This window comes from Aegilops tauschii, chromosome 3 (assembly GCF_002575655.3).
Source record: "Aegilops tauschii subsp. strangulata cultivar AL8/78 chromosome 3, Aet v6.0, whole genome shotgun sequence".
In the NCBI taxonomy this organism is placed as follows: Eukaryota; Viridiplantae; Streptophyta; class Magnoliopsida; order Poales; family Poaceae; genus Aegilops; species Aegilops tauschii.
The window spans coordinates 13,137,679-13,263,773 of NC_053037.3; the positions used below are offsets into that span (position 1 = coordinate 13,137,679).

The window sequence follows — 126,095 nt, forward strand, 5'->3', positions numbered from 1 at the left end:
GACTGGCTGAGGTTTTTATCAGTTAATCCCATACGACGGAAGGTCTCATAATAGAGGATGTTGATGCTGCTGCCTCCGTCCATGAGCACTTTAGTGAATTTATACCCCCCAACCTGAGGAGCCACCACCAAGGCCAAGTGGCCCGGATTATCAACCCGGGGAGGGTGATCTTCCCTACTCCATACAATAGGCTGCTCAGACCATCTTAAATAGCGGGGAACTGCCGGCTCAACAGCATTTATAGCCCTCTTATGAAGCTTCTGGTCTCGCTTGCACAGACTGGTAGTAAACACATGATACTGTCCACCATTGAGCTGCTTTGGATTGGTCTGGTATCCCCCCTGCTGCTGCTGCTGATTGCCCTGGCCAGGTTGCTGATTAAAACCCCCTTGAAAATTCTAAGAATTGGAATTTGAACCGCCGCCCGGGCCATGAAAGCCGTCGGCGGCTGAGCCGCCGCCCTGCCCATTGTTGCCATTAAAAGCGTTGGAATTTTTGAAGGCTTTCATGATTGCGCAGTCTTTCCATAGATGAGTGGCCGGCTTCTCCCTAGAGCCATGCCTTGGACAAGGTTCATTCAACAACTGCTCAAGCGTCGGGCCTGACCCGCCGGCTCGGGGAGGTGGTCTCCGCTTACGTCGGTGGTTGTTACCCTGCGCATTGGCGTTGGCCACAAACTCCATACTGCCATCAGCCTTACGTTTGTTACGTCCTGGGTTCGCCGGGTTATGTTGAGGGCCCTTGCCATTGCCATTCTTCTTTCCCTTTCCTGTCCTTTCATCATCCGACGCGGGATCCTTGGTACTATCAGAGTCGGCGTACTTGACCAGAGCCGCCATCAGCGTACCCATATCATTGCAATCGCGCTTGAGCCGCCCGAGCTTCATCTTCAGGGGCGCAAAACGACAATTTTGCTCCAACATTAAGACTGCAGAGCCGGCATCCATCTTATCAGACGAATGTATTATCTCTTTGACCCGGCGAACCCAATGGGTTGTAGACTCGCCCTCTTGCTGCTTGCAGTTAGTCAAATCCACAATTTACATAGATTGCCTACATGTATCTTTGAAGTTTTAGATGAACCGGGCTTTTAGCTCTGCCCATGACCCGATAGAATTAGGCGGCAGTCCTTTCAACCAAGTGCAGGCAGTCCCATCCAACATCATGGTGAAGTATTTGGCCATTGCCGCTTCGCTGACCTCTAGCAACTCCATAGCCATCTCGTTGCTCTCGATCCATGCTCCGGGTTGTAAATCAGCCGTGTAATTAGGTACCTTCCTAGGTCCTTTGAAATCCTTGGGCAGACGTTCATTACGGAGAGCCGACACCAGACAAGGGACACCTCCGGTCCTCGTAGGTATACCCACCTCGATAGAAGCCGTCGGATAAACCGGGAGGGGCTGGTAAGCCGTCAACTAAGGCGCCTGCTCCGCCTCTTGCCGTGCTCTGTCTTGGTTTACCGCATTAAAGGCTCCGTTATGTGCCGGGCCGTGGCCAGCTGGCAAGTCACGGCGCCGGACGTTGCTTGAGCCGGTCGCTGAAACCATGTGTCTGCTATAACTTGGGCTCCGGCCTGGACGAGGGGTTGAATGAATCCTGTCCCGGCTATATGAATATGCCTCCTGTTGCGCCAGAGCCGTCTGAAGAAGTTCTCTGACCCGACGGGTTTCGATCGCCGTTGGAGAGTCGCCCTCGATCGGGAGAGCCGCCAGTCGCGCCGCTGCGGCGATCATGTTTTCCAACAAGTTGGCATAATGACCCGGTGGTATTGGCACGTACTGAGGCAGGGTAGTGTTCACACGGGGAGGCCCCATCACTTGCGGCTGAATCGGCGTTCCAGCCCCGGGTGCCGTGATCTCTGGCGGGTTACCGGGCCCTGCACCAGGCGTGTTGAAGAGGTTTCGAGGATCGTAAACCGAATGGAGTCGAGATTGAGCCTTCTGATGCCTCCTTCTCATGATCTCATTGGATGCGTTCTGATCCATCGTGAGCCGGAAAGACTGCGCCTGAATCAGCTGAGTGTGGGCGTCGAGAGCCGCCCGCTCTGCAGCCATCCTGATCCCTTCCGCTGCCAGATCTTCCTTGACTCTTGCTATATCCAGCTTTAACTGTGCCACCTCCGCATCATGCTGAGCTTGATCCGCTGGGACGACCGTAGCGGTTAACAGGGCCGTCATCTTATCTGTGAGATCCATTAGCACCTGAGCCGGCGAGTGCGCAAGGCCCCCTGCCCCAGCGGCGGGGTTTTGAACAGGTTGTGCGCCGGCCATGAAGATTCCAACCCGGTTGGGCGGCTCAAAGGGGTCCGGAATACTGTCGCCATCGGAACAACCCGTGAGCCTGCCATCTTGAAGTTGATATAACGAGTTGGTCTCGTCTGTGGACGACTCGCCGTCAGAGCGAGCGGCCGTCTCATCGCCCGATCCAGATCCTTCAGAGAGTCCTCCATGGACGCATCCTACGAAAGCACGCTTCAAGGCAGGCAGAGTCCGGGCGGGTCTTGCACGCTGAGCCGTCTCGATGAGGTCGGCGCAGAGGTCCGGCTCAGGGCCCGGCTCGCCAATCTTGCCAATGAAAACGTGGATTCCGCCGAAGGGGACCCGGTACCCGTACTCGATTGAGCCGGCGTCGGGGCCCCAGCTCGCATCGTCGATGTAGAGCTTGCCGCGACGACTCTTGGTCATCCGGCTCACAGCGTATCCCTTGAGCCCTTCGAAGCTGCCCTTCAAGAACTCAAATCCACCGTGTGCTAGCCCCACGGTGGGCTCCAACTGTCGTGGAATTGTCATGGCAGATATCCTCGTGCAAGGACTTAGTCGTGGAGCCATCGCCGCTAAGAAGCTTAAAGGGGTTAAACGGGACAAAGGACACGAAGATTATACTGGTTCGGCCCCTTACGTTGAAGGTAAAGGCCTACTCCAGTTGAGGTGGTATTGCTTAGGGTTTCGATGACCAGGAGCTAAACCGCTCTGCTTGGCTATCATCTAATCTTACTTGCCCTGAACCGCCGCCGGGTCGCCCCTTTATATAGAAAGGTTAACGCCCATCGGCTCTCAGAGTCCCGGCCGGCTCATAAACTGTGTCCGGCTCGGACTCTTAACTATTCTTGCCTTACACTACAAGTCACGCCACAACGGCGGTTTACCACTACGGGCCTTAAGCCGCCTTTAAGCCTTAGACCTATTACTAAACCGCCATCCTTAACCTGTCCTTGGGCTTCTTAACGAAGGGCTGTCGCAACGTAACCCGGCCCATCTCGGGCGGGTTACACCAGTAGCTATATCCTCAACACCATAAGTGTCGAGTGCCACATCCGGATTGCGAAGATGAAGCTTGATGACGTGGCCTGTTCGGTTGCTGCGGCTGACGCCTCTCCACCGGCAGCAGTCCTGTCCTTTCCACGAGGCGAGGAGGTTGGTGTTGTTGCTTGTAATGCCCTCTTTGAAGGAGAGCAAGGCGGCCCTCTCGGCCGGGATGCAGCCGTCGCCATGGGCATGCTGATGCTGGGGTTGTAGTGCACCATTTGTGAAGAATGGAAATATGATAAGGCTGATGAGAGTGAACTAAGAGCTTGGTTGTGCGAGGCATGCTGGAAGAACGAGCCGTCTAGCTGAGGAAGCAGAGCATGCACACTAGATAGAGTACAGGCCCAGTTTTATTAGTATTTAGGTACTTTGAAGAGCCATACTAGCAGAGATGTTTGGCCAGAATACCTAGACTCACGGAGTCTACGGTCAAAGTACCCGTCCTTCAGGGAATTCAATCAAGTCTGGTTCATACAAATTTGTGGCCAGAGTGTGATGGGAGTCACCAGCCACTCGACTAGTTGCCTGACTGCAACCACACGGTAATGTCAAAATCACTCAATTCGGTTATATCTGAAGCGTGCACGCTGGAGCAGGGCTAGTTACTATTCCAAATCTGACCCCCTTTTTTTACAGTTTCGTTTGAAATCTATAGTTTTAATCTTCAAACTGTTATGCTAGTCTCTGTTCTATTTTTTCAGTTAGTTTTCCGAATAACTCTGAAACGTGTTGTGTACACGCTCAGGTTAGTGTCAGAGTAGTTTTTTCTTCAGACCTAGTCATAGTTTCATTTGTTTGTTGTAATCGTGGGTGTACTGGACACGACTCTGTCCGTGGGATGGCGCGGGTCAATCGGATTGTGGGCGTTGCATTCTGCGAGTTTTTTACACAGAGAATAAAAGGAAGAAACGAAAAGACGCAAAGATTACGCTCGCAAAAATCTGTCTCCTCTCTGTTTTTACTGTTCGTCAGTGTTCTTCAGAGTTGAGACTGAATCCACCCAACGGGCTGCTCTAACACAAACAAGATATAAGAGCAGAATGAACGGATTGAAAAGTGCCCAAGTAGCACAAAATGACATACTTTAGTCTGTAGCCCCAAGCCCCCAACGGTGTCTGTCCGGATTTCGAACCGTGCTCAAAAGCACAAGGAGAAGAAAGAAACGCTAGCAAAGGAAAGCAGTGAGTTGCCTCATTATATGCAACGTTCATGCAACTGTTAGTGAGTGCTAGAACATGGATTGCGCGTCGCAACTTACTTGATGGCATATTTAAGCAGGCCTCTCCCTCCCTATTTTGAAGCCTGAAATTTGGAAGGATCCTGTTTGGAGAAACATCAAGAATCTGATATGTGGAGCACTACTGAGTCGGAGGACTGGCACCTCACACCGACAGGCGAGCCGGTGGGGGCGCTCCGGATGTTGCTGTGGGCGATGGAGGAGGCGGAATCGGACGACCTGATGCAAGCCATGAAGTGGATGGCGTTCCGCTCGCGTCGCTACGCTCCGACGAATCCATCGGGATTTGTGGTCGGCGCGGTGATGGGTCTCCCCGCTCCAGCTCCGGTGGCGACCAGGGCTGCGGCAACGTCGGAGGCACGGGCAGATCTGGGGCGCGCCGAGGGCAGGAGGGGGATGAAGCTTGGGACGAAGAAGAAGATCAAGAAGAAGATGCCGCTGATTCTGAGGAGGTCACCGCGCTTCCCACGTCGCTCCTCACGCCTGCTCGATCTCGCTTGCTCCCAGGGACGGGGGTAGGGACCTCGCCGGCGGGCGGTTGCTTCTGGCTGCTCGCTGGTGAGGATTCCGACGAGGAGACTGGGCTCCCGTTGGATCTGCAAGGTACGACCTCCCCCATTTCTAAATATCACATTGAGCCTACCTCGATAGGTGATAATAGAAGAATTAAGGGGAAGCAAAAGCGGCTGATAGCTACAAAAATTATAGGAGGGGTTGATAAGATTTATGATAATAGCCCTGCTCATGGGGAAAAACAGAAAGTGGTAATCGCACCAGACCAAGTTTTGCTTGGCAGGGAGATTGTTAAAAAAATGAGTAGAATGCAATATGCCTAGATTCCAGATTTCTGGTCTAGTGAGGCAAATTATATTGAGGAAATGGAAATTGAAACCGGCCTGGGTTGTTGTGGGGAAAATTACTCTGCCAGAAAGGAAGTTTTGGGGGAAAAAGAGACATGGGGGCAAAATGGGGAATGGGGAGAAACGCCTTTAGCAAATACGCTTTCTGAAAGCTTTGGTAGTATAAATAAAGTGCCTCTCTCTCTGTGTGGGGAGAAGAGTGTGATCCCCTCGAGGATTTAGGGTTTCCCCCCTCCCGCCGCCACCAGAGAGAGAGATAGTGGGCGAGATGAACAGAGGATATGGGACTAACCGCGGAGGAGGTAGATACAATCGTGGTGGTAGAGATGGGTTCCAGTACAGGAAGAAAGAAGAAGATGTGGATAGATTCAAAGGAAACTTCACACAGTTTGGCAGAACTACCGAAGGGTTTGGATCTAGATCCACAATTGGTACTTCTAGCTATCAGGGAAATGGAGGTGGGACGCTAAACTCAGAGGCAAGTAAATCTACAGAAGACAAGGAGAGAGAGGGGAACAAACCAGAGGCTAACAGAGCCGGATCTGAGGACAAAGGTAAGGATCCTGTCCCCGGAGTCAATCCTCCTCCTGAATTCCTTCAGCAACAACAATGGTTTGGGACTCTTCTTGCCCAGATGGCACAGCAGGGGGTTGGCATGGCTGCAGGAGCAGGTAAGCAGAGAGATGAGGAAAAAAAGTCTGAGGGTGATAGAGAAAAAGGAAATCAGAGCAGAGATGCTAGCTATGGAGGAGATGTTGAAAATGGTTCAGGATCTAGGCAAAATCAAAACACTTGGGGGGGGGGGGGGGGGGGACTGGTAGATTTCCACAGAGAGAGGGACCTGACCTAGGAAAAGGTGGAAACAACTTCAGAATGATGTGCAATAAGTGCAAGGATTTCAGACATCAAACTAGAGACTGCAAGCTTCCAAACTGCATAATCTGTGAAAAAAATTCTCACATCTCCGAAGACTGCAACTGGTTGAAACAAATTAAGCCCAAGTATTGAGCAGAATGAACGGATTGAGAAGTGCCCAAGTAGCACAAAATGACATACTTCAGTCTGTAGCCCCAAACGGTATCTGTCCGGATTTTAAACCGTGCTCAAAATCACAAGCAGAAGAAAGAAACGCTGGCAAAGGAAAGAAGTGGGTTGCCGCATTGTATGCAACATTCATGCAACTGTTTGTGAGTGCTAGAACGTGGACTGCGCCTCGCGACTTACTTGACTGCATATTTAAGTAGGCCTCTTCCTCCCTATTTTGAAGCCTGAAATTTGGAAGGGTCCTGTTTGGAGAAACGTCAAGAATCTGATCTGTGGAGCACTCCCAAGTCACATGTTCATCAAAATGCAAGATCTTCTTGCTGGCTAATGAAAGGAGTTACTGCACCAGATGGCTTGTGGTGAGCTGTTTTCCTGTTACATATGTAGTGCAGATTTCCCTCCTTGACCTGCTAGGCTCTGAACTACCACGATGCTAGCTCTGAGCTATATTTATATGTTTCTACTATGAGGAACTTGTAGTCAAGTTACAGTAAGTAGAAGGTTCGATGATGGCACCCAAACAAATGATCAATACAATATTTTCTTTTTAGGTGTATATAAACTGTTTGTTAGATGATTGTTTTGCCAATTTGGACACGGGACATTCCTACCCGTTCTTTATTTTTAGAATGCATGTTTGTTAAATTATTCTTGTGCAAAGATTCAGCAAGTCCTTGAGGAGTTAAACTGAAGACGCAGGGACGCACGAGTGCAAGGTATAGTCGATGGGGCTCGGCCCTTTCTGACGGTAGATTTTCTGAATATGGAACAGGCAGCAAATGTGATACATCGTTTTGCTATGCTGATGGTTTTTTCTTGCTTGCAGGCAAAAAATGTATTCTCTCTGTAAAATAAAAATGCAGATCACAACATTTTATTGCGGCCAAAAAGAAAAAGGTTGAGATATGACACACAGCCGCACAGCTCGTGAAGTAGATTATTCCCTCGGCACTTGGGATCAACAACTTATAATCCTTTCATGGAATTTCTCTAAAAAAAAAATTTGTTCATGGCCAGAATAGTTGGATCTTCAAGTCCCCCTTTAACAATTCACACACATACATCACAAGGCCCTTTAATCACTTATAAATTTATAATGCTAGCCAAAACTGAAATTTTATAGACTTTTTCTTTTTGCAACCTTGTAAATGTTTGTACATAATTTATTTTATTACAAGTTTTAGAGTGGTTGGGCTTTTTTAGAACCGTTCGTTGATGTCGATCTAACGGCAGACAAATACGAAGTACTGTGTAGTACTCCGATGAAAGTACGCGAAAGTACTAAAATGAGTGGGGCCGGTACTCGTGACAAGGTGGTGACGCGTTTTAATATAGGGGCAGTTTAGTCCTAGGAAAATTTGCACGTGCCGCCCCTCTCGTCGAATGCAAAACCGCCGCCATGGTGCTACACCTTCCACAATTACTCATCGACGGCCATCTCCGCCCTCTCCTCCAAGTCCACCGCAGTCATCTCCTCCTTCCTCGCCGCTGCAACTTCTCTCCACTCAGGCAAACCCCCCCTCCCCCCCCCACCCACCCCCACCCCCTCTTCCATCGAAGCAAGAATCGGCAGATCGAGCTGATGGCCGGCGGCGAGAACACCGACTTCGTGCAGATTGCCGGCGGCGACCAGGTCAAGTTGGCCAGGTTGAGGGAGATCCGTTCTTGGTTTGACAACACAAGGCAGATGAGCTGGACGGCAATGGCCACTCTCAAGAATTTGACGAAGAAGGAGAGGGCAAAGCTTTGCCCCCCGCCCGCACAACCGATTCACAAGATCGAGATCCTCCTCTGGGCAATGGAGCAGGCCAATTCGTCCAGCAAGTGGACCAGGCGGAGGTGGTGGGCATTCAGATCCAGGGTAGAGCATCCACTGGATCAGGAACCCACCGCGCACGAGGTGCCGTTGCAGATTGTGCAGCCTCCAACCGAGTCATCGGAGACTCCGAAGCACAAGATGAGGAGGACAGTGATCGCGACCTCGCTTCCCCGCCGTTCTCCACGCTTCCCTCGCCGCTCTCCTCGTCTGAACGGCGGCGGTAGCTATGTTTAGAGTAAGCTTCCCCACTCCTCATCTTCCTACTGCTCGTGCTTACATCGTGGTGATACTGATCGTAATAGCTCAGAGAGGGAATGCTATATGGCATTTTAATCTCAATGAATTGCATGAATATTTGAGTACATGGATTTGGAGGATGATTATGATGTATGTGAACCCTAGGCATCATATGAACCCTAGGAAAAATTAGTAATGTTCTAGTGGTAGACACTGAAATATTTCGGTACACACCGGTAGGCACTGAAATATTTCGGTACCGCCCTAGGAAAAATTTGTAATGTTGTAGTGGTGGACACTGAAATATTTTGGTACACACCGGTAGGCACTGAAATATTTCGGTACTGCCCTAGGCAAAATTTGTAATGTTGTAGTGGTGGACACTGAAATATTTTGGTACACACCGGTAGGCACTGAAATATTTCGGTACTGCCCTAGGCAAAATTTGTAATGTTGTAGTGGTAGACACTGAAATATTTCGGTACACACCGGTAGGCAATGAAATATTTCGTTACTACAATTTCAGTACACACCGATGCACACTGAATTATTTCAGTACTGCAGTTTCAGTACACACCGGTACACACTGAAATATTTCAGTACTGCAAATTCTATACAAAGTTGGCATTTTGTCATTTATTTGTGAATTAATCCATGCATCATATGGCCTAACTTTGTACATGAGTTTGGGTCAATTTCATGTCTATTTATTGTTAAAATTATTGTCATGCCATGAAACACAAGACAAGTCACTGACCCAAGCTTGCAAAGATGCCATATCAATGTTGCTGATATGAATATGCATGTTTTCACCAAGTCTTGTGTCTGAATTAAAACTGAGCATTTTTTCTTGAAGGTATCCATGGATCTAGAACTCCTATGAATTTGCTCATGTTGGATGTTTTGTTCTCCATCATTTGTACTAGCATTCCGTGCGATTAGATGCCATGACAAGACCCCTGGCAAATTTATTTTCTTGCCTCCAACATCCCATGTGTGTTTTGCAGGAAAAAACCTGGAGTTCACCAGGCTGGCTGAAGTTGTGAGGCTGGGAGGCTGATGGTGCTGCTACTGGCTGATCCTTCTTCTTTCAGCTTTTGTTCGTCCTTTCTCAAGCCGTTGGACCAGGGCTACTTCCCTATGTGCTGTTAATGTATTAAGTAGTTCCTTCAAATTTGTAGTATTAGTTAGTTTGAATGTGGAAGTACCTTAATTTTAAGGAACGAAATGTTGCTTTGTATGACCAAGGGTTTGATACCTTAATCTTTGGATAATTAATTATGTGAACTGTTGGATGTGGCGCACAACGAAACGCCTCTACCATTGATACTAGTTCAACATGTCGGTCCAATTAGAGACCAGCCACTACCATATAGAACAGTTAGCATTTCATACTACAACCTGGCACGTACAAAACATCACACAGTGGAATAATCCCAGCGAGTAGACCATTAATTACCAAAAACATCACAACATGTCAGAAGTGTTTTAAGCATTTTATCGTTGCAAAAACCTTAGAAATCCATACAGAAAAAACCGATTTATTTTTGTAAGCACATCCCTAAGCACCTTGCATTGTACAAGGTCTTAGAGACCAGCCTCTACCATATATAACAGTTACCATATCACACTACAGCCTATAAAACATCACACAGTGGAATAATCATAGCTAGTAGAGCATTAGTTACCAGTTAATAATAGTTGCAATCCATCACAAGCAATAGTACCTAGATATGAGTAGATATAGGTACGGTAATACAGGACAAGTACTCGCAAACAAGAGCTAACATAACAAGTTCATTTCACATTTATACATGGCCCACCCCAGTTCTAAATGAGGTGGATGGTGATCATCATCCTCAAGTCATGGCGACGGGTGTTCGCAACAGTGAGTAGGATGGCCTGTCCTACCCGAAGATTCTTGGCACGAAGGAACTTCTTCCACCCTGCCCTGCCCAAGACAGTGGGACCGTCCGTGTCCACTGCATAGGCACAGCTGGTGATGGAGCCCGTTCTGGTAAGGCGTAGTCCAGCAGCCATGCCTTCTTTGTCCGGGTCGATGCCGCAGCTATCAAGTAACCTCTTAGGTAATTTCTGAAAACAGTTGACATGATATATGATCATGTCACGTGCAATTATCAACAAAGCATACACTTGAAGACACATATATCATTGGATTCAACACTGAGCATATATATCATTACATCACTACACTATACGCCAAGCATCAAATTACTACAGTAATTAGGCATATCATTAGATTACTGCGTACACTAAGCATATCATCGCATATTACTACACTACATGCATGTCATAAAATTCTTCACTAAATGAATTCTAAACTAGGCCTCTCATCACAGTACTACAACATGCATATCATATGAACTACTACACTAACTAAGCATGCATATCATGTAATTACCACACTAAGTAACATACCATGATATGCCGTTTAACATTCGTCCTTGTGAGGCGGGTCACGAATGGCTTCCCTAGGTAGTCTTCACGTAGCGGAAGCATGTCCCAGAGGTTGCCGATTTCCTCGTCGCCCAGTCTGAGTCCTTGGGCATACAGGTATTCAACAAGTGGGTTCTCATCATCATCTGAATCGTCATCATCTGAATCAGCACCATCTTCCTCCTCATGAACTTCATCCTCACTATCCGGAATCAAATTTAGATAGATAACAGAAATCCTGAGCCTATCTCTTCTGAAGGAGAAGCTGATCAATTCACCCTCCACTAAGACGCATGCGGGCGATGAAACGATCCCAATCATCTCCTCCTATCTGGGTTATCTTTCGCCCCTTCTCGACCTGCATAGTGTATGGGCCCCCAAGAGCGTCGAAGGTCACGGTGTCTCCGATGAGCTCATTGAATGCCAATCTCACATTGCATGGTACAATCTGTGTAAGATAAAAACAAATAACAGACACAATACATTAGTGGAAATAGCAAAAAAAAAAGAATGTACTGTCAGAAGGTTCATATAAATTGTTACCGCTGCAACAACAAAAGAAGGCTGGAAGTAGATGCCGAACAGCGTGGCAGTAGAAAGGCTGGTCCGGCACCGTGAGTTGCAGCGTCCACATGATGCTTCCTCCATTCTACACAGAACATGTTGAACTCTAAGTTGAATTGTACATAGTACAATACAAAGATCATACATATAATAAATCATAGTGATAACCTATACTGGCAATGGCCAATCAATCTATTTACTATCATCTATGTAATGAAGCAATGCCAATGACAATGGCAATGCCCGTCTCATCTAAACCTGGGAATAGTTCGGCATCCAAACTAAAACCAGTCCAATCAACGACACACATCAAAACCAAACCAATCCAGATATTTTCATTTAGAATCTAGACCAAACCGAACTATACATGCTCGTCATCCAACCCAGTCCAAACCGTTTTCAACTTTTGGATTGAATCCAAAGGTTCAAACCATGGACAAAGCCATATGCAAGGGCACGTCATGAATCTAGATCAGACATGGCGTCAAAGCTTGAGAGAGCCGACGAGCTCCGGCCGGCAATAGCCAATCGGCTCAGATCCGCCTCCGTAGGGAGACGCGGTTGGGGAAGGGAAGAAGAGGGGAGATCTCACGTACTTGCCGGAGTTGGCGGCGGCCGCGCACCGGCAGCGAAGAGAGGGGTTGTCGGGAGATGGCGGCGGCGGCGGCGGCGCTGGTCGAGAAGGGGAGAAAGAAAGATGTGGAGTGGTCGAGACGGGGAGAAAGAAAAATGTGGTACATGTGGTGGCGCGGTTGTGTGGATGACAAGGGGACCCACTTGTGAGACCGATAGCAATTGATGGCAAACCGCAGGAGGTGCACGACCGCGTGCACGACCGCCACGTCCCCACGTGGAATGGGGACGGCCGGGTGGGTGTGTCAAGTCAAATCGGCACCCGCGGCTTCTCGGTAACTCCAAGAGGCAGGAGCAGTGCATTTCTTCCCCAAATCGGGTAGAAAACCCTCGTCCTCTCCCGAACCTAACCACCCTCTCTTCCTTCCTCACCACCTCACCACCCTCTCCTCCTTCCTCACCACCCTCCTCCCTTCCTACGCCTCCCTCCTCCTATCTTCGACCGACGATGAAACGCGGGCGTGAAGATGCTGTCGGGGATATACCCCGCGGTATGACCCGGCCGGAAGTATGACCCGGCCGGGCTTGGCGTTTTCATTGGTAACCCGTCGTGGTGGCGACTCACGAGGTGGGCGACTCAAGGATGGCCCTAACGGCGGGTCAGGTAGAAGACTAGGCCCAAGACCCAGAAGGCCGGCTCATGTTATGGTGGGCCGGTTTACGAGGAAAGGCATAAGGAGTTTTCCCTTAAGGGGGCAGACTAGGATTCCACTTGTAATAGACTAGTCCTAATCCTAATAGGACTCCACATGTAACCCGCCCCTTCAACTTATATAAGGAGGGGCAGGGCACCCCAAGAGGGACAAGAAACAATCTCTAGGGCTAGACACCGAGAGTCGGTTCCCGGCGACTCTCCCGTGATCATAATGAGACCTAGCCTCAAACAGCATGTAGGGTTGTTACCGGATGATGTTTCCCGGGGCCCGAAGCTGTCTAAATCCTTGTCTTGTGTTGCGTCTCTCGATTCCGATCAACCCCTCTCAAGCTACCGCATAGATGCGTTGGCCTCACGACTAAGTCCTAGCTCGAGGACATCTGCCGTGACAATTCCACGACAGATGCGGCGGACGAGCCGGAGGCAACCATCGGAGCAGAGCAGTCTGCTGCCGTGGCTGCAACCGTGGGTGGAGCGGCTGAGTCCGCCGTAGCGGTGAAAGCTGGCGGTGCAGCGACCGTTGTGCCTGCTCCCGCTGCCATCGCAGCCGTGGAGGCACCCGTCGGCGAGCACAAGGTCGGGGAAGATCTGGAGGAGGAGGAGATGAGAAGGCTTAAGCGCAAGGTGCATGAAAAAATCGAAGAGCTCTACGAGGAGAACGCCATAAAGGAGTTCGACGTAGATTGCAGGAAGGGCAGCGACTTCGACGAGGATGCCATCGACGAGCTATCTGAGGTAGTACTCTGTTTTTTGCTCTGTTTTTTATGACATTGGGGTTTTTCTTGTTAACTAGATGAGCATCAATTTCACTTGGGTGTGCTAGTTGTACATATGTAGGATTGTAGGGATTTAGCATAGATCTTCATGTTGGATCTGGATTTTTAAATCTGATTCCAGCAGATACTCTGGTTTTTTTCATGGCATTGAGGTTTTTCTTGTTAACTAGATGAGCATCAAATTCATTTGGGCGTGCTAGTTGTACGTATGTAGGATTGTAGGGATGTAGCATAGATCTTCATGTTGGATGTGGAATTTTAAATCTGATTCACATTCTGATTCTAGCAGATACTCTGTTTTTTTTTCATGGCATTGGGGTTTGTCTTGTTAACTAGATGAGCATAAGTTTCACAAGGAATACATTAATGAAAGAAGTGGGGTAATGAACCCAAATACAAGAAAATGTTCATGGCAGGGATACATTAATGAAAAAAGTGGGTTAAACAATGGATATATGGCAGGATTCTCCATTGGCTTCCCCAGGACAGTGACAAAATGCTCCAGTTCCTGATTCATTTTAGTTTATGTAGATGAATTAATTTGCACACATGTTTATAGATGATTAGTTTGCACACATGTTCATAGATGATCCATTTGTAAATTCTGTACAGATTTCCATTTTGCAAAGGAAGTGATTTCTCCCTTAATAATTATGGGCTGACACTACATATCCACTGGATACCAAAAAATCAAAAGATTTCATGTAGCCAATTTTCCCCAGTATATTATCTAGATGATCACAGCCACATCTCTCATTAATATGAGCAGTGAGACACCCCATAGCTCCTTTACCAATTTCCTTCTGAAACTTATCAGGGTCTAACAATGTTGGAGAAGCAGTATTGCCGCTGTCAGAAAGAATAATGGTTTCTTCATTCCAATAGATAGAACAAACCCCCCTTGTGTGAAACATGGAGGAGTATAATGAAGCCATTTTTCTGATTCCAATCAGAATTACACCTGTAACAAGTATCAAATATCATTAAACCAAGCCAGTTCATGAAGTCTTTCATGTGTTAATTATGTACTACTTGTGCAGTAATCTATAAATGCAACTATTCCACCGTCCATATTTATGCATGTCAATTTCTTTGGCTCAATTATGTATGTGCACATACGCCTTATTTCTAGCAAATAGATAGTTGCCATGTTACACATGTGTACTTTGAAAACATTGTAATTAAGGCAATGTACCATAATAGATTAGCTGAGTTCTTCTATGTGTACTAATTCACTAATTCACAGGAGGATGAGGACGACGTGGACTACGGCATGGACAGCAGGCACAGCAAGAGCCGCTACAGCCAGAGGCATCTGATTGCTGGCAAGATCAAGTACTGTTTCATTGGCAAGATTGGGTGCCCTTTCTGTTGCAAGGTGATCGGTGGCGGCATAGATGGCATGATCCAGCATGCCTTCAGCACTGGCAATGGACATGGTATGAAGCATACGGCCAGTACTATGGCTAAACATGCGGCCTACGCACGCTTCCTCGAGATTGGCAAAGTCAATGAGCCCTACAACCTCCATTGAAAAAGGGAGAGAAGTGATGTGCTGCTAGAGTGCTGCTGCTGCCCCAAGACCACCGTGTCCTCTTATGTTATCTATGTTTCTTTGTTGTTCGACTCTAAAACTGATGTCCTATGGTGTGTCTGAACCTATGCCGTTTATCTTAAGAGTTTGCTGCTACTCTGGTTTAGTGTTCCAAGTTGTTAATACTATTTTGGTGATGCATGTTAAGCCTTGTACAATGCTAGATGCTTAGGGTGGTGCTTAGAAAAATAAATAGGGTTTTTCTAAAGCACCGGTGCCTATTTCTACAGGAGAGACGCCTAGTTATGCGTCTACCCTGTACAAATAAGCACCTGTGCTTAAGAAAAGCCTGGTTTATTTCTATAAGCAACTCCCATTTCTGATAAGTAGAGGATGCTCATGATTGCCAAAAGTACCTATTTCCACTTTCTGATAAGAACTAAACGTGTATGAAATGATGCTAAAAGTAGAGCATGAGCATGAGCATGTATCAATTCCTATTTGTGTTTGAATGGGCTCAATAAAGCTGGTGCTGGTTTATGTAACGAAGACACTTGGTTGGCTATGGTCTTGCTGTCAAATTTAAGTTTTAGTTCTTTAAGACTTTGTTTTTGCTGCTTCCTCGGGATCGACTAGCTTTCTTGGGCGTCCACATGCTCTCTTCCTTTTTGGGGAGTTGGGTGCACCACTTTTGGGGGAGTTGGGTGCACCGGTATCCTTCTGGGAGTTGGATGTGTCGGGTTCGTTGGAACCATCAGGATTGTTGACTAATTGTACGTCGTCTTCTGAACCATCAGGTAGAACTGCTTGTTGGGCATCGTACACCTCCTTCTGTATAAGAGAGAGTGTTGCGTTAGTTCTAATCATGAGACTTATGAAATAAATGATATATTCTTGATGTAGCACTAACCGTTATGGGGAACTTATATGATTCGAGACGAAGCATGTTGCAATTTGAATGCAGTAAGGCTGTACATATTTTCCACCTGAAAATATCTATCCTTGCCTATATTTGATAACCGACACTTACGTCAGCATAGCTTTCAAGCTAAACAAAGTACAAATGTAAATTAGGCATTCAATTACCTGGTTCAAAATATCGGTCATTTCATCCCCGTTCCATGACAACATGTACTACAGTGTCCAAACCGCACAGGAAGTCCTGCGATGTTTAGTTAAAGATCAGTAATCTTATTCGTGTAGGCAAATAATAATTTATGAGGCCATGCGTACCCATCGGTCTGTTGTGCTATGTTCTCATAGCGTTTTTTGGTCCATTCGGCAAAATTGATGTTCTTAGCTGGTGATATCAACCCATTCTTGACAGCTTCGTCGATGCAGAACTGAATCGAGTCCACCTAGGGTACAACGAGTTATACATAGGGTTACGGTACTTTGGGAGCTCATGTGCCATGCGGATCAAAAGAGGCGGCAAGAGAACACTTACAAGAGAATCTTTCTTGGTCTTCTCGCAATGATAATTCATGGAGTTCAGAGTCTGAATTTCTTTTTTGTCAAAATTAAACATCATTAGCATCCAATGGTTTTGGTGTACATTCAGTGGGATATGCACCTGCAGTAAAATTTGGGTTGTGTTGAGAACCGAAATTTGTCGTGTACAGTGTGTACATGAACTATGAAAGTGAGGAAAACATGTACCTTTCGGCGCCCTACAAATTTTTCTGCTACACGAGCTGACCATGAGGCTGCACGTCCAACAGGAACCACCCCCTTCATTTGTAACAGCTTTTCGGTTTCTTGAGGGGATATGATTGAGGTAGTATCATTCTCAATTTGGCTAATGCGAGCATATGCCATAATAACCTGCCAAATTTTCAATCATACAATAATAAGAAAGTTGTTGCAGTAATGATGTAGACTAGAGTATAATGGGCTTACATCACCATAAATGTATTTGTCGTCCAAATTTCGCTTCAGTTGTTCTGTTGTGAGGGTAATGTCTCCGATTCTAGCTATTTCAATAGGGTCGTATGTTCCGCGGATGTAAACGGCTGTCTCTATGTCCTCATCCGTGAACTTGTAATCATTACCAAAGACAGGCTTCATCGGAGTTAATTGTGGTTTCTCATTGTTTTCCGTCACATGTCTTGCACTTGGTGTAGTCGAAGTCCCTGCCGTGAATTGGCTAGCCCTAGGAGTTCCTGTCAGGGATGAATTGCACACATTGACTTGATCCTACAATGAACAAAGGTAGTTCATCATTAGTTTGTTACTTTTAGATATTAACGTGTTGGGCCATAAAGATCACCTGCACGCCTCCTTTCTGTGACACTGATTGTCGGTTGCTTGTAAATTCGTATTTTAATTCCTGTAACAATGCAAACAATAATGAACATGAAGGAACATATTCATACAAAATACAAAATGCACAGTATGACATACATGTAGTTCCCTCCTTAAGTCTTTAATTTCGTCCTCGGCCCTTGACAACCTAGGATTAGTGCCAGTTTTAGTCTTCATGTCGATCAAGTCTTCACCTAGCGTCTGGTATTTGACATCAAATCTGTGCTTAATTTCCATTAACTTCCTGCCTACCTTCTTTTCATTATCAGCTAAGCGTGCATTCATGGCTTCAACTACCATGTCAATCTGTGTAAACAAAATAAAACCCCGTTGATAACAATAGCTAAATGAATGAGGTTCCATGACACCTATTTGTGATATTGCAAAAACAAATAGTCTTTGGAGTACATACTTGCTGGCTACTAAATTGCTGTCCTTGTGATGGTGCTTGATACGAATCATGTTGATGCACATGTTCATCATTTTTTCTTGGAAAATTATTAGAATTCTCAGACGGTCGTTGAGGAGCACAAATTTCCATGACAGCCTTTTTTTATAAAATATAATGAACCATTAGTACAAATAAAAAATCGGATATAGAAAGTTCAATTGTAGATAGGTACCAGCCCGTTATGAAGACCTCCTTTCTCGTAAGCATCGCTTCTTAAAGTAGCCATCATTTCGTCCCATCGTGCGATCAATGGAGGTGGTCTAGAAGCATACATCAATCGGCCACTACGCACGTGCTCCCAGTACCAATACTACACAATAAATTAGTTCATCACCATACAGATATGCAACAGAACAATAATTAAAGGACATTAAGTAGTGATCTAGCACTAACCTGGAGCAGAATTAGATTTCCTTGTAGATTTACGTGATCTCAATTTCTAAACTTGTGAACGGACTTGAAGAAGTGATTAAGTGTGAAACATCCCCAGTTAAATTTCCGAAGGTTTTGAAGATCTGTAACAAGGTTGAGAAATTTCGAGTCCACATAATGTTGTGCTGTTGGTGCTAGAACAGTACCAATTGCGTACAGAATGAACCGTCTCAGGAAATCGCCATCTGGGGCTTTGGAAGCTCGGATCGCCGTTTCAAGGTCAGAAATCAAAATTTGCCCATTGTTTGCATAGGCGGTAAACAATTCTGTGTCGGTTTGCATTTCCAGATGTGGCTCTATATCCTCCCCTTCTATCGGAATGCCAAATATACACTGCACGTCCTCTTTTGTTATAGGAATTGGCGTTTTTCCGATGGTAATGGATTGGGTGTCCATATCTATGCTCTTGGCTAGTCTAACCAACATTATGCGCCGTAGAGTCACTTCATGCATCTGGGTTAGACCGCCAAGACTGGTTTCTGATATGATGTACTTTTTGTGGTCTGGTGACAACAGTTTCATGGTTTTTCCGAACCTTGTCTGTGAGCATACTAACTTGATATGACCATGCTTTTCGGCGAGTTCCTGTTACATGCCATTAAATTATACTGAGTACACATGAATTATGTGTACGAAACGATTGCACACAAACAGTCAATTACTTACCGCATCAGTAATTTCGGAGATGGGCTTTTCTCCATTATGAAGGTTTGTATCTGGAACTGACATTGCCGGCTCATATGCAATGATAAAATCCGGCTCAATTAATCTGAACAAAATTGGAAAATGTATAACAAAATTAGCAGCGAATTAATTTTAACAAAATTAACTGGGTCATTTAACATATGATCCACTTATGGGTTTAAGCACAGAACCTATTTGGGTGCAAAACCTATGAGGGTTCAACTACTAAAGGAGCGGCCGACAACGATTATAAAGAGTTACGATCAAGTAATACCTTCTCTCGGAGACGGTGCTGCCGAGTAGATGGCGGCGGTTAGTGCGTCGCAAACTATAAGTGCCGGTATAGCGCGGTCGACGGCGCAAAGGAAAAACGGCGCGTTCATGCGAGGAGGAGGCGACGAGAAGAACACTGACGTCCGACCCCTCAGATCACGTTGGCGGTGGGCGGTGAGTGGTGGCCGCCGACTCCTGTATTCCGTGGGCGACCGGCGTCTCCGATCTGATCTTGCAGCGGTCGTGGGAGGTGCGGACGGCCCGGGTGGTTAGAATGCGGAGCTGTAATCGCGGGATTTAGGGAGGGGTGGGCCGCGTGAGTTATGTGAGATTTGGATAAATGATATAAAAAAATAAGATAATCTTGTCAACTCGTTTAGGGGTTTAGGGGTTTAGGGTTATTAGGGTTTAGGGGTTTAGGGGTTCAGGGTTTAGTGGGGGGGGTTAGGGTTATCAGGGTTCAGGGTTTAGGGTTTAGTGGGGGGGTAGGGTTATCAGGGTTTAGGGTTTAGTGTTGACATGCAAGCCCGGAAATGCGCGTGTCAGAGATCGTACTTGCGTGTACATGTACTAATGATCCCAAACTTTCTTAATGGCATCCCATGACCACATAGAGAATGCATGCATAATGGTTTCCATGTGGGGCAAAATTTTGAATGTTTTTACGGTTTAGTGGGGGGGTTAGGGTTATCAGGGTTTAGGGTTTAAGGGTTTTAGGTTCGATGGAACTATGTTTGTCTTACAGTGGACGTAGCACACACACCGGACATTGGTGGAGCGTTGGTCTATAATGGATTCCCTCCGGTAGCATCGATCCGGTCCGTTGACTGGCTCGGCCGACAAACTTCAGGCCGGAAATGAGCATGCATCTATCCACTGGACCGGATCGATGTTGGGTTGGTTTCATACAGGTGAGGAACCCAGCTAGTGCTTTCGGGGTGTTGACATGCTAGGCCGGAAATGCGCGTGTCAGAGATCGTATTTGCGTGTATAATCCCAAACTTTCTTCATGGCATCCCATGACCCCATAGAGAATGCATGCATAATGGTTTCCATGTGGGGCAAAATTTTGAATGTTTTTACGGTTTAGTGGGGGGGGGGGGGGTTAGGGTTATCAGTGTTTACGATTTTAGGGTTAACGGAACTATGTTTGTCTTACAGTGGACCTATCACACACACCGGACATAGGTCGAGCGTTGGTCTACAATGGAATCCCTCCGGTAGCATCGATCTGGTCCGTCGACTGGCTCGACCGACATACTTCGTGCCACATAGAGCATGCATCCATCCACTGAACCGGATCGATGTTGGGTTGGTTTACATGTACATGTACAGGGACCGGAAATGCGCGTGTCAGAGATCGTACTTGCGTGTAAAAAATGAATGAAATAATGCAACTAATCTGAACGTAACGTTTGGCATGTATCAAACCAAGTAGCCACTATTCCTAAAAAACCAGTTAGCCACTAATTGCCCAAACATATCACGTAATTACCAACGAAAATGGGTTGACAATTATTTCTGGAAATTCTTGGAAGGAATTTATTGCTCTTCCTTTTTTAGAGAACAATAAGTTATAAATTTTATTTTGGAAACAAGAAATCAGTTTTCAATTTTATTTGTCCTTTCCAATAGATTTGAGATACTAGGTGAGATGTATTAACTCTGATGTTTGCCCCTTTACTCATTTAATGTATTAACTCTGATGTGAGATACTAGGTGCTGGTCATGGAATTTTTTGTTAGTAGGGATGATGAGATGTCACATGTCCCGAGAGCATACTTTGATGAACACCCGGCAGAAGTCAGAATTTTTGAACCCGCCAAAGTGACCTACGATCTCATTATGAGTGAAATGAGAGATACTTTTGGTTGCAAACTGGGAGCAGAACTGTACTACTTCTTACCCGGGTCTGCGTGGAAGCTGCCAGAAGGAATGTTCTTGATTGCAAGACCAGATGATGTAGAAAAAATGCTTTCTGATCTGAATGGCAGCAAGACATGTCACCTGTACATTGTGTACAATAGAACTACGGGTTGTTTTCCCGAGGATGACATTGATCCAGAGGTTCAAATTTTACATGTTACATGCATCTAGTTTATGGCTACGTCATTTTTAAGTTCTTCCTAATACAATTCCTATGGTTTTCTACAGGAAGTGAGAATCCAAGAAATGGAGGGTCTTGCTAGAGAGTTGGCGGAGAAAGAACAAGAACAACTTCAGTTGTATGGTTACATTGATGTTAAAGAGAAAAAGATTGAAGCACATGGGTCGTCGCCAAGCCCGACGCAATCTCCAACGTCGCAACGCAAGAGGTCACTGGATTTTGGCAGTGCAGAAGACCATATGGAGTAGGCTCAATTGTTTTTCAACCAGTTTAAGCTTCAAACCAGGATTATTTTGTTGCAAACAAACATTTTTTTTTCTGTTTCACACTATGTTCGCAATTATGGTACAATTTATTCATGAGACAGTTCTTTGAACAACAATGCATGTGTTTTATGCTCAATCATACAGTTGTTTCTGAGTTGTTTGTGAGATGGCATTGCATCTAAAGAAGTTTCCATCTATAAAACTTGTAAAAAATCATTTATGTTGTCTTTGTTGAAACTGTTTTTTCGTGCCTTTCATCTACACGTGTAATCATTATAGCCTACAAAACCATACAACGTCGCAAAACAATTTCCAGTTGGCATGGATGCTTGTCATGTTGGTACAAGGGTTTCAAAAAAAATTTGGGTCCATTTCAAGCATGCCGAAAAAATCCGTCTTCCCAGACGGAACATCCCCTGCTACCCGAACGGCTAAGTTGAATGACACCAATTTTTTCCATCAAGCGCGCAAGCACACCCCCGTGGGCCGCGTGAAATCTGAGCTAACCCCAAAACTTGCTGGTTTTGACGTCAAATAAGATAGAAATATAAAGGGAAGAAGATAGAAATAGCAAGCAAAACACAGATAACCAACAACATATCAAATAGACGGGTAGAAATCATAACATAGTTCGGATAGATAAAGTTCACGGTAGAACCAACAACATGATTTAATAGAAATATTTAAAAGATAAAAAACTTGCCCTAACACGCTAGGCCAAGACAAGCTGACGAGACCGAGCCTTCACCACCATCTTCACTGCGCCTCCTCTCCAGTGCTCCTCTCCATCCCGTCCTCGCCGATGTAGTAGGGGAGGGTGTGCATACCGTCGCGGGTGGGGAAGATGCAGTCAAAGTTTGTGAAGATGTTGTGGGTTGTGAATGCGATGAATTCGCATCCACACCAAAACACCTTGCCGATGAGGTAATACGCATCAAATCTGTTGGTGAACGTGACGGTGAGCCCTATCGGCGGAGACCAGGAATTTGGACGCACTTCATCCAGTAGGAACATCACCGGCGAGCCCGCCGGGAGGTGGGCGAACCCCGCACGGAGGAACCACTGGGCAAAGCCCCTTGCACCCCTCCAGCGTGAGAACGCCCACACGCGAAGCGTGCTCTCCACGACGACGCCGGCCGGATACTGTCTCTCCGGCACGGTCGGTGGGAGCCGGTAGGTGGGGCCGTTGTACTGCATCCTCGCGGCTCGCTCAGAGAGTGCTCTGGGTTTGGGGAAGAAGAGAAGGGCGGCGCAAATGGATGTGTGCAGAAGGTGAGGGCTGGTGGTTTAAATAGGGAAAGGGGAAGGGAAGGGAACCTACCGCGCTTACGTTCAAACTAGCCGCGTCGAACGATCCATATGCCACTTTAATTGCCACGTTGAATAGATGCGGGTGGATCAAAAAAGTGTGAAACCAAGGCTTTAATTGCCACGTTGAATAGATGCGGGTGGATCAAAAAAGTGTGAAACCAAGGTTTTAATTGCCACGTTGAATCGAAAAGTGTGAAAACAAGGTTTTAAACGCCTCGCTCGCATGCATGCACGTCCGCCACCCGCGCATGCAAGCCCACGTCGCCGCCCTTCCCATGCATGCAGGCCTCAGGCGCAGACAACGAGATGGCCCAACGGTCCATCCAGCGACCCAGCGGGTGAGGCTGGCGTGGGACGGCCCACCCGAATTAGGCCCAAGCGAGCGTCGCGCCGGGCACATCCCAGGGGTGCAGGGAGTTTAGTCCCACCTCGCCGAGCAAGGGGAGCTAGCACCGGTTTATATAGCGGGCTGAGCTTTCCCTCTCAAGTTCCTTTCTAAAGCGGGCACCACATTGCCTAACCGTCTCCGTCCCTGCCCTATGGGGCCTACTTGCTACCTGTTTTCACAATCTGGCAGGCCTCTGCATCCTGGCCCAATAAATGATTGGGTTACTAGTCGTATGCAGGCCGTTGAATTGTGAAAGCGGGCAAGTAGGCGGGCTTTTTTTGTCATATTTCATTTTTTGCATTTGTCACCATTATTTCCATTGCAGCCTGTCCATCATGCTGCATTTTGGCAAGAACAAGCTAGAGTTGTACACACCCTGATTTAATGCTCAAAACGTCGGTCTATACCTCAAGGGGACATTGTAAAATAATTGTTTTCAAAAATTTCTTTCATAGACATGTTGCACACATGATCTCTTCCACAAACAAAACTAGGTTTCCAAGTTTTTGTATTTTTTTGAATTTTTTTGAATTTATAATGCCCTCTAGACTGACTGCTAAAAACATCGGTCTATGCCTCAAGGGGGCATTGTAAAATAATTTTTTTCAAAAATTTCTTTCATAGACATGTTTGGCACATGTGGGTCACCATGTACAAGAAAATTTGGGTGATTTGGAGGTGGTGGAAAAAATCACCTTTTTTCAAAAACTGGCTTAAGTTAGACCAAATTGTCCCTCCGGAATGCGGGCATTTTTTCGACCACCTCCAAATCACCTCAATTTTGGCACACATGATCTCTTGCACAAACAATGCTAGGTTTCCAAGGTTTTGAATTTTTTTGAATTTTTTTGAATTTATAATGCCCTCTAGACTGACTGCTCAAAACATCGGTCTATGCCTCAAGGGGGCATTGTAAAATAATTTTTTTCAAAAATTTATTTCATAGACATGTTTGGCACATGTGGGTCACCATGTACAAGAAAATTTGGGTGATTTGGAGGTGGTGGAAAAATTCACCTTTTTTCAAAAACTGGCTTAAGTGACCAAATGGTCCCTCCGGAATGCGGGCATTTTTTCGACCACCTCCAAATCACCTCAAATTTGGCACACATGATCTCTTGCACAAACAATGCTAGGTTTCCAAGTTTTTGTATTTTTTGAATTTATAATGCCCTCTAGACTGACTGCTGAAAACATCGGTCTATGCCTGAAGGGGGCATTGTAAAATAATTTTTTTCAAAAATTTCTTTCATAGACATGTTTGGCACATGTGGGTCACCATGTACAAGAAACTTTGGGTGATTTGGAGGTGGTGGAAAAATTCACCTTTTTCAAAAACTGGCTTAAGTAAATGGTCCCTCCGGAATGCGGGCATTTTTTCGACCACCTCCAAATCACCTCAATTTTGGCACACATGATCTCTTGCACAAACAATGCTAGGTTTCCAAGGTTTTGTATTTTTTTGAATTTTTTGAATTTATAATGCCCTCTAGACTGACTGCTGAAAACATCGATCTATGCCTCAAGGGGGCATTGTAAAATATATATTTTTTAAATTTCTTTGATAGACATGTTTGGCACATGTGGGTCACCATGTACAAGAAAATTTGGGTGATTTGGAGGCGGTGGAAAAAATTCACCTTTTTTCAATAACTCGCTTAAGTAGACCAAATGGTCCCTCCGGAATGCGGGCATTTTTTCGACCACCTCCAAATCACCTCAATTTTGTCACACATGATCTCTTGCACAAACAATGCTAGGTTTCCAAGGTTTTGTATTTTTTTGAATTTTTTATGCCCTGGGCAATGTCAGTTCGAAACACTCTAGAGATACTTCCTCAACCAATGATGCGACCCAAGGACCTTCGTGCAAAAACCAGGCACCTGCATGCAAGAGTCGGGGACCTGCATGTGAATAGTGATTCATCAAGGCCTTAACAGCTGCTGGCACAGCGGCTACCGCCCGATTTGCATGCAGCCAAGATGAACGTGCATGGAGGTTTCTCAAATATTTCCAAGCACACCCCACTGGGCCCCGCTTATTTAAAAAATACGTCAGTCATTAATGATCTCTAAATGAAGAATATGCATGATGATTATGAATATGCATGACAACCATAGTAAGGGTGAAGAATCATATTCATCCTACAGTGAGGACCAACGCTTGCTAAAATCACCTCGATGAAGGTATTTAAGCAGGTAAAGGAGCTGGTCGAGGGGCGAGGTGGGACTATTTTTAGTTACACGAGAACAACACGCGAGATCGCACGTGACGTGGGCCGTCCGGAGCTGCAACCTCGGATGGGCCGGTGTTTGGGTCGACGTAGGAAAACGGCCTGCCATGCATGAGCTATGGAGATCGTGGGATCGCGCGGGAGATCCGTCTGGCGGCCGTGCGTGCGTGCAGAAATACATCACAAAAATTATTCTACTCGACAATAACAAGTGCTCCATGCTAGTCCTTATTCTCGAAATACATCATCATTCTTAAAGTTGGACATCAAATGATACACACAGAAAACGGAAACGAAAGATGTCGAACTAATACAGTAACATGGCAGTACAACCGCACTTCACTAAATTACTGTCACGATGAAATAGAATGTAAAGACCACGTCACACAAAGCTGAATGGCACACGACTTTCTCTGGCTCATCGTCGGTTCATGTTGTATGTAGACATCACAGTTCAGCCTCGAGATCCTACACAGAAGAATAGAATAAATCACATGGACATCAATTATGAGTAAAACACATGCAAAAAATAATTATGAACATATTTCGTACCTCTAGCAATTTAGCGCATTTAAGTCGATTGTGACCAGGATTCTTGCAATAGCCACAGATATTCTGTGATCTTGACTTCTTTTTCTTTGCCTGCAGCCTTTTCTTCGGTGCACCTCGGCCTGGCACATGCACGGGATCCAGAACCTTATCAACTTTCTCCGAGTGCGGCATCAACGGGCCAAACCTAATGTTGTTATACTGCATTAGTTGACTCCTTGTTGTCAGCTTGTTCAAAACTTGATTGCTTGCCATGATGTTGTGCTTGCAAAAGCATATTTAGACGGTGATAGTCCTCATCAGAGTGGCATGCCTTGAAACATGCGGCGTGACTACTATTCCGCAACTCGCGGTACCTCTGCAGGCTTACCGAATAGTCATACATCTGGTTTTTTCTGGTAGGTGCGTATGCACATTTTGCATTCATAGTCCACCTAGTGGGAACGCAACAACTGGGCAGAATTGTTTGTTTTAAAATCCCCAATATGTAAAAAATGTGGGAACATGGTGTGCCTGCACATTCCAGCTTACGGCAAGAACAACTCACCCTGTGCAAAAGACCTCCTTGCTCTTCAATGCGCACTCCAAACGTTTTATCCATTCTTTCCTGCTTGGACACAACAAAAGTGGAATCTTCTGATCCATCTAGTATCTCTCTGATCTGACATTTGCTAACAGCATCTATGCTCCATAAGACCATCTTAAAGACACTAGGTGTGAAAACTGTTGCGGCGTGTTTCTCAAGCGGCGAAGCATTTTCCTCTATAAATGGAACAGACTGCAAGGCTTCGACGTCATGGAGAGCTTCGTTAATCCGTCGCGACGCAAGGCAACGCTCATAGTGCTCTAGCATTTCAAACAATGACATCTTACCCTCAAGATGCCTATGTAGCACAGAGTTCAAGCTCTCACTCCTCTGATTGCTGCTCAATCCTAGGAAACAACGCCCCTCAAGATATGGAGCACACCACAACTTTCTCATTTGATACATCTGATGCAGCCAAGACTCCTCACTGGTTACTTTATTCCGTTGTAAGAAGTATATCCATTCTATCTCATGCTCTTCAATGGAAGAAGTATCATAAATGAAAGATCTGAATTCCTCCTTTACGTCGTCATCATGCAGATGGCGTACAATGTTCTGCTGAATGTGCCATATACATAGTCTATGGTTTGAGTCTGGCCAGACCACCCTGATTGCTCTCTGCATTGCAAGGTCCCCATCTGTGATCACAGATATCGGATGCTTCTGTGCCATGCAATCAGAAAAGGTCCGCAACATCCACTCGTATGCCTGGCTTGTTACATGAGAAATTATACCACAGCCAAAAATGACAGTGCTCCGGTGGTGATTCAACCCGACAAACGGCACGAATGGCAGATTGTATTTGTTGGTTCTGTATGTGCTATCGAAAACAATGACGTCTCCGAAAGCCTCGTAGTCAAGTCGCGATTGACTATCAGCCCAGAACAGTCCCTTCAGATGGCCATGCTCGTCTACCAAGTACTTGAAGAAAAAATCCACATCTCGCTCTCGCCTCGCCATCATGTGCATGATCACCGTATTAGCATCACCGGCACTGATTGTCTCCTGCTTATTAGCATGGCAGAAATTATAAATGTCCCTCTTTATGCATCCAACCTTATCAAATCCACCGTATTGAAAGCACAAAATATCCATAATACGGTATTTGCGGATCCCACATTTTTCCATGTCCGCAATGTCCGCTTTCTGCTCATTGCTAATTCGTCTGTGCAAACGCAGCAGACAAGAAAGATCCCGTGGGGCTAGAGGATGGCAGTGCTCATCGATGAAATCCTTGACAAACCACCGACCGGTTTCTTCCTGTCTCGTAATGACCAATTTATCATTACACCCAACACGAGTTAAACTTCGTGGCCTCCTCTTTCTATCTTCCATCTTTCTTTTCATGTGCTTCTCTTCGCGAAACCCTTGACGACTACACACAATTTTCCTTAAAATTATGTATTTGTTGGATCCATCCCACTCAACGTAGCTTTTCCTCACACTAAAACCTTTTTCAAGAGCATATTTGTTGTAGAATTCATAGCCTTCAGCCTCACTATCAAACATCTTGCTGACAACATTTAGATACTCGAACATACTCTCATCACTTGCATACGCCATGTCTTCCTGCATATGACATGTGAGGGAAACCAATCATCAACATCTTTCTGTTTATCAATGTTGCAGGTGTAAAATAGCTCATAGGCAAAGACAAGTGCATGGAAAAGACTTTGCTCGTTTGACATGTGAGGGAAACCAATCATCAACGCCCAACAAGTAGTATCTCATCTTCCTTTAAACTATATTTCATGCACTATGCAAACCTAAAGTGATGATGACTTTAATAAACTAAATTAAGTCAACTATGGAACCAGTATCTCATCTTCCTTTAGTATATCTCATCTCAAACGTCAAGTATGTCACTTTTTTCTGCGGTACCAAAGGAAGTAAGCAATGCCCTCAACATCTTAGTTAAACTAACATGATGCGATTAGCTCAAGAGAAACTATGCCACGATGAAGCTTTCCATTCGCTGTTCTAGTCCGTACAAATCTCGCATACTGCTAAATACCCGGATCTTGTGGGGTTGAGGTTGTACTGCATGCACGGTGGAGGGGCGCAACGGCCAAGAGAACGAGCAGAACGCCAAGCCGAATTCATACCTTAAGGATGGTACGCGCGAAGAGATGGGATCGCCCGCCGCCGTCACCGCCGATTCAGCCGGCGCAGATTCGGCCTTCTTCTTCTTCGGTGACGGCGTGGGGGCTGGGGTTGGTTGGGTGGAGGACGAGGACGATGAATTTATTCCTCTCACCAGGCAGGTCGAGGACGGAGAAGGTCAGGAGTGGCGAGCGGCGACGAATACATCGGAGGGGGATTCTGAACTGGATCGAGTAGACATGGACCATTATGCCCTTATCGCAATTAACATATTAAATTTAATCAATTAAAATTCCCCGCAAGATCCGACGGCTAATAAAAATCAGACGTGATCAGACATGTAAGTACTGCTAAGTACTCCAAGTACTAACCCAATCAACGTAAAACAGCTCTTTATTTTATATAACTGAAAAAATACCATAGAACAATTGTTCTACGGCCACGGCTTCCCACACCCTGCACTGGATTCTCACCCCCTCCCCACAGAAATAACTACTCCAGTGTAAGCCTAATTATCCGAAATTAAAATGCCACTGATTATATACCCAGACCTGTTATTAAGAATAAACGAATGTGTAGATGATAACATCAATGGCTGTGCTCTAGCGGTGAGCATCTTGCAAAAATTAATTGTAATTAGTTGGAAACCAGCGGATAATATCAACGCTACTCTTGTTGAGTTTCCATGCTGTGCGACTCTTCTAGGTGCTTCTGAATGTTTGAAAGGAAGGGAACCAGCGTATATTTTGAGAAAGAAAAACAAGAAACTAAAGTGGATGGAATCTAAATTGAACATAATGTTTTGTGCAGCTGTAGGTATATCTTGATTCAAGTTGATCGACTTGGTCACTTGCAAATATCATTCTCAACATGACTGAGACATAACAAATGTGAAAAGCCCCGGCAAAAAGGAAAAAGAAAGTGACAATTGACTACTGCAAAATCTCATGATAAACCAAAATAATACACATGGGGTGCATTGTGAAACTAATATAAAGTTATCAAGCAGCAGATCCCGTTTCTTCCATGACATGTAACAAACGAACAATTCGATGGTGTAACAAACAAACAATTTGGATACAGGTAAATCTTGCCCTGCACTCCATCAAACTCCAGAATGATGCGTGCAGTCTGCAGATCACAACAACAAAATTACGAATCCTCACGACACATGAAGGGATAGAGACAACTCCGGAGATGCACTGCAAAATAGTCGTACTTGTCCATCTTGAAGAAGACGTACCCATGGAGATGTCGGCCGCGTCGACATCGGCCACCAGCCCCGTGATGATCGGCTGTAGCTCGACCTCTCTTTCCAGGCTGCACTGTTTGAAGAGACGCGTAGTACTGCCCTTTGGCGGCTTCGGGAGGCTGTAGAGCCGGAGCACTAGGAATTTATTTATGCACACGAACCACAACTTCTCGTCGTCTCCCCTGCCATAATCCACGAACACGCCACACTTCGGTGTCACCAACAGCGAAGTCCCCCCTGTGCGCATATCCAGCATCAACGTCATCATGAGATCCGTCATGTGCATGGGTCCAATACTCTTGAACAGCACGGTGCCAACCCGAGCTGCATGTAGACCATGAGTACCACCAATGCACCAGCCGTGGGGCCTCATACTGCTGGCCTGATAAGGTAGGGTGCTCCAGCTGCTGTCACCGGCGGCGCCACCCGAGTGCACAAATGTCTGGTAGATCCACTCACCATGGTGGTCACCAGGCACCACCGCCACCCACACCACCTTGAACGACATATCTGAGGCTCCAGGTCTGAGCAAACGCCTATACTGGCAGCTACTGCATCATCATTCAAGATGGCAGCGCCGAAGAATAAGCGATACTGGTTGTTTGCTGCCGGAGGGAGTTCCTGCAATTCATGGGTGATAGGGTTGTATACCGCGAAGACCAGCATGACCGGCTCGTGAATGATGCGTCGTTCATGGCAAAGGAGGAAAAAGATCTCTGAGGAGTCCACGATGGACCACGGGCCACTGGGTAGAGAGAGTGGAAGGTTCGCTTGGATGTTGTTGGTTTTCTCAGCGAGTTCGGGCGATGCAATCTGGTCGATGGGAGTAAAGAGCATGGAGCGAATAGCTGGATCTTCTGGTGAGACTTCCTCTTGAAAAACGCCACAGAGCATAGGTGGCCGGTGACGGCGAAGGATGCCACGGTCAATGATCAAATGGGACCATGTTTTGCAGGCGAGCATACAGTGGGCGATGCTTGTCGGATCTGAGAGGCATGAGAAGATGTTTGCGAGGATGTCTTGGTGTGGAGGAGGTCAATGTAACACATCTCAGATGCATCCATGGTCATCTTGGATGGTCTCCACTTTCTGCACAATTGCACATTCACAAAAAATGAATTACAGTGAATTGTGACGGATAACACGTGATGGTGATATTATTTTGTTCAAAATTCACAATGCTAACACTGATCTCCAAATTTAATTGTCATCAATATGGGCAACATCAGTGGTGGTTGATAGTCAGAAAACCATGAGGGACATATATGGACAAATCCCACATGGTGTCTTGGCCAGCAACGTTGTAGAATAGCGCAGTACCAAAGGCCCAACAACCCATCAGGCATGTACACCGGACTTAGACAACAAAAGACTTACTATTTCTCGCTGCCCTACCCCTCCTCTTTCCCCACAGGTCGTGGCGCATCCTATAGATCGACCGCGACACAACCCATCTACATGTTTGTGTATGTCTCCACCACCTCTGGCAGGCTACTCCTTCAATTTTCCCCTACCCTGATGTAAGGCAAGACGATGGATATCCCCTGCCATCACACGCCAAACATGTTCCTATTGGCAAGTTGCGAGGCAAGCGATTGAGCGGTTCACTAGAGTTGGGAAGCGCATCAAGATCCAACCCATCTCTATCCTTGGCAGCATCCCCTGTTTCCTCCCCCCCCCCCCCCCCTCGCCCCCCTCCCCCCAAAAAAAAAGGTTGGCGTCGCCCTGACCCAAATCCCCATTTTCTCATCAATCCCCTCTCCTCTTGACCTAGAAAAGCCCAATGATGAAAAGTCGAAAGAAGTCTACTGATGACCAAATCCCACATGAGTGAAACATGGACAAGGGCCACTAATTCTCGCGCTAGCATCTCGTGTCGCTCCATCACACTTCCCGATTCATCCGAAACACCAGATCTATTATCCCCAATTTGACGCGCTTTCTATTTACAAAATAGCTTGCTAGAAAAAAATTATTGGTTAAAGATCTGGGAATCATACCAAAGGACTCCCCACCCTGTCCTAGGGTGATTTGTAGATCTGCAGATTTGCGCTACTAGAGTTCTAACCTCGTGAGGATTATGACAACTATGAGGTGTGGCGGCGGAAGGATGTTGAGAGCTTCGTTCTAGGGTTATGGTGGGAGGAGTCAAATAGGTGTCACGGTTTGGATTTATGCATATTGTTACCCATGTGGCGATGTGTGGCGTCTTATACACATATGGCTGGTTTTGGGGCCAATATTAAATGAATGTAACAATTCAGCATGTTTTTATTGTTATCTAGAAAAGGTACATGTCGTGTGTTTGGGTAAAATATGTATGGGTAGAAATATTCACAAAATTTATGTCTGAGCACAATCTCTATTTTTCCTTCTTGCAAACCGAAGCCCACCATACAAGAACAGTCAAAGATGTCTAATCCTATTTTAAAACCTATTGATGGAGCGTGCAACCTCCTTTGGGCCATCCCTTATGAAGCAGGAAAGTTCCGATGAAAAGACTGGACTGCTTGACCATCTTCCTAAATCCATGCACATTTTTCACATTCATAAACATTTTCCTAAAATTCATGAATATTTTCTAAACATTGCATGTACATATTTATAAATACATTATCATTTAAAAAATGCATGTTTCTAAAATTATTGAAAATTTTAAAATTTAATGATTATTTTCTAAAATTTTGAATATTTGTAAAAATGCTTGTGTGTTTTGAAAAATCATGGCTTTTAAGAAAGTTTTTGAAGATTTTCTTAAAAATTTCAAATATTTTTCTTCAATCTATGAATAATTTTTCAAATCAGAAGAAAACCTAAAAAAACTAAAAGCGAACAGGAAAACCAGAAGAAGAAGAAAACAAGAAAAACGGATGAATGCGCCAAACTGGTTAGTTGATTCCTCTCCAGTCATCTCACTTACAGAGTTACAGTACTTATTTCTCTGTTTTCTCATCATTCAGAGTAACCAAATACTTGCTGAAGTCTGAATCTTGTTAAAACTTGCTGATGATTGACATTAACATTTGAGTATTGCGCAGTCGATAGCATTTCTACGGCGCACATTTCAAGCTACAGTAAAAACTTGAAACCTATGAAACAAACCCAGCTCCAACACCAAACACATTGTAAACTGAAGATTCTAAACCTTCAGGAAGTCAGAGAGTACATCTCAGAGTACAAGTGCAAGATTATAAACTGAAGTTTTGCAGGGAATTCTTCAGCTAATTTTGTCCAGATGACAAACCCATCATGCAAAAAATATATAAACTAACTCGTTGTAACCGCAGAAAATGCTCAAATTATTCAGGGAAAGACCTGTTGGAAATATGCCCTAGAGGCAATAATAAATTGGTTATTATTATATTTCCTTGTTCATGATAATCGTTTATTATCCATGCTAAAATTGTATTGATAGGAAACTCAGATACATGTGTGGATACATAGACAACACCATGTCCCTAGTAAGCCTCTAGTTGACTAGCTCGTTGATCAATAGATGGTTACGGTTTCCTGACCATGGACATTGGATGTCGTTGATAACGGGATCACATCATTAGGAGAATGATGTGATGGACAAGACCCAATCCTAAGCCTAGCACAAGATCGTGTAGTTCGTCTGCTAAAGCTTTTCTAATGTCAAGTATCATTTCCTTAGACCATGAGATTGTGCAACTCCCGGATACCGTAGGAATGCTTTGGGTGCACCAAACGTCACAACGTAACTGGCTGGCTATAAAGATGCACTACAGGTATCTCCGAAAGTGTCTGTTGGGTTGGCACGAATCGAGACTAGGATTTGTCACTCCGTGTAAACGGAGAGGTATCTCTGGGCCCACTCGGTAGGACATCATCATAATGTGCACAATGTGACCAAGGAGTTGATCACGGGATGATGTGTTACGGAACGAGTAAAGAGACTTGCCGGTAACGAGATTGAACAAGGTATCGGGATACCGACGATCGAATCTCGGGCAAGCAACATACGGATAGACAAAGGGAATTGTATACGGGATTGATTGAATCCCCGACATCGTGGTTCATCCGATGAGATCATCGTGGAACATGTGGGAGCCAACATGGGTATCCAGATCCCACTGTTGGTTATTGACCGGAGAACGTCTCGGTCATGTCTGCATGGTTCCCGAACCCGTAGGGTCTACACACTTAAGGTTCGATGACGCTAGGGTTATAGGGAATAGATATACGTGGTTACCGAATGTTGTTCGGAGTCCCGGATGAGATCCCGGACGTCACCAGGAGTTCCGTAATGGTCTGGAGGTAAAGATTTATATATGGGAAGTCCTGTTTTGGTCACCGGAAAGGTTTCGGGTGCTATCGGTAACGTACCGGGACCACCGGGAGGGTCCCGGGGGTCCACCAAGTGGGGCCACCGGCCCCAAAGGGCTGCGTGGGCCAAGTGTGGGAAGGGACCAGCCCCTAGGTGGGCTGGTGCGCCTCCCACAAGGGGCCCAAGGCGCAGGGAAGGGGGGAAGGGGGAAACCCTAGGCTCAGATGGGCCTAAGGCCCACCTAGTGGTGCGCCCCCCCTCTCTCCCCCTTGGCCGCCCCTCCAAGTCCCATCTAGGGCTGGCCGCACCCCTTGGGGGAAACCCTAGATGGGGGCGCAGCCCCTCCCCCTCCCCTATATATAGTGGGGGTTTTGGGGCTGCCATACACATGAGTCTTTCTCCCTCTTGGCACAGCCCTACCTCCCTCCCTCCTCGTCTCTCGTAGTGCTTGGCGAAGCCCTGCTGGAGTACCGCGCTCCTCCACCACCACCACGCCGTCGTGCTGCTGCTGGACGGAGTCTTCCCCAACCTCTCCCTCTCTCCTTGCTGGATCAAGGCGTGGGCGACATCACCGGGCTGCACGTGTGTTGAACGCGGAGGCGCCGTGGTTCGGCGCTTAGATCGGAATCAACCGCGATCTGAATTGCTACGAGTACGACTCCTTCATCCGCGTTTTTGCAATGCTTCCGCATCGCGATCTACAATGGTATGTAGATGCACTCCCCTTCCCCTCAGTGCTAGATTACTCCATAGATTGATCTTGGTGATGTGTAGAAAATTTTGAATTTCTGCTACGTTCCCCAACAAGACCACCCTCACTAGTAGAAAACAGGGCTTTGGTCACAGGGCAATATTCACATTAGTCCCGGTTCAGTCACGAACCGGGACTAATGTTAGCATTGGTCCTGGTTCGTGAGGCCAGGGGCCTGCCGGGCCTCATGGGGGCATTGGTCCCGGTTCGTCTGGCCCCTTTGGTCCCGGTTGGTGGGACGAACTGGGACCAATGGGCATCGCTCCTGGCCCAACACCATTGGTCTCGGTTGGTGGCTTGAACCGGGACCGTAGACTGCCCTTTAGTCCCGGTTCATGCCACGAACCGGGACCAATGAGGAAACTATATATACCCCTCACCCGCGAGCAGAGCACTCCAGTGCTCTGTTTTTCTCTGGCCAGCGAGGGGAGGGCTTTGTGGTGCTCTAGCTCACCTCCTATGCACATGAGGTGTTCGATGAAATGCCCGAGCCATAGTAGTTAAGCTTTCTCCTCTCAAAGATCGACCTCAAAGCTCCATTTTCCTCGAGATTTGTCTAGGTTTAGCGGAATGCACGCAGATGAACCGGCAATGGATGTACGGTGGCAGACACACCTCCGAGTACATTAAGGGCGTGCATGATTTTCTCGAAGTGGCTGAGGCAAACAAGCAGAATGGTTTCATGTGTTGTCCATGCCCTACATGTGGGAATACGAAGTCTTACTCTGACCGGAAAATCCTTCACACCCACCTGCTTTACAAGGGTTTCATGCCACACTATAATGTTTGGACGAGGCACGGAGAAATAGGGGTTATGATGGAAGACGGCGAAGAGGAAGAGGACGATGACAACTATGTGCCCCCTGAATGGTGATGCTGCAACGGGGGAAGCTGCTGAAGATCAAGAGGAACCAGACGATGTGCCCAATGATGCTACAACGGGGGAAGCTGCTGAAGATCAAGAGGAACCAGTGCCCGATGATGATGATCTCCGTCGGGTCATTGTCGATGCAAGGACGCAATGCGAAAGTCAAAAGGAGAAGCTGAAGTTCGATCGCATGTTAGAGGATCACAAAAAAGGGTTGTACCCCAATTGCGAAGATGGCAACACAAAGCTCGGTACCGTACTGGAATTGCTGCAGTGGAAGGCAGAGAATGTTGTGCCTGACATAGGATTTGAGAAGCTATTGAAAATATTGAAGAAGAAGCTTCCAAAGGATAACGAATTGCCCGACAGTACATACGCAGCAAAGAAGGTCGTATGCCCTCTAGGATTGGAGGTGTAGAAGATACATGCATGCCCTAATGACTGCATCCTCTACCGTGGTGCGTACAAGGATCTGAACGCATGCCCGGTATGCGGTGCATTGCGGTATAAGATCAGACGAGATGACCCTGGTGATGTTGACGGCGAGCCCCCCAGGAAGAGGGTTCCTGCGAAGGTGATGTGGTATGCTCCTATAATACCACGGTTGAAACGTCTGTTCAGAAACGAAGAGCATGCCAAGTCGATGCGATGGCACAGTGAGGACCGTAAGAAAGACGAGAAGTTGAGAGCACCCGCTGACGGGTCGCAGTGGAGAAAAATCGAGAGAAAGTATTGGGCTGAGTTTGCAGGTGACCCAAGGAACGTATGGTTTGGTTTAAGCGCGGATGGCATTAATCCTTTCGGGGAGCAGAGCAGCAATCACAACACCTGGCCCGTGACTCTATGTATGTATAAGCTTCCTCCTTGGATGTGCATGAAGCGGAAGTTCATTATGATGCCAGTTCTCATCCAAGGCCCTAAGCAACCCGGCAACGACATTGATGTGTGCCTAAGGCCATTAGTTGAAGAACTTTTACAGCTGTGGAATGGAAACGGTGTACGTATGTGGGATGAGCACAAACAGGAGGAATTTAACCTGCACGCGTTGCTGTTTGTAACCATCATTGATTGGCCCGCTCTCAGTAACCTTTCAGGACAGACAAACAAGGGATACCACGCATGCACGCACTGTTTAGATGGCACTGAAGGTATATACCTGGACAAATGCAGGAAGAATGTGTACCTGGGCCATCATCGATTTCTTCCGACCAACCATGAATGTCGAAAGAAAGGCAAGCATTTCAAAGGCGAGGCAGATCACCGGAAGAAGCCCGCCATGCGTACCGGTGATTACGTACTTGCTATGGTCAATGATTTACACGTAATCTTTGGAAAGGGTCCCGGCGGACTAGCTGTTCCGAATGACGTTGAGGGACACGCACCCATGTGGAAGGAGAAATCTATATTTTGGGACCTACCCTACTGGAAAGAGCTAGAGGTCCTCTCAACTTTTTAGCACATGCTATGTGGGTGAAATGATGACACCATGCCAACTTTCAACCTTTTCAGAGTTCATTTGTAGTGCTTTTCAACTTCACGGCCATATAGCTCAAAAAAATCAGTAAATGCATGAAAAATAACAAATGAAGTCAGAAAGGGTTGAAAATTGATGATGTGGCTTTGAATGGTGCATTTTGAACACACAAAAAGTCTGGTGTTCAAATAAATTCAAAAAAATGAAATCCCTTCGTAACTGATGAGTTTCCGTCCGAAACCCTGATACTTCGAAAGAGATTGTCCATTTTGTACACGAAGTGCATCCAGTTTTTGCTGTAACCCTCTCAACTTTTTAGCACATGCTATGTGGGTGAAATGATGACACCATGCCAACTTTCAACCTTTTCTGAGTTCATTTGTAGTGCTTTTCAATTTAAGGGTCATATAGCTCAAAAAATCAGTAAATGCATGAAAAATAACAAATGAAGTTAGAAAGGGTTGAAAAATTGATGATGTAGCTTTGAATGGTGCATTTTGAACACACAAAAAGTCTGGTGTTCAAATAAATTCAAAAAAATGAAATCCCTTCGTAACTGATGAGTTCCGTCCGAAACCCTGATACTTCGAAAGTGATTGTCCATTTTGTACACGAAGTGCATCCAGTTTTTGCTGTAACCCTCTCAACTTTTTAGCACATGCTATGTGGGTGAAATGATGACACCATGGCAACTTTCAACCTTTTCAGAGTTCATTTGTAGTGCTTTTCAACTTCACGGCCATATAGCTCAAAAAATCAGTAAATGCATGAAAAATAACAAATGAAGTCAGAAAGGGTTGAAAATTGATGATGTGGCTTTGAATGGTGCATTTTGAACACACAAAAAGTCTGGTGTTCAAATAAATTCAAAAAATGAAATCCCTTCATAACTGATGAGTTTCCGTCCGAAACCCTGATACTTCCAAAGAGATTGTCCATTTTGTACACGAAGTGCATCTAGTTTACCGCAACCCTCTCAACTTTTTAGCACAAGCTATGTGGGTGAAATGATGATACCATGCCAACTTTCAACCTTTTCAGAGTTCATTCGTAGTGCTTTTTAATTTAAGGGTCATTTATAGCTCATGAACTAATAGCAAAAAGAATGAACTAAAAATAATCAATTAAAATATGCTGTTATGATCAACTAAAACAAAACTATAATATTCTTCAATAACAAAAAGAATCAACTAAAAATATTTTATAAAACTCCAATAGCAAAAGGAATCAACAAAAAAACTTTTATAAACCTCTAGTATTATTGAAACTAAAATTATATAAAATTTATGCCACTAAAATTATCAAATCGTTTCCTGTTCAAAACATTAAAAGCAAAAAGAATTTTCATAAAGAATGTTTTTGTTAGACATTTTAATAGCAAAAAGCATTATCATAAAGATTTTTTTTGTTAGAAACTAAAATAACAAAATCTGTTTTTGAATAGAATCATAAAACACGGTAATATTAAATAGCATGAAAAAGAATCACAGAAATTTCAAAGAATTCATATTTGAAAACTAATGGCACTAACAGAAAGTTTATAATTTTTGTGACCTAAAAGCAAAAAGAATTAAAAAATAAAATTTAATAAAATAAATAAAAATAGCAACAGTAAGTATTTTGTTGTAAGTAGAAACAAAATAAAATAAATAAAGCAACAAAGAAAAAAAAGTGCCATCTACTGGGCCACCACGGCCTGAATACGACTAGAAACCCAACCATGGGCCAGGATTCAGGCCCGCAGGTGGCCCAGTAGGCCCACAGGCACAAGGTATACGGTTAGGCCCGAAAGCCTGCAATTGAGAGGAGCTCGAGAGGGTGGGCGCAGCAGCGCTTATAAACCACTCTCGAGCTCTCTCAACTAGCAAGGTGGGACTAAACTTTGGCCGCGACGCGGGCAACACATGTCCTTTTGTCCCGGTTGGTGGCACGAATCGGGACTAAAGGGGTGCATTGGTCCCAGTTGGTGCCACGAACCGGTACCAATGGCCCCCCTTTAGTCCCGGTTGGTGCCACCAACCGAGACTAATGCTTGGACTATACAACAAACACTTGTGAAAAGTTTCAGTTTTCATCGCCAGTTGCCTCCCCCCCCCCCCCCGCCGTCAGGCTGCTCCACCTCGCCGTCTACGCCGCCGCCAACGCCGTCGCCTCCCCGAGCCCGCGCCGTCCTCGTCGCCGGCATCCCTGAGCCCGTCGTCCTCGTCGTCCCCGTCGCCGCGTGCCTCCCCGAGCCCACCCCTCCTCGTCCATGTCGCCGCCTGCCGTCCCGAGACCGCCGTCCCCGTCACCGCGTGCCACCCCGAGCCCGCCGTCCTCGTCGCCGGACTCCTGCCATCGCCGCCCCCTAGAAGTGAGCCCCCCCTTTCCCATGGTCCTGATCGAGCGCCGCTCTTGCGCCCGAGTGCCCCTTGCTCTCTGCCCCTGCTCCATGGTCGCCGTCGGCCCCGACGCATTGAAGAGCAGAAGGAGAGGAGAAGGAGAGGAGAGGAGAAGGAGTGGAGCAGCAGCAAGACGCCGTCCAATTTTCTGAATTATCTGAATTTTTTTACAGATTTGAACAGTGCATATAGAGGGTGTTTGATCAAATGCTAGATGGCTTTGGGCATTTTTAGAATTTATGATATTTTTTGTGGTGAGGTACTGATGCAAGACAAAGGTGATGGCAAAAAATTTCAGAATTTTTGGATTGATTTAGAATAGGTTTTCAGCAAGGAATTTGAATCTGGTTCAAATTTCATTTGAATGAAATTTGAAAATTTAGAACTTGGATCAGAAGGTTTTTGGTGAAATGGAGTGTGGGTACTGTCATGAAGTTGGAGTAATTTTTGTGGTTGTAAAAGAGTTAGGAAAATTTAGAATGTGCTAAATATGTCAAAAAATGTTGTTTTGTTCATATACAGAAAGTTTTTATATATTACTATGGATATATGAGCAATGATGATCCATGGATGTATGCATTGATATATATAAGATAAACGATGTTCATAGAATATTTACCAAGTATATATGTATTTTTGTTCATAGCATTTTTTTCCATTTATATATGTATGTGGCTGTAGATGGATATATATGAGAAATGATGATCCATGGAAAAAATTTATATATGCAAAAGTTACATTTTTAGAAAAAAATTATATATCTAGCTAGGAAAGGAAGATGAAGAAAAATAAGGAGAGGAAAAACGAAAATAAGAAGAGGAAGAAAGGAGAAGAAGAGGAGAGGAAGAAGAGGAGAAATAAATAAGAAGAAGAAAAAAGAAAAAAAAAGAAGAGGAGAAGAAGAAAGGAATAGAGGAGAAGAAGAGAAAATAGAATATTCTATTTTCTCTTCTTCTCCTATATTCCTTTCTTCTTCTCCTCTTTTTTTTTCTTCTTTTTTCTTCTTCAATCTTCTCCTCTATTAATATCTTCTTCTCCTCTTTTTCTCCTCTATTAATATACCCCATGTCCCGATAACTTCAACATGAGGGGGGGGGGGGGTTCGACCTACCCCCTCCCCGATAACATTATTTTCCCATGTATGTATGTCGTCGTTGTCGATATAACCCCCTCCGGGATAACTTCGACCGTGATAACTTATACCACGGGAGCACCCCCCGGCCCTCTCGCTCGACCAAAACTCTCGAGGACACCCAAACCGTAGAAAAAAACGATGTCGGTCTCCTACCCCCTCCCGCCGCGACCCTACCCTTGAAGCGTTGCCGAGGCCAACCCCAAACACAGAATAAGCTAGGTCTACGTTTGCACTAATATATCCACCTGCTGCCATGTTTGTGTAATAATTGCCATGTTGTAATATTTGCAGAAACAATGGAGCACAGACGAGCCGAGGAAGCAGAAGAGGTGTTGGGGGACATAATCTTAGCCGGAGGTGATGTCTTGTCGTATCTTAACGACAATGATGGTCTGGAAGAACAGGGTGAAGAAGCAGGCTATGGTGATCGAAGAGTGGAGGAGGAAAGACATGATTATGATGGCTCCGGTGACCCAATGCTGGTGCAAGAAGGAGCTCGTGGTGACGGCTCCGGTGACCGAACAGAGTCCGGCCAGGTAAATATATTAGTTAAGCCTGTGCTGACTAGCTAATTGATGCATTCATTGTTTTGGTATGTACACATATTAATTAACTCTTGTCTTTCTTCTTTTTTCTAGCCCTCCGGATCAAGCACAACTTCGGTAAAGAGACGAGGCCCGAAGAGAAAGTTGCGCTCGGATGAAAGGTTTGAGATCACAGCAATCGCGCGCGACGGCCAACCGATTGAACCCATCCGGACAAAGGAAGTATTTGCTGCTCAGTGCGGGGTTCTTGTTGGGGACAAGATCCCGATCAGCATCCACCAATGGTATAAGCCTAAGAAGGAAGACCCTGAGGTGTCTTATGTCAATGATATGCAGAAAGATGATCTTTGGACTAAGCTCAAGGCAAATTTCACCCTACCGCCAGAGGAGGATCCGGAGAAGCCAGTTAAAGAGCAATTAATCAAGTCTCATGCTCTTAAGAAGATGGCAGGCCTATTCAGGAGGTGGAAGAATGAGCTGAAAACGTTTGTCGACAAAGAAGAGACACCAGAATTCATCGGCCGGTATGAGAAGATCAGATATCACTGGCCCGCATTTGTGGCCCACAAGACATCGGAAAAGAGTAAGAAGATGTCAGTGACAAACAAGAAGAATGATGCGAAGAAGAAGCTTCACCATCGCATGGGGTCAGGTGGCTACCTCAAAGCTCGGCCTAAGTGGGCCAAGGCTGAGAATGATCTGCTTGATAAAGGGATCGAACCACAGACAATGTACTGGCCAGACCGTTGCCGGACTTGGTTCTTCGGGGCTGGCAGAAAATTGGACCCTGTATCAGGGAGGTGCGTTTGGACGGACGAGCTTTTGAGAATACCAATCAAGAAGATTCAGCAATATATCGATGCAGCGTAGGAAGGGACGTTCGTTCCAGACAAAGAGAACGACGAGCTCACAATGGCCCTCGGGAATCCTAAGCACCCTGGACGGACACGAGGCACGCCAGGCTCCATTCTGTGGAAGGCTAGTTTTCCGGACGCAGGCGGTTACAAAAGCCAGGAGAGGAGGAAAAAAATGGAGCAGACCCAAATTCAGAAGCTGCACGAAAGGGTTCAAGCGCTAGAGGAACGAGACGGCAATCGACATGCCGAAACTACCCCCGAAGCTACCCCGCCATCTCAGCGGAGAAGCAGCGTGGCTTCCACCGAGCTGCTTCAGCCGGAGCATGTCTTGACGGCTCCTGCTAGCTACCCCGTGGATGCTATCACGGAGTCTCAACATTTCCACCTTATGGCGCAATGGCAGAACTTCAAAGTCAAGGCGGCTGTTGGCTCTGTTTTACCTCCTGAACCCGGCGCAACCTACCACTGCCGGCCGATTCTAGAAGGATATGCTAGGGTGATGGTGGATGAAATAATGGAGGGATTTGAGGACCTCCAGCTTGACCACCCTACCGGTGAAGGGGAGACTCGGCTGGGTTCTGCTCTGAAGACTCCATGCCTATGGCGGAAGGAGCTCATTAACCTTCCGAACTGGACGCCTCCGACGAGTAAGGGCACTCCGCCTCCTCCTCCGGCGAGTGATCAGGGCACTCAGCCACCTTCTCCGGCGCGTGGCGGCACTCCGCCTCCTCCTCCGCCTCCTCCTCCAGCGAGTGATCAGGGCACTCAGCCTCCTTCTCCGGCTAGTGGTGGCACTCTGCCTCCTTCTCCGCCTGCGCCGGCGTGCCAGAGCAGCCAGCCTCCTCCTTCTCCGCCTCGTCAGCAAGGGCGGAAGAGACCCGCCGCCACTCTGGTTGCTCCGGCGCGTCGTAGTACTTCTCCTCCGCCTCGTAAGCAAGGAAAGAAGACAGCCGCAGCCGCTCCGTCTGCTCTGCCGGCGTCTAGCAGTACAGCTGCCAGAGGCGGGAGGCAATACAGATTCGGTCCTTCTCTGAAGACTCCAGAGAAGTTACCATACGAGAGGACCGAGGAGGAAACCACGAAGATCGTGCGAGCCGAAGTGACGAACTAATTTGAAGGGGTGAAAGCAAAGAAACATCCACCTCCGGTGAAAGCGAAGCGCACTCTGGCTGCCCTGACAAAACCACCAAACTCTCCGCCGAGAAGCAACTATGAGCGCATTCTTGCAAAGACATTTGCCGAAGCGGAGCGGTCGGGAAGTACTGTTAGTGATCAAAGGCTAAAAGAACGACGAGCTAGGAAAAAAATTGGCCAGCTCGGCGAACAAGCGAACCAATCGTGCCCCCCGCTCAAGGTGTCTAGCGACATCGTCGCTGCAGATCCGAGGATGGTGCCCGGTTATAGCAATCTTGGAGATTACCTGCCCGACAATGTACATTATAATTTCTTGGAGGTGGACGAACACAAATACCATTACGGGAAGCCTCTCATCAAAGATGAAAGATCTCTAACAATGATGATGCAAAGATTACATGATTGGTACATGAAAACCTGCAGAGAGTCTGGGGGGAGGAATACTTTGACGCTGAGAGTTAAACCGGAGCATGACCTCGTTGGAATTGAACTGTTGAATGTTCCATTTGAGGAGTTCTTCCAGTTTTTCAATCAAAATGCCCTCGATAAATCAACGATCACTTGCTACTGTCTGTAAGTAGTACTACTTCTGTAATTAAGTCTCTCTATATAGGTCAGCTCTTTCATTGCATGTATTTATAATTATCCTCACTATATTATGCAGATTGAAGATCGTCGAATTGAAGAAAAGACAAATCGGTGATATTGGGTTCATTAACACAAATCTCATAGATGCGACTGAGGTTAAATATCATGCCGAAAATACCGAGGCCAACTTGCTACGATCGTTGGTAATAAATGAAAACAAAGATATAATACTCTTTCCTTACAACTTCAAGTGAGTGTTACTGTCTTGTGCATATTCGGTTTCCCTTATTAGTCCAGGTTATGGTAATGTAATTGATGACTAATGCATGCGTGCGCAGCTTCCACTATATTCTCCTAGAGATTAAGCTTGAGCAGGGAGTAGTAACCGTCTTAGACTCGAGACGAAAAGATCCCCAGGACTATGCGGACATGACTCAAATGCTCGAGAAATAAGTTAAATTGATCATTATCCACCATATCAGCAACTTTGTTCATTTCCTGATATCAAGTAATTGTTTTCTTTGTCTGGCAGGGTCTGGATAAAATTCACCAAAAAAGCTCCGGGACTGCCGAAGAAGTTGCAATTTAAACACCCGAAAGTAAGTACTATAGTAGCATGTTCCGCGCATCTCCTAGTGATTCAAGCGCTAGTTTCATCAATACCATTTAGCATGCTTGCTTATCAGTTTGATTGACCTCTATTTTTTGTAAAGTGGTTGTGGCAGGAACAAGGGAATGATTTCTGTGGATACTACGTTTGCGAGTCCATCCGCCACACGACCTGTGAGCGGGGCTACTCTGACGAACAATATGAAGTGCGTAAGCAATAATATTCACAATTTTATTTTATTACCATCATTTGTGTCGAGTTTCATTTATTCATATATATATGTATTGACCCCCCTTCTTCAAATTAGATCTTTCGGATGCGGGATGAACTCCTAGCACCAGATCGTATGCGAGCAATTCAAGAGGAATTGGCGGCATTCTTCCTTGACCACGTGATCGCTGAAAACGGAGAATACTATGTGGACCCTGTGTTCATAGATAATTAGGAGATTATATTTTAAGAGATAATTGTTGTATATATGTAGCCGGTAGTGTCGGATAGATATACGAGAACTTGTTGTTCGACCAATCTCTCGGAGAAGGAGAGGTGGTCGATATCACTTCTCTCTATATGCATATGTTCATGACGATCTTTTGTTTCCTTCATTTGCTTACTAGCAAGCGTGTCTAGTCCTCTCTATACGTATATAGTACGTAGCGTCGACCAAGCATGGGGATAAGAGAGGACACTTCTCTCTATTAATTAGCTAGCTAACACAATATATGAAATACCTAAATTAACCCCCCAAAACCCCCAACCCCCCCCCCTTTCAGAAAAAAAAAACAAAAACCCCAGCCCCTGAAATGCTGACGCGTGGATGCCTATTGGTCCCGGTTAGTGCCACCAACCGGGACCAAAGGCCCTCCTGCCTGGCCTCACCGCACCGGCCACGTGAAGGCTATTGGTTCTGGTTAGTGCCACCAACCGGGACCAAAGGCCCTCCTGCCTGGGCTCGCCGCGCCGGCCACGTGGAGGCCCATTTGTCCCGGTTCGTGTAAGAACCAGGACTAAAGGGTTAGGGCATTAGTAACGACCCTTTAGTCCCGGTTCAAAAACCGGGACAAAAGGTCCTTACCAACCGGGACAATAGGCCCTTTTTCTACCAGTGCCTCATTATTATAGTCCAGAAGAGTAGTAAGTATTACAAGATTATAAACAATACTGAACTCTTACATTTACCACTGTAGTTCGACAATAGCAAAGTCATAAATGCATCAGAAGAGCTAGACATCTTCAATTTTATATAGATAGAGGTACAAACAAGGCACACAATATAACATATCTTTCTTGACATCTTGCATACCCTGGTTAATATCCCAAACCTCTCATTCAATAGGTTGCAGCACAAACACTGCCTCCTTCAGAGAAATTGCTTATTCTTCATCCGTTTTCTTTGCGAAGCTTTCCCACTTCACAACCACAAATACATAGAATTGATCGTACACTTTGTCGAAGAGCCGGAAATAAGCAATTCTCCATGTCTTCTTGAACAGCAGTGCACAAAACACCATCCAGAGCCCCACCACAAATCCTAGCACAAGACCAAAGTAAAACGTCAGTGGGTCAAATTCTTCCTTGCCGCTTTCGAGATCGCCATAGATGGAAGGTTCATTTCCTGAACAATTCTTGTGGACAGGAGGCCCAGAAAGTCCACTATTGAAGTTCTAGGTTTGTTCCAGGTCAAACTTTTTTAAGTTTGACCAAGTCTATAGAAGCCTCTTTATTAGCGAAGTCTTCGGAGTATTTCTTCTAGTATAGGTTGATACCAGAAAGGAGATGTTTCCAAGAGATCGTATTTTAATTCCTAGTCATAGGAGTTACTTTGTACTTTTGTTTGGATCTTGTATCCGAATCAGTGTACCTGTAGTAGTAATTGTTCAAAATATGAGATTTAATCCGAATAAACAGAAGATAAATCATGACAATACCAGCAGAGATTAAACTAATCATGCGAACTAGCATAGTAGATGAATAGATCACATGTAGGGCACATACTAGAAACATGAATTCTACCACGATCTAGAACAAGAAGGATAGAATCATATACGGTGCAGCAGCAGCAACACCACCGGCGTCGATGTTGTCGCCATGTCGTTGAGGATGAGGTTGCCGAGCTCGGGGAAGAAGTCGTCGTTGGCGAAGTCGTCGCTGCCAGCAGTCCACTAGTAGAAAAAGAGGCTTCCATACGCCCCCATTAGTCCCTAAAATAATCGAACCGCGACCAAAGGGCTCTTTAGTCATGGTTCGGGAGGAGACCCGCGACCAACTATCTGGGCCCAGCGCGCTCGGTCGACAGCTGGCGGATGGGAGGGCTTAGTCCCGGTTGGCCTGGCCAACCGGGACTAAAGGTCCTCAGGCTGGCCCGAAGGCCTTTAGTTGCGGTTGGCCAGGCCAACCGGGACTAAAGGCCCATCCCTATATATAGGACTCAGCTCACTTCACTTAGCCACAATTCAGAAGGGGGGTGGTGGGTTTGCTTTTGGTTCCTCCTATGCACACAAGGTGTTCGATGAAATGCCCGAGAGCATGAAACAAACATGATATGAAGTATCCGAGCCACACTTGAGCTTTCTCATTTATTTTTCCTCCGCGATCGCGGTTAGCAACTTGAACCTTTCATCTGTCATTGATAAAATATGCATGTGTGTAGTTCATTGTTTAATTTGTATTATTTCTAGCTAGTTAGTTTAACAAATGCATGATGGTTAATTATATACTTTATATAATAATAATGCAGATGAATCGGCAATGGATGTACGGTCCCCGACTCTCCGGCGAGTTCACTACGGGTTTGAAAGATTTCCTCGTAGTGGCAAATGCGAACAAGCAGCGAGGTTTTATTATCTGTCCATGTGCTGTCTGTAAGAATCAGAAGGGTTACTCCTCCTCAAGAGACGTTCACATGCACCTGCTTCGGCACGGTTTCATGCGAAGCTATAATTGTTGGACCAAGCATGGAGAAAGAGGGGTTAGAATGGAAGAAGATGAAGAAGGGGATGATATCGATGACAACTATCATGATCATTTCGGTGATACTTTCATGGAGGATGATGCCGAAGGTGGGGAAGGGTTAGGTGAAGGTGAAGAAGAGGCACATGATGAGCCCGCTGATGATCTTGGTCGGACCATTGCTGATGCACGGAGACGCTGCGAAACTGACAAGGAGAGGGAGAATTTGGATCGCATGTTAGAGGATCACAAAAAGTTGTTGTACCCAGGATGCGATAATAGTCTGAAAAAGCTGGGCTGCACACTGGATTTGCTAAAATGGAAGGCACAGGAAGGTGTAGCTGACTCATCATTTGAAAATTTGCTGAAAATGTTGAAGAATATGTTTCCGAAGAATAACGAGTTGCCCGCCAGTACGTACGAAGCAAAGAAGGTTGTCTGCCCTCTAGGTTTAGAGGTTCTGAAGATACATGCATGCATTAACGACTGCATCCTCTACCGCGGTGAATACGAGAATCTGAATGAATGCCCTGTATGCACTGCATTGCGTTATAAGATCAGACGCGATGACCCTGGTGACGATGTTGACGGCGAGAAACCCAGGAAGAGGGTTCCCGCCAAGGTGATGTGGTATGCTCCTATAATACCACGGTTGAAACGTCTGTTCAGGAACAAAAAGCATGCCAAGTCGTTGCGATGGCACAAAGAGGACCGTAAGTCCGACGGGAAGTTGAGACACACCGCTGATGGAACGCAATGGAGAAAGATCGACAGAGTGTTCAAAGATTTTGCAGCTGACGCAAGGAACATAAGATTTGGTCTAAGTACTGATGGCATGAATCCTTTTGGCGAGCAGAGCTCCAGCCATAGCACCTGGCCCGTGACTCTATGCATCTACAACCTTCCTCCTTGGTTGTGCATGAAGCAGAAGTTCATTATGATGCCAGTGCTCATCCAAGGTCCAAAGCAACCCGGGAACGACATCGATGTGTACCTAAGGCCATTAGTTGATGAACTTTTACAGTTGTGGGGCAGACCTGGCGTACGTGTCTGGGATGAGCACAAAGAAGAGGAATTTGACCTACGAGCGTTGCTTTTTGTAACCATCAACGATTGGCCTGCTCTCAGTAACCTTTCGGGACAGACAAATAAGGGATACAATGCATGCACGCACTGCTTCATGAGACTGAAAGTGTACGTTTGGGTAACTGTAAGAAGAATGAGTACCTGGGTCATCGTCAATTTCTTCCCCGAAATCATAACGTAAGAAAGAAAGGCAAGCATTTCAACGGCAAGGCAGATCACCGGCCGAAGCCTGCGGAACGTACTGGTGCTGAGATATTTGATATGGTCAAGGATTTGAAAGTCATCTTTGGAAAGGGTCCTGGCGGACAATCAGTTCCGCGGGGAGTTGACGGGCACGCACCCATGTGGAAGAAGAAATCTATATTTTGGGAGCTAGAATATTGGAAAGTCCTAGATGTCCGCTCTGCAATCAACGTGATGCATGTTACAAAGAATATTTGCGTGAACCTGCTAAGCTTCTTGGGCGTGTATGGGAAGACAAATGATACAAAGGAAGCACGGCAGGACCAGCAACTTTTGAAAGACCCAGATGACCGGCATCCGGAATGGTTTCAAGGTTGTGCCAGCTACGCTCTTACCAAAGAAGAGAAGGTCATTTTTTTTGAATGCCTGAGCAGTATGAAGGTCCCGCCTGGCTTCTCGTCGAATATAAAGGGAATAATAAACATGGCGGACAAAAAGTTCCTAAACCTGAAGTCTCACGACTGCCACGTGATTATGACGCAATTGCTTCCGATTGCTTTGAGGGGGCTCCTACCGGAAAATGTTCGAGTAGCCATTGTGAAGCTATGTGCATTCCTCAATGCAATCTCTCAGAAGGTAATCAATCCAGAAGATCTACCACGGTTACAGAACGATGTGGTCCAATGCCTTGTCAGTTTCGAGTTGGTGTTCCCACCATCCTTCTTCGATATTATGATGCACCTCCTGCTCCACCTAGTCGAAGAGATTTCCATTCTCGGTCCTGTATTTCTACACAATATGTTCCCCTTTGAGAGGTTCATGGGAGTATTAAAGAAATATGTTCGTAACCGTACTAGGCCAAAAGGAAGCATCGTCAAGGGCTATGGAAATGAGGAGGTAATTGAGTTCTGTATTGACTATGTTCCTAACCTTAAGCCGATTGGTATTCCTCAATCGCGGCACGAGGGGAGACTAAGTGGAAAAGGCATGATCGGAAGGAAATCAACGATATGTATGGACGGTCATTCTATGACTGAAGCACACCACACAGTTCTGCAAAATTCCAGCTTGGTGGCTCCGTACTTCGAGCAACACAAGAATATTTTACGCTCGGACAACCCGGGGAAGCCTGAATCCTGGATTAGAAAGGCCCACATGGAGACTTTCGGCAGTTGGTTGCAAAAACATTTAATGAATGACAATGATGTTGGAGATCAGCTGTACATGTTGGCCAAGACACCATCTTCGACTATAACGACTTTCCAAGGGTACGAGATAAATGGGAATACATTTTACACCATCGCCCAAGATAAAAAGAGCACCAACCAAAACAGTGTTGTCCGCTTTGATGCAGCAACCGAGAATGGGCAAAAGGTCACATATTATGGTTACATAGAGGAGATATGGGAACTTGACTATGGACCCTCCTTTAAGGTCCCTTTGTTCCGGTGCAAATGGTTCAAGCTAACAGGAGGTGGGGTAAAGGTGGACGAGCAATACGGAATGACAATGGTGGATTTCAACAGTCTTGGTTACCTTGACGAACCATTCGTCCTTGCCAAAGATGTCGCTCAGGTTTTTTATTTGAAGGACATGAGTAGCAAACCGAGGAAACGGAAAGATAAGAAAACGATCAGTACATCATGCGATGATCCAAAGCGCCACATTGTTCTTTCAGGGAAAAGAAACATCGTGGGAGTGGAGGACAAGACAGACATGTCAGAAGATTATAATATGTTTGGTGAAATTCCGCCCTTCAAAGTGAACACTGACCCAAGCATTAAGTTAAATGATGAGGATGCTCCATGGATACGGCACAATCGTAAGCAAGCAGGGACACAAGGGAAGAATTGATGTGTAATAATTTATTATACCAAACTTTGTTGAATGGATCATGTGAATTAAAACGTACGATGGCGAATCCGGATGATTTGTATTTGGTCGATGAACTGAATGATGTATCAAACCTTTTGTCAAACCTTCAAGGGATCGAGGATGTAGAACAAACCAATCGGTCTGAATTTTTAAAATGAATTAGTTTTATTTTTCTGGATTTTTTATATATTATTTCTATTTTTAAGATTTTAAAATGAATTAGTTTTATTTTTTTGAATTTTTTGATATATTATTTCTATTTTAAGATTTTAAAATGAATTAGTTTTATTTTTCTGAATTTTTTGATATATTATTTGTATTTTTAAGATTTTCAAATGAATTAGTTTTATTTTTTGAATTTTTTGATATATTATTTCTATTTTTAAGATTTTAAAATGAATTAGTTTTATTTTTCTAAATTTTTTGATATATTATTTTTATTTTTAAGATTTCAAAATGAATTAGTTTTATTTTATTGAATTTTTTGATATATTTTTTCTATTTTTAGATTTTAAAATGAATTAGTTTTATTTTTCTGAATTTTTTGATATATTATTTGTATTTTTAAGATTTTCAAATGAAAAGTATATGAAAAAGGACCTTTAGTCGACTAAAGGCTCTTTCCGCGCGGGAACGAACGCGGCGCGAAAGAACCTTTAGTCCCGGTTGGGGACACCAACCGCGACTAAAGGGTACCTTTAGCCGCGACTAAAGGTACCCTTTAGTCGCGGTTGGTGTCCCCAACCGGGACTAATGCTCTGTCTATATATACAGCACTTAGTAAATTTTCCCCCACCTCCCATTCTCCTCTCGACGCCGACGCCCTGCCCCGACGCCGATCGACGCCGACGCCGCCAGGCTACTGCCCCGACGCCGATCGATGCCGACGCCCTGCCCGACGCCGAAACCCTGCCCCCAGTGAGCTCTGCCCCCACTTTCCCTGCCCTACGCCGCCGCCCTTGCCCTGCACTGCCGCCGCCGCCCCTGCCCTGCCCTGCGCGCCGCCGCCACCGCTGCCCCTGACCCTGCGCGCTGCCGCCGCCGCCCCCCAGTGAGCTCCGCTCCCCTTCCCCCTGCGCCGCCTGCCGTCCTCCGCCGCCTGCCGTCCTCCTCGTCGCCGCGTACTGGATGCGCGCCTTGCCGTCCTCCGCCGCCCGCCGCCGCCTGCCTGCCATCCTCCGCCTCCCGCCGCCGCCTGCCGTCCTCCGCCGCCCGCCGCCGCCTACCGTCCTCCTCAAACAAAAACTTGAGCAGAGAGGAAGAAAAAGTTTGCTCCCACCCAAGCCCTTATTGACGCAATGACCCAAGCTCAAGAGGGCTTGATCAAGTTCAACAGAGAGAAAGACGCACTTACAACAGCCCTCGGGAATGATGAACACGGAGGACGTGTACGAGGCAAAGGCAGAATTCCGTGGAAAGTAGGGTTTTCCCAGGACAATGACCCGTACTGTTACAGAAGCCGTAAGAGAAAGACGGAGCGGGATGCAGATCTTTTGGCGAAGTTTGCATCGGAACTCCATGAGTTGAAGCAGACCGTGCATGAACTAGTAAAAGAAAAATCGGCTGCAGGGCCGCATGAAGATCATGAAGTGGATCGCGGAAGCCAGCAGCGGAGAAGCAGCGTGGCTTCCACGGATGCCCCGCCTGGTGCTAATGCATCGATGATCGAGATTCGTGCACCGGAGCCTCACTACCCCGTGGATGATGTAAAGGAGATGAAAGAATGTGATCTGCATTATCCCGTGGGGAACGTTTCCACGAAGGTAGCTACCGGCAGTGCTTTACCCTGTACACCTGGAGCACTCCACCACAACAACCCCATTGCATATGGCTATGCTCGTGTCACGGTGGAAGACATAGTCCAAGAGTTTGAGGACCTGGAGATTGACAAAGCTACACCCGAAGGGGAGAGAAGACTTGGAGATGTCAAGCGCCAGATCACTCTATGGAAAAAGAAGTACATAGTGTTTCCAGGCGAGGCGCCAAGGCTAACAAGTCCACCCCCCTCCGATGGTGGTGGTGGTGGTGGTGGTGGTGGTCGTGGTGGTTCACCTACACCTCCTTCACGCCATTCGACGCCGTCCCCCGATCCACAACCTCCGGCGGGTAAGCAGCCGCCGCCCCCCAATCCTCCTCCGGCGGGTACGACGCCCCCCAATCCACCTCCGGCGAAGAAGCAGAAGCAGGCGGACAGCAAGGAAACCCGCTCCTGGACTATTAACCCGGACCCTTATGTACCTAAGACCACAAGGGTACCGGAGCCATCACTGAAGCCTCTCCTCCCAAGGCCTTGGGAACTTAGTGAAGCTGAAACCAAATTGGCCGCGTCTGCTCATTATGAGAAATGGAAGGCGGATACGAACGCGATGAAAGAGCCTGAGCCCAAGCAAGTATTCACTGAGAAGCAAAAGAAGTGGCCTAAGGATTTTTTGACAACACCGTCCCAAGCCGAGCTGAATATGCCTGACGACTATGGACATGAACTTCGTAGGCAAGCAAAAATATTGAAGGAGGAGAAACAAGAAAGTAAAAAAAAGCGGGAAACAAGTTGACCAGCTCGGGATGCAGAATAAACAATTGATCCCCCCGCTCATAGTGAAAGCCGGTCCGGAAGAGGACCCCGAGATCATAGCAGCTGCGGCAGCACTTGGATTGACTGTAGCGAGTGCCATGAAACAAGCGTCCGAGATGGGTTTGACTCTTCGTGCCTTCTTAGGCCTTGAGGATGCGCCAGTATGTGAGATAGCATTACAATATGTGCGGAATGGACCTCTCGTCGAGCCTGCGCGGGAAAAGAGTCTACCACCACAAATGCGAAATCTGCTACGTTGGTACAAGCAATTCACAACATGGGCCGACAAAGAATATGTTTATGCGGATGTTACAGAGGAGCATCACACCAAACGGTACTCTGTACAAGTTCATATGAGTGAATTGTTCCAGCTGTTCAATCTGCGCGAGCTCGACAAATCTATCATGAGTTGCTACGTTCTGTAAGTGATTTATTTCTACCTCATCTCGTTCTTCATTGCCTGCACTATAAATATATATATGCAGATTGAAGATTTGGGAATGCAAAATAAGAAACATCCATGATGTTGGGTTCATTGACCCACATATCGTTAATGGACATGTGTTACAAAATCACCCCGAAGACATGGAGAAAGACTTGTACAAGTTTCTTAGAAAGCATCAAATCAAAAGTCATATTCTATTTCCTTACCATTTTGGGTGAGTGTTTCTCTCTTGTGCCCATTCTCTTTTGTTTACTCCATGCATGGTATGTCTAATCGATGAGTTATGCATGACTGTGCATGTAACGTGTCCGCAGGTTCCACTGGATTCTACTAAATATTGAACTTCACACCTCCAGAGTTCTAATCATGGACTCTATGGATTCGGATCCAAAGCGTTGGGCCGACATGAGAAAAATGCTGCAAAAGTAATTATTTTCAATCATTTGAGCTCTATATCGATCGGTCTCTTTCGTTCATTTCCTAATATCAAGTAACTAATAACTCCCTTGTTCATTTAATTTTCTTTGCCCTGTAGGGTTTGGAGACGGTTCTCAGAAGAAATTGTCGGTGAATTCAAACATGAGCTAGATTTTAGAAGGTTAGTTAATGTGGATAAGCAGCCACCGAGGACCAATCTATGTTGATACTATGTTTGTGAGAACATCCGGAGACACACCTCTGAGCGGAAGGCATCGGATAGCGTGCGGAAGGCGACGGATAACTTGCGGAGGAGGCTTAGTCCAGAAGCTCGCTTCCGACCAATTCAAGATGAATTAGCAGGATTTTTCATGAGGGAAGTCATCAATCCTAAAGGAGAACACTATACCGAGGACGAAGAAATTTATATGCATACCCGAGATTGAAACTTGTTCGAAGTTGTATATGGTCATCCATCCTAATTGTGTATGGAAACTTGTTCGAAGTTGTATATGGTCACCCGAGATTGAATATATATTATATATTCCTCTTGAATTCTTCTTGTTTGAAATTTCATATGCATGTATATAGTAGCGTAGAATATGTGTACTGAAACTTCATCAAAATTAAAATAAAACACAAAATAAAAAATAAAAGAAATAAAACACTACAAATTAAAAAGAAACCAGGTTTAGGGGGGCTAAAACCCTAAACCTGCGGAGGAGGCCTTTAGTCCCGGTTAGCCACGAGAACCGGGACTAAAGGTCCTCCGCCCCGACGGACTCCTGGCGCCCACGTGGACGGGCCTTTAGTCGCGGTTCGTAAGAGGCGCGACTAAAGGGGAGCCTTTAGTCGCGCATATTTAGTCCCGGTTGCACAGCCGAGATTAATGGCCTTTGCGAACCGGGACTAAAGGCATATTTTCTACTAGTGGTCGCGCGGGTGCGCTCCCCAAAAACGGGGCCTCTCATCATCAGCGGAAGGAGGATGTAATTGAGCATCATTGGCAGCTTGTTGGGAGATATCTTGTTTAAATTTCTCTCAAATTCATTTTGTTTTATTTGAATAATTTATTTGATCGGATTATTTGTTAATTTGGAACATTTGATATATTCGGATTAATGGATTGTAGTAATATTTGTTGAATTATTGGATTGTTTGATCTAAATTATTGTATAGTGTAGAAAAAATGAAGGCCACATTATGGCGATTCTATATTGGCGCACATCCTCCGCAACCTCCAAAACATAATGGAACGTGTTTCATATTTGTTTTGGAGATTACTAATATGGCGATTCTGCTAAAGTTCTAAGGGTAATTGCTTAGATTTGATTCTAGAGAGAGAGAATTGTTCGGTGAATGTGGCTACACACCAATACCGTTGATTTAATGAGAGAGAGAATCGAGGAGGGGTGGAAAATAACGACATTGTGTTTCAGGAATGAGGTGAGCTTTTTGCCCCAAAAGTCTGATCGCCCCTCTCCCGTACAGGATCACGAGAGGCGGGGTTCCGGAGGCCTGCTGTCGCTTTTCGCGGTGCACGTCGGAAGGAAGGATGAAGAAGACTTGTGTGGCAGCGCAATGCTCTGGAACGGTGGTGCCAACCATACGATTCAGCGGCGGCTAGGATAGATGTCTGCCTGACTATATAATACGGGCCGGATAGGTCATGGCGAAAACCCACGTCCAAGTAACAACCCCACCATCCAAAAGGATCAGAAACGGACGCGTCCATTACTTATTAATTAATGACTTATTAATTTTTCCCGAGCAGTAAAAATATAGACAACGTGCATAGCTCTGTCCTCGGCTCGGCTCATTCCCGCAACCCGTGGCGCGTCGTGACGAGGCGAGGCGTGGCGAGGAGGAGGAGCGCGCGTGTAGGTCTCCTCTTCTCATACTCACACAAGTGATAGAAGAGATCACCTTATAAAGAGGTGCAACTCTCTCTCAACTTATGGGGTGAGACTAAACTTTAGTCTCACTCCCACCACTCGCATGTATGCATGAATGGGCCAAGAAAATTTTAGAATTTTAGTTGGGCTTTGGCCCAAAAGGCCACTAGCAAATTCCAACAATAATGAGTATGAATAAAGTTACAGGTATTTTTAAAAAAGTTTGAAACAGAAGAATATAGATAGATAGTTAGTTATAGATATAAAAAAAAAAGCGTGCTTCTCGTGCTTCCCTAGCTTTACTCGACATTATGTCGATCTACCTACCATGATCCATCTCTATTTCTAATGGAGCAGTTGGTGAATAGTTTTCACGGTTTTTTTCGCTGGTTTTTTTTTCGTCACCTCCCTCACCCCACCGGTTTAGTTTCGCGTCACCCTCACACACAATAAAAAAATCTGAACGGATCAGAACTTTCCATTCCGACGCAAGTTATTGAGGAATGTCTTTATGTGAAAGAATCAATCACGATCAATCTCTAAAGACCAAATCTAAATTAATTAACCTTACCTTAAATTGCCCAATCACATTAATTGAAACAAATCTTACTCCTAATGTCTGAGTTGGTGAATAGCATTCATGGTTTATTTTCGCAGGGTTTTTTTCGTCCCCCTCTCACCATCTCCCTCATTTTAATTTTTTTTCTCCTTCGCAACTAAAACCGAATCGCGTCCGATCCTCTTTCCATTTATTCGTGCTTACTTTGGTATATGTCAATTGAATTCAATCATGTAAATATTTGGTAATTAAGAATTCAGAAATAATATCATATACATGGGATCAGCTTCCAAACAAATCACCTACCTCTCCATTTATTTTTTTCACCGATCCCCTTCCATACTTATCTCCTTCGAACACGCACTAGACACGTTTATCTTTTCTCCTGAGCATAAGTCGTTCGTTCGTCATCCTCAAAAATAGACCAAACGTGAAAACCTACGCAGGACCTCCCTCCCGGCTCCCGTGATCCCTAGCTAGCCCGCGCTCATCCCCTTCTACACCAGCAGCCGCCGCCCCCGCCCCGCACCCCTTGCCCTCCCTCCCTACCTTTTCCCAGCCGAGCGCCCCATCCATACAAAGGGCAACGCCGCGGCTGGGCAGTCCAGGAGGCGAGCGAGGCAGCGAGCAAAGTTTTTCATGGATCGATCGATACATGTGTGATTGCGTTTGCCTCTTCCTCAGCTGGCTGATCGAGCGTCCTCTACGTGCCCTCCCTCGGCCCCTCGGCAGCTCGTCGCCGCAGGCAGGTATCCACACGTGATGCCTATGCGCTGCACGCCATTCCTCTCTGCAGGTGCCGCCATGGCCGTGTCATGGAGCTCGCCGCCGCGCCTACCAACGACGTCCTGCGTCCAGGTCATCCAGATCCTGATTTGGGCGTTTGTTTTTTTGCCCTTGTTTCTGATTTGGGCGATTTTTTTCCAGGCATGGCGAGGGCGCTGGATGGCAGGAACGGCCGCATCAAGGAGGCAGCTAGGGACGGTGGCTCCAGGGCTCTACACGCCGTTGCCAGCCACGGGAGGATGCCGGTGTGTGTTTACCTGCTCCAGAAGCATGCTCAACGAAAATGTCAACGAACCTTTGGCCATAGCTCCTTCCTCTTCTCACAACAAGTGAGTTCTCTCTGCACTAGCATATGTGCTATCAGTAATCACCGCTCTAGAATTCTGAATATATTTCTATATGATATCCAGCCGGTAATCGTGCAGGCTTTTGTCTAAAGTTTTTTCTCTTGCAATTTGCAATGTACAAAGTTTGAATATTACAGAAACTGCTGGCATCTAATTTTCCATCATATTATATTTTACGCATAAGTTTTGTATCTCCTTTCTAATGAGTAAATGGTGAATAGATCCTTTTTGTGAATTAAACATAATTCAGAGATGATAATGACTATGTAGCTTGCATTGCATGTATGGTGGTGTATCTATTGAGCTGGAGAATATTTTAGAATTCATTCACTTGCAGCGATGGCAATGACCAACACAGTTTTTTCGTTTTCCGTTTCGTTCCTACGTTCTGGTTGGTACCGGTGTAGATTTTCTTCCTCAATAAAATACATAGAAGTAGATCGGATTGGTCACAAATATCTTACTACTTCAGCAGCAGTTATGTTTTTCCAACTGAAATCATTTTCCTTGCTAGGCGCTAGCTATACCTGACAACAGGTAAGAGACGTGTTGTTGACAACTCACCCTTAGTTACAGTTGAGGTACTTGCACAAAAGACGCATGAAAATGTTTGATTTTAATATTGTTTTACCGTATGCTTTGATTTCATCAGGAAAGAGGAGAAGACGAGAGGAAGAGAGTCCCTAGGGGTAAGTATCGCCGAGCACAACAGGTTGAAACAAAAATACTGAGATGGTGTTGAGAACAGAAAATAGGAGAAATAGTCCAATGTTTTACACAACATGTTGTGACACATGCACATGACATAGATATTTTAATCAATATCTCATTTAATGAACTAATCAAGAAAGACAAAAAAATAGATTGACTCATGATGACAAATATGTTCGTCTTGATTTGTACTATCAATTTTTGTCGCAACACAGTCATAAGTCGCATGTGACGTTCACATTGTGAATTGAAATGATGTTTTGATTAGTGTCTTAGTTTGTTGTTTCATGGTAGCACGGGCATTCACCTGTGTTAGTTTTTCATCTTGAATGGAAGTAACTTTGTGTTCTAATTGATTGAGCATATGAATTTATGAAGTATTGGTTGTGTATGCTAATTCTGACGGATGGAATCCTTTGCTTTATAGCATCATGCACTAATATCTCTATCCCTAATGTCTCAGTTGGTAGAATAGTCTCCACGAATTTTTTTCGTCCCACCATTTTCATCCTTTTTTTCGTTGGTTTTTTGTCCCCCCACCCCACCCCACGCAAGCACCCCAAAAAAACCAACCCGCACAAACACCGATCCTATCGATCCCCTGGAGGACATGCAGCCACCGTCGATCTTCCTCACACAGACGCACCAGATCGCCGCCGCCGACCTCACAGAGAAGACGCCGCCGAATCTTGTACACGTACGGGATCGCCGGATCCCTGGAACGCTGTTGATCTATTCACTACATCGACGGAAACCAAGCGCTACACTAGAAACCAGGCCGATCCCAGAGCCAGAAGAAGAAGGAGAAGAGGGTCTCCATGGCTCATCAGGCGTCGGCGGGCAGCGATGACACGCGGCTGCGAAGGTGTTCGTGTATGGCCCGGCGTGGAAGATGAGCAAGGAGGGTGTGCACGACCAGTTCGAGCTCTTCGGCGAGATCCTCGAGGCTGTCGTCATCGCCGACAAGGGCACCGACATATCCAAGGCCGCGGATTCGTGAGTACCCACCCAAACAATTCTCTCTTCCCCTCATCATCGATTCATGTTCAGTAGTTAATTCTCTTGTTTAATTCAGCCCCGTTAGTTGATGCTATGCCTAGATGGATGCTTGGCAGGTTACATTTTGGGAGGCGGAGGCGGCCATTAGGGCGTGCTTCGGTCCGTATCGGTGATTGACGACCGGAGGACCAACTGCAACCTCGCCCGCCTCAGGGTCCAGAGGTCCAAGGCCCCACAACCAACTGCCTCTGCATCCATATGCTGGTAATTAATTAATTTTATGCTTTGATTGTTAGTCATTGACCATGACCAAGAATCTACCAATTAATTTGATGCTTTAGTTAACTTGTAATTTGCTGAATTATTATTGGTTAAGCACCGTGTATGTCTTCGTTTGATTGTTAGTCGGTGACCATTACCAAGAAGCTAGCTAGGTGTGCGTGCATGCCACACACATATATCAGTTGTTGCAGTTTAAAATCATCTGCCAACTCTCTTTTCAAATAAAAAATTTGCCAACTTAATTAATCAATCATGTCGGATTGTAGACGCAGTGACCAGACAATGCAAAGTTCCTGTTTAGTTTGACATAGTTAGTAGAAGGTTTAGTGTCAATCTAGATTTGCTATGACTAATTTGAAAACTATACTGGTGTTATAGATTTGCTAGGACTAATTAATCTGTATGCACGGCTAATGCCCTTTTGATGTTTTTCACTGTCGAGATTACGCTTTTAGAAAATGTGTTTGTTTTGTTTTGTGTTAAGCTACAACAAAATATGATTTGATTGCATTCTGGGCAATCTTCAAAGAGATGCTAATTCTCCATGATTATTAACTTGACGTCCGAAATTAAGTTTGTCTGTCCTATTGTGGTTTATTTCAATTGTGTGTGGTAATTGCAGCAATCAAGTTACCAAATCTGAAGCATTTTAGCAAGGCAACGGTACATGTGCTCTTTTGGTGGAAGATGAAGCTTTTGTTGGTAATGTGATGTTTTTTCTGAAGAAGACTGACAACCCTGCATCATGAGATCGCCAAAGTCCAGTCTCGTTTCTACTGGGCGGGCGACAACGATAGATAGAAATACCATATGGTCAGCTAGACGGACATCTGCAAGCCTCGGGAGTAGGAGGGCTTAGGATCATGTGCTTTAAGCACATGAACATCACCCTACTATCCCGCTGGCTTTGGCGGATTGCCCAAGGGCAAGGTGGCCTCTGGTTAGACATTATCCGAAATAAATACCTTCGTGGACAGCCAACTTGCCTTCTGCCAGAGAACTGGCGGCTCCCAGTTCTGGCAGTCGGTCATCCAGCTGCTCCCGGTGCTTTGCATCGGGACATCCATCTCGGTTGGTGGATCTGGAGCTACGACTCTGTTCAGGTTTGTCCGCTGGGTGGGCGACTCCCCCTTCGCTGTGCGCTTCCCCGACCTCTTCTCCATCGTCGTAGATCCTAGGATCTCGGTTGAGAGGGCCCTTATTGACTTAGGGCGCCTCGCCTTCCGGAGACCATTTGGGCCTCCGGAAACTGTCGACTGGCAGGAGCTGCTTGACTGCATTGCCCTCCACGAGCCTCAGGTTGACGCTGGCCCAGATTCTGTTCAGTGGCACCTAGAGCCGTTGGGACAATTCTCCACCAAGTTCCTCTACCGGGCTGTCGCCCCCTCCTCCGCCCCGCCTCCCCTCACGGCGGTTTGGCATGTCCGCCTTCCCCTGAAGATCCGGATCTTCATGTGGCAATGGATCCGCGGACGGATTCCGTCTGGCGTAGAGGTCCGCAAGCGCAATGGCCCCGGTACCGGCCTTTTCCCGCTTTGTGGCGTCCCTGAAGACTCGAATCACATCTTCTTCACTTGCGTGTCCGTCCAATTTATTTGGGGCTGTTTTCGTGAGGTGGTTGGTGGCAACTGGTGCCACACCAATTTCCCCGACATGTTCGCTGAACTCCAGGCCTCCTCCCCGCATTCTCGCGACATTAGGTCGCTGGAGATTGGGACTCTTGCTTGGACCCTCTGGACGATCCGCAATAGATTTGTGATCCAGCGCATTCCGCTTCGGCGTGCTACTGACACTCTCTTCAAACTGTCTGGTTACTTGCAGCTCTGGCAGCCGCTTAGCCGCCCCAGGATCGGGACGCCATCTCTGCCTTCATCGCCGACCTCCGCTCGATGGCCGTCCACTTATCGCCGACGCTCCCTCCGCCACCTCCCGAGCCGGATTAGGGGTCGGGTCCCTCCCCGGCCCCATTTTGTGTTTATTTTGGGCTTGTTGAGCTGTGCCCTCAGCAAAACCTTTTGTACTCTGTCTTGTGAGAGTTGTGTGTGTGTGGTGTGAACCTTCTTGTGTACTAGTGCTATGTGGCGGTTTGCTTTATTTATAAAGCGGGGCGAAAGCCTTTTTCGGTTTAACTCAAAGGACTGACAATTAACCATGGGAAAGTAGTGCATCATGGAAGGTTCACCACTAGAAAAATCAACAAAGTCTACAGCTAAGAGAGATAATTTTAAAATTTCTTGTTACTTACAATTCCTGAATTGGGTTAAGAATGTAGTGCTTACGGTGCAGATTGTATATATAGTATTTGGATGATCAGATGGGTCTTCTTCTACATGGTGACTATTAACGCAAAAGGATTGCACTTCTATCTCAACCACCACATTTGGTTACTCAGATTGTAAGTTATTTTGCATATCTGCTGTCATCATACTTTTACTTTCCATTGTGTTGATGTAGAGGTACGAACAAAGCTACAAAGTGATAAGGGCACATAGTCTACTAGATTTGTTACACTCTTCTTGGCAGCCAACGAAATATCTTTATTTGAACCATAATCCGTGCAAAACAGATTTGGAGTATGCATTGTCCCTCTTAATAGCTCACAAACTGGTTTATGGGTACCATATCTTAGCAACACACATCAGACTGAAACGGACATTAGAGTGTTACTCCATCTTTTCGAAAATACAGTGTGTTGTTGAACCTTGACCGTAAATTTCTCTTTGTTGCAAATCATAAGAAGGTGTTACACAAGTACTATATTATTATCACACTGCAATATTTAGCAAGATTGCATGCTATTTATACAGTATCTTTTCTAACCCTTTTTTATTCCAAGTCAAGTGATTGATGGGAGGGAGGGAGGGAGAGAGGGAGAGAGAGAGAGACGGACAGAGGTGGCAACCATGGACTGGGATTGCAGAGAGAGTTGAGAGTTGTTGGACAAAGAGATAGATGTTGAGTGATTTATTATTGATAAAAAAAAGTAAACTGAACAAGAAATCTATAGGTATATGTTAGCTTGATTAAATCTTCATACTAATTATATAGTGCTTGTGCAGGATGATTATGAGATGAGAAATATATTTTTGTATTATAGATACCATCCAAATGAAGCTAAAGGCAACAATCCTGACTGGAAATATCTTAAGCGCATCATGTAGACCTTAATTGTAACATATAATATTGCTCTCTACCTATACATAATCAAGTTACATTGCAGTGGACTTCAATTATTTTCCAATTGTCGCAGGCTATTTTTTCTATATATGTGAAATACGATATACATTATATGCATAATCAGAAGAAAAAAAATACATGTGAAATTTGATATGCGTTCTATTCATAGGTGTAATCAAAATAAATAAATTAAAAGCCGTGGCAACGCACGGGCATTCTACTAGTATATATAAGTAATGGAGATCTGCCATGCGGACGTGTCCTAATCTGCTGATTGGCTAGCAATTAAACCCATTAAGCTATGAGCTAGCAATTAAACCCATTACGCTATGAGTGAAAGGCAGCCAACCAGCTATGCCATGTGACGCGAGCTGGTTGGCCGCGATGAGAATTTTTTTGAAATTCTTTTTACACGAGGGGTCAGTTCAACATAACACACAATATTACCATCCTATAATTTCACATGGTATTAGAGCGGTTTGTCCAACGACGTTCATCCTAAGACCTTCCACCACTTTCGCAACGCGCCGCCCTCAGGGAGATTAATCTCCTCTCCCCAGGGCGAGGCAGCTGATCGATCAAAAGATTAGATTGGCTTCTATAGCTTAGATATTAAATCAATTCTGTAGGTTTTCAATCTTGAGATTTAAGGATCATCTAGTAAATTGTTTCTTTTTAGCCACCAAAAATACAATAAAATCACAACCCACTTTTCCGATCGATCTCTCCTCGCATCCACCAGCGTAAGTTACACGCGCAGGCCAGGAGGGCCGGCCACCAGCAACGGCCCCCTTGACTTCGAGCGACACACGACTTCGGCGGACGAGCACATCAGCCCGAGACCTCCCCGACGCGATCTACGTCAACACCACGGGCGGCGATCAGCAACCAGCCAGGCGTACGAGCGCATCAACACCGGGCGGGTCACACGGAGTCGATCCGATCTTCCTCGACAATCTGCCGTCCCGGATGCCGGCCTCTACTTCGTCTAGCCGCATCGGCTTCCCCTCCACATGAGCTCCGCCGGCATCCATAACGCGCCGCCGTCCACACGGTGACCGTGACACGCACGCCACCGAGCACCGAGGTTATCGCCGCTGCTGGCGAACTGCGTGCGACTGAACGCGTACTCGGCGCGGCGTCCTCCAGTAATTGCAGGCCCACGGTGATGTACGCGAGGCCGCACTCAGCAACCACGCTGGCTCGACATCTCGGCTACGAAGAGCAGATCGGTTCAGGTCGGCCTGCCAGCACAGACATCTAGGAGACCAGGAGCTAGCATGCATCCATGCATCACGTGCCCATCCAGGGGCCATCTGCATCCGCTCCAGCATGCATCGATAACAGGAGGGCCGATTCAAAGTCGGTCGGAGGCCTCGCCACGGACTAGCAGGACACCACAGGCACAGATCGACATCGTGCCACTACATCTGCATCGTGCCGACCAGACTGCACCAATGTTCGAGCCACTGCATCGAGCGATCTACACCGACCAGCGCCGCATCATCAAGCTGTAAGACTACGTCAGGCTACAAGCCAACATACTTCGTCGAGCACATCTACGAGAAGCGACTGCAATATGCACCGTCCACACGCCAGGCCGGCGTGGAAAGCGATGCAATTCTTCATCAACTTCTCCGACGCGACACGGCATCGACACTTGGTCGCCGCGAGGGACGCCTTCAAGCGACACATTATCGTCGACACACCGCTGCGACGTCATCACCGACACTTCATCGCCAAGGTCTTCATCAACGTGGTCTTCACCAATATCTTCGTTCTGGACAAAGAGAACGACGAGCTCACAGAGGCCCTCGGGAATTCTGAGCACCCCGAACGGACACGAGGCACGTCAGGCTCCCTTTCGTGGAAGGCTGGATTTTCCGACGCAGGCGGTTACAAACGCCAGGAGAGGAAAAAGAAAAAGGAGGTGTCCCAACTACAGGCACTGCACGCAAGGGTACAAGCGCTAGAGGAACGAGAGGCAGTTTGCAGCACGCGACCTGCCGAAGCTACACCCGAAGCTACCCCGCCATCTCAGCGAAGAAGCAGCGTGGCTTCCACGGAGCTGCTTCAGGAGCCTATCTTCACGGCTCCTGCTAGCTACCCCGTAGATGCTATCACGGAGTCTCAGCATTGCCACCTTATGACGCAGTGGATGGAATTGAAAGTCAAGGCGGCTGTTGGCTCTGTTGCACCTCCTAAACCTGGCGCAACTTTTCACTGCCGGCCGATTCCAGAAAGATATGCTAGGGTGATGGTGGATGAAATCACAGAAGGATTTGAGGACCTCCAGCTTGACCACCCTACGGGTGAAGGGGAGACTCGGCTGGGTTTTTGTCTGAAGACTCCATGCCTATGGCGTAAGGAGCTCATCAAGCTTCCGAACTGGATGCCTCCTCCTCCGGCGAGTCAGGGCACTCCGCCTCCTCCTCCGGCGAGTGACGATCAGGGCACTCAGCCTCCTTCTCCGGCGCGTGGCGGCACTCCGCCTGCGTCGGCACGCCCGAGCAGCCACCAGCCTCCTCCTTCTCCGCCTCGCCAGCAAGGGCGGAAGAGACCCGCCGTCGCCCCGGCAGCTCCAGCGCGTCGTAGTCCTTCTCTCCGCCTCGTAAGCAAGCACAAAAGAAGACAGCCGCAGCCGCTCCGTCTGCTCCGGCGTCTAGCAGTACAGCCAGAGGCGGGAGGCAATACAGATACGGTCCACCTCTCAAGCCTCTAGAGAAGTTACCGTACGAGAGGACCGAGGAGGAAAACGCGAAGATCGTGCGGACCGAAGTGAAGGACTTCTTTGAAGGGTTGAAAGCAAAGAGACATCCACCTCCGGAGGAGAAGGTAGATCCGGTGAAAGCAAAGCGCACTATCGATGCCCTGAGGAAACCACCAAAGTCTCTGCCGAAAACCAACTATGAGCGCATTACTGAAAAGGCATATCTCGAAGCGGAGCGGTCGGGAAGTACTGTCAGTGATCAAAGGTTAAAAGAACGAGCAGCTGGGAAAAAAATTGCCCAGCTCAGCGAACAAGCAAACCAATCGTGCCCCCCGCTCAATGTGTCTAGCGACATCGTCGCTAATGCTCCGGGGATGGTGCCCGGTTATAGCAATCTTGGAGATTACCTGCCCGACGATGTACATTATGATTTCTTGGAGGGGACGAACACAGATACGAGTACGGGAAGCCTCTCGTCAAAGATGAAAAATCTCTAACAACGATGATGCGAAGATTCCATAATTGATACATGAAAACCTACAGAGAGTCTGGGGGGACGAATACTTTGTATCTGAGAGTTAAAGAGGAGCACGACCTCGTTGGAACTGGTCTGTTGCATGTTCCATTTGAGGAGTTCTTCCAGTTCTTCAATCAAAAGGCCCTCGATAAATTAACGGTCACTTGCTACTGTCTATAAGTACTACTTCTGTCATTAAGTCTCTATATATAGCTCAGCTATTTCATTGCATGTATTTGTACTTATCCTCACTATATTATGCAAATTAAAGATCGTCGAGTGCAGAAAAGCAAAAATCTATGATATTGGGTTCATTAACACAAATCTCATAGATGAATTTCAGGTTAAAAAGAGCGCCAAAGATGCCGAAGCCAACTTGCTCAAATGATTGATAATAAATCAAAACAAAGATTTAATACTCTTTCCTTACAACTTCAAGTGAGTGTTACTGTCGTGTGCATATTCGGTTTCCCTTATTACTCGAGCGAGGTTATAGTAATGTAATTGATGAGTTATGCATGCATGCGTAGCTTTCACTATATTTTCCTGGAGATTAAGCTTGAGCAGAGACTAGTAACCGTCTTAGACTCGAGACGAAAAGATCCCGAGACCTATGCGGACATGACTAAAATTCTCAACAAGTAAGTTCAATTGATCATTATCGCACCATATCGGCAACTTTTTGTTCATTTCCTGATATCTCAAGTAATAATTATTTTCTTTGTCTTGCAGGGTTTGGAAAAAGTTCACCGCAGAAGCTCCGGGACTGCCGAAGGAGCTGCGATATACATACCCGAAAGTAAGTACTACTAGCTAGCTAGTTGCGCACATCTTCTGTTGATTCTAGCTACTTTCATCAATGCAATTTATAATGCTTCATTATCAGTTTGATTGACCTCTATTTCTCGTAAAGTGCTTGTGGCAGGAACAAGGGAATGATTACTGTGGATACTACGTGTGCGAGTTCACCTACAACGCGACTTTGAAAAATAAGCGGGCCTACTCTAAAAGACAATATGAAGTGCGTAAGCAATAATATTCACAATTTCATTTTATTACACCATCATTTCTGTTGAGTTTCATTCATATATATGTATTAAGCCCCTTCTTCAAATTAGACGTGGCAGATGCGGAATGAACTCCTACCACAAGATTGCATGAAAGCAATCCAAGAGGAATTGGCGGGATTCTTTCTTGACCACGTCATCAATAAAGCCGGAGAATACCATGTGGAAGTTGAGTTCAAATGCTAGGGGATTGTAAGAGATCTTACATATTGTATATGTATGTAGCCAGTAGCGTCAGATAGATAATACGAAAACTTGTTGTTCGACCAATCTCTCGGAGAAGGAGAGGTCGATCACTTCTCTCGGTATGCATGACGAACTTCTGTACTTGATGGTTTCCTTCATTTTCTTACTAGCTAGCGTGTCGAGGGCCTCTTTATGTATAGTACGTAGCGTTGACCAAGCACGGAGATAAGAGAGGACACTTCTCTCTATTAATTAATTAGCTACCTAACACAATATATGAAACACCTTAATTAATCATACAAAGCCCCAAATCCACCCCTCTTTCAGAAAAAAAATAAAAACCCTAGCCCCTGAACAGCTGACGCGTGGATGCCTATTGGTCCCGGTTGGTGCCACTGGTCCATCTGTCCCGGTTAGTATAAGAACCGGGACTAAAGGCTTAGGCATTAGTAACGACCCTTTAGTCCCGGTTCCCCAACCGGGACAGATGGGCCTTATAAACCGGGACAAATGGCCCTTTTTCTACTAGTGTAATAACAATTTCACTGGAACACTGCCAAATTTTATCGGTGAATTCACCAGGTTGAGCACACTGCATCTCTTCAATAACAACCTTGTTGCACCTATACCAGCACAGCTTGGGAATCTGACATGTCTAACCTCCCTTGATCTCAGCGACAATCACCTCACTGGACCTATATCGGTGCCTTTACTCGTCTCACTTCCTTGGACCTAAGGAACAACTGCTTCTATGGTAGTTTACCAACTGAAATAGGTGCCCTTACTCGTCTCACTTCCTTGCACGTAAGTTATAACAACTTGAATGGAAGTGTACCAACTGAAATAAGTTACCTTACTAGCCTGATTTCTCTGGACCTAAGTGGCAACAACTTCAGCGGTATGATCACAGAGGAACACTTTACAGGTCTAAGAAACTTGAAGGACATAGACCTTTCTTTCAACAGCTTGAAGGTTATGGTGGGTTCAGGTTGGCTTCCTCCCTTTAGTTTGAAGTCTGCACTGTTTGAATCCTCCAAGATGGGCCCACTGTTCCCAACTTGGCTTCAATGGCAGACAGAAATCACCAGACTTAGCATCTCAAGCACATATCTGAAGGGCAACATTCCTGATTGGTTTTGGTCTACATTTTCACAAGCCACCTACCTCAATATCTCTGACAACCAACTATGTGGCAGCTTGCCAGCAGATCTGGATACTATGGCATTTAAATAACTCTATGTCTCTTCAAATCGGCTTACAGGACCAGTACCTTCGTTGCCAGAAAATATCAGAGAGTTGGACATCTCAAACAATTCATTTTCAGGAAGGCTGCCATCAAATATTGGTGGTCCGGATCTTGAAATGCTTCTTATGTATTCAAATCAAATTGAAGGACGCATTCCAGAATCCATGTGCAAATTACAGAGCTTGTTATATCTAGATTTGTCAAACAATATTTTGGAGTCTGAAATTCCTCAATGTTTTGACGGCAAACAGATACAATTTCTTCTGCTCAGCAATAACAGTTTATCTGGAAAATTCCCAGCATTCTTGCAGAATAGCACAAGGCTGAAGTTCTTGGATCTTGCATGGAACAAGTTCTCTGGAAGGTTACCTACATGGATAGGAGAGTTGTGGAAGTTACGTTTTCTACTATTGAGCCACAGTGCACTTTCTGGTACTATTCCAGTCGAAATAACAAATCTTGGGTATCTTCAATTTTTGGATCTATCGGTCAACAACTTCTCTGGTCCTATACCATTGCATTTGTCAAAGTTAACATTTATGAAAAATTTACAAGAGCAATTCATGCCTAGGTCTGATAATCGAGGCATACATTTAAATAACATTCAATTGGTTTCTCCAACATTTGGCGCTGGTCACCTAGCAGAAATATTGTCAGTAATTACTAAAGGACAAAAACTTATCTATGGTAGCACAATTGCATATTTTGTGAATATAGATTTATCAAGCAACTCCCTGACTGGTGAAATTCCCACAGACATCACTTCCCTTGTTGCACTCATTAATTTGAATTTATCATCGAACCAATTGAGTGGACAAATTCCAAACATGATTGGCGCTGTGCAGTCATTGGTATCTCTCGACCTCTCTCAGAACAAGCTTTATGGTGAAATCCCATTGAGCTTGTCAAGTCTGACATCTCTGAGCTACCTGAACCTGTCCTACAACAGTTTGTCTGGAATGATACCATCTGGCCCCCAACTTGACATCCTCAATTTGGACAGCCAGTCACTTATGTACATCGGCAACAGTGGACTTTGTGGGCCTCCTGTCCATAAGAATTGTCCAGGAAATGATTCTTCCATCCATGGTGATCTCAAAAGCAGCAACGAAGAATTTGACCCACTGACGTTTTACTTTGGTCTTGTGCTGGAATTTGTGGTGGGGCTCTGGATGGTGTTTTGTGCACTACTGTTCAAGAAGACATGGAGAATTGCTTATTTCCGGCTCTTCGACAAGGTGTACGATCAAGTCTATGTATTTGCGGCTGTGAAGTGGGCAAGCTTCGCAAAGAACACAGATGCAGAATAAGCAATTATTCTGAAGGAGGCAGTGTATGTGCTGCAACCCACTGAACCAGAGCTCTGGACTATTAACCAGGGTGTGGTAGATCTTCAGCAGCATTTGTTATATTGTGTGCCATGTTTGTACCTCTAAATAAAGATGAAGATGTCTAGCTCTTCAGATACATTTATGAATTTACTATTGTCGAACTATTGTGGTAAATGTAAGACTTAATATTATTTCGTAATTCTGACACATCTAAGACTTTACTATTCTTCTGGGATGTACTCCCTCCGTTCCTAAATATTTGTCTTTTTAGAGATTTCAAATGGACTACCACATACGGATGTATATAGACATATTTTAGAGTGTAGATTCACTCATTTTGCTCCGTATGTAGTCACTTGTTGAATCTCTAGAAAGACAAATATTTAGGAATGGAGGGAGTAATAATCATGAGGGTGGTCTTTCCCTGAGTAATTTGAACATTTTTAGCCGTTACAACGAGTAAGTTTTTTATTTTTTGCATGATGGTTTTGTCATCTGCACTAAATTAGCTGTATGAATCCCTGCAGAATTTCAGTTTATAACCTTGCACTTATACTCTGTTCTCTGAAGGGTACGAGTACGAGTACTTTATTCCGTTGGCTTCAAGTTTTTATTTGTAGCTTGAAATGTGCACCGTAGAAATGGCATTGACTGTGTAATCCTCAGATGTTAATGTCAATCAGCAGCAAGTACTTGAATTTCACAAGATTTAGACTTAAGTGACTGTATTTGGTTACTCTGAATGATGGTGAAACAGATAAATAAGAAGTCAGAGGGAAGGAATTAACTAACCAGCAATTTCCTCCTCTCGATCGGCGCGCTCGGAGCAGCAATGGCCGCAGCTCTGCAGCACTCGCCGGCCATGGTGCAGCAGGGCGCCTCGCCTGGGAAGCCCTCGCCAAGGAGCTCCGGGGGCGCCGAATCCATCCTATCCAGCGCTGGCCTCCTCGCCGGCTGGACAGCTGCCTTGACAGCACCTGAGGCCGCCCTCGCCTTTGTAGCGCTCAGGTGGATCGCCGCCGTCGTCGCCGGTGGGGGAACGGCGGGCAGGGGGACTCCTCCCCGATCTGGTTGTCCGCCGGGGCCCAACCCCAAACAGGGAGGAGCGCTGGGGCCAGCCCTCGAGTCCAAACCGGCCCAGCTGGGCGCATTCATCCAGTTTTCCTGTTTGCTTTTAGCTTTTCCCTCCGGCCCACTTTGGGGCCTGCGTGGGCGCTTTCACCCGGTTTTCTACCTTTCTTCTTCTTCTGGTTTTCCTGTTTGCTTTCAGTTTTTCAGGCAGTTTTCTGATTTGAAAAAAAAAATCATACATTGAAGAAAATATTCAAAAAAATTTAAGAAAATATTCAAAAACATTTTTAAAAGCCATGAATTTTCAAAACACTCATGGGTTTTTCAAATATTCACAAATTTAGAAGATAATCATTACATTTTTAAAATGTTCTTAAATGTATTTGTATTTATAAAAATGTACATGCAATGTTTAGAAAATAGTCATGAATTTTAGAAAAATGTTTATCAATGTGAAAAAATGTGCATGGACCTAGGAAAATGGTCAAGCACTGCAGTCTTTTCATCGGAACTTTCCTGCTTCGTAAGGGGTGGCTCATAGGAGGTTGCACGCTCCATCCGTAGGTTGTAAAATAAGATTAGACATCTTAGACAGTTCATGTATGGTGTGCTACGGTTTGCAAGAAGGAAAATTAGAGATTGTGCTCAGACATAACTTTTGTGAATATTTCTAACTATTCATATTTTATCCAAACACATGCCATGTATCTTTTCTAGATAACAATAAAAACATGCTGAATTGTTACATTCATTTAATATTGGCCTCAAAACCAGCCATATGTGTATAAGATGCCACACATCGCCACATGGGTCACAATATATAAAAATCCAAATGGCGACACCTATTTGATTCCTCCCACCATAACCCTAGAGCGAAGCTCTCAACATCCTTCCGCTGACGCACTTCATAGTCATAATCCTCACAAGGTTAGAACTCTGGCGGCACAAATCTACAGATCTACAAACCATCCTAGGACAGGGTGGGGAGTCCTCTGGTATGATTCCTAGATCTTTAACCAATATTTTTCTCCAGCAAGCTATTTTGTAAATAGAAAGCGCGTCAAATTGGGGAGAATAGATCTGGTATTCCGAATGAATCGGGAAGTGCGATAGAGCGACACGAGAATGATAGCGTGAGAATTAGTGGCCCTTGTCCATCTTTCACTCATGTGGGATTTGGTTATTAGTAGACTTCCTTCGACTTTTCATCATCGAGCTTTTTAGGTCAAGAGGAGAAGGGATTGACGAAAAAATGGGGATAAGGGTGCGGGGGATGCCAGCCTTTTTTTTGGAGAGGGGGTGGGGGTGGGGGCAAAGAGGTGATGCTGCCAAGGATAGAGAGGGGTTGGATCTTGAAGCGCTTCCCAGCTCTAGTGAACCGCTCAATCGCTTGCCTCCCAACTTGACCAAATAATAGGAACGTGTTTGGCGTGTGATGGCAGGGGATATCCATCGTCTTGCATTACATCAGGGTAGGGGGAAATTGAAGGAGTAGCCTGCCCCCAAACAGGGAGAGGACCGCTAGAGTTCATCCGGTTTGGCGCATTCATCCGGTTTTCTTGTTTTTTTCTTCTTCTGATTTTCCTGTTCGCTTTTAGTTTTTTTTAGGTTTTCTTCTGACTTGAAAAAAGATTCTTAGATTGAAGAAAAATATTCGAAATTTTAAGAAAATCTTAGAGAACTTTCTTAGAAGCCATGATTTTTCAAAACACACTAGAGTTTTAAAAATATTGAAAATATTAGAAAAATAATCATTAAATTTTAAAATGTTCACTAATTTTAGAAACATGAATTTTTTGAAATGATAATGTATTTATAAATATGTACATGCAATGTTTAGAAAATAGTAATGAATTTTAGAAAAATGTTTTTGAATGTGATAAATGTGCATGAATTTAGGTAAATGGTCAAGTAGTGCAGTCTTTTCATCAGAAATTTCCTGCTTTGTAAGAGGTGGCTCATAAGAGGTTGCATGCTCCATCGGTAGGTTGTAAAATTAGATTAGACATCTTTGACTGTTCATGTATGGTGGGCTACGGTTTGCAAGAAGGAAAAATAGAGATTGTGCTCAGACATAAATTTTGTGAATATTTCTACCCATACATATTTTACCCAAACACACGACATGTACCTTAGATAACAATAAAAACATGCTGAATTGTTACATTCATTTAATATTGGCCTCAAAACTAGCCATATATGTATAAGACGCCACACATCGCCACATGGGTCACAATATACAAAAATCCAAACGGTGACACCTATTTGACTCCTCCCACCATAACCCTAGAGCGAAGCTCTCAACATCCTTCCGCCGCCACACCTCATAGTCGTCATAATCCTCACAAGGTTAGAACTCTAGCAGCGCAAATCTGCAGATCTACAAATCACCCTAAGACAGGGTGGGGAGTCCTTTGGTATGATTCCCAGATCTTTAACCAATAATTTTTTTCTAGCAAGCTATTTTGTAAATAGAAAGCGCGTCAAATTGAGGAGAATAGATCTGGTGTTTCGGATGAATCGGAAAGTGTGATAGAGCGACACGAGAATGCTAGCGCGAGAATTAGTGGCCCTTGTCCATCTTTCCCTCATGTGGGATTTGGTCATCAGTAGACTTCTTTCGACTTTTCATCATTGAGCTTTTCTAGGTCAAGAGGAGAAGGGATTGATGAGAAAATGGGGATTTGGGTCAGGGCGATGCCAACCTTTTTTTTGGGGGGGTGGGGGTGGGGAGGGGAGGAAAGAGGTGATGCTGCCAAGGATAGAGATGGGTTGGATCTTGAAGCGCTTCCAGTTCTAGTGAACCGCTCAATCGCTTGCCTCACAACTTGACCAATAGGAACATGTTTGGCGTGTGATGGCAGGGGATATCCATCGTCTTGCCTTACATCAAGGTAGGGGAAAATTGAAGGAGTAGCCTGCTAGAGGTGGTGGAGACATACACAAACATGTAGTTGGGTTGTGTCGCGGTTGATCTATAGGATGCACCACGACCTGTGGGGAAAGAGGAAGGGTAGGGCAGCGAGAAATAGTAAGTCTTTTGTTGTCTAATAAGTCCGGTGTATATGCCTGATGGATTGTTGGGCCTTTGGTACTGCGCTATTCTACAACGTTGCAGGCCAAGACACCATGTGGGATATGTCCATATATGTCCCTCTTAGTTTTCTAACCATCAACGACCACTGATGTTGCACATATTGATGACAATTAAATTTGGAGAGCAGTGTCACCGTTGTGAATTTTGCACAAAAAATATCACCATTACATGTTATCCGGCACAATTCACTGTAATTCATTTTTGTGAATGTGCAATTGTGCAGAAAGTGGAGAACCATCCAAGATGACCATGGATGCACCTGAGATGTGTTATGTTGACCTCCTCCACCAAGACATCCAGGCAAACATCTTCTCATGCCTGCCGGATCCGACAAGCATTGCCCACTCTATGCTAGCTTGCAAAACATGGTGCCATTTGATCACCGACCGTGGCATCCTTCGCCGTCACCGACCACCTATGCTCTGTGGCATTTTTCAAGAGGTCTTCTCACCAGAAGAGTTGGCTATTCGCTCCATATTCTTTAGTCCCATCGACCAAATTGCATCACCCGAACTCGCCGAGAAGACCAACAACATCCAAGCGAACAATCCACTGTCTCTACCCAGTGGCCCGTGGTCCATCGTGGACTCCTTGGAGAACCTTCTCCTCCTTTGCCATGAACGACTCATCATTCACGAGTCGGTCATGCTCGCGATATACAACCCTGTCACCCATGACTTGCAGGCACTCCCTCCAGTGGTAAACAACCAGTATTGCTTCTTCTTCGGCGCTGCCATCTTCAGTGATGATGCACTAGCTGCCAATAATAGGCGTCTGCTCAGACCTGGAGCCTCAGATGTGTCGTTCAAGGTGGTGTGTGTGGTGGCGGTACCTGGTGACCACCATGGTGAGTGGATCTACCAGACGTTTGTGCACTCGGGTGGCTCCGCTGGTGACAGCAGCTGGAGCACCCTTCCTTATCGGGCCAGCAGTATGAGGACCCGCGGCTGGTGCATTGGTGGTACTCATGGTGGACAGGCAGCTCGGGCTGGCGCCGCGCTGTTCAAGAGTATTGGATGCATGCACATGACGGATGTCATGATGATGTTGATGCTGGATATGCGCACAGGGGGGGCTTCTTTGTTGGTGACGCCGAAGTGTGGCGCGTTCGTGGATTATGGCAGGGGAGACGACGAGAAGCTTTGGTTCGTCTGCATAAATAAGTTCCTTGTGCTCCGGCTCTACAGCCTACCGAAGCCGCGAGAGGGCAGTATTACGCGTGTCTTCAAACAGTGCAACCTGGAAAGAGAAGTGGAGCTATATCCGATCATCACGGGGCTGGTCGCGGACGTTGATGCGGCCGATGTCGTCAGGAGCGCTAGCAACGTGCATTCACGAAATGGGTACGTCTTCTTCAAGATAATCTTCAAGATGGACAAGTACGACTATTTTGCGGTGCATCTCCGGAGCATGCGTGTGCAGCGGCTGAACGGGGAATACCGGGGCTGTCTCTATCCCTTCATGTGTCGTGAGGATTCCTAATTCTGTTGTGTGATCTGCGGACGACAGGCATCATTCTGGAGTTTGATTGAGTGCAGGGCAAGATTTACCTATATCCGAATTGTTTGTTTGTTACACCATCGAATTGTCCTTTTGTGTCATGTCATGGAAGAAACGGGATCTGCTGCTTGATAACTTTATATTAGTTTCACAATGCACCCCATGTGTATTATTTTGGTTTATCATGAGATTTTGCAGTAATCGATTGTCACATTTTTTTTCCTTTCTGCGGGGGCTTTTCACATTTGTTATGTCTCAGTCATCTTGAGAATGATATTTGCAAGTGACTAAGTCGATCAGCTTGCATCAAGACATTATGTTCAATTTAGATTCCATCCAATTTAGTTTCTTGTTTTTCTTTCTCAAAATATACGCTGGTTCCCCTCCTTTCAAACATTGAGAAGCACCTAGAAGAGTCCCACACCATGGAAACTCAACAAGGGTAGCGTTGATGTTATCCGCTAGTTTCCAACTAATTACAATTAATTTTTGCAAGATGCCCACCGCTATAGCACAGCCGTTCATGTTATCATCGACACATTTTATTCTTAAGAGCATCTCCAACAGGAGCACAAAAGTTTCGCGCCCTAAAATAGTTTTAGCGCGTCACTGTAGCACTTTTAGCGCACCGGACTCAACATTGGTTTAGCAGATGCCTAAAAACGTACGCCCAAAAAACACGCAGTGTAAATTGTGAAGCGCGCGCAATTCGGCACCTCAAATTTGCAGCATGCAATAGCGTTTTTCAGTGCGCACCCAACCCTTTTTTGTGCGCGCATCATTTTACAACTTCTGCTGGAGCTGTCCGGCGCCTAAAAAACCCAAATTTTAGCGCGCGGAACAGTTTTTGGACGTCTGTTGGAGATGCTCTAAGTGGTCTGGGTATATAACTCAGCTGCATTTTAATTCCCGATAATCAGGCTTACACCAGAGTATTTATTTCTGTGGGGAAGGGGCGAGAAGACGGTGCAGGGTGTGTGAAGCACATCTTAATGTGATTTTTTTTGCTTCATGGTGTAATTTTTTTTCTTCTTGAGTCCCTGACCGTAGAACAACCGTTCTATGGTATTTTTTTCAATTATGTACAAACAGTTACAAGGTTGCAAAAGGAAAAAGACTATAAAACTTCAGTTTTGTCCAACATTAGGAGATTAAAGGGCCCTTGTGATGTATTTCCACCAGTAGAAAACTGGGCTTTGGTCACAGGGCAATATTCACATTAGTCCCGGTTCAGTCACGAACCGGGACTAATATGAGCATTGGTCCCAGTTCCTGCGGCCGGGGGCCTGCCGGGCCTCGTGGGGGCATTGGTCCCGGTTCGTCCGGCCCCTTTGGTCCCGGTTGGTGGGACAAACCGGGACCAATGGGCCTCGCTTCTGGCCCACCACCATTGGTCCCGGTTGGTGGCTTGAACCGGGACCAGAGGCTCACCCTTTAGTCCCGGTTCATAACACAAACCGGGACTAAAGGGTTGGTCCTAGTTGCGGTCAGAGTTTAGTCCCACCTCGCCAACCGAAGGGCGCTCACGCCGGTTTATAAGCCCGTCCCTCTCTGCCTTGTTGAGCTCCTCTCAAAGTGAAAATAGATGCCCTTATACAGGGAATTTGACCTAAATTCAGAGTAAATTTATTTGAATTTCATAGAAATTTATTATGAATTTAGGTTGAATTTTCTCTATAGGCGCATCTATGTTCATTTTTTTGTAGTAAATAAAATAAATAAACCTTAATAAAATAAATAAAAATAAATAAACCTTAATAAAATAAACTATAGTAAATAAAATAAATAAACCTTAATAAAATAAATAAAAATAACAGCAGTAAAATAAATAAAAATAAAATAAATAAAGTAAAATACATAAGTAATTAGAAACAAAATGGAATAAAATAAATAAGTTTTTTGTTGTAAGTAGAAACAAAACAAAATAAATAAAGCAAAAGAGAAAACAAAAAACAGGGAAAAAATTATGCGACCTACTGGGCCACCACGGCCTGAATACGACTTGAAACCCACCCATGGGCCAGGATTCAGGCCCGCAGACGGCCCAGTAGGCCCCACAGGCAAAGAGAACGGTTAGGCCCAAAAGCCTGCAGTTGAGAGGAGCTCGAGAGGGTGGGCGCAGCAGCGCTTATAAACCACTCTCGAGCTCTCTCAACTAGCGAGGTGGGACTAAATTTTGGCCGCGACACGGGCACCACATGTCCTTTGGTCCCGGTTGGTGGCACCAACCGGGACTAAAGGTGGGCATTGGTCCCGGTTGGTGCCACGAACCGGGATCAATGCCCCCCTTTAGTCTCGATTGGTGCCACGAACCGGGACCAATGCCCCCCCTTTAGTCCCGGTTGGTGGCACCAACCGGGACCAATGAGGTGCTCTAGCTCACCTCCTATGCACATGAGGTGTTCGATGAAATGCCCGAGCCACAGTAGTTAAGCTTTCTCCTCTCGAAGCTCGACCTCAAAGCTCCATTTTCTTTGAGATTTGTACGGTTTAGCGGAATGCACGCAGATGAACCGGCAATGGATATACGGTGACAGACACACCTCCGAGTACATTAGGGCGTGCATGATTTTCTCGAAGTGGCTGAGGCAAACAAGCATAATGGTTTTATGTGTTGTCCATGCCCTACATGTGGGAATACGAAGTCTTACTCTGACCGGAAAATCCTTCACACCCACCTGCTTTACCAGGGTTTCATGCCACACTATAATGTTTGGACGAGGCACGGAGAAATAGGGGTTATGATGGAAGACGGCGAAGAAGAAGAGGACGATGACAACTATGTGCCCCCTGAATACGGTGATGCTGCAACCGGGGAAGCTGCTGAAGATCAAGAGGAACCAGACGATGTGCCCAATGATGCTGCAACGGGGGAAGCTGCTGAAGATCAAGAGGAACCAGTGCCCGATGATGATGATCTCCGCCGGGTCATTGTCGATGCAAGGACGCAATGCGAAAGTCAAAAGGAGAAGCTGAAGTTCGATCGCATGTTAGAGGATCACAAAAAAGGGTTGTACCCCAATTGCGAAGATGGCAACACAAAGCTCGGTACCGTACTGGAATTGCTGCAGTGGAAGGCAGAGAATGCTGTGCCTGACAATGGATTTGAGAAGCTATTGAAAATATTGAAGAAGAAGCTTCCAAAGGATAACGAAATGCCCGACTGACAGTACATACGCAGCAAAGAAGGTCGTATGCCCTCTAGGATTGGAGGTGCAGAAGATACATGCATGCCCTAATGACTGCATCCTCTACCGCGGTGCGTACAAGGATCTGAATGCATGCCCGGTATGCGGTGCATTGCGGTATAAGATCAGACAAGATGACCCTGGTGATGTTGACGGCGAGCCCCCCAGGAAGAGGGTTCCTGCGAAGGTGATGTGGTATGCTCCTATAATACCACGGTTGAAACGTCTGTTCAGAAACGAAGAGCATGCCAAGTTGATGCGATGGCACAGTGAGGACCGTAAGAAAGACGGGAAGTTGAGAGCACCCGCTGACGGGTCGCAGTGGAGAAAAATCGAGAGAAAGTACTGGGCTGAGTTTGCAGCTGACCCAAGGAACGTATGGTTTGGTTTAAGCGCGGATGGCATTAATTCTTTCGGGGAGCAGAGCAGCAATCACAGCACCTGGCCCGTGACTCTATGTATGTATAACCTTCCTCCTTGGATGTGCATGAAGCGGAAGTTCATTATGATGCCAGTTCTCATCCAAGGCCCTAAGCAACCCGGCAACGACATTGATGTGTACCTAAGGCCATTAGTTGAAGAACTTTTACAGCTGTGGAATGGAAACGGTGTACGTACGTGGGATGAGCACAAACAGGAGGAATTTAACCTGCACGCGTTGCTGTTTTTAACCATCAACGATTGGCCCGCTCTCAGTAACCTTTCAGGACAGACAAACAAGGGATACCACGCATGCACGCACTGTTTAGATGACACTGAAAGTATATACCTTGAAAAATGCAGGAAGAATGTGTACCTGGGCCATCGTCGATTTCTTCCGACCAACCATCAATGTCGAAAGAAAGGCAAGCATTTCAAAGGCGAGGCAGATCACCGGAAGAAGCCCGCCATGCTTACCGTGTTGGAAATATGCCCTAGAGGCAATAATAAATGGTTATTATTATATTTCTTTGTTCATGGTAATTGTCTATTGTTCATGCTATAATTGTATTGTCCAGAAATCGTAATACATGTGTGAATACATAGACCACAACGTGTCCCTAGTAAGCCTCTAGTTGACTAGCTCGTTGATCAACAGATAGTCATGGTTTCCTGACTATGGACATTGGATGTCATTGATAACGGGATCACATCATTAAGAGAATGATGTGATGGACAAGACCCAATCCTAAGCATAGCATAAAGATCGTGTAGTTTCGTTTGCTAGAGCTTTTCCAATGTCAAGTATCTTTTCCTTAGACCATGAGATCGTGCAGCTCCCGGATACCGTAGGAGTGCTTTGGGTGTGCCAAACGTCACAACGTAACTGGGTCACTATAAAGGTGCACTACGGGTATCTTCGAAAGTGTCTGTTGGGTTGGCACGGATCGAGACTGGGATTTGTCACTCCGTGTGACGGAGAGGTATCTCTGGGCCCACTCGGTAATGCATCATCATAGTGAGCTCTATGTGACTAAGGCGTTAGTCACGGGATCATGCATTGCGGTACGAGTAAAGAGACTTGCCGGTAATGAGATTGAACAAGGTATTGGGATACCGACGATCGAATCTCGGGCAAGTAACATACCGATTGACAAAGGGAATTGCATACGGGATTGATTGAATCCTCGACACCGTGGTTCATCCGATGAGATCATCGTGGAACATGTGGGAGCCAACATGGGTATCCAGATCCCGCTGTTGGTTATTGACCGGAGAGGCGTCTCGGTCATGTCTGCATGTCTCCCGAACCCGTAGGGTCTACACACTTAAGGTTCGGTGACGCTAGGGTTGTAGAGATTTATGTATGCGGAAACCCGAAAGTTGTTCGGAGTCCCGGATGAGATCCCGTATGTCACGAGAGGTTCCGGAATGGTCCGGAGGTGAAGAATTATATATAGGAAGTCAAGTTTCGGCCACCGGGAAAGTTTCGGGGGTTACCGGTGTTGTACCGGGACCGCCGGAAGGGTCCTGGGGGTCCACCGGGTGGGGGCACCTATCCCGGAGGGCCCCGTGGGCTGAAGTGGGAAGGGAACCAGCCCCTAGTGGGCTGGGCGCCCCCCCATGGGCCTTTCCCCATGCGCCTAGGGTTGGGAACCCTAGGGTGGGGGGGGGGGGCTTCCCACTTGCCTTGGGGGGCAAGGCAACCCCTTCCCCCCTTTGGCCGCCGCCCCCCCCTTGAGATCCCATCTCCAGGGCCGGCGCCCCCCAGGGGGCCTATATAAAGGGGGGGAGGGAGGGCAGCAACCGACAGCCTTGGGCGCCTCCCTCCTCCCCTGCAACACCTCTCTCTCTCTCGTATAAGCTCGGCGAAGCCCTGCCAGTAGCCCGCTACATCCACCACCACGCCGTCGTGCTGCTGGATCTCCATCAACCTCTCCTTCCCCCTTGCTGGATCAAGAAGGAGGAGACGTCGCTGCACCGTACGTGTGTTGAACGCGGAGGTGCCGTCCGTTCGGCACTCGGTCATCGGTGATTTGGATCACGACGAGTACGACTCCGTCATCCACGTTCATTGGAACGCTTCCGCTCGCGATCTACAAGGGTATGTAGATGCACTCCTTTCCCCTCGTTGCTAGTAGACTCCATAGATGCATCTTGGTGAGCGTAGGAAAATTTTAAAATTATGCTACGATTCCCAACAGTGGCATCATGAGCCAGGCCTATGCGTAGTTACTATGCACGAGTAGAACACAAAGCAGTTGTGGGCGTTGAGTTTGCCAATTCTTCTTGCCGCTACTAGTCATTTCTTGTTTCGGCGGCATTGTAGGATGAAGTGGCCCGGACCGACCTTACACGTACGCTTACGTGAGACAGGTTCCACCGATTGACATGCACTAGTTGCATAAGGTGGCTAGCGGGTGTCTGTCTCTCCTACTTTAGTCGGAACGGATTCGATGAAAAGGGTCCTTATGAAGGGTAAATAGAAATTGGCAAATCACGTTGTGGTCATACGTAGGTAAGAAAACGTTCTTGCTAGAAACCTACAAACCACGTAAAAACTTGCAACAACAATTAGAGGACGTCTAACTTGTTTTTGCAGCAAGTGCTTTGTGATGTGATATGGCCAGAAGATGTGATGAATGATATATGTGATGTATGAGATTGATCATATTCTTGTAATAGGAATCACGACTTGCATGTCGATGAGTATGACAACCGGCAGGAGCCATAGAAGTTGTCTTTATTATTTTGCATGACCTGCGTGTCATTGAATAAACGCCATGTAAATTACTTTACTTTGTTGCTAAACGCGTTAGCCATAGAAGTAGAAGTAATCGTTGGCGTGACGACTTCATGAAGACACAATGATGGAGATCATGATGATGGAGATCATGGTGTCATGCCGGTGACGAAGATGATCATGGTGCCCCGAAGATGGAGATCAAAGGAGCATAATGATATTGGCCATATCATGTCACTATTTGATTGCATGTGATGTTTATCATGTTTTTGCATCTTATTTGCTTAGAACGACGGTAGTAAGTAAGATGATCCCTTATGATAATTTCAAGAAAAGTGTTCCCCCTAACTGTGCACCGTTGCGAAGGTTCGTTGTTTCGAAGCACCACGTGATGATCGGGTGTGATAGATTCTAACGTTCTAATACAATGGGTGTTGACGAGCCTAGCATGTACAAACATGGCCTCGGAACACACGCAATACACTTAGGTTGACTTGACGAGCCTAGCATGTACAGACATGGCCTCGGAACACGGAGGACCGAAAGGTCAAGCATGAGTCGTATAGAAGATACGATCAACATGGAGATGTTCACCGATCTTGACTAGTCCGTCTCACGTGATGATCGGACACGGCCTAGTTGAATTCGGATCATGTTTCACTTAGATGACTAGAGGGATGTCTATCTGAGTGGGAGTTCAGTGAGTAATTTGATTAGATGAACTTAATTATCATCAACTTAGTCCAAAATCTTTACACTATGTCTTGTAGATCAAATGGCCAACGTTGTCCTCAATTTCAACGCGTTCCTAGAGAAAACCAAGCTGAAAGATGATGGCAGCAACTATACGGACTGGGTCCGGAACCTGAGGATCATCCTCATAGTAGCCAAGAAAGATTATGTCTTAGAAGCACCGCTAGGTGATGCACCAATCCCAGAAAACCAAGACGTTATGAACGCTTGGCAGCAGCGTGCTGATGATTACTCCCTCGTTCAGTGCGGCATGCTTTACAGCTTAGAACCGGGTCTCCAAAAGCGTTTTGAGAAACATGGAGCATATGAGATGTTCGAGGAGCTGAAATTAGTTTTCCAAGCTCATGCCCGGGTCGAGAGATATGATGTCTCCGACAAGTTCTTCAGTTGTAAAATGGAGGAGAATAGTTCTGTTAGTGAGCACATACTCAGAATGTCTGGGTTGCACAACCGCTTGTCTCAGCTGGGAGTTAATCTCCCGGATGACGCGGTCATTGACAGAATCCTCCAGTCGCTTCCACCAAGCTACAAGAGCTTTGTGATGAACTTCAATATGCAGGGGATGGAAAAGACCATTCCTGAGGTATATTCAATGCTGAAATCAGCTGAGGTAGAGATCAGAAAAGAACGTCAAGTGTTGATGGTGAATAAAACCACTAAGTTCAAGAAGGGCAAGGGTAAGAAGAACTTCAAGAAGGATGGCAAGGGAGTTGCCGCGCCCGGTAAACCAGTTACTGGGAAGAAGTCAAAGAATGGACCCAAGCCCGAGACTGAGTGCTTTTATTGCAAGGGAAGTGGTCACTGGAAGCGGAACTGCCCCAAATACTTAGCGGACAAGAAGAAGGCCGGCAACACCAAAGGTATATGTGATATACATGTAATTGATGTGTACCTTACCAGTACTCGTAGTAGCTCCTGGGTATTTGATACCGGTGCGGTTTCTCATATTTGTAACTCAAAACAGGAACTACGGAATAAACGGAGACTGGCGAAGGACGATGTGACGATGCGCGTCGGGAATGGTTCCAAGGTCGATGTGATCGCCGTCGGCACGCTACCTCTGCATCTACCCACGGGATTAGTTTTAAACCTCAATAATTGTTATTTAGTGCCAGCTTTGAGCATGAACATTGTATCTGGATCTCGTTTAATTCGAGATGGCTACTCATTTAAATCCGAGAATAATGGTTATTCTATTTATTTGAGAGATATGTTTTATGGTCATGCCCCGCTGGTCAATGGTTTATTTTTGATGAATCTCGAACGTGATGTTACACATGTTCATAGTGTGAATACCAAAAGATGTAAAGTTGATAACGATAGTCCCACATACTTGTGGCACTGCCGCCTTGGTCACATTGGTGTCAAGCGCATGAAGAAGCTCCATGTAGATGGACTTTTGGAGTCTCTTGATTACGAATCATTTGACACGTGCGAACCATGCCTCATGGGTAAGATGACCAAGACTCCGTTCTCCGGAACAATGGAGCAAGCAACCAACTTATTGGAAATCATACATACCGATGTGTGCGGTCCAATGAGTGTTGAGGCTCGCGGAGGATATCGTTATGCTCTCACTCTCACAGATGATTTAAGTAGATATGGGTATGTCTACCTAATGAAACACAAGTCTGAAACCTTTGAAAAGTTCAAGGAATTTCAGACTGAGGTTGAGAATCAACATGACAGGAGAATAAAATTCTTACGATCAGATCGTGGTGGAGAATATTAAGTCACGAGTTTGGTGCACACTTAAGGCAATGTGGAATAGTTTCACAACTCTCGCCGCCTGGAACACCTCAGAGAAATGGTGTGTCCGAACGTCGTAATCGCACTCTATTAGATATGGTGCGATCTATGATGTCTCTTACCGATTTACCGCTCTCATTTTGGGGTTATGCTTTAGAGACTGCCGCATTCACTTTAAATAGGGCTCCGTCGAAATCCGTTGGGACGACACCGTATGAATTATGGTTTGGGAAGAAACCTAAGCTGTCGTTTCTAAAAGTTTGGGGATGCGATGCTTATGTCAAGAAACTTCAACCTGAAAAGCTCGAACCCAAGTCGGAAAAATGCGTCTTCATAGGATACCCTAAGGAAACTATTGGGTATACATTCTACCTCAGATCCGAAGGCAAGATCTTCGTGCCAAGAACGGGTCCTTTCTAGAGAAGGAGTTTCTCTCGAAAGAATTGAGTGGGAGGAAAGTGGAACTTGATGAGGTGATAGTCACCCCTTCCGAACCGGAAAGTAGCGCAGCGCGGGAAAATGTTCCTGTGGTGCCTACACCGACTGGGGAGGAAGTTAATGATGATGATCATGAAGCTTCAGATCAAGTTACTGTACTTCGTAGGTCCACAAGGACACGTTCCGCACCAGAGTGGTACGGCAACCCTGTCCTGGAAATCATGTTGTTAGACAACGGTGAACCTTCGAACTATGAAGAAGCGATGGCGGGCCCGGATTCCGACAAATGGCTAGAAGCCATGAAATCCGAGATAGAATCCATGTATGAAAACAAAGTATGGACTTTGACTGACTTGCCCGATGAGCGGCGAGCCATAGAAAACAAATGGATATTTAAGAAGAAGACGGACGCAGATGGTAATGTGACCATCTACAAAGCTCGACTTGTCGCTAAGGGTTATCGACAAGTTCAAGGGGTTGACTACGATGAGACTTTCTCACCCATAGCGAAGCTGAAGTCCGTCCGAATCATGTTAGCAATTGCCGCATACTATGATTATGAGATATGGCAGATGGACGTCAAAACGGCATTCCTTAACGGCTTCCTTAAGGAAGAGTTGTATATGATGCAGCCGGAAGGTTTTGTCGATCCTAAGAATGCTAACAAAGTATGCAAGCTCCAGCGCTCAATCTATGGGCTGGTGCAAGCATCTCGGAGTTGGAACATTCGCTTTGATGAGATGATCAAAGCGTTTGGGTTTACACAGACTTATGGAGAAGCCTGTGTTTACAAGAAAGTGAGTGGGAGCTCTGTGGCATTTCTCATATTATATGTGGATGACATACTATTGATGGGAAATGATATACAATTCTTGGAAAGTATAAAGGCCTATTTGAATACGTGTTTTTCAATGAAGGACCTTGGAGAAGCTGCTTATATATTAGGCATCAAGATCTATAGAGATAGATCAAGACGCCTCATTGGTCTTTCACAGAGTACATACCTTGACAAGATATTGAAGAAGTTCAATATGGATCAGTCCAAGAAGGGGTTCTTGCCTGTATTGCAAGGTGTGCAATTGAGCACGGCTCAATGCCCGACCACGGCAGAAGATAGAGAAAAGATGAGTGTCATCCCCTATGCCTCGGCCATAGGATCTATTATGTATGCCATGCTGTGTACCAGACCTGATGTAAACCTTGCCGTAAGTTTGGTAGGAAGGTACCAAAGTAATCCCGGCATGGAACACTGGACAGCGGTCAAGAATATCCTGAAGTACCTGAAAAGGACTAAGGATATGTTTCTCGTTTATGGAGGTGACGAAGAGCTCGTCGTAAAGGGTTACGTCGACGCTAGCTTCGACACAGATCTGGATGACTCGAAGTCACAGACCGGATACGTGTATATTTTGAATGGAGGAGCAGTAAGCTGGTGCAGTTGCAAGCAAAGCGTCGTGGCGGGATCTACATGTGAAGCGGAGTACATGGCAGCCTCGGAGGTAGCACAGGAAGCAGTCTGGATGAAGGAGTTCATTACCGACCTAGGGGTGATTCCCAATGCGTCGGGCCCGATGACTCTCTTCTGTGACAACACTGGAGCTATTGCCCTTGCCAAGGAGCCCAGGTTTCACAGGAAGACCAGGCATATCAAGCGTCGCTTCCACTCCATTCGTGAAAGTGTTCAAAATGGAGACATAGATATTTGTAAAGTACATACGGACCTGAATGTAGCAGATCCGTTGACTAAACCTCTCCCTAGAGCAAAACATGATCAACACCAGGACGCAATGGGTGTTCGATTCATCACAATGTAACTAGATTATTGATTCTAGTGCAAGTGGGAGACTGTTGGAAATATGCCCTAGAGGCAATAATAAATGGTTATTATTATATTTCTTTGTTCATGGTAATTGTCTATTGTTCATGCTATAATTGTATTGTCCGGAAATCGTAATACATGTGTGAATACATAGACCACAACATGTCCCTAGTAAGCCTCTAGTTGACTAGCTCGTTGATCAACAGATAGTCATGGTTTCCTGACTATGGACATTGGATGTCATTGATAACGGGATCACATCATTAGGAGAATGATGTGATGGACAAGACCCAATCCTAAGCATAGCATAAAGATCGTGTAGTTTCGTTTGCTAGAGCTTTTCCAATGTCAAGTATCTTTTCCTTAGACCATGAGATCGTGCAGCTCCCGGATACCGTAGGAGTGCTTTGGGTGTGCCAAACGTCACAACGTAACTGGGTCACTATAAAGGTGCACTACGGGTATCTCCGAAAGTGTCTGTTGGGTTGGCACGGATCGAGACTGGGATTTGTCACTCCGTGTGACGGAGAGGTATCTCTGGGCCCACTCGGTAATGCATCATCATAGTGAGCTCTATGTGACTAAGGCATTAGTCACGGGATCATGCATTGCGGTACGAGTAAAGAGACTTGCCGGTAACGAGACTGAACAAGGTATTGGGATACCGACGATCGAATCTCGGGCAAGTAACATACCGATTGACAAAGGGAATTGCATACGGGATTGATTGAATCCTCGACACCGTGGTTCATCCGATGAGATCATCGTGGAACATGTGGGAGCCAACATGGGTATCCAGATCCCGCTGTTGGTTATTGACCGGAGAGGCGTCTCGGTCATGTCTGCATGTCTCCCGAACCCGTAGGGTCTACACACTTAAGGTTCGGTGACGCTAGGGTTGTAGAGATTTATGTATGCGGAAACCCGAAAGTTGTTCGGAGTCCCGGATGAGATCCCGGACGTCACGAGAGGTTCCGGAATGGTCTGGAGGTGAAGAATTATATATAGGAAGTCAAGTTTCGGCCACCGGGAAAGTTTCGGGGGTTACCGGTATTGTACCGGGACCACCGGAAGGGTCCCGGGGGTCCACCGGGTGGGGCCACCTATCCCGGAGGGCCCCGTGGGCTGAAGTGGGAAGGGAACCAGCCCCTAGTGGGCTGGGCGCCCCCCCATGGGCCTTTCCCCATGCGCCTAGGGTTGGGAACCCTAGGGTGGGGGGGCTTCCCACTTGCCTTGGGGGGCAAGGCAACCCCTTCCCCCCTTTGGCCGCCGCCCCCCCTTGAGATCCCATCTCCAGGGCCGGCGCCCCCCAGGGGGCCTATATAAAGGGGGGGAGGGAGGGTAGCAACCGACAGCCTTGGGCGCCTCCCTCCTCCCCTGCAACACCTCTCTCTCTCGTATAAGCTCGGCGAAGCCCTGCCAGTAGCCCGCTACATCCACCACCACGCCGTCGTGCTGCTGGATCTCCATCAACCTCTCCTTCCCCCTTGCTGGATCAAGAAGGAGGAGACGTCGCTGCACCGTACGTGTGTTGAACGCGGAGGTGCCGTCCGTTCGGCACTCGGTCATCGGTGATTTGGATCACGGCGAGTACGACTCCGTCATCCATGTTCATTGGAACGCTTCCGCTCGCGATCTACAAGGGTATGTAGATGCACTCCTTTCCCCTCGTTGCTAGTAGACTCCATAGATGCATCTTGGTGAGCGTAGGAAAATTTTAAAATTATGCTACGATCCCCAACATACCGGTGATCACGTACTTGCTATGGTCAATGATTTACACGTAATCTTTGGAAAGGGTCCCGGCGGACTAGCTGTTCCGAATGACGCTGAGGGACACGCACCCATGTGGAAGAAGAAATCTATATTTTGGGACCTACCCTACTGGAAAGAGCTAGAGGTCCACTCTTCAATCGACGTGATGCACGTGACGAAGAAACTTTGCGTGAACCTGCTAGGCTTCTTGGGCGTGTATGGGAAGACAAAAGATACACCTGAGGCATGGGAGGACCTGCAACGTTTGCACGAAAAAGACGGCATGCCTCCGAAGCAGTATGAAGGTCCTGCCAGCTACGCTCTTACGAAAGAAGAGAAAGAAATCTTCTTTGAATGCCTGCTCAGTATGAAGGTCCCGACTGGCTTCTCGTCGAATATAAAGGGAATAATAAATATGCCAGAGAAAAAGTTCCAGAACCTAAAGTCTCATGACTGCCACGTGATTATGACGCAACTGCTTCCGGTTGCATTGAGGGGGCTTCTACCGGAAAACATCCGATTAGCCATTGTGAAGCTATGTGCATTCCTCAATGCAATCTCTCAGAAGGTGATCAATCCAGAAATCATACCAAGGCTAAGGAGTGATGTGGCGCAATGTCTTGTCAGTTTCGAGCTGGTGTTCCCACCATCCTTCTTCAATATCATGACGCACGTCCTAGTTCATCTAGTCGACGAGATTGTCATTCTGGGGCCCGTATTTCTACACAATATGTTCCCCTTTGAGAGGTTCATGGGAGTCCTAAAGAAATATGTCCGTAACTGCGCTAGGCCAGAAGGAAGCATCTCCATGGGCCATCAAACAGAGGATGTCATTTGGTTTTGTGTTGACTTCATTCCTGGCCTTAAGAAGACAGGTCTCCCTAAATCGTGGTATGAGGGGAGACTGACTGGAAAAGGCACGCTTGGAGGGGACTCAATAAAATGCAGGGACGGATATTCTTGGTCTCAAGCACACTACACAGTTCTACAGAACTCTACCTTGGTGACCCCGTATGTCGATGAACATAAGAACAGTCTGCGCTCCAAACACCCGGAGTAGTGCGACGACTGGATTACATGTGAACACATCAGGACTTTCAGCAGTTGGTTGGAAACACGTCTCAGAGGTGACAACACTGTTTGTGATGAGTTGTACTCGTTGTCCAGGGGACCATCTTTGACTGTATTGACTTACAAAGGATACGAGATAAATGGGATACATTTTACACGATCGCCCAAGATCAAAAGAGCACCAACCAAAATAGCGGTGTCCGCTTTGATGCAGCAACCGAGAGGGGAAAGGACACATATTATGGTTACATAGTGGACATATGGGAACTTGACTACGTACATGATTTTAAGGTCCCTTTGTTTAAGTGCAAATGGGTCAATCTGTCAGGAGGCGGGGTACAGGTAGACCCACAGTACGGAATGACAACAGTGGATCTGAACAATCTTGGGTACACTGACGAACCGTTCGTCCTATCCAATGATGTGGCACAGGTTATCTATGTGAAGGACATGTCTACCAGACCGAGAAAAAGAAAAGATAAGGAAGTGAATACATCATACGATGAGCTAAAGCGCCACATAGTTCTTTCAGGAAAAAGGGACATCGTGGGAGTGGAGGGCAAGACAGACATGTCTGAAGATTATGAAAAGTTTCATGAAATTCCTCCCTTCAAAGTCAAGGCTGATCCAAGCATCCTGATAAACGATGAAGATTATCCATGGTTACGGCGCAATAAGCAAAGGACACAAGCGAAGAAAAAGTGAAGACTTTCTCTCCACAACTATTATGATGATACCATGCCAACTTTCAACCTTTTTTGTAGTTCATTTGAAATGCCTGTTGTAACAGATGAGTTTTCGTCCGAAATCCTGATACTTCGGAAGAGATTGTCCATTTTATACACGAAGTGCATCCAGTTTTTGCCGTAACCCTCTCAACTTTTTAGCACATGCTATGTGGGTGAAATGATGACACCATGCCAACTTTCAACCTTTTCAGAGTTCATTTGTAGTGCTTTTCAATTTCACGGTCATATAGCTCATGAAAATCAGTAAATGCATGAAAAATAACAAATGAAGTCAGAAAGGGTTGAAAATTGATGATGTGGCTTTGAATGGTGCATTTTGAACACACAAAAAGTCTGGAGTTCAAATAAGTTCAAAAAAATGAAATCCCTTTGTAACATATGAGTTTTCGTTCGAAACCCTGATACTTCGGAAGAGATTGTCCATTTTGTACACGAAGTGCATCCAGTTTTTGTCGTAACCCTCTCAACTTTTTAGCACATGCTATGTGGGTAGGAAATGATGATACCATGCCAACTTTCAACCTTTTCAGAGTTCATTTGTAGTGCTTTTCAATTTAAGGGTCATTTATAGCTCATGAACTAATAGCAAAAAGAATGAACTAAAAATAATCAATTAAAATATGCTGTTATGATCAACTAAAACAAAACTATAATATTCTTCAATAGCCAAAAGAATCAACTAAAAAGCTTTTATAAAACTCCAATAGCAAAAGGAATTTTCATAAAGAATGTTTTTGTTAGAAACTTTAATAGCAAAAAGCATTATCATAAAGATTTTTTTGTTAGAAACTAAAATAACAAAATCTGTTTTTGAATAGAATCATAAAACACAGTAATATTAAATAGCAGGAAAAAGAATCACTCCAAAATCTATTTTTATAGTAAAGTTAATCACAAACTAGTGATTCACACAAATTTCAAAGAATTCAAATTTAAACTATTCAAATTTGAAAACTAATGGCACTAACAGAAAGTTTATAATTTTTGTGACCTAAAAGCAAAAAGAATTAAAAAATAAACTTTAATAAAATAAATAAAAATAGCAACATGAAGTATTTTGTTGTAAGTAGAAACAAAATAAAATATAAAGCAACAAAGAAAAAAAATGCCATCTACTGGGCCACCACGGCCTGAATACGACTAGAAACCCAACCATGGGCCAGGATTCAGGCCCGCAGGTGGCCTAGTAGGCCCCACAGGCACATAGTGTATGGTTAGGCCCGAAAGCCTGCAGTTGAGAGGAGCTCGAGAGGGTGGGCGCAGCAGCGCTTATAAACCACTCTCGAGCTCTCTCAACTAGCGGGGTGGGACTAAACTTTGGTCGCGACGCGGGCAGCACATGTCCTTTGGTCCCGGTTGGTGCCACGAACCGGGACCAAAGGCCGCCACTTCCCGCCCTTTGGGCTGCTGAAAGGAGGCCTTTGGTCCCGGTTGGTGGCACCAACCGGGACTAAAGGGGGCATTGGTCCCGGTTGGTGTCACGAACCGGGACCAATGCTCAGTGGATATAAGCAAGACTTGTGAAAAATTTCACTTCTCATCTCGTAGTTGCCGCCCGACGACGCCGAGCACATCGACGCCGCCAGGCTGCCCCGACGCCGTCGCCGCCCCGCCCCCGAGCCCGCGCCCCTGCCCCGCCCCCACCATCGCCATCGCCGAGCCCGCGCCCATGCCCCGGCCCCTCCGCCGTGCCGTCGCTGAGCCCACGCCCTGCCCCGGCCCCGCCGTCGTCGTCGCCGTCACCGAGCCCGCGCCCTGCCCGCCCCCGCCGTCATCGTCGCCGTCACCGCCCCCGAGCCTGCGCCCTGCCCCGCCTCCGCCGTCGTCGTCGCCGCTCCCGAGCCCCTGCCCCTCCACCGCCGTCGTCGTCGCCGTACGTCACTGCCCCAGAGCCCGCACCCTGCCCCGCCCCCGCCGTCGCCGTCGCCACCCACGTTGTGAGCTGCCGCCGCCCCGGCCCGCTGTCTTTTTTTATTAGTAAAGTGTATGTATTTTTTTGTTCATATATAATGTAGATGTATATATATATATGTGTGTATGTATGTATATATAGACCTTTTTATGTTCATAGAATTAGTATTTTTTTGTTCATATATATATAATTAATGTAGATGTATATGTATGTGTATGTATGTATGTATGGATGTATGTATATAGAAAATATTGATATTGTGATATATAGATTATTTTTTCTTTAGAATTTTTCTGTAAATGATATGATGATGATGATGATATATAGAGTTCTTTGATTGTGATGATAGATGATGATGATATATATAGAGTTCCTTGATTGTATGAAAACTTTGTAAAATTTACCCCCTCCCCGATAACTTTGACATGAGGGGGGACGTCGGACATGCATGAGAGAGAGGCGGTCCGCTTGCCCGACCAACTATCGAGGCCAGCCAAACCCTAGAAAAAGAGCGTCGTCGTTGTCGATCTACCCAGGCCCTCCCCGATAACTTCGACATGAGGGGGGGCACGTCGGACTATATAACAAACACTTGTGAAAAGTTTCAGTTTTCATCGCCAGTTGCCTCCCCCTCCCGGATAAACCCCTCCCGGTTAACTTCGACCGTGATAACTTATACCACGGGACCACCCCCGGGCCCTCTCGCTCGACCAAAACTCTCAAGGACACCCAAACCCTAGAAAAAACGATGTTTGTCTCCTACCCCCTCCCGCCGCGCCCCTACCCTTGAAGCGTTGCCGAGGCCACCCCAAACCCGGAATAAGCTAGGTCTACGTTTGCACTAATATATCCACCTGCTGTCATGTTTGTGTAATAATTGCCATGTTGTAATATTTGCAGAAACAATGGAGCACGGACGAGACGAGCAAGCAGAAGAGGTGTTGGGGGATATAATCTTAGCCGGAGGTGATATCTTGTCGTATCTTAACGACAATGATGGTCTGGAAGAACAGGGTGAAGAAGCAGGCTACGGTGATCGAAGAGTGGGGGAGGAAAGACATGATTATGATGGCTCCGGTGACCCAATGCTGGTGCAAGAAGGAGCCCGTGGTGATGGCTCCGGTGACCGAACAGAGTCCGGCCAGGTAAATATATTAGTTAAGCCTGTGCTGACTAGCTAATTGATGCATTCATTGTTTTGGTATGTACACATATTAATTAACTCTCGTCTTTCTTCTTTTTTCTAGCCCTCCGGATCAAGCACAACTTCGGTAAAGAGACGAGGCCTGAAGAGAAAGTTGCGCTCGGATGAAAGGTTTGAGATCACAGCAATTGCGCGCGACGACCAACCGATTGAACCCATCCGGACAAAGGAAGCATTTGCTGCTCAGTGCGGGGTTCTTGTTAGGGACAAGATCCCGATCAGCATCCACCAATGGTATAAGCCTAAGAAGGAAGACCCTGAGGTGTCTTATGTCAATGATATGCAGAAAGATGATCTTTGGACTGAGCTGAAGGCAAATTTCACCCTACCGCCAGAGGAGGATCAGGAGAAGCCAGTTAAAGAGCAATTAATCAAGTCTCATGCTCTTAAGAAGATGGCAAACCTATTCAGGAGGTGGAAGAATGGACTGAAAATGTTTGTCGACAAAGAAGAGACACCAGAATTCATCGGCCGGTATGAGAAGATCAGAGATCACTGGCCCGCATTTGTGGCCCACAAGACATCGGAAAAGAGTAAGAAGATGTCAGCGACAAACAAGAAGAATGCTGCGAAGAAGAAGCTTCACCACCGCACGGGGTCAGGTGGCTACCTCAAAGCCCTGCCTAAGTGGGCCAAGGCTGAGAATGATCTGCTTGAAAAAGGGATCGAACCACAGACAATGAACTGGCCAGACCGTTGCCGGACTTGGTTCTTCAGGGCTGGCGGAAAATTGGACACTGTATCAGGGAGGTGCGTTTGGACAAACGAGCTTTTGAGAATACCAGTCAAGAAGATTCAGCAATATATCGATGCAGCGCAGGAAGGGACGTTCGTTCCAGACAGAGAGAACGACGAGCTCACAATGGCCCTCGGGAATCCTGAGCACCCTGGACGGACACGAGGCACGCCAGGCTCCGTTTCGTGGAAGGCTGGTTTTCCAGACGCAGGCGGCTACAAAAGCTAGGAGAGGAGGAAAAAAATGGAGCAGACCCAAATTCAGAAGCTGCACGAAAGGGTTCAAGCGCTAGAGGAACGAGACGGCAATCGACATGCCGAAACTACCCCGCCATCTCAGCGGAGAAGCAGCGTGGCTTCCACCGAGCTGCTTCAGCCGGAGCATGTCTTGACGGCTCCTGCTAGCTACCCCGTGGATGCTATCACGGAGTCTCAACATTGCCACCTTATGGCGCAATGGCAGAACTTCAAAGTCAAGGCGGCTGTTGCCTCTGTTTTACCTCCTGAACCCGGTGCAACCTACCACTGCCGGCCGATTCCAGAAGGATATGCTAGGGTGATGGTGGATGAAATAACGGAGGGATTGGAGGACCTCCAGCTTGACCACCCTACCGGTGAAGGGGAGACTCGGCTGGGTTTAGCTCTGAAGACTCCGTGCCTATGGCGGAAGGAGCTCATTAACCTTCCAAACTGGACGCCTCCGGTGAGTAAGGGCACTCCGCCGCCTCCTCCTCCGGTGAGTGATCAGGGCACTCAGCCTCCTTCTCCGGCGTGTGGCGGCACTCCGCCTCCTCCTCCGGCGAGTGATCAGGGCACTCAGCCTCCTTCTCCGGCGCGTGCCGGCACTCCGCCTCCTTCTCCGCTTGCGCCAGCGTGCCAGAGCAGCTAGCCTCCTCCTTCTCCGCCTCGTCAGCAAGGGCGGAAGAGACCCGCCGCCGCTCCGGCTGCTCCGGCGTGTCATAGTCCTTGTCCTCCGCCTCGTAAGCAAGGAAAGAAGACAGCCGCAGCCGCTCCGTCTGCTCTGCCGGCGTCTAGCAGTACAGCTGCCAGAGGCGGGAGGCAATACAGATTCGGTCCTTCTCTGAAGACTCCAGAGAAGTTACCATACGAGAGGACCGAGGAGGAAACCACGAAGATCATGCGAGCCGAAGTGACGAACTTCTTTGAAGGGGTGAAAGCAAAGAAACATCCACCTCCGGAGGAGAAGGTAGATCCGGTGAAAGCAAAGCGCACTCTGGCTGCCCTGACAAAACCACCAAAGTCTCCGCCGAGAGGCAACTATGAGCGCATTCTTGCAAAGACATTTGCCGAAGCGGAGCGGTCGGGAAGTACTGTCAGTGATCAAAGGTTAAAAGAACGACGAGCTGGGAAGAAAATTGGCCAGCTCGGCGAACAAGCGAACCAATCGTGCCCCCCGCTCAAGGTGTCTAGCGACATCGTCGCTAATGATCCGAGGATTGTGCCCGGTTATAGTAATATTGGAGATTACCTGCCCGACGATGTACATTATGAAATCATGGAGGTGGACGAACACAAATACCATTACGGGAAGCCTCTCGTCAAAGATGAAAGATCTCTAACAACGATGATGCGAAGATTACATGATTGGTACATGAAAACCTGCAGAGAGTCTGATGGGATGAATACTTTCACGCTGAGAGTTAAACCGGAGCATGACCTCGTTGGAATTGAAATGTTGAATGTTCCATTTGAGGAGTTCTTCCAGTTTTTTAATCAAAAGGCCCTCGATAAATCAACGATCACTTGCTACTGTCTGTAAGTAGTACTACTTCTGTCATTAAGTCTCTCTATATAGGTCAGCTCTTTCATTGCATGTATTTATAATTATCCTCACTATATTATGCAGATTGAAGATCGCCGAATTGAAGAAAAGACAAATCGGTGATATTGGGTTCATTAACACAAATCTCATAGATGCATATACGGTTGAAAAACATGCCAAAGAAGCCGAGGCCAACTTGCTACGATCATTGGTATTAAATCAAAACAAAGATATAATACTCTTTGTCTGGACATGACTCAAATGCTCGAGAAGTAAGTTAAATCGATCATTATCCACCATATCAACAACTTTGTTCATTTCCTGATATCAAGTAATTGTTTTCTTTGCCTGGCAGGGTTTGGAGAAAATTCACCACAAAAGCTCCGGGACTGCCGAAGAAGCTGCAATTTAGACACCCGAAAGTAAGTACTATAGTAGCATGTTCTGCACATCTCCTAGTGATTCAAGCGCTAGTTTCATCAATACCATTTAGCATGCTTGCTTATCAGTTAGATTGACCTCTATTTCTTGTAAAGTGGTTGTGGCAGGAACAAGGGAATGATTTCTGTGGATACTACGTTTGCAAGTCTATCCGCCACACGACCTGTGAGTGTGGCTACTCTGACGAACAATATGAAGTGCGTAAGCAATAATATTCGCAATTTTATTTTATTATCATCATTTGTGTCGAGTTTCATTTATTCATATATATATATATATATATATATATATATATATATATATATATATATATATATATATATATATATATATATATATATATATATATATATATATATATGTATTGACCCCCTTCTTCAAATTAGATCTTCCGGATGCGGGATGAACTCCTAGCACCAGATCATATGCGAGCAATTCAAGAGGAATTGGCGGCATTCTTCCTTGACCACGTGATCGCTGAAAACGGAGAATACTATGTGGACCCTGTGTTCTTACAATTTAATTAGGAGATTATATTGTAAGAGATAATTATTGTATATATGTAGCCGGTAGTGTCAGATAGATATACGAGAACTTGTTGTTCGACCAATCTCTCGGAGAAGGAGAGGTGGTCGATATCACTTCTCTCTGTATGCATATGTTCATGACGATTTTCTGTTTCCTTCATTTGCTTACTAGCTAGCGTGTCTAGTCCTCTCCATACGTATATAGTACGTACCGTCGACCAAGCACGGAGATAAGAGAGGACACTTCTCTCTATTAGTTAGCTACCTAACACAATATATGAAACACCTAAATTAACCCCCCAAAACCCCCCAACCCCCCCCCCCCCTCTTTCAAAAAAACAAAAACCCCAACCCCTGAAATGCTGACGCGTGGATGCCTATTGGTCCCGGTTGGTGCCACCAACCGGGACAAAAGGCCCTGCCTATTGGTAATAGGTCCCGGTTGGTGACACCAACCGGGACAAAAGGCCCTGCCTATTGGTCCCGGTTGGTGTCACCAACCGGGACCAAAGGCCCCCCTGCCTGGGCTGGCAGCAGCGGTCACGTGGAGGACCTTCTGTCACGTGTAAGAACCGGGACTAAAGGGTTAGGGCATTAGTAACGATCCTTTAGTCCCGGTTCGAAAACCGGGACAAAAGACCCTTACCAACCGGGGTAAAAGCCCCTTTTTCTACTAGTGTTCTGTGAATTGTTAAAGGGGGACTAAAAGGCAAGGCTTCCGACTTGAAGATCCAACTATTGTGGCCATTAACAAGAATACATTTTAGAGAAATCCACGAAAGGATTATAAGTTGTTGTTGATCCAAGTGTTGAAGGGATCTACTTTCCTTTGCTTTGACCTATATGCTACTACTATCCTGGAGGAACTTTCTGAAGATTTTATCATTTATTTTCATCCAAACATTCCAGTATCCCATTATGAGAAAATCCAGGGCAATGTCCTTGGGGAGCAGATCATCTGTAAGAAGCATTTCATCAAACAAGGAGATTCCTCTTACTTTGTGAGGAACTAAAGAATGGCAAAATTGGATAGCAATAGTGCAATCCCAGAAGAGATGAAGCAAAGTTTCTTCAACTTGGTCAGAAGTCAGAACACAAGGAACAATCTCAGATGCTATTGTGAAAGTTCTTCCTATGGGGTTAGTTTCTTGTGTTGAGCCTCTCATGCAAGAGGAGCCAAAAGAAAATCTTATGCCTGAGCATAGATGATACTTTGCAGCAGCTTAAAAATGATATGAGCAGAATCAGATCCACTTAATACCCATTTATCTTTTCCATTCGAGGAACTTCGCTGTGAGAAGGACCTATGACAAGTACGTTTTAGAGGTAAAAAAATAATCATTTTATTGTGAAAACATTGCCATCTACAGAGTGACCAGCATACAGGCTAGCTGGAAGTACTGTGGTAGGCAGTAGCGGTAGCAGGAGGCCGGACATCCATTTTGTTGTAAACCACTGCAGGCTGCTGCAGCAGCAAGTAGCTCGAGCTTGCTAGTTAGCCTCCTCCGTGCACTTGGGCCCGGGGTCGCCGGTGTACCAGTCTAGGCAAACGCGGCGGGGCGGGTGCAGATAACTATTGTAGTCCTCGCAGGTTGGAGCACAGTTGTCGACCACGTCCTCGCAGCTGCACGTCGGCGGGATCGACCTGGTGCAGGAGGTCATGTCGCAGCACTTCCACAGCCTGAGCGCCGCCATGGCCACTTGCTCGGCAAGTCCTCAACAAGGCAAGCAGCGATCAGTTTCTTCATAGGATTTTGACAATTCAGAGAACCCAGCCTCTTTACAGGTAGAATCAAGTTAAGCAACTAGCTTATGTGACTAACTACGGCAGCGCCTTAACGGTAACAGCATGAGGAAGCGATCTAGGCCGTCCGAGCAGCGGTGAAGGCGGAGAAGCGAGGACAGCCGTCAGATTCAACACTAGAGGCGTCTTCAGTCTTCAGTTAAAACAGTGCTGGCAGGACCAGCCTCTACGAGCTGTGTGGTTGTGCGTGGCGGAACCAGCGTCGATAAGGTACCACATCATATCACAATATATATTTTTTGGCCGCAATAAAATGTTGTGATCCACATTTTTTGCCCGCAAGGAAGAAAAAACAATCAGCATAGCAAAACGATGTATCATATTCGTTGCCTGTTCCATATTCAGAAAATCTACCGTCAGAAATGGCCGAGCCCCATCGACTATACCTTGCACTCGTGCGCCCCTGCGTCTTCAGCTGAACTTCTCAAGGACTTGCTGAATCTTTGCACAAGAATAATTTAACAAACAGGTATTCTAAAAAAAAGAACGAGTAGGAATGTCTCGTATCCAAATTTATTGGCAAAACAATCATCTAACAAACATTTTATATACACATAAAAAGAAAATACTGTACTGGTCAATATTCATTTGTTCGGGTGCCATCATCAAGCCTTGTTCTTACTGTAACTTGACTACAAGTTCCTCATAGTAGTAGAAACATATAGATATAGCTCATAGCTACTAGCATCGTGGTAGCTCAGAGCCTAGCAGGTCAAGGAGAGAAATCTGCACATCCATACTGCAACAGGAAAACAGCTCACCACAAGCCACTGGTGCAGTAACTCCTTTCATTAGCCAGCAAGAAAATCTCGCATTTTGATGAACTTGTGACTTGGGAGTGCTCCACGGATCAGATTCTTGATGTTTCTCCAAACAGGACTCTTCCAAATTTCAGGCTTCAAAATAGGGAGGGAGAGGCCTGCTTAAATATGCCATCAAGTAAGTTGCGACGCGAATCCATGTTCTAGCACTCACTAACAGTTGCATGAACGTTGCATATAATGCGGCAACTCACTGCTTTCCTTTGCCAGCGTTTCTTTCTTCTGCTTGTGCTTTTGAGCACGGTTCGAAATCCGGACAGACACCGTTGGGGGCTTGGGGCTACAGACTAAAGTATGTCATTTTGTGCTACTTGGGCACTTTTCAATCCGTTCATTCTGCTCTTATATCTTGTTTGTGTTAGAGCAGCCCGTTGGGTGGATTCAGTCTCAACTCTGAAGAACACTGACGAACAGTAAAAACAGAGAGGAGACAGAGTTTTGCGAGCGTAATCTTTGCGTCTTTTCGTTTCTTCCTTTTATTCTGTGTGTAACAAACTCGCAGCATGCAATGCCCACGATCCGATTGACCCACGATCCGATTGACCCGCAATTACAACAAACAAAGGAAACTATGGCTAAGTCTGAAGAAAAAACTAGCCTGACACTAACCTGTCTAAACTGAACCTGAGCGTGTACACAACACGGTTCAGAGTTATTCAGAAAACTAACTGAAAAAATAGAACAGGGGCAACTAGACTAACATAACAATTTCAAGTTAAAAAACTATAGATTTCCAACGAAATTGTAAATAAAAAAGGGTCAGATTTGGAATAGTAACTAGCCCTGCTCCAGCGTGCACGCTTCAGATATAACCGAATTGAGTGATTTTGACAGTATGTACCGTGTGGTTGCAGTCAGGCAACTAGTCGAGTGGCTGGTGACTCCTAACATAGACTAGAAGGGATAGTTGACTGGCCTCATACCCTGAATATGATTCCATCTCTGAGGATTATTGATCTTTCTTGGTGTCAACTTGATAGTGCAAACCAATCACTTCCACACCTTAATCTCACAAAACTTGAGAAGCTTGACCTCTCCTGGAATTACTTTGAGCACTCACTTGGATCTGGCTGGTTTTGGAAAGCGACAAGCCTCAAGTACCTCGATCTTGGGCAGAACTCACTATTCGGCCAGTTCCCTGACACGCTAGGAAACATGACGTATCTTCAAGTCCTTAATGTTCCCCAGAATGGGAACTCAGACATGCTGATGACAGAAAACCTTAAGAATCTTTGCAGTTTGGAAATCATTGACCTCTATGGTAATGAGATAAATGGAGACATAGCATCCGTGTTTGTGGAGAGTTTGTCGCAATGCGTATGGAAAAACTTGCAGAAGCTGGATTTAAGTTACAACAATTTCACTGGAACTCTGCCAAACTTTATCAGTGATTTCAGCAGGTTGAGCATACTAAGCCTCTCCAGAAACAACCTTGTTGGACCTATACCACCACAGCTTGGGAATTTGACATGTTTGACTTCTTTGGACCTCTCCAGCAATCACCTGAATGGAAGTATACCAACTGAACTCGGTGCTCTTACCACTTTAACCTCTTTGAACATAAGCAGTAACGACCTCACCGGGAGTATACCAGCCGAGCTTGGGAATTTGAGGTATTTGACTGAACTTCGCCTCTCCTATAACAACATCACTGCTCCTATACCACCAGAGCTTAGGCATTCAACTAGCCTAACCTATCTAGACCTCTCGAGCAATCATCTCAATGGAAGTGTACCCACTCAAATAGGTTCTCTTATTAATCTGATTTCTTTGTACCTATGGAACAATAGCTTTACTGGTGTGATCACGGAAGAACACTTTGCAAATCTAACAAGTTTAAAGTATGTAGACTTGTCTTTCAACAATTTGAAGATTGTGCTGAATTCAGATTGGCGCACTCCCTTTATGTTGGAGTATGCATCGTTTGCATCTTGCCAGATGGGTCCTCTGTTTCCACCTGGGCTTCAGCAGCTGAAAACCAATGAACTTGACATTTCAAGCAACGCTCTGAAGGGCGAGATCCCTGATTGGTTTTGGTCCGCATTTTCAAATGCCACATATCTGGACATAGCTAACAACCAAATAAGTGGCAGCTTGCCAGCACATATGCATAGCATGGCTTTTGAAGAACTCCATCTCAATTCGAACCAGCTTACTGGACCAATACCTACGTTACCAACAAATATCACCCGGTTAGACATCTCCAACAATACATTTTCAGAAACAATACCATCAAACCTTGGAGCCCCACGACTTAGAGTATTGTACATGCATTCAAATCAAATTGGTGGCTACATTCCAGAATCTATTTGCAAATTGCAACAAGTAGTGTATCTGGATATGTCGAACAATATTTTGGAGGGTGAAGTTCCTAAATGTTTTCACTTCTACAAAATAGAACATCTTATACTCAACAACAACTGTTTATCAGGAAAAATCCCAGCATTTTTGCAGAATAACACAAATCTAAAGTTCTTGGATCTGGCATGGAATAAGTTCTCTGGAAGATTACCTACATGGATAGGAAACCTGGCCTATTTACGTTTTCTCGTACTGAGCCACAATAAATTTTCTGATAATATTCCAGTCGACATAACAAAGCTGGGGCAGCTTCAATACTTGGATCTATCAGGCAACAACTTCTCTGGTGCAATACCTTGGCATCTGTCGAATCTAACATTTATGACAACACTACAAGAGGAATTTAGGTATATGGTTAGTGTTGAATATGAATCCATGGGAGGTACAACCGGAATTGGAGCTGGTCACGTAGGAGAAATATTGCCAGTGATTACCAAAGGGCAGCAACTTATATATGGTAGTACAATTGCATATTTTGTGGGTATTGATTTATCAAGCAACTCCCTGACTGGTGAAATTCCCACAGACATCACTTTCCTTGTTGCACTCATTAATTTGAATTTACTAGCAAGATGCCCGTGCATTGCACGGAACACCAAGATGCATTTATTTTACAAAAAATCTGTTGTGATTGACCCATGCGGGAGTAATCTCATGTGTAAAAACTAACGACATCTGCAGGTTTACATAACTCAGCACGTACACCGCTGATGCTGATCCTCTCCGACACTGACCTCCGCAAGCACGTCGACAGCGCCGTCCATGTCCCAACAGCTCAGACGTGTTAGAGAAACTAGGGTTTGGAACAATGCTCGATACCCTTGGTGGGTACGGCTGTCATATATTTATAAGAGGGAACCGTACAAATACCAGTTATGTTACAACACATATATCTAATATATACTTAGTCTAACACCCTCCCTCAATCTTAACTATGTCCTGAAACACTCAGAAGGTTAAGATTGCGACGACATCCTTCAAAAGAAGGCAAGGGCAAGGGTTTAGTGAAAATATCAGCAAGCTGATCCTTCAAAGAAACAAACTTAATCTGAAGGAGCTTCTGAGCAACACGTTCCCTCACAAAATGATAGTCAACTTCGATGTGCTTCGTTCGGGCATGAAATACTGGATTAGATGAAAGGTATGTTGCACCGATGTTATCACACCAAAGAACAGGCGGCTGAGTTGGGGAGACCTTCAACTCTCGAAGCAATGACTGCACCCACATGATCTCAGCTGTGGCATTAGCAACAGCTTTGTACTCAGCTTCGGTACTACTCCGAGACACCGTAGCTTGCTTGCGAGCTTGCCAGGCGATCAAGTTAGGCCCAAAGAACACAACATGTCCCCCCGTGGATCGCCGATCATCAGGACAACCAGCCTAGTCGGCATCAGAAAATGCTGAGATCAGTCCAGAACGCGCAGGCTGAAGATGGAGACCATATGAACCAGTGTGACGAACATAGCGCAAGATGCGCTTAACAGCTGACCAGTGAGAATCACGTGGTGCATGAAGATACTGGCACACACGGTTAACTGCAAATGATATGTCTGGTCGAGTAATGAGCAAGTACTGCAGTCCACCCACAATGCTGCGGTACTCTGTGGCATCCTCAGGAGCAAGCAAGTCACCAGCAAGAGCTGTCAGTTTGTCTGTAGCAGACATGGGAGTCGTAGCAGACTTGCACTGCAACATACCGGCACGACGCAGGAGATCCTGAGAGTACTTCTTCCGAGTAAGAGTTAAGCACCATCAGAATGAAGAACCTCTAGGCCCAGAAAATAATGCAGTCTCCCAAGATCCTTAACAGCAAACTCAGCACCAAGAGAGGACACAAGCCGATCTGTAGCAGAAGCAGACGAACTGACAAGGATGATGTCATCAACATATACCAGGATGTACATAGTCACCTCAGGTCGCTGTAGAATAAACAGAGACGTGTCTGCTGTAGAAGGAACAAACCCATGCGCACGAAGAGCAGCGCCAAGACGGGCATGCCACGCACGCGGGGCCTGCTTCAAACCGTAGAGAGCTTTGACAAGGCGACATAAATGATGTGGCTGAGCAGGGTCAACAAAACCTGGCGGCTGACGCATATAAACCTCTTCTTCGAGAACTCCATGGAGAAAGGCATTCTGAACATCAAGCTATCGAAGCGACCATCCGCGAGTAACAGCCAAAGAGAGAAGAACACGAATAGTAGTTGGTTTAATAACAGGACTGAATGTGTCTTTATAATCAATGCCATACCGTTGTTTGAACCCCTTGGCAACCAGGCGTGCCTTGTACCTCTCAATGGAGCCATCAACATGTTTCTTCACCTTGAATACCCATTTAGAGTCAATGATATTAACACCAGATGGAGGTGGAACAAGACGCCAAGTGTTGTTTCTTTGAAGGGCATGAATCTCCTGCTCCATCGCAGCACGCCAATGCGGGATGCCAAGCGCCGCTCGAAAATGTCGTGGTTCAGTCGTAGGGTCAGCCTCAGCATGTGCCACACAGGCCGCAAGCCACGCGACAGTGCCGTCAGTGCGCTTCTTCGGTTGGAAGATGCCACTTTTGCTGCGAGTATGGGGACGCAGGACGACAGGCGGAGGTGGCGCTGGAGCTGCCATACCAGAGGAGCCACTATCCATCAGCGGCGAGGAGGACGCACCGGCGGGCGAGTCAACAGGCGCATCCGGTGGCACGGTCAGGGTCGGCGAAGACAGACCGGGCGTGATCGGCGTCGCCGGACCAGGCGACGAAGACTCGGTGACCTGCGAGGCCTCCGGCTCAGGGGAGAGCGCCGCGGGTCCAGCCGGCCCGGCCGACAGCTCCGCAGGTTCGGCCGGCCCAGGCGACAGCGAGGCCGCTGGCCCCGGCGACTTGGTCACCCCGTCGGATCCTCGTGCATGGGGCATGAACGCGTGATCGACGTCGGGGTCAAGCGGGGTAGTGGCGGGGGCAGCCTCGTCGAGCGCCTCATCCGGCGTAGCAGCAACTGGCGCAGTTGTGGCCATATCATCATCCAGAAGCTCAAGTCGAGCGCCTCGTCCAGTCCCTGCACCATGGTTAGGCAACAACAGAGGAGAATATGCAGCATCCACAAATTGATCAGGCAAAACAGGAAAAGAGTGCAACTCAGTGACGGGAGTATCGGTGGGTGATGTGAGCGTGGAAAACGGGAAGACAGTCTCATCGAACACAACATCACGAGAAATGTAAACACGATTTGACAGGATGTGAAGACACTTGTAACCTTTGTGGAGAGGACTGTACCCAAGAAACACACATTGTTTAGATCGATACTCAAGTTTATGCTTATTGTACGGACGAAGATGCGGCCAACACGCACAGCCGAACACTTTGAGGAGGGAGTAATCTGGAGTTTCATTAAGCAACACTTCGAGTGGAGACTTCATGTGAAGGCGTCGTGTGGGAATCCTGTTTATCAAAAAACAGGCAGTAACAAAAGCATCGCTCCAGAACCGAAACGGGACAGAGGCATGTGCAAGAAGTGTCAGGCCAGTTTCAACTATGTGACGGTGTTTGCGCTCAGCTGCACCGTTCTGCTGATGTGTATGAGGACAAGACACATGGTGTGAGATGCCAAGCTTCTGAAAGAAGGTGTTAAGATTACGATACTCAACCCCCCCCCAGTCTGACTGAACATGGATAATTTTGTGCTTAAGCAATCGTTCAACATGTGCTTGAAATTGCATAAAGACATGAAACACATCAGATTTGCGCTTAATAAGATAAATCCAAGTAAAGCGACTGAAAGCATCGATGAAACTGACATAATAGTTGTGACCACTAACAGAAGTTTGGGCATAGCCCCACACGTCTGAAAACACAAGTTCAAGAGGAGCCATGACAACACGACTTGATACAGAAAAAGGCAACTGATGACTCTTGCCTTGTTGACAAGCATCACACACTAGAAACTCCTTATTACTCGACTCAACAGGAAGATGATGGCGATGAAGCACATGGCGCACAATGGGAGTAGCGGGGTGGCCAAGGCGAGAGTGCCACTGCGACGACGACACCCGAACACCACTGAAAACTTGAGAGACTCGTGGCACATCAAGTGCGTATAAGCCGTCGCGAGCTCGACCACTAAGAAGAACGTCCCTCGTGTCCCGGTCCTTAACAAAAAAATGGAAAGGGTGAAACTCAACAAACACATTGTTGTCACGAGTTAATTTAGGAACCGAGAGTAAACTACGTGTGACTGAGGGAACACGAAGGACATCAAGCAGATGCAAGGTTTTAGTGGTACGTGAAAGAAGAGATGCCTGACCAACATGTGAGATGGGCATACCTGATCCATTGGCCGTGCGGACCTGATCGTGACCGGTGTAGGGCTGGCGAGTGGCCAGCTTGTCAAGCTGACTCGTCAAATGGTCCGTAGCGCCCGTATCCATGTACCAGGCAGGATCCACCGAGTATGAAGGAGTGAACCCGGGATCCGGTGTAGCGAGAGCAGCTTGCTTCTCATTGCCCTTCCCATTGTTCCCAATGCCAAGAAAATCTCGTTTAAAGCGACGATGGCAGCGAGACGCCAAGTGCCCCTCGATGCCGCAGAGTTGACACTCAACCCCACCACCACATGCCTCGCAGTGGAGCCGCTTGCGGCCAGCCGTCGGAGGTGGAGCGGGCGGACGGGGCTGGTTGCCTGAGGTCGGCGGCGCCTTCTGCTTGGCACCGCGGGCGCCCCCGCGGAGAGCAGCGTTCGCAGAAGGGCCCTCCGTGTAGACGCCAACGGAGCGGCGAGCAGCGAGCCTCTGTTCGGTGTTGAGAAGGCGTGCATAGAGATCGCGAGGCGGCATCGGTGTGTCACGTCCATTAATGTTTTCAACGAGAGAATCATAGTCCTCATCAAGCCCATTGAGAATGAACGAAGTAAACTCCTCATCACGAAGAGGCTTCCCAATAGACGACAGTGTATTAGCCAAACTTTTGACCTTGTTGAAGAAGGCCGTGACGGAGAGGTCATTTTTCTTGACCTCACCCAGCTGGTTACGAATGGCAGAGGAACCAGCCAGCGACTGCGAGGAAAAGCTGGAGTCGAGCGTGGCCCATGCATCCCTCGACGTCGCGGCAAAGACCACCATGCCGGCCACGGAGGGTGTGAGCGAGGACTGAATGGCACCCAGAATAGCTTGATCCTGAGCGATCCACCGACGATGAGCAGGGTTGGACACCATGACGGAGCCACCAGCGGCCGAGGGCACCGGAACCATGGCCGGGGGACACGGCAGCGTACCATCGACATACCCCTCAAGGTAGTGACTACGCATCAGCGGCAACACCTGAGCGCGCCACAGGAGGTAGTTGTCAGCAGAGAGCTTCACCGTCACCAGGTGAGCGAAGTGGAAAGGTCCTGGTTCAGCCGTCGATGCGGAGAGCTGCGAGTCGTACGTCGGAGGAGCACTGTACGGAATCAGCGCATCGGCCGACGGAGATGGACGGTAGTGTTGGTGATGACCGTAGGGCGCCGTAGGAGGTACGCCGTAGGGCTGCAGGGGCGGCACGACGTACGGCGCAGGAGCGGCGTAGGGCGCGCCATACGACGCCTCGTAGGGCACCGCGGAGGACGGAGCATACTGCGCCGGCGACGGCGCGACGTATGGCGCGGGATACGGCCCCCCGTAGGGCACCTGGACGGGGGCACCATGGGAGCCTGAAGCCGGCGGCATATCACGAGACGGAGTTCCGCCGTAGGGCAGCGACGCAGAGGTGTTGTAGAAGTGCTGCGGCAGAGACACATCACGGGAGATCAATCCATCACGGGGCTGCACACACGAGATCAATCCATCACGGGGCAGCTGTGCAGAGGCGTCGTAGGAGTTCGGCGCCAGAGATGCATCATGGGCGAGCGATGGATGCATCGCGGGCGATCGGGGCGCTGGTGGACGCGAGCCCGATGCAGCCGGACGGGCCCAGGCGAGCGGCGTGGAGGCCATGAAAGGTGATTCCGTCGCCAGGGTTGACGGAGGCGGCACGGCGGCGGCAGAAGAGGCGGAAGCACGGCGCGGATCGAACGCGTCGTCTGATACCATGTTAGAGAAACTAGGGTTTGGAACAATGCTCGATACCCTTGGTGGGTACGGCTGTCATATATTTATAAGAGGGAACCGTACAAATACCAGTTATGTTACAACACGTATATCTAATATATACTTAGTCTAACAAGACGGAGCGGAGTGGGGGAGACGAGAAAGAGGAGAGATAAGGTGAGGAGGAGTGGGGCGTGATGGTGGTAGGTAGTCGAACTGAGCGGAGGCATGGCGATGGACAACACCGGCAGCGGCGACCAGGCCAGATTTTTCCAAAGGCTTGAGAGAGGTGCGGGTATCTTTTTGCAAAATTGTCATAGTTTACTTTCTATCCGTCAGATATAAATCAAACGGTCTATATTGCAGGATGGCAGGCACACCATCATCACCAACTCGGTCTTTTATAAGAGTAGAGATATCATCAAACCAATTGAGTGGACAAATTCCAAACATGATTGGCGCTATGCAGTCACTGGTATCTCTTGATCTCTCTCAGAATAAGCTTTCTGGTGAAATCCCATCGGGCATGTCAAATCTGACATCTCTGAGCTACCTAAACCTGTCCTACAACAGTTTGTCTGGAAGGATACCCTCTGGCCGCCAACTTGACACCCTCAATTCGGAGAACCCTTCACTTATGTACATCGGCAACAGTGGACTTTGTGGGCCTCCTGTCCACAAGAATTGTTCAGGAAATGATCCTTCCATCCATGGGGATCTCGAAAGCAGCAAGCAAGAATTTGAGCCACTGACCTTTTATTTTGGGCTTGTGCTGGGATTTGTGGTGGGGCTATGGATGGTGTTTTGTGCACTGCTGTTCAAGAAGACATGGAGAATTGCTTATTTCTGGCTTTTCGACGAGGTGTATAATCGGGTCTATGTATTTGAAGTTGTGAAGTGGGCAAGCTTCACAAAGAACACAGATATAGAATAAGCAATTATTCTGAAGGAGGCAGTGTCTGTGCTGCAACCCACTGAATGAGAGCTCTGGAATATTAACCAGGGTGTGAGGTGTAGAAGATCTTCAGCAGCATATGTTATATTGGGCTCCTTGTTTGTACATTTATGTGTAGCTCTTCTGATACATTTATGACTTCACTATTGTCGAACTATTGTGGCAAATGTAAGACTTCAGTATTGTTTAGTTATTCCGGTACATGCAAGACTTTACTATTCTTCTGGACTGTAATCATGAGGGTCTTTCCCTGAATAATTTGAACATTTCTGCCTGGACAGGTTGTAGACATGCCTGCGAAACTTCAGTTTATAAACTTGTAGCTATGCTCTGTGATGGTTTGTATAACCGAGTTTGGTCTTTAATCTGGGTTGGACAGTGGTTGTACAATCCTCAAGTCTTAATATCGATTCGGAGCAAGCGTATTTGGTCACTCTGAAATCTGAATGACGGGGAAACAGAGAAATACTGTAAGTAAGAGAGTTGATGGAAGAGGAATTAACTAACCAGCTACGGCCACCGTTCTGCAGCACTCGCCGGCCATGGTTGGGTTGGCCCCGCGAGGAGCTCCGGGAAGCTGACAGGGTCTGCCCTCGGCCAACGCCACGCCGGCTGGCTCCTTGGGGGCCTTGACGGCACCTGAGGCGTCGGCTACGCGGCCGCCATCGCCTTTGTCGCCTTCGCCGCCGTCCTCGCGGCCATCGCCGATCCAGTTACCCGCCGGGACTCCATCATAATCGCAGCCGTGAGGGCCGGCCCAGTTTGGCGTCTGCGTGGCCGCATTCACCCGGTTTGCTTTAGTTTTCCTGTTTGCTTTAGTTTTTCATCAAGCGGTTTTCTGATTTTTAAAACTCTTTCACAAAACAATCTCGAATTTCTAGAAATATTCATAGCTTAAAGAAAATATTCTTAAATTTTAATAAAATCTTCAAAAACTTTTTGAAAATACAAGAATTTTAAAAGCGCCCCTGGATTTCTGAAAATATTCACAAATCTACAAAAGTATCATTAAATTTTTTAAATGTTCATAATTTTTAGAAACGTGATTTTTAAAAATGGTAATGTGTTTACAAAAAATTTCATGCCATGTTTAGAAAATAGTCATGAACTTCAGAGAAATGTTTATGAACGTGAAAAAATGTCCGTGGATTTAGGAAAACGTTCGTGCACTTTCATGCATCATAAGGGATGGTTTTTAGGAGGCTACACACTCCATCGATAGGTGGTAAAATAAGATTAGACATCTTAGATAGTTCATGTATGGCGGGCCACAATTTTGATTACAGTTTGCAAGAAGGAGAATTAGAGATTGTGCTCGGTCATAAATTTTGAGTGAATAGGGATTGCAAAACGTAAAGAGGAATGCTAACGAGGTTCACTGTGATATATTTGGATTATATGAATATTTTCGGAACAATTTGACATATAATAGGTGTTTTACGTTTTTCGTGCCACAACGGCAGTATTTGGTAGCCATGGCGATGGTTTGTTTATCCGGTTTCTCGTTAGAGAATCCAGCAAAAGATGTCTCGGTGTGTGTCTCATGCTTAGTGACGGTGAGTGATCCCAGCCATTAGGGCCCCACGGGTCAGCGCCACTGACTACTGCGGTAGAGGTAACCACTGGTGTATATATGATACTCCCTCCGTGCCATAATATAAGAACGATTTTCAAACTAACAAAGCTTAAAAAACGTTCTTATATTATGGGACAGAGGGTGTACATCATACATACATTAGATCCTTTGCATACATGAACATGCATAAGTCAAATCGCGGCTACGGACATCTACGAAGATATACCTGCATCGTGCATGGAACTAATTCGGCAGTGGTCACCTTTGTCACATGAGTGGTGCGGTGTGGTGCCCGTGGTTGATGAAATTGATGGTGACGATGTCTGACGGAGGGAGTAGTAGTCCATGCGGTAAAAGTGCTGCTTTCGGGGAGATAGCTCGATTGCTAGACTTCATGGTGGTGGGTTCCTCGCATACAGTGGGCTGATGGAGGGGTGATGGTCGATGGCGTATAGGTGTCTGTTGGCCGACGGAGGTGGTGGCGTCAGGAGATGCCGCAAGGCTCCCACCAGTGATGAGGAGCGGCAGTGATGGACGGTGTGGTGGGCGGGCGCATGACGGTGAGCTTGGGTGCCCATGGTTGCTGCTAGCCGGTGGAGGAGGTGATGTGGAGAAGCGCGAAGGTGCAGAGTTGACGGCAGCTTCTGATCTTTTCTGTGGTGCCATAGCCTTGGGCATATAAGCATCTTTTTGGATATGAGATTCATTCACCTCCATTTTGGTATCTTAAGTCAATCTCAATAGGACTTAATCATGATTATGTCTAAATTTTTGAATGATGCTGATAAGGGATGGGCTCAACCTTGTTGAAGAAGATAGTTATTTTAATTGCATAGAATATTTGGAAACAGAGAAATATATGTTATTTTGATGGGGTGCCACCTACCCATGATTGGTTGAGGCCCCTAAAATCTAATCTATCCATTAAGAATTGGGGTATCCCCGACCTTTCAGAGTTCTTCGATATTTTCCCCAATAGTCTCATTGTGCAATTTCTAATTTCTTCCCTTGACTTTGGGTCAAAATGGCCCGGTAAATATTTGAACTAAACAATATACTTATTGTAGGAGTTTCTCGTGTTGTTTTTCTGCTAAAGAAAGAAAATCTAGCAAATTGTTGCATTCCTTTAATACTGACCCAGAACCAACCATATATGTATGACCCCCCCCCCCCCCAACCTACCATAGACGTCACACTATACATAAAACCCGACGATGACACATATTCGGCTCCTCCCACCATAACCCTAGAGCAAACCACTCAAAATCCTAGCGCCGCCGCACTACATCCTCACAATCCCCACAAAGTTTGACCTCTCGTCACGCAAATCTGCAGATCTACACATCGCCCCATGAGAGGGGGGAGGATTCCTCTGGTATGATTTCCAAATCTTAAACTTAGCAAATTATATGTTGTAAATAGAAACCACATCAAAGTTTGGGTGAATAAATCTGTTGCTTCGGAGGAGCGGGGCTCCTCCTATCATAACCCTAGATATTGGTGATCGATTTCGTCGTCATCGAGGTTTCCTAGGGCAAGAGGGTAAGGGATATATGAGAAAACGGGGATTGGGGTGCGAGTAGGGTCAATTCTTTTGTGGGACAGAGGTGGTGCCACCAAGGAAAGAGTGGGCAGAGAGGAATTGGATCTAGGAGCACTTCGCTGCTTCAGTGAACCGCTTGTTCGTCTTCCTCCCCACTTGACCAACACTAGCCACAATCGTGGGTTGCAACGATAGTGCAGATGCGTCTCCTCATCTAGCATAGGGGTGGGGGAAAATGAGGGAGATGCGCGTGAGAGGAGGGGGGGGGCATGGGCGGACGGGTAGCAGAGTTGCATAGTGGCCGACTAGTCGGTGCGTCGTCGCCACCTAAGGGGAAAGAGTTGGGGTGGGTCAAGGATAAATGGTTAGGGTCTATTGTCGAGGTACGGTTTATATATCTCATGGGTTTTTGGGCCTTTGAGACTGCCCTGTTCTACAGGGTTGGAGGCCGAGACACCATCTGGGATTTCCCACATATATGTCGCACACCATTTTGTAGCAATTAACAATAATGGATGATGCACATAGTGATGATTTTTTTTAATTTGGAGAGGCCAAGACACCGATGTGAATTTTGAACAAAACTCATCACATTACCTTGAACGTTTTCGGTTTTCCCGAACTGTCATGGATTGGTTGTCTTCTTTACCAGTTTTTGTCTTCGTTTCATAGAATCAATTCTCCGAATTCTTGAGAAGTTCATTACATATGTGTATCCGATTAATTCATTTATTCATGCACACGTCCTGTTCAGCATGGAAAAAAATATAATACAATTCATGACAATTTCATTTCTGTGAATGTGCAGGAAGTGTAGATCCATCCAGAATGGCCATGGTTGCACCTGAGATATGTTACATTGACCTCCTTGATGAAGACATCCTTGCTAAAATCTTTGCCTGCCTGCCGGAGCCGACGAGCATCGCCCACTCTACCCTCGCCTGCAAACCGTGGTGTCATGTCATCACTGATCACGGCATCCTTCGCCAACACCGTCCGCCGGCCCTTTGTGGCATTTTCCAAGAGGTCTACTCACCAGAATTAGGCAAGCATCGCATGATTTTTAGTCCCACCAACCAGGTGGAATCACCGGATCTTGTTGAGAAGATCAATAACGTCCAAACCAATATTGCCAAGTCCTTGCCCGGTGGCCCTTGGTCCATCGTAGATTCCTTGGAGAACCTTCTCCTCCTTTGGCATGTACGCCCCATCAACGACTCAGGGGCCATGGAGATATGCGCGATATACAACCCTATCAACCATGACTTTCAGGAACTCCCTCCGGTGGTCAACTCCCGGTACATCAAGTTCTTTGGTGCTTCCATGTTGCGTGATGACTCAGCAACTTCCTCAGATCTGTCTTTCAAAGTGGTGTGCGTGGTGGCAGTGCTTAGTGACCATGCTGATGAGTGGATCTACCAGACGTGTGTACATTCGGGTGGCTCTGACAATGGTGGCAGCTGGAGCGTCCTTCCATATCGGGCCAGCAGCAGGATGACCCACATCTGGTCCATTAGTGGTATTTGTGTTAGACAGGCAACTTGTGTTGGTGCCGCGCTATTCCGTAACATTCGATACCTGCGCAGTACGGCGGCCTCTTACACTGATTCCATGTGGGTGTTGATGTTGGACAAGCGCACTGGCGGGACTTCCCTGATGGTCACGCCGCCCAATAGCTGGATGCTGCCGGATGGCGGCGCGTTTGTGGATTATGGCAGGGGAAACGACGAAAAGTTGTGGTTCGTGTGCATCGATAGGCTCCTCGTGCTTCGGCTCTACAGCCACCCGAAGCCCCAAGAAAGCAATGCTACTCAACTCAGCGAGCAGTGCTGTCTGGAGGGAAAGGTGGAGCCACATCCGCTCATCATGGAGCTTGTCGTTGATGCAACTGGCGCCGACAAGCAGTGTGCTCACAATGTGTGTTCATGCCATGGGTACGTCTTCTTCAGCATAGAAAAGTACGGGTATTTCGCGGTGCATCTGAGGAGTATGCGTGTGCAGCGGCTGAGCGGCGTCCCTGGGAACTACAGGGGCCGTCTTTATCCCTTCATGTGTTGTAATCTGAATGAATTATTCTGATGTTCGATGGATTTATCTGCATCCGAGTTTACATGTTTGCGAAACTTATGTATCCGAATTGTTCATTTTTATTGCTATTTTAGACCATCGAATTTGTCGTTTGTTTCATGTCATGAATGAAATGGGATTTACACATATCTGCAGCTTGATAACTTTATATTGTTTGTGTAATTTTGATTTATCATGAAATTTGGCAGTAATCGCTTTTCACATTTGTTATGTCTCAGCCATCTTGAGAATGTTATTTCTTAAGTCGACCAGGTTGCATTAGGATATACTTACAGCTGCACAAAACATTATGTTCAATTTAAAAGTTCTCTCTGCTTTAGTTTCTAGTTAGGTACAAGCAGAGTGTATTGATATTTCAAGACTAATAAAAGTTAGGCGCAAGCTTTTACGGTGTATTTTATAGATCATTTCAAAACTATAAACTATAGGAAAGCATATAACATATGAGTGTCATATTTCAAGATTGGTGCAAGAGAGAGCCACGAAATTAATTGTTCCGTGTTGCGGAGAGAGGCATATGGCCTGAACTGGCACTATATGCCAATTCTGTTGGCACGGAAGATTTTAACTAGAGCAGGAATCTTAAGGACATGGCTATTTAGACAGACCACCGCAAATACCAGCAATTGCTCCCGAAGGTTTTCCATCATGTTAAGCAGCAATCTTCCGGAATTGGGTTTTCCATCATCCTGTGTACCAACTTCCAAACCAAAATTGGCACAACAATCATCTAACAAACAATGTTCTGGTGTAGTCACTCACTCATTCCCCTTCAGCAAGGTCAGTTATTAATTGATCGTAACTCCAAACAGGACACTTCTAATAATCAGGCTTCATAGTGAGGCAGAGACTTGCTTAAACTTATCAATGTCTTTGCAATTAAGTAAATAGCATAATTGTTTCATACAGTGCAGCCACCCACAGCTTTCTTCTACCAGCGCTTCTTTCTTCTGTTTGAGATCAATAGCAGGGATCAAAATTTCGCCACATAGCGTTCGAGCTAGTTTTACCGGCTAAGGTATGTTATTATTGTCATGTAAGAATGTGCATTGACTTGACTGTAGGTCACACACTGAAACGAAGATTAAGGCATTCAACAGCTTTGCATTTATATTATGTACTAGCTTATTTCGTACACATATATGAAGCCTTGCAGTTAGTGGAATACAGATGACTGTACATAAAACTTCTACTACCACACTACACCTCAAACAGGGGAAATAGGTATAATATGTGTGCGCATACATATTCTGTACTAAAACAGAAAAATGGATGCAGTAGGTCAACATGAAATATTCTACATTGTTTCCATGATCGGACTACAAAACACTTGGCAAGAAATATAGCAGTGTAATGCTTGAACTCTGATGAAATTGTTAATTTAAGCCTTAAACACCATTGTGAAGAAGCTTTATCTAGGTCGCAGTGCCCGAGTACATGAATCCGGAAAAACCAAACCAGTATATAGAAGTGCCCAAAGCCTAGTGTTTAGAAAACTACAAGTCCCGCTAGGATAAGCTCAGTATAAATCAATCTACTAACACAAATTAATTAGCGGCAAGTAAGAGGGAGCATGTTAAAATTACTCTTAGCTACCAGCACATAACCAAAACTGAGCAGCATGTTCTCATGAAGCCAATCCGCAGAGCCCCAATCAAGTCATCGAGTAATGGCTCGCCAACAAACAAATGATAACGGGCACAGCAAGACCATATATTTGCTGCACCAAGATGATGACAGCGAGACGACTAGAATCAAAACAAATAAAAACCTTTTAACATGTAATCAAACCAGGGAGAAAGGATCTATAAAATAAGCAATGATCATAGCGTGTAATCTAATACAGTGGACTTTTGATAAGAAAATAATTAGTAAAGCAAAGAAATCTCTGAAGCAGAGTAGCTGTGTGAGTGGAAACCTATGGCGATTAGTTTGAAAGCTCACGTAAGCATATCTTCAGAATCAGCAATCGGCAGATTCACTTGTTGAGGCTTAGGACTACGGATTAAAAAAAAAGGGACTACGGATTAAAAGGTCTTTGCTTGAAACCAAACCTTATCGTGGTTGTGTAACTTCTGCACCGTGGCATGAATCCAGTCCTCGAGTTCCATGTCATGCATGACCGAGCCGCCGCCGCCGGAGCCACCGCCCGCGCTGCCGATCGTGTTGAGCGAGGAGTCTGCCAAGGAGCGGCGGGACCGGACGCCGCCGCCGGATTCATTTCCGCTAATCGCGCAGGCACGTGAGGAGGATGGAGAGGGGGTGGTGGTCGGGCCGCCGCCGCCGGCATCACCTGCATGCGCGGAAATGACGCCGGAAATGCAGCGGCTTCCAGATCCACCGTCGCCGGCACTGGTGACCGCGGCTCTGCCGCCGGCGGCGCTGGCAACTCAGGGGGGGCCGGTTCCTTCGTCGCCGGTCCTGGAGAACGTGGTTCCGCCGCCGCCGGCGCGGACAGTTCGGAGGGGGCCGGCCGGATCGGAGGATTATGTGGTGATTCAGGCTGATTCTATCAGATGGAGGATACAATTCAGCGACAGTCACAAGAATGGATCGGGTAGAGATGGGTTCCTCTACTACCATGCGGCATCTAGATGGACGACAATTCGAGATCGAGATCATGACATTCTCGCGGGACGTTATCTGGATGTGGATGAACAGATCCAAGCAGGTGCGTGTTTTGCTATTGATGATTTTCAAATTGTCGTTCGCGAGTGTGTACAGGTGAGTTCGCTTGTGGAGGAGTCGATTGAATTAGTCGATCTCGCGTCGGAATCCGAGAATGCAGCACCTAAGCCAAACATCGGAGGACGATTTTGGGTGCTTGCGGATGATACTGATGCGGACGAAGAAGGTGAGGGCGGATGCATTTTGTCCGATGAGACCAAGCCCAACGCAATCTTTTCGGGCATGGTACGGGATCCGTCTAAGGATCTACAGGTCAAGAAGGCTCTCGTTCAGAAACCGGAGGGACACGGTAAATTCCCGTCGACGAAGATCAAGCCGTGGAAAGGACCTATTCCCAAGGTATGTTTGCCGCCTCATACTTTGTCGGATTATTTTTCTTCGGATGGTTGGACGAGAGTTTCGCGAAAGAAAAAGAAGCATGGTGTGGTGGCTTCTAAGCAGCAGCTGGGTCGGAAGGCTGCTCACTGGACGAGCGCTCGATCGGCGCCGGAGGTGACCGCGGCTGCGTCGCAGCCGGTCACGGCGATCCAGATCAGAGACGCTTGAAAGGTGCGTTTGAAATTTTTGCTGGGCCAAGTCGAGCCGCAAGTTGCTGGGCCGTGTGCTATGAGTGGGCCGAGCTCCGGTGGGTATGAGGCCCAGCCAGAGCCGAGTCCAAGTCGTATGAACGAGGGGGGCGCATGCACGCTACGTCCGTCATCTCCCACCCTGTCGTTGCGCAGTCCTAGGGTTTTGTTGCGAAGGGCGCCGCATCGCCGTTTGGTGGGGCCGGGCCGAGCTCGCCGCATCCTTCCTCTCTGCGCGATGGCCGCTCCGGGCGGGGCGCCGCCTCCGGGCAAATGGCCGCCTGCTCCTGGCGGTGCGCCTCCTCCGGGCAAGAGGCCGCCCGCACCGAGCGGGTCAGCACGGGCTGTTGTGCCGCCGCCGCCGAGCCAAGGAGGTGGCCGGGGTGTGCCGCCGGCGCCGGCGCCTGGGGCTGGACGGGGCGGAGCGGTGCCCCCCAAGGCTGTGGCGGGTCGCGGGGCAGGGGGCGTTGGTGTGGCGCCCGCCAGGAAGTCGCCGGCTCCCATCTTGTCGGCGGGCGGGCGAGGCGGGCTGGCGTCCGGTCCCCGCCCCATGGCCGCCAACGGGGCTATGATGCCCGCTGCGGGCCGGGGGGCTCCTCTCCCGAAGGCGCCGGTGTCGTCGGTTCCGCTGCCCAGGCCGGCCCCTCCTCCCCACGTCGTTGCTCGCCCATCTCCGTTGTTGCAGAACGGGGGTGGCTCTGTGGCTGTGCCCCGGGGTCAATGGGGGGATGACGGCTACGATGTCTACGGGACTGGACAACACCGCGGTTCTTCCTCAACGGGTGGAGGTCGAGGATACGCTTGGCAAAGCGATGGTACAGCTGAGAGGCCGTTCTTGGGTCCGTCCGGTGGCTTTGTTGAGGGGCAGTCTGGTCCGGATAATCGGCAGCGTGGTGGTTACCGTGGTCATCGGGGAGGTCGGGGAGGCCGAGGGGGGCGGTACCGTCCTCGTCAACCACCCCCTCCTGTTGTTGTCGAGCAGGAAACTGTTAGCGGGGCTGCCAAGGAACCAGTTCTGACCGGGCACGCTATGGACGTGGTAACGGCTCTTGCTACTGTCCAGGTCCCTGAGAATGAGGTTATGACTGATGTGTCTGCGGAAACGACGGAAAGGGCTGAGTCAGATAGGGCGTCCAAATGGGCGCGTAAGAAGGAAAAGATGTTGTGCTATCGTTGTGGCGACAAGGGCCACTTCATTGCGGAGTGTGTGGCTCGGCTATGCGACACCTGCGGCAAACCGGCACATGATTCCGGGGATTGCCCGATTCTGCGAGAGCAGGCACCGTCACTTATGATGTATGGTGTTTACTGTGCTGAGCTCACATTTTTTCAGTCTCCGTATGAGCGAGAGGTTACTGATGAGACCCCGAACAGGACTACGGGGATTGTTAAGGTCGCCAGAGGGGAAGTCTCTGAGACGCAGATCGTGCAGAGGCTTCGGGAGCTTGTCCCTGGGGACTTCTAGTGGGACCTCGTCAGTCTCGATGATAAGATGTTCAGAGTTGAGTTTCCTTCAGTTGAGGACCTGCAGAGGTTGCTGAGTTTTGGGATGTGTAATGTACCGGGAACTGATGGCATCCTTGAGTTTCACGAATGGAAGCTGGTGGAGCCTCAGGGTGCGCCTCTTACTCAGGCGTGGTTGCGTTTTTCCGGGGCCCCATCCAAGCCTTTGCAGGATGCTCGCGTTGTGGCCAGCTTGGGTATTTTGATTGGGAAGCCTGAGCGAGTGGATATGGCGTTCACCAGAGCTCATGGGATTGCTCGGGTTTTGGTTAGTATTCTGAACGTGGAGTATGTGCCGGAAGTGGTTAATTGGGCTTACCAAGGCAGGGTCTATGATTTGGTTATTGAGTTTGAGGATGAGAGCCTTTTGGTTGCGGCGACTCACGGGTCCGATGTGGATATGCACGAGGGTGACGACAGCGCAGGAGCGAGGGAGCCGCCGGTCGAGGACTCTGGACGATAGATGTCCAAGGGACCGGGGCCCGACACTGCGATGACCGAGAAGGGAGCGGAGCCACCCTCCCCGCTGCCTGTGACATCTCTGAGATTTGGGTCTTTTGAGCCCGCTTCTGCACCCCCGAGGCTCTGGAGTGATCGGGTCGAGTCCGACGAGGCTTTTGAGCTTGCGTTGCCTGCTTTGGGGTTTGAGGATACTGTCTGTTCTATGCCTGTGGTTACTGAGGTGTCGTCGATCTCGGGCAGCGTAGGGGTAGAGGTGAGTCGGCAGGTGGCCACTCTCTCTCCTGCTCAGCACGGTGTCCCTTCTCAGGGCGTGACGCCAGTGGTCGTGGATGGGTTGTCGGGAGGGACCCCGGGGCAGGCGGCCTCCGGTCGCCCTTCTCCGGCTGAGGTAGGGGACTCGGGGCAGGTGGCTCCCGTGTCCCTCTCTGCGTTGGGAGGGGATCTGAGGCAGGTGGCCACGGATACCTCCTCTCCCGCCGCCTGCTCATCTATGCTGGTGGCGTCGGTGCCTTTGGGGGGGGGGGGCTCGGGGCTGGTGGCCTCGGGGCCTCCTTCTCCTAAGGCGCCCATGCTGGTGGCTTCTGCGGTCCTGGGGGGGGGGGGGGTTAGGGCAGGCGGCCCTGGCACTCCCGTCCCCCTGTTCGCCACCGGTGCAGTCCCGTGGGGAGAGCCAGTCCGTCCAGACGGACCGGTCTGGCGGTTGGGGTGGGGCAGGAGGCCTTACTCCGACCATGATTTCCCGGGAGGAGGTGATTGCGTTCGGTGGGATACCGGATCCGATGTTTGAGGGACGACGGGTGAGTGCCCGTCTCCAGACACAGCCGGAAGTGGACGACATTCAGCAGCGATGTGCCATGAGGGTGGCTAAGCTTCAGAATGCTGCAATATCTACTGGTATGTCCGTCAACATATCTAACTCTTTATTGCATTTTTCTAATGAGGAGATTATAAATAATACAAACCAATTGGGAGTTTCTCTCGGGGCTACAGATAGTGAGATTTCCAGTTCGGTGAATGATTTGTTAGATTTGGAGGCGGAGCGTGCCCTAGAAACTATTCGTAATCTTGCAGCGGTTAAACCCATGAATGACAATGAAATTGATGCATTAGGGGTTAGCGTGCTCAACAATATGTGTGTGGATTTAGCACCATCCAATCATGAGACAGAGGACGATGATATGCCCATAGAGAATGCAGTTGTTTGTTACGCTGAGCCCGGTTATGAGGATCGGGAGTCAGGACCTAGCAAACCCAAGCGTAAGTGGAAACGGAAAATTTACCCCGATTCTGCAGTTCGTAGGAGTGCTAGGATTCGGACTACTAAAAAATTTCATGATGAGTGATGAAAGGAATCTTTTGGAATAGCAGAGGTCTGAAAGACTTGGCTAAAAGAAGGTTTCTTGCTGAGGCATCTCTGGAGCATCGTTTAGATTTTATTGCTCTATCGGAAACTGGTAGAGATAACTTTGCGCCCCAGTTCCTTTCCTCTCTTGCGGGTGGTGTTGATTTTGATTGGCATTGCCTCCCTCCGCGAGGAAGATCGGGTGGTATCTTGCTGGGTGTGAGATGCGATTCGCTTGAAGTCCGGAGTGTAGTCATGGGCGACTTCGCGGTTAAGTTTCGAGTCAGGTCTAAGGTTGATGGTTTCAACTGGGCGTTGGTGGCGGTTTATGGTGCCGCACAGCCCGAGCTTAAACCGGATTTTTTAGCGGATCTTGTTCGGATTTGTGGGTCCGAGCAGCTTCCAATCTTAGTTGGGGGAGATTTCAACATCATTAGGAGGAGAGAGGAGAAGAATAATGATAACTTTGACGGCAGATGGTCGTTCATGTTCAATACTATTATTGAAAGCCTGGATCTGAGGGAGATACAGCTTTCTGGTAGAAAGTTCACCTGGGCTAACTCTTTGCCCAACCCGACGTACGAAAAGCTTGATCGTGTTCTTGCGAGTGTGGAGTGGGAACAGAAGTTCCCGCTTGTGACGGTTCAAGCTCTTTCCCAGGGTTTTTCCGATCACACACCCCTGTTCGTTGACTCAGGGGAGCCGAACCACGTGGGTAATAAAAACACCTTTTCTTTTGAGATGGCCTGGTTCGAACGCGAAGGGTTCCTAGACCTGATCGCTCGGGAATGGGCGAAGGGTGTAGGCGGTAGGACCGCGGTCGAGCGTTGGCAAAATAAGATTAGGAGTTTGAGAAGCTTCTTACGGGGTTGGGCTAAGCACCTTAGTGGGGTATATAAGATTGAGAAGGACAGGCTTCTCTCTCTTATACAGAATCTGGACGTCAAGGCCGAATCCACGATTTTGATGCCTGCTGAGCTCCAGGTTAAAACTGAAGCAGAGAAGAGGTTGAAAGAACTTCTACGTGAAGAAGAATTGAAGTGGGCTTTGCGGGCTAAGGTTCGCAAAGTGGTCCAAGGGGACGCAAATACTCAATTCTTTCATCTGATTGCTAATGGTAAGCACAGAAAGAAGAGAATATTCCAGCTTGAACAAGATGAGGGCACTATTTTAGGACAGGATAACCTAAAAACATATATAACCGAATATTATAGGCAGTTATTTGGACCTCCGGAGGATAGTTGTGTATCTCTCGATGAGTCCAGAACTGAGGATGTGCCTCAACTTTCGGCTGCTGAAAATGATATTCTGGTTGCCCCGTTTTCGGAGAAGGAGGTGTTTGATGCTATAGCACAGTTGAAAAATAATAAGGCTCCCGGACCGGATGGATTTCCGGTAGAGTTCTACAAGAAGTGCTGGCATATTATTAAGGGGGATTTGCTACCTATGTTTCAGGATCTGTTCTCTGGACAGCTTCAATTATTTCACTTGAATTTTGGAACTATCACACTGCTTCCTAAGAAGACGGATGTTGTGAGAATTGAGCAGTTCAGGCCGATCTGCCTACTCAATGTTAGTTTTAAAATACTCACCAAGGTCGGGACTAATAGGCTCACACAGATTGCGCATTCTGTGGTGCAGCACTCCCAAACTGCCTTCATGCCGGACAGGAACATCCTTGAAGGGGTGGTTGTCCTTCATGAAACACTCCATGAAATCCACTCCAAGAAGTTAGATGGTGTCATTTTTAAGGTGGATTTCGAGAAAGCGTATGATAAGGTTAAATGGCCATTTCTCCAGCAGGCATTGCGTATGAAAGGTTTTGATGAAGCCTGGCGACGCCAGGTTGAATCATTTACACAAAAAGGGAGTGTGGGAATTAAAGTGAATGACGATATTGGTCATTACTTCCAGACACATAAAGGCCTTAGACAAGGAGATCCGATGTCCCCTATCTTGTTTAACATTGTGGTTGATATGTTAGCCATCTTGATAGGAAGGGCTAAGGAGAATGGTCAAGTGGGTGGCTTGGTACCTCATCTGGTTGATGGAGGTGTATCCATCCTTCAGTACGCTGATGATACAATCATCTTTATGGAGCATGAACTGGCCAAGGCGAGAAATATGAAGCTGGTGTTATGCCTCTTCGAACAATTGACCGGGTTAAAAATTAACTTCCATAAGAGCGAGCTGTTCTGCTTTGGTAGAGCCAAAGACGAACAGGAGGCTTATAGGCAATTGTTTGGGTGCGACTTGGGGGAATTACCTTTTTCTTACCTAGGTATTCCAATCCACCATAGAAAGCTGACCAATAGAGAATGGAAGTGCATCGAAGACCGGTTTGAGAAGAAACTGAGTTGCTGGAAGGGCAAGCTCATGTCATATGGAGGCCGATTAATTCTGATTAATTCGGTGCTCACGAGTATGCCTATGTTTCTCTTATCGTTCTTTCAAGTCCCAGTAGGTGTTAGGAAAAGACTGGACTTTTATCGATCGCGTTTCTTCTGGCAGGGTGATGATCTAAAAAGAAAATACAGACTTGCAAAATGGGATATCATCTGTAGACCGAAAGACCAAGGGGGTCTTGGTATTGAGAATCTTGAAGTTAAGAACAGATGTCTTCTTAGCAAGTGGCTGTGGAAGCTTTCTTTTGAGACTGATGCCATGTGGGCACAAATCCTCTGCAGCAAGTACTTACAGACAAAGTCCTTATCCCAGGTCACAGTCAGGCCAACCGACTCGCCTTTCTGGAAAGGCCTGATGAAAGTCAAACAATCTTTGTTTAATAGGACAAAGGTTGTCATTGGCAACGGCGCTAGTACACACTTCTGGGAGGATACTTGGCTCGGCGAGACACCCTTGGCCATTCAATATCCGTCTTTATATCACATTGTTCAACGACGTGAGGTTTTCGTTGCTACGGTGTTTCAATCCATCCCCCTTAATATTCAGTTCAGACGGTCGTTAGTGGGCAATCGTTGGGAAGATTGGCTCCGTCTAGTTCGGAGACTAATGGATGTCCATCTTTCTCAACAACCCGATGAATTACGCTGGAAACTGACTAGGTCTGGAGTATTCACGGTTAAATCAATGTATATTGATATAATTAATTCGAGCTCCATTCCTACCTCCAAACATGTTTGGGCTGTCAAAGTTCCCTTGAAGATAAAAGTGTTTATGTGGTTTGTCCATAAACAGGTTATTTTAACCAAGGATAACTTGATTAAGCGTAATTGGACAGGACCTACGAGGTGTAGCTTCTGTGATCGGGACGAGACGATCAAGCATCTCTTTTTTGATTGCCCGTTTGCCAGAGTACTTTGGCGGACGGTTCACATTGCTTTTAATATTACTCCACCGAATTCTGTCGCTACGTTATTTGGGACATGGCTCAATGGGATTAAGCCTGAATTAGCGAGACATATTTGTGTTGGAGTTTGCGCTTTGTTGTGGACTATCTGGACTTGTAGAAATGATTTGGTTTTTAACAGAATATCACATATTCACTTTTTGCATGTTATTTTCCAAGCCACGGCCGTGATCCGTTCATGGTCGCTACTCACTCCGATGGAGGCCAGGGAGCATTTGGTTACTGGATCTATCCGCTGGGAGATGGTAGCTCGGGATATCTTCAACCGGTTTGGATGGCGGTTATGTAATAGGATAGGCAATTAGTTTACCTATCTATCTTTAGCCAGCCGGTTGTGGCGTCTTACCTTGGCTAGTCTGTGTGTCCAGCCTCTGTAGCTCTGTGTGAGCTGTCTTTTTATTTCTTTTCAGTCGGAGACTTTGGAACCTTTTATTTCATTAATAAGATGGCCGTATGCATCACTCTGATGCAGAGGCCGGGGAGATCCCCTTTTCCAAAAAAAAAATAAAAATGCACACGTACCGGCTGCAATACCATTGCCACCGCTAGCAGCCAGGACTTTGCCACCTATGTCAACTAAGGGAATTTTATATGATTTATAAGACTAGTCAGATTAAATAGTTGATGGCCTGTAGAGCGGATAATCTGAAGAAAACAAATACTAAAAGGATTGTCTAATGAAGAAGAATGCAACAAACTGATGCTAGTTAAGTAGGAGTAAAAATGCTTACAGATTCAGATTCTGCATTTGTGGACAACACCAAGTAAAAGCGCCAGCGATGTGTAATATTCCCTGGGTGCACTGAATACTCGGCAGGACCGGAAATATGTTACGAGACGAAGCAGGGCCATAATCTTCACCTCTTGCCATCAGCTTTTATCATGTCACGATGCACTGGAGGCGGAGCTTTCTGCTTTAATGGAAAGTTTGGCGCTGGCTCGAAAATGGAGTAATCATCCCATTCTTGCTGAATTAGACTGTCCGGAGGCAACCGACTTGATAAAGAACAGGGACAGAGATAGATGAAGATTTGCTTTCTTAATTCATGAATTCAGACACAACATGGAAGGACAGAACACTTGTATTACTCATGTGCGTTGATGTCAAAACTCTGTAAGCTATATACTTAACTCAAAAGGGCACTGTCGTCTTTTTAGGGTCTGAACCTGAATACCTGATGAGGTAGTCAAACTGAAATTAACCTGTTAGATGAGTCATACAAGTATTTGACGCAAAAAGGGAAATCGGGGAGCAATCCTTTGTCAAAAAGAAAAGGTAATCCCGACACTGTGCATGGGCAATTATTTTTGGTGGCGATTATTTTTCAGTCTACTTAGACTTTGGTGGCGATTACTGAGTTGTTCTGCAATGTGTCTATCTAATACTACTATGTTGTGTGAAATAGTTACGAAACTAGAGCTGAGTTGGTTAAACAAACACTAAAATAAAAAAAATAACTTGTTGAATAAACTCATTATCACTTTTTCGCAGGGTGTAAACTCGGTCGTAGTGGCAAACATGACTTCAAAAAAATAAACCGATTTAATTTTATCCATGGAAGACTGCTTGAAACCGAACCTCATTAAAACCAGTTTGTTTGCTTCGTCCCTCCAGCCGGCTTTACTAATCTTGCTTGTGCGTTCAGCTCGTATATGTAGCCTCGTGACACCAGCACATCACCATTAATGTCTAGCGGATCAAGCAGATATAACTTACCTGCCACTATGTAACCTGCAATGCAACTTACTGCTACACAAAGCACATGGGCAAGAATTCCAGACAGGGTAACAACAGCACTTAGTATTACAGATATCTGCAGTTTGCAGTTAGCATTGATATCTGCACTTAGTATTAACAAGTAACTACTTACCTGCCGCTTAGCATTTCAACACTATGCAGTCTCAAATTGATATCTTCTATCTGGATGTGGACACCAACATAGTAGTGCTGTATATATGACAAGTCCGTGAGTGTATGG

At 46.5% G+C, this 126,095-nt stretch overlaps 3 protein-coding genes and 4 long non-coding RNA genes across 7 annotated transcripts; 5 read left to right on the forward strand and 2 right to left on the reverse strand.

Moving 5' to 3' along the window:
- Window positions 1-29,821: 29,821 nt before the first annotated feature.
- On the reverse strand, window positions 29,822-32,766 carry LOC123497484 (uncharacterized). The gene is made up of 2 exons (XR_006671323.2): window positions 32,061-32,766; window positions 29,822-31,149 (listed from the first exon to the last, which is right to left on the reverse strand). It is a non-coding gene; the product is annotated as an uncharacterized lncRNA (long non-coding RNA).
- Window positions 32,767-45,785: 13,019 nt separating this feature from the next.
- LOC141042222 (uncharacterized) lies at window positions 45,786-71,247 on the reverse strand. Its single transcript, XR_012204056.1, has 2 exons — window positions 70,824-71,247; window positions 45,786-46,222 (listed from the first exon to the last, which is right to left on the reverse strand). It is a non-coding gene; the product is annotated as an uncharacterized lncRNA (long non-coding RNA).
- LOC123497792 (uncharacterized) lies at window positions 59,029-61,926 on the forward strand. Its single transcript, XR_006671590.2, has 2 exons — window positions 59,029-59,779; window positions 61,619-61,926. It is a non-coding gene; the product is annotated as an uncharacterized lncRNA (long non-coding RNA).
- Window positions 67,390-70,817, forward strand: LOC109739485 (uncharacterized). The gene has a single exon (XM_045234098.2). The coding sequence runs from the start codon at window positions 68,817-68,819 to the stop codon at window positions 70,008-70,010; it is 1,194 nt and encodes a 397-aa protein (XP_045090033.2). The 5' UTR covers window positions 67,390-68,816; the 3' UTR covers window positions 70,011-70,817.
- A 1,423-nt stretch (window positions 71,248-72,670) lies between the features above and the next one.
- Window positions 72,671-75,900, forward strand: LOC141020898 (uncharacterized). The gene is made up of 2 exons (XR_012180891.1): window positions 72,671-73,519; window positions 74,423-75,900. It is a non-coding gene; the product is annotated as an uncharacterized lncRNA (long non-coding RNA).
- Window positions 75,901-98,835: 22,935 nt separating this feature from the next.
- LOC109749159 (receptor-like protein EIX2) lies at window positions 98,836-108,957 on the forward strand. The gene is made up of 5 exons (XM_073511451.1): window positions 98,836-98,867; window positions 100,505-101,793; window positions 101,914-102,072; window positions 102,196-102,539; window positions 108,439-108,957. Exons 1-5 carry the CDS (start codon window positions 98,836-98,838, stop codon window positions 108,955-108,957), a joined length of 2,343 nt encoding a protein of 780 aa, XP_073367552.1.
- Window positions 108,958-111,766: 2,809 nt separating this feature from the next.
- LOC120975266 (uncharacterized) lies at window positions 111,767-114,311 on the forward strand. Its single transcript, XM_040401903.3, has 2 exons — window positions 111,767-111,929; window positions 112,906-114,311. The coding sequence occupies exon 2, from the start codon at window positions 112,926-112,928 to the stop codon at window positions 114,174-114,176; it is 1,251 nt and encodes a 416-aa protein (XP_040257837.1). The 5' UTR covers window positions 111,767-111,929; window positions 112,906-112,925; the 3' UTR covers window positions 114,177-114,311.
- The last annotated feature ends 11,784 nt before the right edge of the window (window positions 114,312-126,095 follow it).

Coding starts and splice junctions, on each gene's coding strand:
- LOC109739485 (XM_045234098.2), top strand. CDS start 68,817: ATGCTTCTTATGTATTCAAATCAAATTGAAGGACGCATTCCAGAATCC.
- LOC109749159 (XM_073511451.1), top strand. CDS start 98,836: ATGAGGAAGCGATCTAGGCCGTCCGAGCAGCG. Junction 98,868..100,504: donor TCTAGGCCGTCCGAGCAGCG/GTGAAGGCGGAG, acceptor CTCCTAACATAG/ACTAGAAGGGATAGTTGACT. Junction 102,540..108,438: donor TCATTAATTTGAATTTACTA/GCAAGATGCCCG, acceptor ATAAGAGTAGAG/ATATCATCAAACCAATTGAG.
- LOC120975266 (XM_040401903.3), top strand. CDS start 112,926: ATGGCCATGGTTGCACCTGAGATATGTTACATTGACCTCCTTGATGAA.